This window comes from Lithobates pipiens, unplaced genomic scaffold, assembly GCF_037356315.1.
Source record: "Lithobates pipiens isolate NorthernLeopardFrog02 unplaced genomic scaffold, aLitPip1_a1.2 Scaffold_3, whole genome shotgun sequence".
Classification (NCBI taxonomy): Eukaryota; Metazoa; Chordata; class Amphibia; order Anura; family Ranidae; genus Lithobates; species Lithobates pipiens.
This window is the reverse complement of record NW_027507790.1, coordinates 206,599,040-206,736,019: the sequence shown is the minus strand read 5'-3', so window position 1 is coordinate 206,736,019 and position 136,980 is coordinate 206,599,040. Positions and strand designations below refer to the sequence as shown.

General features: G+C 43.1%; 1 protein-coding gene across 1 annotated transcript; it reads right to left on the bottom strand.

Moving 5' to 3' along the window:
• Nucleotides 1-16,118: 16,118 nt before the first annotated feature.
• Nucleotides 16,119-77,615, bottom strand: LOC143940924 (chondroitin sulfate proteoglycan 4-like). The gene is made up of 10 exons (XM_077462746.1): nt 77,368-77,615; nt 52,716-52,879; nt 46,893-50,420; nt 43,735-44,202; nt 40,790-40,966; nt 34,821-35,019; nt 33,920-34,051; nt 31,853-32,029; nt 28,424-28,627; nt 16,119-27,168 (listed from the first exon to the last, which is right to left on the bottom strand). The coding sequence occupies exons 1-10, from the start codon at nt 77,438-77,440 to the stop codon at nt 25,124-25,126; spliced, it is 7,167 nt and encodes a 2,388-aa protein (XP_077318872.1). The 5' UTR covers nt 77,441-77,615; the 3' UTR covers nt 16,119-25,123.
• Between the last annotated feature and the right edge of the window lie 59,365 nt (nt 77,616-136,980).

The window sequence follows — 136,980 nt, the reverse complement described above, 5'->3', positions numbered from 1 at the left end:
CTAAATTGATGAAGAAATTAGCTTTTTCAATTTTTTTACTGAATATGATTTATAGCATAAAGTATATATTGTTTTTTTTCACAATGGTCTCTTTTTTTGTTTATAGTGGAAAAAAAAACAAAAAACACAGAGATGATCAAATGCCACCAAAAGGAAGCTCTATTTCTGGGAAAAAAAAGGACACATTTTATTTGGGTACAGCGTCGAACGACCGCACAATTATCGGTTACCGCAGTGCAGTAACACGAAAAATGGTCTTGTCAGGAATGGGGTAAATCTTCCGGAGGTGAAGTGGTTATACTTTAATTTAGTAGCAGAACATTCACATTAGCCCTAGTCACTAACTTATACTTTTGCCATGTCATGTTTAATATTTAAAATAAATAGAGAAAGGAAATTAAGATATTATTCAAGAGTCCTTTCATGACAGAAAATGCAGTGCAGACAGTGGAGGGGACGAGATCAGAGAATACAGTGCAGCCAGTGGAGAAGAGATCAGAGAATACCGTGCAGACAGTGGAGGGGAAGAGATCAGAGAATACAGTGAGAAAAGATCACTGTCTGCACTGTCTGCACTGTATTCTCTGATCTCTTCCCCTCCACTGTCTGCACGGTATTCTCTGATCTCTTCCCCTCCACTGGCTGCATTGTATTCCCTGATCTCTTCTCCACTGGCTGCACGGTATTCTCTGATCTCTTCCCCTCCACTGTCTGCACTGTATACAGAGTACTGAACATAAACATACCCAGTCAGATATAAGGGACAGAGTGATAGCAAGACGTGATACCACATTAGTGCTGTAAGACAGGGCCGGGGTCTTGCCGAAAAAGGTCACCCGGCGGATAATGTCACCTCTGTACTGCGCAGGCGCAGCTCTTGCACAGTACGAACGACTATGGAGCTGCCGAAAGTCTCTGAAGATGAACAGCTGATCATCAGCTCTACACGGCACCTGCACACTACATTCTGCCCTGAATCCAGGCTCAAGCCCCACCATCCAAGTGGACACAGATTTAGAATATAAAAATGTGAGCGCAGCGAGGCCATACCCGAAGCATGGTGAGCGAAGCTAGCCTGCGAGGGGCCCAGTTACAGGCACCGTGTACAGCTGGCTCACAGGTGTTCAGCTTCAGCTATTTTCGGTGGCTCCGATTCGTACAGGGGGGACATTATCCGCTGGTGACCTTTCTCGACAGAACACTGGCACCAGCATAAGGAAGCTGCCTAAGGGGGATAGGAGAGGGGAGCGCCAAAGCCAGGGGCTCAGTTCCCAAGAGATGCTTATTCTAGCACCCGCAGCCAGCCCTGTACCCAGCACACTGACAAGCGGTGCATCACAGTCCCAGCCGGGTGCTGGTAATGTCAGCCGCTCGAGTCCCGGCTCTGCCTCCTGCACTCCTCCTCTTATACCAAATGCAGGGCAGAGAGCCCTCGGCTAGAAGACACTGCCCCTCCTTCCTCCGTTGAGGCTGCATCCTGAAAAAAAAGAAAAAAGAAATCTTTCCTCCCACCTACGCGGTAGCAGAAAGAAGGTCATGAATGTCTCCAGTTCAGCAGCACACAGACTATCGCCGCTGAACTGGAGGGCGTGTAAGATGAAGGAACCGAAGGAGACAAGAGGGAGGGGCCTGGAGCCGAGGAGACAAAGGGGAGAGGCCAATACCAGCACAAGGTCCAGGAGGATTGCAAGTGGCGCTGGTACCAGCACAGATGAAGATTTCACTCTCATATCTCTTTAGAAGGTAGGGCAAGCAAGCTGCTTCTAGCTTGATGGATCAGAGTCTAGCTGGCTGTGTATATTATTGCATCAACCCTGCCCGTGTGCCATGTCGGCAGTCTGACCATTCTGTGCGCCATCCCCGCAGTCTCTGACCATTTTGTGCAGGCATGCGAATTGTTGGTGGGGGCACCAAAATGCACATTCGCCTAAGTAGACAAAAATATTTGCACTGGCCCTGCTGTAAGGTACGCATTACATGAAGGGGCTGTCTGCATCTGCAGCAAAAATGGCCCGTTATGCCACTGGTCATACCGGATTATACTACTGTATAAATCCAAAACACCAGGAAGGATTATAGTGACCATACCACTACCAATAAAGGGCTCAGTCAGTGGCGTATCATCCATTGGTTTAAGGTGTTCACTGCACACATGGGCCCACTGTGATCCACACTGCATACATGGAAGATTGTCCCTTGACAGTCAGGAATGATTGGTGTGGCAGGGAACAGCTTCAAGCACCGATCTCCCTGTATGGCATTTCAGCTGACAGCGGCTTCTCCTCTTCCTCCATACTACTCACCACCATACGCTGCACACTCCTCTCCTGCACATAATACCCACCCCGATACACTCCACACTCCCCCTCTGCACATACTACCCACCTCCATACACTCCGTACTCTTCTCCAGCACATACTACTCACCGCTATATACTCCGCACTGTACATTCCCTATTTAATATGACCACATTCTGCAATGACATGCAAGTCATCTCAGACTACTAAACCACACCCCCATATTCATACAAAAAAACTTAAAGAACCTTCTGCCACAAGGACCAACACTCAAAAAATACTTATGTAATAAAAAACATCACATATATAATGTAGTTTGTGTAATTTCTATGTCCGTATAGCCTGAGAGATTGCATAAAATATACCCAGGTAAGCTCTCAGCGACCAGAGATTTTCTCTCTAAACCATTTACATACCGGCTGTCTATAAAAATAAATTCCTTACAACAACCTATTGCTGATTGCACAAGACAATGAAAAGGTCAGGTAAAAGCCTCCCAGTTCATACAGCCACATACAAATGAGGGCTAAACTTCAAGCATGTAATTTGAACTATTATGCTGCGTACACACGACCGGACTTTTCAACATCAAAAGTCCGACGGAACAATTCCGGCAGACCATTCGATCGTGTGTGGGCTGCAGCGGACTTTTGATTTTCAAAAGTCTGACAGACTTTAGAAATGGAACATGTTTCAAATTTTTCCGCCAGAACTCCGCCGGACCCAGTTCCTACCGAGAAATCCGCTCGTGTGTATGCTAGTCCGATGGACAAAAACCGACGCGAGGGCAGCTATTGGCTACTGGCTATGAACTTCCTTATTCTAATCCAGTCGTACGTCATCACGTTCAAATCCGTCGGACTTTGGTGTGATTTTGTGTGGCCAAGTCTGTTCATTCGGAAAGTCCGTCAGAACTCTGTCAGAAATCTCCGTTGAAAGTCTGTCGGACCTTGTCCCTTGAAAAGTCCGGTCGTGTGTACGTGGCATAAGGCTCCGTTTCTACTAGAGGCGAAAGAGGGAAGGGGACTCTCAGTGGATCAAAAGATTCTAGTGTGGTGGTCTCATCCCTGATACATATTGAACAAAAAAATCCCCCTATATAAATGGGATTATAAGTGACCACCAACACCACACACAAATCAAAAACATGAATATTTTATTAACAAATACAAAACAAAAGATACACAAATACATTAAAACCAGAGGGACCACTAAACAAACAGTGTCCCAATGGTGTAGCAAAATGTTATAAACACATAATTACATTAAAAAAAAACAACCAATAAATATTAATCATACTCTAAGCTGATGACTCCAAACCCGACGCGTTTCTAGTTGCTGAAAACTTTCCTCAGGGGTGAAGAGCAAAAAGTTGGGTGGTAAGTTGATAATTCTGAGATATTAAATCAAAGATAGATGTATTGTGACCACTCCATACAAATGCCTGTCATTGGTTTGTGTGGCTTTGTCCCAGACTGGTATTTGGCCATGACTACTTCCCTTTTGGTCCACCCTTCCCAATCTTCTGTGTAAAGAAAGAACGGGTTGCACAAATCTGTAGGTGCCTCAATTCTCATATACAAGGTTTTACTCAAAATAAGCAAAAAGCCTCAATAGGCTCAAGATTTGCAGAGAGAATGTGCCCAGAGGAGAGACTGAAGTCAGGGGCTCTGCAATGCGGCCCATAGATTAATTGACAAGTCACAGAGTGTTTCCATGTATGTGGCAAAGGGATGGGTGGACCAAAAGGGAAGTAGTCATGGCCAAATACCAGTCTGGGACAAAGCCACACAAACCAATGACAGACATTTGTATGGAATGGTCACAATACATCTATCTTTGATTTAATATCTCAGAATTATCAACTTACCACCCAACTTTTTGCTCTTCACCCCTGAGGAAAGTTTTCAGCAACTATAAACGCGTCGGGTGTGGGGTCATCAGCTTAGAGTATGATTAATATTTATTGGTTGTTTTTTTTTACGTTTCTACTAGAGGGACTCGACCCTGGACACAAAGACGCATGACAAGTCACAGCCCATAGATTACAATGGCACCCGTTCCAATCTATGCGACTCAAAGTTTCAGCAACCTAGAAAAGGTCCCTGCACTACCCCGATGCCACCTCTGATGCAACCCCCACCCAGAGATTGAAGTTGGATCAAAGCTGCACCCAAAGTTGGACTTCAAATCACGCGATCTTGGGGTCGCAACAGTGGAAACGTAGCCTGAAAGAGTCCATATATTAGATCGCATATGAGGCATGAACCACCATCGTACCAATAGAATATGACCCAAAAAACACAAGCTTAAACTCCAATGTTACTGTGTAGAGTTATAACATACTTGGAGAAGTATGACAGAGACAAAGAGTATTCATCTAATACCCCACACCCAGCAATTCTTATGTAATTCATGCCATTGCCAAAAAGCCAACAATTCGTATAATCACATGTCATAGATATGCCTAGTGGCTACCAATCCATTATATGTCCATATGGTGGAACTCAGGGAGCTCTGGTTGATAGAAGTCTAGGCTCACAAACTGTAGTGCATAGCATATACTGTTACCCCATAATAGGTACAGCTTCAGCTCCTAGACATAACCAAATATTTTATTTGGAACAGAAGCAAAAGTGAGTCTCCTTAACCACTTGCTGACCAGCTGCCATTATACGGCGGCTGGTTGGCTCCCCTGTACAAATCGGCGTAGCTGTATGGTGGCTACTTTAAGGGCTCTAGGGGGCACACGTGTGCGCCTGGAACGACGCCAGAGCCTATGTGCGTGGCTGGTGGCTGCAATATCTGCGAGCCACCCACGATTGCTCCAGAGAGACAGAAGGGGTATCTGTCAATGTAAACAAACAGATCCCCATTCTGTCAGGGAAGTAGAGAGATATCTGTTGTTCCTAGTGATCAGAAACAGCGATCTCTCTCTACTCCCTATCAGTACCCCCCCAGTTAGAAACACCTCCCTTGGACACACTTAACCCCTTTGATAGCCCCCCAGTGCTAACCCCCTCCCTGCCAGTGACATTTATACAGTAATCAGTGGTGATTTTTAGCTCTAATTGCTGTATAAAATGTCAGTGGTCCCAATAGTGTCTGATCTGTCCACCGCAATTCTGCTAAAAGAAAATATATATATATTTAATTTGCTGATTACCGCCATTACTAGTAAAAAAAAACCTAATAATAAAAATACCATAAATATATCACATTTTTTGTAGACACTATAACTTTTGCACATGCGATTTTTTTTTTTTACCAAAAATATGTACAATAATACATATTGACCTAAACAGAGGAAGACATTTTGTTTTGGAGGGGGGGGGGGGTGGGATATTTATTATAGCAAAAAAAAAAAATAATTGGGCGTTTTCAAAATTGGTGCTCTTTTTTTGTTTATAGTGCAAAAAAAAGATCAAATACCACCAAAATAAAGCTCTATTTGAGGGAAAAAATGGACGCCAATTTTGTTTGGGTAGAGCATCGCAGGCCCGCACAATTGACAGTTAAATCTACACAGTGCCGTACCACAAAAAATGGCCTGGTCATCAAGGGGGCAAGTCTTCCGGTCCTTAAGTGGTTAAACTACATATTTAAACAAAGTATATTAACAGTGATTGCTGTACACTTGGCTTGCTTATGACAAGTCCAAATCTAGTGATAAATCAAAGCTTTGAAGTATGCAACTAAAGCAATCAGAAGGCCAACACTTGCCGATCAGCTGCTGCAGTTGTACTGCAGCAGAATGGCACTGGTGGGGCGAAACGACTTTATGTAACGTCGCTTCACCCTGTGGCCACTAGGGGGTGCGTGCGTTTCCCCTACGCCGATGCGAGTGCCCGGCGGTCACGATCACCACTGACACACAGAGAACCCCTGCACATCCCCCCCCCTTCAGTTAGAACATGTACTAGGGAACACATTAACCCCTTGATCGCCCCAGTGTTAACCCCTTCACCGCCAGTGACATTTTTACAGTAATCAATGCATATTTATAGCATTGATCGCTGTATTAATGGCGATGGTCTCAAAAATGTGTAAAAATTGTCCGACGTGTCCGCCATAATGTCACAGTCCCGATAAAAAATTGCAGATTGCCGCCATTACTAGTAAAAAAAAAAAAAGTTAATAATAAAAATGCCATAAAACTATCCCCTATTTTATATATATTTTTGGGGGATTTTTATTATAGCAAAAAGTAAAAAATAATGTTTCTTACAAAATTGTCGCCCTTTTTTTGTTTATAAAAATAAAAACCACAGAGGTGATCAAATACCAACAAAAGAAAGCTCTATTTGTGGGGGGGGGGGGGGGGGAGGACATCAAATTTGTTTGGGTGCAATGTCACACGACCGCGCAATGGTCAGTCAAAGCGATGCAGTGCCGAATTGCAAAAAGTGCTCTGGTCAGGAAGGGGGTAAAAATCTTCTAGGGCTGAAGCGGTTAATGAGCAATCATTAAACCAGGGTTTGTCCATGCAACCTTTACATGGAGGTTATGCCCAGGAGCCTATCAATTGAATGTTGCCAGATCTAATGTTTCCAGTTCAGCCTAGGAGTGAGTTATTGCCCAAATCCAAGTACAGAAAGTCCTGATTAAACCACGGCAGCCCCCACTAGGCTGTCACCTCCCCTTGCTGAAACCAAAGAGTGTAATTAATGGTAGACATGGAGTAAGCAGAGCCCAGGAGCCCTGCACATGCACAGGGGTGATCTAAGTGTAGGAAGGAGTTAACAGGTTGCAGAATCTGCCAAAATTATAGCTGGTGTCATGGCGGAACCTGAGTACATGGTGTAGCTTTACAGACTAAAAGAAATCCGCTGTAATACTCCTGGGAAGATCACGGTGCGCCAACTGCATCATCCCCCACCTGTTCACAATCCCTCCCTGGCATCTGTTAATGATGGCACCAGGGAATACTTATACAACCACCCTATAGCTGTCCATTCAGGGGGACCTGCAGCATAGCAGGTTGCATTGTGCCCTGGCTTATCAAAATAGTTCACCTCCTCAGCAGACAAGCACCCCTCTCCCAATTTGGAAGTAGTCAGGGACTCTGGATGCCTCTGATCCAGCCATGCAGTATTCCCTCCAAAGAGATTTGGGGAAGCCAGCGGCCGTGAACCATACATATTGATCAGCAGCAAACATTGGGAGCTCAGCCAGCAAATGAAGATATGGCAGTTGACCAAACGTGAGTAAGGGAGGGCTACCTAGAGCCTCGGTGCCCACGAGGATAGTTGCTTCTCCTCCAGCAGAGCAGAAAGCTTTGTGAAAGTTAAGACGTTTTGTCATTCATTTATCAGCGCTCTCTAGGAATCCTTTTAAAGAGTGTTGCAGCACTGAAGCTGGTATCCAGGCAGTAGATAACCTGTACTTGCAGGCTGTTCATCTGTTCCTTAGGCGGTTCCCCTTTTGCTCTCATCCCTACTTATGGGGAGAGAAAACAAGGTGGTATAAGCCTTGTGCAAAGGAGAGACAGGGTGTAGACAATTACCCTATGACCAGCTGCCAACTACCTAGGGAGACCCATATGAAGCCCCACCAGCAGTAAGGAAAAAAGGAATACACACACAACCAGACTTCCCAGACCAGTCCTGCTGGTCTGACAATAGTACAGAGAATCCACTCAAAACCCCTGGTGCCCCCTACACCAGGGAGTAAGAAAAGAGGGACCCCCATTTGCCTTTCTTACCTTAGGGCCAGAATCTGCAGGTGTTTCAGACCTGCTTCACTGCAAATAGTCTCCTCCCTGGTGACTTAGTAGCACAAGACAAAATGGCTTCCACCATCCTCTCTGTAGTCCTGAAAGGTCAAGCAGTGAGGATCCCAGCCCCTGCCACCTAGCACAAAGACCTAGATAAAAATAAACTTCTTCAGAGTTCCTGTCTGGCCGAAGGAAACACGTATACTGAGGGGCCATGGCAGATGGGCAGTCTTTTATAATATGGATCATGTGTTCCCTGTGCTAGGTGGGAGAAGCCTCTCTGTAAGCTGTCCTGGAAAATGACTGGGAAAGGGAAGCTGTAAGGGAATACAGTGCAAACAGTGGTGGGGAAGAGATCAGAGAATTCAGTGCATACAGTGGAGGGCAAGAGATCATAGAATGAGTGCAGACAGTGGAGGGGAAGAGATCAGAGAATGCAGTGCAGACAGTGGAGGGGAAGAGATCATAGAATGAGTGCAGACAGTGGAGAGGAAGAGATCAGAGAATACAGTGCAGGCAGCAGTGGGGAGGAATTTATTAAAAGGGCAGGTAAACAATTTTAACTTGCACATATCCTGCACTTTCAGAAAATATATATGGATCAGAAATGTCAGTCACAAATATTTAAAGTGATTTCAAAGTCCTGATTTATTTTATTTTTTTTAATAACAAACATCTTACACTTACCTGCTCTTTTGCAGTGGATTTGCACAAAGCAGCCCTGATCCTCCTCTTCTGTGATCCTGGCCCCTCCCTCCTGTCAAGTGCCCCTACAGCAAACAGCTTGCTATGGGGGCACCTGAGAAATGTCACAGCTCTGTGTGTCCATTCAGACATGGATCCCTGGCATGACATGACCCCACCCCCTGATTGACTAACTGATTTTGATTGACAGCCGCTGGAGCCAATTACGCTGCTTCTGTGTTTCATCACAGGGCTCAAGTCTTGCGGGAACGCATGGGAACGGCGTTCCTGTACTTTTTCCACAACAGGAACTCAGTTCCCGTTAGCAGCCGCATCCTGCATATGCCTGAATAACTGGTTGCTAGGCTGAGCAGCGCCTCCGAGAGAGAGCAGTCAGCCACAGACACCACACCAGATAGAGCCACACTTACTGCTGGTAAGGATCCAGCCTGTGCCCACTGCCCAGTCAGTGCCAGACAGTCCCGCAGCCGCTGTAGCATATTGCCAGTAGTGCAGCCCAACTCTGAGCTGCCAGACTTTTCCAGTTCACCTTCTCCTCTCCTGAGCTGAGCTGAGCTGAGCTGAGCTGAGCCTCCAAGTCCCCCCCGCCCATGAGGTCCACCACAAGTTTACCACCCGCCAGAGTCATTGACAAAACTTCCAGGTTAGTGTGTTACACACACTTTGTTAGTTACAGTGAGCATGCTCCCCCTCCATTCTGCTGCTGTGTCCCCCACTCGCCCTCCGTTCTGCTGCTGTCCCCCACTCCCCCTCCGTTCTGCTGCTGTCTCCCCCACTCCCCCTCCGTTCTGCTGCCGTCTCCCCCACTCCCCCTCCGTTCTGCTGCCGTCTCCCCCACTCCCCCTCCATTCTGCTGCTGTCTCCCCCACTCCCCCTCCATTCTGCTGCTGTCTCCCCCTGCGTTCTGCTGCTGTCTCCCCCACTCCCCCTCCGTTCTGCTGCTGTCTCCCCCACTCCCCCTCCGTTCTGCTGCTGTCTCCCTCACTCCCCCTCCGTTCTGCTGCTGTCTCCCCCACTCCCCCTCCGTTCTGCTGCTGTCTCCCCCACTCCCCCTCCGTTCTGCTGCTGTCTCCCCCACTCCCCCTCCGTTCTGCAGCTGTCCCCCACTCCTCCTCCATTCTGCAGCTGTCCCCCACTCCTCCTCCGTTCTGCTGCTGTCCCCCACTCCCCCTCCCTTCTGCTGCTGTCTCCCCCACTACCCCTCTGTTCTGCTACTGTCCCCCAGCCTCCCTTCGTTCTGCTACTGTCCCATTCCAGTTTTCCTCCATGTCCCACTCCGTTCTGCTGTCCCCCTCTGTTCTGCTGTCCCCCTCCATTCTTGTGGTGATTATTCTGTTAGTTTGACAAGTTAACTTATTTCCCAGGACTTGACCCCTGGTTTCATCCAATCAGGAGGGTAGTCCCGGATGGCTAAAACACTCATGGACATCGCTTGAGAGAGATGGGGCTCAAGTAATTAGGGGGTGCTGGGGAGGCTGCTACACACAGAAGGTTCTTTATCTTAATGCATGCATTAAGATAAAAAAAAAGATTTTACGACTCCTTTAAGGCTTTACTTTTCATATGAAAAATGGAAATACTGTTTTTGCTATCTGAGGTGCACAAATGGAATCAATGCCTGGCAGCAAAAGTGTGATAAGAAACCTGTACTGTAAAATGTGGAAATTGCCATTGCTTTGTGCTGAAAATGCCAGTTGCCTGGTTGTCTTGCTAATCTAGGCTTTTGTAGTATCGCAGCCAGCTCACATCTGGATGGTGCATTTTCTGTGGATTTCCTATGCTTGTTTAGGCTTGTTACCATTGCAGTGTGTGTGTACATTTTGATGAAAGCACATCAAAGATGCAGCATGGAGGGCATAATTTTAAACCATCACAGCTAAAACACCAAGGGGTGAATGTTGCCTGAGTCACTGACCTGTAATAAGCGTGTAGCAAATACAGTCAAGTATTAAATCACATTATACCAATATAATCAGAGAACTAACAGTTTCAGAAGGAGAGGTCAGCAAGAGGAGAATTCACCCTTTTCTCAGCATCAGTTAATTCCAAACCCTCAGAATATTTTTGGTTCTTTCATGTAGCCTAGAATGCACAGCACAATACACATGCAGCAGATGGTATTGGTTAACTTATTAATGCCGTAGTTGGATTTGAAATGGAAGAATTTCAGAGTTGCGCATCCAATAGGACCTTTGAGGTCAACTGTTGCTGGGAGTGAGCAAAAAGAAACCGTTTTATCCCATTACTACAGCATGCAGGGGCAGCATTCCTCCAATAATTGTATTTCACTCCACACACAAAAGGCTCTATTAAAGAAACAGACAATAGAATAAATATCTGGATTAATCAAAAATGAAACGTAATTGTGAAAGTTTTGTTCCGTTTGTGAATAGTGCAGTAATCTGAAGTAAAGTAACTGCATGAACAGAAAACTGCAGACAGCACAAATTAGGTTATGGGTATGGAATACACAGCATGTGCCAGGGTGTATACACCATCAGCCCCCCACCAAAAAATATAGTTGTTCACACCCATTTGGTTATTGGAAAATCTGTCTGCGTGATCATGAGATTCATATGCTTGGAACCCTTTATTACCGCTCTTATGTTAACTCCTACGTGGCTTATTCATTGCACAAAACATTGCTGCTTTGCCTCTTCCTACCAGCCCATGCCTTTGAAGGGCAACTCCACTTTTGCGGAAAAGAATATAGCACAAAAAAAAAAATGCATATACAATTGCAATGCAAGCCATATTTTACTTTAAGGTGGTATTGAAAGTGAAGTATGGGGTTTGGAAAAAAACAAACCCACATACTCAACTAGGTGGGTGCAGCATTAATCTGATGCTGCATCTGTCCCCTGACAATGCTGAGACCAAGAATTGAGAGACCGAAGACCACTGATCACTTGGTTTCTACGTCTTGAGTGAGCCGGTGGCTATCGGTCACAGGCTCTCTGCTCTGCACCTCCTGTGTTCTCTGGAGCACTGGCCTGTGGAGGGGATGGGAGTGGCTGGCTCAGGCTCTCAGTGGTTCACTGAGAGGTTGAGCCAGCTGCTGCTTATGCATCTGGGTGGATCCCAAAATAAGAGTCAGGATCTCTCCAGAGTCTGGACTGGCTGAGTGATGTCCGCCAACAGAGGACTTGAGGCCACTGTCAGCTTATTATGAGTCAAAGGAGTGCACGCCTGTGACCTACAGAAAAAGTAGGAACAAAAAAGCTTTGGGCCTATTTCTCCTTTAAACCCAAAAGCAAACATTTATTATATTGCACATTACCAATGCTTTGATTTGATGGTTGCATTCATTTTTTTTTTTTTACTTTCTGCTGGATGATCTGGCCAGTAGGTCTGTTTTTCATAAGAACATGCTCTCTTGCAGATGTTACAGGGATGAGACTAACCATTTACCACTGTCAGCAATGCTTACACAATGATCAGCTATTTACGAAGCTGCTGCAGGTCGGAGAGTTATGCAACATTGAATCCCTAGATTCCAGCCAGGCAACTAGCATTTTAAGAAGTTCAGCAATTGAAGCTACAGATTTCTTTCAACATAGATCCTGCCAAAAAACCCGCCGATAAGGGTTTTTCTCGGACTGATGCCGATATATGATGCCGATTTTTTTGGGCAGATATGTTAGGCTGATTGTTTTCCCCCCCTTTATCCCATAAAATCTAACAGTTAAATAATAAGAAGTGTTACAGAAAATTTCTTAAATTAAACATTTATTAACCAGTTCCCTACTGCCGTATTGTAAAATGACAGCAGCAGGAACATTTCCTCCCTCCAGGTGGGCGTTATATCACATCCTCGGCTTCCCGGCATTGTGGCGAGCTCGCCGCATCACTTGGGACCCGATTTGCGTGCACGGTGGCTGTGATGTCCGCCAGGCACCCACGATTGCTCATCACAGAGCAGGGACATGGATCTGTGTGTGTAAACACACAGATCCACGTCCTGTCAGAGGAGAGGACAACTGATCGTATGTTCCTTGTGCAGAGGAACACCGATCGGTCTCCTCCCCTCATCAGTCCCCTCCCCCCAGTTAGAATCACTCCCTAGGACACACATTTAACCCCTGCAGCGCCCCCTAGTGTTAACCCCTTCCCTGCCAGTCACATTTATACAGTAATCAGTGCATTTTTTATAGCACCCATCGCTTTGGAAATGTGAACGGTCCCAAAGTAGTGTCAAAAGTGTCCGATCTGTCCACTGCAATGTCACAGTCAAGGTAAAAATCGCAGATCGCCACCATTAGTAGTTAAAAAAGGAATAATACAAATACAAATCTATCCTCTATTTTGTAGGCACCATAACCTTTGCGCAAACCAATCAATATACGCTTATTGGGATTTTTTTTTACCAAAAATATGTAGAAGAATACATATCGGCCTAAACTGAGGAAAAAAAATTTTTTTTTTTTAAAAATTGGATATTTATTATAGCAAAAAGTAATAAATATTGTGTTTTTTTTCAAAATTGTCACTCTCTCACTCACTACATAGCACAAAAAATAAAAAAAGCAGAGGTGATCAAATACCACCAAAAGAAAGCTCTATTTGTGGGGAAAAAAACGATCAAAATTTAATTTGGGTACAACGTCGCATGACTGCGCAATTGTCATTCAAATTGTGACAGTGCTGAAAGCTGAAAATTGGCCTGGGCAGGAAGGGGGTGAAAATGCCCTGTATTGAAGTGATTAAACACAACAAGCCTCTAATCAGTGCACTTGTATGTATAATTTAGATTAAAAAACGAAATATCTTAAAATATTAAATACACAAAAACACGTAATCAAAACTTTTAGACGAAAAAAATGGGACAACTTTACCGTTAATTTTTTTTAAAATTCATTAAAGTGTATTTTTTCCCCAAAAAATGAGTTTGAAAGACCGCTGTGAAAATACAGTGTGACATAAAATATTGCAACAACCGCCATTTTATTCTTTAGGGAAGTGTACTTGCAGTGCAAAGTGGATTTACCTTTAGTAACTAACCCCCATTGTTTATCTTTGCTTCATTTATCAGCGTTCTCAGACTTGGCAGGCTGCTCCGACGGGGAGACTTTCGGCGACCAGCATTGACTTCTATTACAGAAGTCATTTGCAAGTCGCGCTGAATCACCCCACAACTCGGTTCGCCCCTGTGTGAACTGGCTAGTGCATAAATGAATAGGTCTAATTTGCAGCATAATTGGTGGATGAATTAAAGAATGCCAAAAATCGTCCGACCTCTAGTCCTTCCTCCTGCCCTGGACCTCCGAAGTGTTTTACCCCCTTCAAGACCAGGCCATTTTTTGCTATTCAGCACTGTGCTACTGTAACTGCCAACTGCGCGGTCATGCAACACAGTATGCAAATTACATTTAAATCGTTTTTTTTCACACAAATAGAGCTTTCTCTCGCTTGCATCTGATCACCACTGGATTTTTTAATTATATAAAGACAAAAAAAAACCCCCAAAACAATATTTTATAATTTGTTATAAATCATTTCCAATAAAATCGAATTTTCTTTTTAATTTAGAAATTTAGGCCAAAATGTATTCTGCTACATGTCTTTGGTTAAAAAATCCCAATAAGTGATTATTAATTGCTTTGTGTGAAAGTTACCGCATCTGCAAACAATGGTGTATATACAGTTGAAAGTGTATCAGTCCGGATGTACCGACTGCCCATCTAATTTCTTAAGGCCTTTAAAAATACCAGGATAGTACAAATACTCCCCAAATTACCCATCTGAGGTATTTAGTAAGAGGTTTATGACAGTGCCATCATGTGACAGATGTGAAGGTAATCAGGAACAGTGATGACAGTATGTAAAAGAACAATTAAAACATTTATTTTTTATTTTTTTTTTGCAATTTGTTTTTGTACAGCCAGTCATCAGAGTAGTTTAGTGTCACAATGGTCTAAACTACTCTGGAGGTGGGTGATCAGGGATTGTGTATGTTTGCCGTTATAGTTTTAGCTGTCATGAATGGGTTAACATTCATAAATAGCTTGCTGATGGATGTGATCTGTGATTGGCTACAGCTAATCACACGGTACAGGTAGCCAGGTACCATGTGATTGCTGTGGGTCAATCACAGATCACAACTGTAAGCAAGCTGTTCATGAATGGAAATCCATTCATGACACTTTGTTTACACTGGTCTTAGCAATTACAAAATACCAATCACATGATACCAGGTACCCAGTTACCAGTAATTGTGATCCGCTGTGTCCGGTGGACACAGTGGTCACAGGAACATTGTGCTAAGCACCCAGAACAGGCTCAATCACGAACATATATGTGATCAAACCTGTCTGCGCCACAAGGCCTTAGTAAATGTACAGTGGGCAGTCGACATGTGGTTAACAACTTCCCGTCTGGGTCATTGTGAAATGACGGTCGGACAGAAACCTATTGTTGTAGGATGATGTCATCGTGAGAACAGGCTGTCTAGTAGACACAGCAGGTGACAGATCGTACCAAAGGCCATTCTCGGGAGGGCCAGTGCACCGACCCACTGCCAGTGCCATGTGATGGCTGTGACCAATCAGAGCAGATCACATGACAGTTGTAAACAATGAATGGCTTCCTTTCATGTAGACAGTTGTGTTACTAGCTGTGATTGTTCACAGTGACAGGGCCAATCACAGCCATTTTTACCATGTGATTAGCTGTGGTCAATTACAGCAATACAATGTCTACACATGGTCATTCAGTAAAAAAAAAAAAAAAAAAAATTATACATAATAGATATAGGTATAGATATAGCTATATATATATATATACATACCGTAGAGAGAGAGAGAGAGAGAGGACTTTACTGGATTATTTAGGAATTCTTTTAAAAGGTAGTAAACCCTGATGGTTTTTACTTCCTGTTTCCCTGCAAAGGTAAAGCATAATGGGCTACTATGTATTGCATAGTAGCCCATTATGTGTCACCTGACACAGGAGCCAGCGATGTTACCGCTGTCACCTCTTCGATGAAGCGTCCATCTTCCTTCCGGGTGTCGTGGCTCCGGTGCTGTGATTGGCCGGAGCCGCGATTACATCACTCCCATGCCACTAACGGCATGATCGCTGTTAGCAGCAGCATGCTCAGTGCGCCTGTCTTTTGAAAATATTGCATATTTCTTGCACCTACAGGTAAGCCTTAATCTAGGCTTACCTGTAGGTAAAAGTGGTCTGGAAGGGTTTACAACCACTTTAACACATTGTTATTTACAGTTTTTGATATAGATGAAAGATTACTTGATTGTTATGAATTTATGCACTTATATCACATAATATACTAAAAAACATGTTGCGCTATGTCTTAGGGGCAGCACAGCATATTCACTTTATGGATTTACATTTTTGTACTTGTAGGGTTTTTAAAAGGGTAAAACATAGGAAAAAGTGCATTACTGCAAAGATGTAGAGCATATTTATTTTGCCTTGACATATTGTTAAAAGGGGTAGTTCAGCATTTCATTTAAAAATTACAGTACACAGAGGGGTTGATTTACTAAAACTGGAGAGTGCCAAATATGGTGTAGCTCTGCATAGAAACCATTCAGCTTCCATTTTTTATTTTTTTGGCTTAAGCTTAATTGAACAAGCTGAAATTAGAAGCTAATTTTCTACTCTGCACAGCTGCACCAGGAATTTACACTTACCAGTTTTAATAAATCAACCCCAGCATGTAGGCTGTGTAGAATCACAATGCTAGCAATGGGGAGTGAGCAATGGTAAGTTCCTGCATGCGACTGTTGACCAATTAGAATCTCTTAGAGCCCTCTTTGTTTTGAGATGCCAAAAAAAAACCAAAAACTAGAAACACTACACATCATGTGACTTCTTAGTCAAGTACAAGTGCTACAACGGAAATTCTACTATAATTGTTTTGTCAGGGAATAGACAAATGAAAATAGAGTTCCAGTTGAGCTCAGCCATTGCGGCATACTATTCCCATGACTCACAATCACAAGTTTTAATCCACAGGCATCTCTCTATTATATTTCATAAAGACAGGCAGGTTATCCTGTAAAATAAGATGGGAGCTCCATCTGCTGTTTGCTGGAAGAAATGACAAACACAAAGGAGCTTTTTTTCCCCTTCTATTTTTTTATAGAACACTATAAAAATGAACATTATCTTGAATAAATAATTTAAGGCTGAAACTGTATTAAGGCTGCCATGTTACAGTTTGCATTGAAAGAAGTGTTAAAAACAAATGCCTACAAAAGATGAATAGTTCAATAGAACAGAATACAGAATGGTCTTTGCAGCAGTGCTAATAAAAGTTACATGATTACAAACACCATAAAACAGGAGTAGGTATGAGGGGAATGACAATAGGACCTGGCTCACTGGGTGCCTCAGGGCAGAAATATCTGAGGCCGCGTACACACGGGCGGACTGTTCGCTCAACTTTGTCCGCTGAACAGTGTTTCAGTGGACAGTCCGCTCGTGTGTGGGGCTTCAGCGGACAGTTTCAGCGGACAGTTTGACGAACAAAGTTTTTCGGAAATTCCGAAAAACTGTCCGCTGAAACTTGGCCACTTTCGAAATGAGCAAACTGTTCCCGTTCGGAGGAAAGTCTGCTCATTTCGAGCGCGTCTCCAGGTAGGCGGGGCCCGCGAAGGAGACGTCGCGGGCCCCGCCGCCTGGTATGGACTTAAAGGGGAACCCCAACGCCGAAAAAAATCGGCGTGGGGGTCCCCCCAAAGTCCACAATAGACCCTTGTCCAAGCACGCTACCCGGCCGGCCAGGAAAAGGGGGGCGAGCGAGCGCGCCCCCCCTCCCGAGCCGTACCAGGCCGCGTGCCCTCAACATGGGGGGTGCCTCGGGGAAGGGGGGACCAACCCATGTGACATATACCATGTGACACCGCCCCATTGTCACTATATAAGTGGCCGCACAGCGCGGCTCTGGCATTCCGGCCGGAGAGAGCGACGTGTCAACATCTCCTGGAGAAGAAGAAGAAGAACAAGAAGAAGAACGGAAGGCGACCGGAAGGCGACAGCGGCGACAGAAAGACCGGGCCACCGCCTGTAAAAGAGCTATAAGAAGGCGCGGTGGCCCGGCAGAAGAACCGAAGAGGGGGACAAGACCCCCGAAGTCGGGAGAAGAGGCCGGCGGCGGGGAGGAAGAAAGCCGGCGAGAAGACCCCCGAAGACGGAAGACCCCCGGAGCTGTGCAATAAAATATTTTATCTCGTGTGTTGTGTTTTTTTTTTGGGTACTTTTATTTTACAGGTGAATGGGTAGGGGTACATTGTACCCCATACTCATTCACATAGGGTGGGGGGCCGGTATCCGGGGGCCCCCTTATTAAAGGGGGCTCCTGGATTCCGATAAGCCCCCCGCCCGCAGACCCCGACAACCAACGGCCAGGGTTGTCGGGAAGAGGCCCTTGTCCTCATCAACATGGGGACAAGGTGCTTTGGGGTGGGGGGGGCCGCGCGGCCCCCCCTTCCCCGAGGCACCCCCCATGTTGAGGGCACGCGGCCTGGTACGGCTCGGGAGGGGGGGCGCGCTCGCTCGCCCCCCTTTCCTGGCCGGCCGGGTAGCGTGCTCGGACAAGGGTCTGTTGTGGACTTTGGGGGGACCCCCACGCCGAATTTTTTCGGCGTTGGGGTTCCCCTTTAAGTACATTCCAGGCGGCGGAGCCCGCGACGTCTCCGTCGCGGGCCCCGCCTACCTGCACACGCGCTCGAAATGAGCGGACTGTTGCCTCGTGTGTGGGCGAGTCCGTTCATTTCAAAAGTTACACGGACTTAGTACGACGAACAAAGTTTGCCGTATTTGTCCGCTCAAAAAGTGCCGTGTGTGGGCGTGTTCGTTCATTCAAAAGTTTGAGCGGACTGTTTGACGAACTTAGTTTCGGCAGACAGTCCCCGCGTGTGTACGCGGCCTAAAGCCTTCTTTACATGGCCAGTTATCTGCATTCTATGGATTTCAGCGATAGATTCCTGCAGGTAGAATGACCAGTTCATGTGAATAGCAGTGGCCAATCAGCCTAAATAAACTAATTAAAGGCTGACAGTGGCCCGCTGATGTTCACATGTAGCCACATGCCATACAGTCAGCTGCGTTCAGGCTCGGATTTCTGCAGGAAAACGCATGACATATGGCTATATGTGAAGAGCAGCAACCACTGTCAGCCTGTAATTAGCGATGACCACTTACGGTTCATCAGTAGTTTGACCGCAGATCTGAGAGTCTGCAATTTGTCTGAGGGGAGAAAGACTCTCGCTTCCCTGGAGTCCAAAGGTAATCCCAGGTACTCCAGATGCTGGGTCGGCACAACCACTGACTTCTTTAGGTTCAACAGCCACCCAAATTCTTGCAGTCTGCATGGTGATCACCACATCCTCCTCTAATTCTGAGGCGGAAGATGCTCTCAGGAGGAGATCGTCTAGGTAACCCACGATCGCGATCCTGTGTTGTCACAGCAACAACAATACTGGAGCCAGTACTTTGGTAAAGACTCGGGGGGCTGATGCCAGGCCAAAGGGAAGAGCCACAAACTGGTAATGGGCTTCCCGACTGCTAAACGCAGACATTTTTGATGCCAAAGGCATATGGGTATGTGCAGGTACGCATCCTGGATGTCCAAAGACGCCAGGGAGTCCCCTTGATGGAGTGCAGCGACTACTGAGCGAACGGATTCCATTCTGAACCTCTGCACTTTTACAAAGTGATGGAGGACTTTTAAATCCAAGACTGGACGTACCTCTTCCTCTTTGAGAACCACAAACAGATTTGAGTAGAACCCCTGGAAGCGTTCCAATTCCAGGAACTGGTACAATCACCCCCTTATTCCTCAAGTCCCTTACTGCCCCTAACAGGGCCTCCCGTGGAACCGGGGACGTGGGTATGCTGGAGGGGAAGAATCTGTTTGGCGGCCAAGAGAGAAACTCTATCTTGTAGCCTGTGGAAATCAGGTTGCAGACCCATTGGTCGGATAATCGGGAAGTCCACCGGGCTGTAAACTTCCGAAGGCGACCCCCCACCCGATACGTGGGTGGGGGTCAAACCTTCATGCAGTAGCACTTTTGTTCGCAGGCCTGCGGTTCCAGGGACACTTTTGACCGCCCGTGGACGTCCTGTCTGGCTGGGAACGTTTTGTCGAAGCACAAAGACTAATGTCATCCAGCGAAGCTCCAAAGAGCCGGTCACCAAGGAAGGGAAGATCCGTCAGGGCTTTTTTGGATTCCTGGCCTGCAGAACAGCATTTAAGCCAAATCAGGCACCTCAGCACCACAGCTGACACTGAAGCCGTGGATAACAGAGGGAGAGTATCCAGGGCCGTGTCACAAACTTACTTAAGGCCTTGCACTGGTTGGTCTGCTAGTTCCACGCAGACAGGGGAGGCATTTTGCTCTCCCAATTTGCGGTGCAAACGTTTTTCCCACTCAGTCAGTGTCTGCGACACCAGTGTGGATTACAGTACTGGTCGCACGGCAGACTCCACAAACGTAAACAAGCCCCCGCCTCGGCCTTCCTATGCATGGGGTCCTTGAATGCAGGAGTCCCCTCAACCCGGGATCGTGGTTACTTTATTTAACCTAGATACTGGGGGGTCCATGACCGGAGGAGCCGACCATTTTTTGAGAAGGCTTTCCTCAAAGGTGTAACGCACCGCCATGTTTTTGGGGACCGAAAAGGTCCTTTGCGGCGGACCCTATTCCCTGTAGATGAACTTGTCAAAATAAGTCAAATACAGGAACACCTTAGGTGAACGTGCTGGCTTGCGGGACCCAAAAGGAGCCAATACATAAGCAGAGGGATCAGCTGGCTCCTGGATTTTCAGGGTATCACGCACAGCTGTGATAAGTGCTCCAAAAAGTGCTTTGTCGCACCCGGACCTGGACAGAGAATCATCCTCACTGTCCGAATGGTCCTGGTCAGCCCCGTCTGATAGGTCAGAGCAGGGGTCACCAGCCGCAGCAGGGCCCGAGTCTGCATCAGAGCTCTCCCCAGAGGACGAGGGGTGTCAGGGCTGGCTTAGCCCTTCCTTCTCTTGGCTGGCCACTCAGCTGTCGGCTAATTGCCAGCTCTCTTCTCTCTCCACACTTACCAGCTGTTCCTGATGATGCTTGTCTGACCTGCCTACTTAAAGCCTTCCCGCTCACTTCACCTCTGTCTTCGCGTTGGTCACATCACAAGGAACCATCTCCTGCAGTTTGTTTCAAGACTGGCTTGCTGACATCCCTCCTGGCTCCTTATCTTGCTTGCAGTTGCTCTACTTGGATCCCTGACTTCAGGCCTGGCTGATTACCGATCTGGTTATTGAACCTTGGACTGGCTGACTACCCGATCTGGTTACTGTACTCTGGCTATGCTTGACTACGCTTTTTCTATTTACCTTTTTATTTTTATTAATAAACAAGTGTGATTTAATTGTACTTCTGTCTCAGTTTGATTCATGGTTTCTGACGGGGTGGGGGGGGGGGGGGGGTAGGGGCCTTTTACGTGTACCTTTCCTTCCACGCTCCGCCTCTATTTTAGCAACAAAGGAGTTAAGGACCGCCATCAGGGTGTCCATGGGCACAGCGCTATCCGCAGGTGACCCAGTTGTAATAGCCTGAATTTCGGGGGAAGAAACACCAGTTTCTGAAGCCATACTGACCCTACCCTGTCTGCCACCTGCAAGGGGACTTAGGACAGTGAAGGTCCCACCCTCCTGCTGCCGCCTTCTGGGGGGGGGGGGGGTTCCTAGTGCCAGACTCACCACTCTGGGGCATTCTGTGATGGTCACTAGCCATGCCTGTAGTCCCCAGGAGGTTACCCAAGTGCAGAGTAAACTGTGCCGGCAGCAGCTGTAGAAAATAGCGGTGAAACGATCTGCAGAGCTTGCACCAGCGTTCAGGGAATTGCCATCCAGCGTCCTGTATACACAGTGGACACAGGAAACAGCATGTGAGAGCACATGTAATGCTGTCACAAGAGAACTGCGGTGAAAATTGTCGCCAATGTAACTAATAGGAAAATCTCCTAGAAAATGGCCACCGAGGCTCACAAGGAGAACCTGCTTTGCCCACAGTCAAAATGGCAGCCGGACAACGCCATGCGGTGACAGAAAAAATCATCAACAGCACTGCCTTAAACCAGCAAGAAAACCCCCACAGACACCTTTTGGGACCCCCCCCCCACACAGGGACCAGGACCATCGCTAGCCGCACAGACCCCCACAGGTGAGAGACCCAGCTATCCCCATAGACACACCGCCCGCAGCACATGCAGCTGCCACCGGAGGGCGGGGGAAGGAGGGAAGATAGGGATGTGGGAGAGAAGAGAAGGAGGTGAGGTGGCCCCCGAATTGACCTCCCAGGGAATGCCCAGCTGCTCAACCCCCCGAGGAGGGAGAGACGTACTTACCAGTCCTGAAGAGCTGGGAGGCATTCCATCTCAGACCCACTCCTGCGCAGTTACAGGATGGCTGCCGGCCCAGTATACTGTGATCCAGACATCAGTAGCCCGGTCATATGTATACCCCAGAGCATTGAAGCTCACCGACCACCTCTGGAGCTGAGGCATGTCGTGGCCTGCCGAGCCTTAGCTGCGACCTGCACACGCTCGATGGCCCGACTGGGGGGACTACAAGGATAACTCAACCAGCCTGTCACCCAGCTGGCAGTTGATATAATATAAAAGATCCTGAGATTTTCTCTTGCGCAGAAACATCAATCCTGCATCAAAAAAATGGACCAAAGGGGCCGCAGGGTTCCTAGGTCATTCTCCTTCACTAGGCAAAATAAAACTGAGTCTGCTGGGGCAGCAGGGAGGGTTGTTAGCACAGGGTCTGCCCCCCAGGGCGGGACTGAAAGTTCTGTGTATTGTGTTACAATTTTGCCTAGTTCTCCTAATGGTAGGCTAACAAACCCATTTAGTTACAGAGAGGAGCTGTGTTGGACGGTGAATATAAGAGAAAGGGGACCACAGTCATGCTGCATCAGACGAATAGAGATCACGGTCATGGTGCATCAGACGAACAGAGACCATGGTCATGCTGCATCAGATGTATAGAGACCACGGTCATGCTGCATCAGACAAAATAGAGACCACGAACATGCTGCATCACACCAATGGAGACCAATAACAAGTGCAACATGTGCAAATCAAACTGCAGAGATGCAGAATCAATATTAAAAGTGACAGTGCTAAAAAATATCAGTCTTCTGAAACAGATGTTTACCAAGCATTGAAGCAGCTAGCTCAGGACATATAGAGGATGGATGTACAAATGATATTATCTTCACCAGAAACTGTCTGTAACCAACACACTTTGTCCAATACTCCTTTTAGAACACACAGTGCTAAAATCTAGTTTACAACTTATAATGGAGATCTGCCAGCACAGTACAGACATGGTTAAATGTGGCACACATTTACTCCCCAAACCCACTTGTATTCCCCTGAAAAATTCAGTTTGAGTAAAATGTAAATGCAAATCAAAAGCAAAGCAGCCATTTTTTTAAGTTATACTATGTGAATGTGAACATGAAACATGTTACCTCGATGTAGCTACAAAAGTGGAAGACTTAAAATTTAAAGTGATGACGTTTTTTTTCGATAAAAAACAAACAAAAATGTAATACCTGCTCTGTTGCAGTGGTTTTGCACAGAGCAGCCCAGATCCTCTTCAGAGTGCCTGGTTCCTCCCTCCTGTTGAGTGTCCCCCACAGCAAACAGTTTGCTATGGGGGCAGCGGAGCAGTAGCTCCCTGTGTCCATTCAGACACGGAGCTGCGGTTCAACCCTGCTCCCCCTCTTCCCTGATTGGCAGCAGCGGGAACCAATCAGGAGGGAGAGTCCAGGATGGCTGAGGTACTCATGCACATCGCTGGAAAGAGAGGGACCTTGGGTAGGTATTAGGGGGGCTGCTGGACACAGGAGGTTTTTTATCCTAATGCATAGAATGCATCAAGATAAAAAACCTTCTGCCTTTACAATCACTTTAAGACCCCTAACACCTTAGTAATTACCAGATCTTTCAACAAAATAAAATAAAATATAGTAAGACATGCTTTGATCCTATTCTTCAAACTCACAATATTACCAGAACGATAATTTACATACAGCACAAAATAATTTTATTTGTGCAGTAGTGCTGTCCAATCGCTATTCAAGATGTAAAAACACGTGGCGGTTAAGGCCTGATGGCCATAGAAAGTCCTGCAATCGCATTAGGTCCATAAATAAATAAATATATGTCAGTAGTACAATGTTCCAGCTATCAAAGCAAACCAAACACTTTAAAACCTTCATGTGAAACAACAACAAACCTGTCAATAGTGGCATTAAAAATGTCATGGACATGGCACAAATATTTATCAGCGATGTGCAGTCTGTTATACAAAACAGTCATTTAGTAGTCCAGTACCAACAAAGAGGTAGCATAAAAATGACTGCTAATCTGAGCCCCCGTTCACACTGGTGAGGCTTTGAAATCGCACTACTTCAGCGTGATTTCAAAGGTGCACATCAGTGAGATTTGCACTGCCAATTTTAGAAGTCTATGCAAGTCGCATTGAAATTGGCAAAAAGTGGCACAGGAACCTTTTTCAAAGTCGCTGCAACATGAGTTGCAGCAATTTGAATGGTTCCATTGCCGATAATGGGGTGTGACTTGTCATGCGCTTTGAACTGTCATATCGTACCAGTGTGGATGGGGGCAAATACACACAGCCCACTATGCAGACATCTTGTTTTTCAAAACATAAAAGACAAAAAAATACGATAAAAGTAGGGTGCACCGATACCAAGTATTTTCACGGGTACTCATGCAAATACTCCGGTACCTGATACTTTTGTGGTGCGAATTGAGCTCATACAAAATGAATGATTAATGGGCTCCAATCACACTGCAAAGAATTGCATTTAAAAAGGAATGCAGTGCGATTCCTGTCCGATTCGCATGCAGCTTCCCGCATCGCTCTTGTGAACCCAGGCTTGTCATAGTGACTTCAGCCTGGGTTCACACAAGAGTTGTGCTGGAAATCGCACTGCAAAACTGTTTAAAACACATGCAGTTCTTTGCAGTGGGATTTGAGCTCATTCATTTTGCATGGGTTCAAATCGCAAAAGGTACTTAGTATTGACAAGTACTTGACCGAAAATATCGGTAGTTGAAGGTTAAAAAAACTATTTTGGTGCAAACCTAGATCAAACCTTAAAATTTTTTAGAGGTCCGACAGCCGACACATCTAAGGCGGCACAGCTGACTTCTCTATTTAAGGCAAAGGCATGATGCTGATTGGCCTACAATAATCTATTGGTTCCTAGAATGGACTAACTGCCTCCTAAAAACTACAGTAATGTATGCACCTTGTGAATATAATGGCTGTTTTGGTAAATACCAAAAATATACATATTTATAAAATATATTAGTATAAAAAAGTTTATATGAGTACTGTTTGTTACACCCAATACTGATTATTTCTAAGGGTGGGATTTGTTTTTCGGCAATGCTGTATCATTTCTGGATCCATCTGCAACCAGGTCTTCTGATCAGTGTTGGCACCAAATGACGGAGCAGAATTTGCAAGTAACTGGCCATGCCTGGGTGGCAGCAGTGGGCTTGCAGAGCAATAATCATTGGGTTTTTGTAGGGGGGTTACAGTCACAGTTGGCACAGTGGTACTTCTCTCCATGTATGGTGAAGGGACCTGAGGAACCATGCTATAGGAGTGACTTCTAACATGTGGTGGAGCCTTTTTTTCCCTTCGTTTCTTAAGAAGAAACCAAACAATAAAAATGATGACCAGCAGCAGGACAGCAACAACGACCAAAGGGATTATGATTGAAAGGGGTTCAGTTTGGCTAGGCTCTGCTTTAGGATCATCTGTAGTTTGTTTAATTGTGGTTTGGTGACCAGAAGAACTTGTGGTTGCTATTTCCAAAGGAAGAGTTGGATCGTCATGTTTTTGATTTCCCCATCGATTCTGATTGCCAAATCTCCTTATGGGAGCTTCTGTAACATTTCTGTGCAGCCTGTGGCTGGTTGTCTTTTTCTCATGGCTCAGGCTGGTGTACAATAGAGTGGCTGTGGTAAATGAAAAAGATTCTGCAGTTGGAGAAGAGTCCACAAGTACTGGATCATATGGAACCACAGAATATGCAAAGTATCCTAGAGCAGGAGGCACATTTTTAGCGTTTAACATGAAAGCAAATGAATCGTTGATCATTTCCTGATCTGTCACATTGGCATCAACATCCAACAGTATTTGTCTGGCTTCAATGTCGCTATGTGTGAACTTTTCAATCTCTTCATACTCCTCTTTTTTAAACGTCTTTCTTCTTACAAGTTTACCATAAGCTGGTGCATCAACAACATAATATTCTGGGTCACTGCTGGTCTGATTTGCTAGCTCTGTTGCATTCAGGTCCCCAGTTTTTAGGGTGTACTTTAAGCCCGTTGGTATTTTTAATCCAATAGCGACATTTACTAGAGGCTCCACAGTGATGTTCAGAACCTGTCCTGTCAGATTACTTTCTGAAGTAAAGACCATTAATTCTAAACTGTCTTGAGATGCAGTAAAGTTGTTCATGTGATATACTACTTTGCCAGACTCTATTTCTCTCTGATCAAAGTTCGTCACAGGTGTGTTGTGAACTAAAATCCTGCCAAACATGGGTGTCTGCGAGATCTCATAATGAATCACTAGGCTTTTTCCATCTGTGGTAGCTGCTAGATTTTTTGTTGTAATTGTGGCATACGTCTGTCCTTGGACAAGGACAAGATTTGTTTTGTTAACTAAAGTTATGGAAACAGGGGTAACATCTAAATTAAAAAGTTTATATAATGGTTTGTGTTTGCCATCTGTCACACTGAAATAGAACACGCCTGAGCTTGAGCTTCCATCTTGTACAAACCACAGGTCGCCATTATTAATATCTGCTTGTGTAAAATGCTGAATGGATTCATTTAGGTTGTCTAATTTGGCTAAGAATCCATTGTTTGGTGCACTTATAACAGAGTATGTTATATCTTCTGGCGGATTATCCAGATCTTCAACATTCAGGTTCTCTGGGCTAAATGCAGCCATTTTTCCTTGCAGAACTCTCAGATTGGGCCGTTTTGTTTTAAGCTCCGGTGGTTGGTCATTAACAGGTATTACAGTGATATTAAACATCTCCTCTAGAATATCAAAATCTGGCTTAACAGCAGATTTACTTTTTAAATTGAGCCATGTGGCAAAAGTGAAGCTATCTGTAGGGGATTCTGCTCCATTGTGCGCATAGGTAATACCAAATTTATTGACGATGTACTGGGAAAAGTTGGGCTTGTCTTTCGTAATATTCCTGTCTCCAACTATGATCACGCCATGTTTGGGTAATATGGTCACCTGGAACCAGACTTCATATGCAGCTCGTTGAGTTTCTGGCAGCCTGGCTAGAAGGTTGGAGGCATCCAGCTTTGTTTTGTCTATTTGAATTTTTTCTCCTTCCAAAACAGAAGCACCTATACAAAATAATGAAATGTAAATTAGAAGGTGGACAGCTTAAATGTGATACTAAAAAGGTAAAAATTATAAAACAAAAAAAACAAAAAAAAAACAAACAAACATGTTTTACTTACCTGCTCTGTGCAATGATTTTGCACAAAGCAGCCCCAATCCTCCTCGGGTCCCTGCCAGCACTCCTGGCTCCTCCCCCTTCTTAGTGCTCCCATAGCAAGCTGCGTGCTAAGGGTGAAGTCGTGCATGCTCGCTCCTGAGCCCCACTTTGTGTCCATAAGACACATAAAGTGGGGCTCAGCCCCGCCCCACCCCAATCTCTTCACCGACTGTGATTGACAGCAGTGGCAACCATTGTGTCTGAGCCAATGAGAAGGGAGAGAGACTCGAGAGCAGCTGCTCTCGTGCACATCCCTGGTAAAAAATCCCTAGCCTTTAGAATCACTTTAAAGCGGAATTCCAGGCAAAAAGACAACTGTCTTAAATAGTACACCCTTTTTGGCACCTTTTCTGCTCTTTTTCTTCTGGACTTCAATCCTATGTCGCTGTGGCGAGGTATGTCATTTCAGCGATTGCATAGTACCCTCCTCCTTCCCCCCCGCTGCCTTCTGGGACCTGTGTGTGTCCCAGAAGACAGGACCATTCAGAAAGTGCCGCAAAACTCTCACATGTGCAGTAGGAAACCGGCAGTAAAGCCTGAAAGTTTCTCTGCCGGTTTCCTTTACTAGCAATTCTGGCGCCTGCACCCGGAGCGGATGGACGGATCGGCTTGGGGTGCCGACATCGCAGGCTCCCTGGACAGGTAAGTGTCCTTATATTAAAAGTCAGCAGCTACAGCTAAATTATTTTTTTCCCCAGGCTGGAACACTGCTTTAAAGAAAGTACCTACAAGAGGTCATATACATCGCACAAGCAATACAATACAAGTAGACCAAGTGCCTTGCAAAACTGAGAAGATGATCAAGGGCCTTTGAGCAGATAATTATTGAGAACCAAAAAAATAAATAAAAAAAAAGGCAAAGGAAATGCAGGGCTACAGAAGAGAAAAATAAAAAAAAAATAATAAAAAAGGAGTTCTTGTTTTGAGCTGCATGCCCTTTTTTTTACCTCTGTACTTCTTCTGCAACCGTCTTAATTGAAAAAAATTTAAACCTGCTGAGGAAATTTCACAAATAAACATTTGTTGAAGGAGGCCTGATAGATGCAATCAGCTATCTGGTTGGAGAATACCTTTGAAAAATATGAAACATAAAAAGTTACCAGTATTTGCAATGAGACGGGTTGGCCTATCCGGATCATCAATCTCATATGATATAGTTATGAGGAACTTCTGGTTTTCTAGCACAGCCGGAGGTGAAGAGACTGTGAAGGAGAAGGAATCCTGTGTACTCCAGACCAGAGCTTCTGTATCTGTATGTTCATAGAAGATCGCCGCCTTATCCAACTGTACAAGACAGAAAATATCTTTTCAAATCAAAAGGTAAATGAAACAGCATTGTCAAAGAAAATCATTGACAAAGAAATACTTTGTCAAATGGCAGTAATCAAATGCTTACAATGCAGGATTGTGTATGTACAGTATGTGGTTATAGTTTGGTGAATACAAGCTATAGCGGCTCCAATGGCAGGGTGACCTTTAACCACTTCAATACCAGACACTTTTAATCCCTTCCTACCCAGGCCAATTTTGAACTTTGAATGACAATTGCACTTTCATGCAACACTGTAAAAAAAAAAAATTCTTGGTTTGCATTATATTGTGATTGACCCTTTAATGTGATCAGCTGTATTCACAGAGCGTGCCAGGTGTATGCCCCAGGGAGCATCTGGGAGGTGGGGTTCTGGGAGGATGTCCATGTATGCCCTCCCAGAACCGGAAGCATGTGCTGTAGCTGTCTTTTGGCTATAGTGCAGGCAGGGAGAGGTTAAGAGATTGGTAACGTTTGAGTGGAATCCAGGGCAGGGTCAATAGGGCCACTGGGGAGGAATGTTGTTCAATCTAGGCCCATAATTTATATTGTGGTGAGGTGCACCACATCATAAACCTAGACAAATATGAGGCCATATAATAAAGTGCAAGGTAAGGAAGGCCAATGCCGCTGTTTATTTTAGGGATGGTAAGGAGAGCAAGTCTCATCTAGGCTACTTTGTCTCTCCATATAAACTTGATTTACATGGTGCACAGAGAGACAAAAAAACAATTATCTAATGGATAGGTAACGCTTGGATTAGGTTAAAATTCTGACGCAACTATGTAATTTTGTAGGTGTTACATCAACTGAACCAGGTCAGAGTTAGACTCTGCCATTTTCAAAGATCTAGTCGGATTTTGTCAGCAGGGGGCCTAAGATGGCCTCATATAGTGCAGACAGTTTCTAATTAATGTTGGTGCAAATGTATCTCATGGTGGACAAGGTCCAATGAAACGGGTACGATTTTTGGAAATGCGCCACTCTATACCGAGTGAAGGTTATATTCAAGGCCTCAAGTTGATTGAAAAATTTGAAAGTTCCCCATACTGTGACATAATGCTGAAAGGGAGGACTCTGGCTCTGTAAGGCAGAACATGAGGTCTTCTGCATAGGTAGCAGATGGGTCCAATCTTCCCTTACATAAAAACAGTTCAGGAGTCAGTATAAAAATTAAAGGGAAAGGGGGACATCCCTGTCAAGTCCCATTGGACAGAAGAAAATAATTAGATCAGGTTTCATTGATCTTCACTAAGGCTGAAGGGTGAGAGTACAGTGCCGAGATCCATATCATTATGTGACTGCTCAGGCCTATGTGAGCCATAGTGGATCATAAAGAATTGCCAATCAACCTGATCAAAGGCCATCTTAACTTAAACTTAACTAAAAAGAGAAGTATGGGGTTTGTTTGTTTTTTCAGATTCATACTGTTCCGATGCTGCATCTGTCCCCTGCCAGCTCTAACACTGAGAGCTGAGCAACCAAACACCGCAGACCGCTTGGTTCTCAGAGCTCTTTGCTCTAACTCTCCCCCAGACTCACTGGGGCGCTGGCCAATGGAGGGTGCAGGAGCGGCCAGCTCAGGTTCTAAGCAGCTTGCTTAGAGGCGGAGTCAGATGCCAGTCCAGGCATAGGCACAGATCCCAACCATATGGTCGTGATCCTGCCCGAGCCTGGACCGGCTCAGTGACATCAGCCAAACTGCTGTCCACTTAAAATGGGGCACAGGAGTGCAGAATGAACTGCGATTCTCAGAAGTACAGCCTAACAAGCTTTAGCTATACTTCTCCTTTAAAGCAGTGCTAAAAGGCCAACAAAAACAAAACAAAACAAAAAAAATCATAAAAGACTATTATGCACCGCATATTAGCCAATTATGACAGCTTTACCTTAAAAACAAAGCCCTCCAGCAGTGCAGCAGTGTGAGGTTACCATTGTTGCCACTTCCATCTTCACCAGTCTTACTTCCATGCTTGCGTTCTCCAGCTGTTTAAATGGCTGGACCACAATTACGTCACTCCTGTGCATGCGCATGGGAGGCAGATGCGCCCCAGTGCTCTCATTCAGAGCATAGTGCGCATGTGTCGGTGATGTCATGGCCACTACAAATGTGAACATCTCCTAAACTGTACACATTTAGGAGATTATCACTGTACCTACAGGTAAGGCTTACTTGTAGGTACAAGTAATAAAGCAGAGTTTACTACCACTTTAAAATAGTGTACACTGGGCTGTATATGTTCAATGCATCTCTTTGCACCACACTGCACAGTAACACAATGCTGCATGTATTTTTATTGTCTGTTCCTTCTGTGTTGGCAGCCAATTAATATTAATGAGCAACACAAGAACAGCAAACTCTTAATGGGTCCTTGTATCAGGGAAAAAAAATACCAAACAAAAAAGAAAGACTAGATAGGTTAAACCAAGAAGTTCAACAGAAAAATAAACACTCTCTACTCAAAACTCACTAATAATTATTGGATATTCGGTTTACAACTCACTGATCATACAACATACTGTAATCTATAGATAATTTTTAGGTTGAGAGAACCTCTGCAGAAAAATGATTTCAAGGGTTCATTCAAGGCAAAAAGCCTAAGGGCCAGTTCACACCAGATGCAGTCGCATACAGTTCTGTGCAGTTCCGTTTTATTCTGCACCAATGCAGTCAGTTCTGGTCAGTTTCTGCACCAGAAACTGACCGGAAACTGACCAGAAACTGACTGCATGGTGTGAACTAGAGCCATTGGAATACATGGAAAACATTGTGCATGCATTTTTAGTGCATCAAAAACTGAACGGAACTGTGTCTGGCGTGAACTGGCCCTAACTGTATTTAAAATGCTAAAGTAAACAAAGCAAGAAAGACAGGTTGAACTAAAAGTACATCCCATGATAGTTGACAGTTGGTCCCTGACAGTTAAAATTTAGTTCTCTAAACTCAACAAATTGGATGGGCCGATTTTTTCATTATCACTCTTTTTTATATTCAATCAATAAGGAAGAGTGATTAACAACAGTGGTGTTGTTCCATGCCAACAAATCAGATTACACCAAGGAATCTGTATGCTATTAGCAACAGATCAATTTCTGCTGCTGCTTTATTTTAACTTATTTCTCAAAAATCACCACCATGGCCTAACGTGTTTTCAGATCAGCTTTGTATTTTTTGCCCCCACAATAATGTCTTTAGTAGAAATGGCATATAAACTGTTACTTTCCATTGACTGGGTAAAGGTTGACACTTCTGATGTTGCATTTTCCTGTTCCAATTTTAGGATTCGCCCGTGTTTTGGAGGGCTGGACACTTGGAATGTTATTGTCCTGTTATTTATGTCACTCTGGTCATTTGTTACAGCTTTCAACAACCCTGAAGAAAGGACCCTTCGTGTTCCTGGACAATGTAAAAAAACAAAAATATATGAATCCACACGGCAGTATGTACAACAAAAAGGTAGAGATAACAGAAGTAGTAAACACATGAAGCACAACAATTATATAACACAAAGATATTTTTATTTATCCCTTTCAAGACCAGATGTCAATGAACAAATGTCATTAAACCTTAGACACCCAGACCAAATTTAGCAGCATCCATTAGCTTGACTATAGCTCTATGGCTATCTGTCAGTGAGGGCTGAGAACTATACAATCACACACACATACATATATACATATACACACACATTTATTTTTTAATACAGGTAGCTGTTCTAACCTCATTACTTCTAGTACTGGATAGTACAATAGGATATGTTTATTCTGTTAAATGTATAATCTTTATCATAATTATGTAGCATATAGGACTAAATAATCTTAGCAGGGGGGAAAGGTTTCAGTTCAAGACTAATGGCAGTAGTTCCAGCTAAAATTTAATCTGGCAGTCTTAAACCACATACACATGGGTGGAATATCATTCGCAATCAGCCGGTACAATAGACGCAGGCCGACATTCGGCCCATGTGTACAGGTCCTTGTTTAACAGAAGCCAATCTCACGACCAGCTTCTATCGAACGAACATGCTGGAAAACCAGCAGCTGATTGGCATTTGATCAGTGCTCTTAGGCAATAGCTGTGAGCACTGATTGGTGTGTTTTGGCAGGGAGGCATTCCCCCTCTCAGAACACACTAGTTTAATGGGGAAATTTCCGTAACAACATCGCATTGCTAGTACAGGACCTCCTTGCAAGCTCCTCAGTTCTTCTTTCTTTCAGCCCAGCGGGCTTTATACTTACCGTGTGTACCAGGGCTTTATAATACTGCGATACAAATACAGGCAGTCTGTTACTGTTGGTAATGCAAAAATATTTTAGCAAACAGCTTACTAATGCTTGCAATATGTGGTTTTAAAAATCTAAGCCCTTGTACACACGGTCGGACATTCCGACGGAAAATGTCCGATCGGACCGCGTTGTCGCATAATCCGACTGTGTGTGGGCTCCATCGGACTGTTTCCGTCGGAATATCCGACGGACAAAGTTTTAGAGCTGGGCTATAAAACTTTCCGACAACATGATCCGATCGGACTTTGTCTGATTGTGTGTAGAGAATTACGATCGGACAAAGTGCCACGCATGCTCAGATCAAATTCCTAGACCAAAGCTATTGGCTACTAGCCTGAACGCAGTCCCGTCCTAATGAAATAATATCATCACGTTACGTACGATCGGATTTTCCGACAACTTTGTCCGACCGTGTGTATGCAACACAAGTTTCGGACAAAATCCGTCGGACAAAATCCGACGGATTTTGTTGTCGGAATGTCCGACTGTGTGTACAAGGGCTAACAGATTCCTTCAGTCACGCTTACAGCATGGATTGATTAATCCCTTCTGCTGGGCAATTGCATTCTGACAGCTGTCAGAACACCTGAACAAGAGATGCATCCAATTAAATAAAGTTGCTGTTCGGCTATAAATTTTCCACGCAGCATCTTCAATTTTTGAAGGATGTTGGGTGGGAGGGGCCTGAACAGGGCCAGAGTGAGTTTCAGGAAATTCATTGGGAACTGACTAAAATTCAAACAGTGTAAAATTTTAATATCAATTCATATCAGCATGTCAATTTGGAGGATATAAACATGTATTCGAGAGGGAAAAAAGGGTCTGCTAAGAATCTAACCACAGAACACCAAGTGCCACCCATGATTATCTTTAGACAACCAAAACATCAGAAACCAGATTTCTATATTAGTTTATCTGTTTAAAAAAAAAAATAGGAAGGACATCTGTCCATCCAGGTTTAACCTTACCAACTATGATAAAATGCAGTTGCAGTACTTACCTGGAAATACAGCAAGACCCTTATTTACTTCCAGATTTATAACAAGGGTTCTTGCAGTGATACTAAAGATTTGTCTAGGTGCAAAATTCAAACCATCTGTAACCTGGAAGTTGAATCCACCAGACATTGGTCCTGAAACAAGACAATCAAAGAGAACATCAGCAAGGGTACAACACTACCTGTTTTACTTCCAAAACAGGATTTAGTAGAACATGGGGTTGATTTACTAAAGGCAAATAGACTGGGCAAGTGCAGATTCTCCAGAGCTTAGTAAATGAGGGGAAACTCCGCTGATTTCCATCATCCAATCATGTGAAAGCAAACACGCCTTTTAAATTTTATTTTCTATGCATATGATTAGGTATTCTTTGCAAAGTGAAGCTTCGCCTCATTTACTAAGCTCTGGAGCAACAGCACTTGTAAAGTGCACAGTCTATTTCCCTTTAGTAAATCCATCCCCCATGACTATTTCTACACTATAAATATCTTTCCTAATTCCCACTAAATGGCATCTTTATTCTCCGAAAATAATTTACACACGTTAACTTGTTAATGACCCTACAATCTATTTTTCATTAAATAGTTTCTTACCATGCTCTGTGAGCTCATGAACCTCTGCTCTTCCCCCTCTTGTTTGGAACAAGCAATGCAAGTTAGTTGCACTGCTCTGTGCCATAGTGCCTAGTCCATCTCAGAAGTGAGCAAGAGAGGGTGGCTATGTTCCTACATACAGTGAGACCATGGAGAACAAAACATAAAATATAGACATATTTACTATAAAAAAGAGTGGCACTCCTCAAATGCTATTATGCTTGTCTAACCAATTTCACACCATAGGACATCCATGTCCCTTGTAAATCCAGCATAAATTAGAACATTTTTTAAATCTTAATTTGCTCACCATTGTGTACAAAAACCAACTGTCCATTATTTATGTGCTGCTGGGTGAAATTGAGAATACTCCGATCTGGATGGGATTTCAGTGAGAGGTGGCCATTGCTGGGGGGAGTGATGAAGAACACCAGATCAGCTGGGGAGGTGTCCTTATCTTCAGCCAAAAGATCATTAGAAGTCACTTCAGTCACAGAGCCAACCCAGACCTAAAAGACACATGAAACACATGCTCTAATGCAAGGCCAGTCTTCATGGATCAATGGCACAGAGCTTTATAACCCGTCATATTACCAGAGGATTGCCTTTGTAGAAGACATTAAACTGATTATCAATTATGTTTCAAGAATTGCCTTGATAAAGCCCATTGAATAGCACCCATTTTAATAGCTTTGAAGGGTATAGTATGGATTAGTCTGTACCTTGTAGAAATCTAACATTTTCTTTCTTCTCAGCTTAACCACTCCAGCTCCGGAAGATTTTACCCACTTCATGACAAGGCTATTTTTTGCGATTCGGCACTGTGCTACTTTAACTGGCAATTGGGTACAGTGTTGCATGACAGTACAAACAAAATAGATATCTCCTCCTCCCCCCCCCCACAATAGAGCTTTCTTCTGGTAGTATTTGAACACCACTGGGTTATTGCAATCTAAATGAAAAAAGACTGACAATTTTGAAAAAATAAAACAAAAATTTACCATTACATTTTATTTTTATTTTTTTTATTTCTTTACGTATTTTGGCCAAAATGTATTCTGCTACATGCTTTTGATAAAACAAAAATCCCAATAAGTGAATATTGTTTGTGTAAATATTATAGCACCTACAAACTATGGGATGTATACTGGAATATTTTTTCTTATACTACTAATGGCCGCAATCAACAACTTCTAATGGGACTGTGATAGTGCGGTGGACAATCTGACACTAACTGACACGGGGGGGGGGGGGGGGGAGGGGGAATGACTGACTGCCAACGATATCACCAGTGACATTAAATATAAAACCAGAGCATCACTGCCACAAAAAATATATACAATTGCAAAAACATTTGTAATTTACCTGTGCATGGTTTTATAATCCATGCTGATAGGTTGTAAGCAGACATAAAATGAAAGTTAACATTCTAGCTATGTATGATTCTAGTAACATTTAGTTATGCTTACTTTTATTAGGCAATCCATTTTTCTTCTGAATAGATTCTACCATGTTATTCATTTTATTTATTTTTCTAATGAATGGTAATGTTTTGAAACGCTTGTTTCTTTGATCATTTTGAAAATATATACTATATGTATATAGGGGAAGCCATATTTCTTGGACACGGATTATCCTTCGCTGTTCTAAAGTCTGACCAAAAGCAATTAAAGCGGAGTTCCACCCAAAAGCGGAAGTTCAACTTTAAGTACTACTCCTCCTCCCCCCCTCCAATGCCACATTTGGCATATCAAATTTTTTTTGGGGGGGGGGGGCAGGTACCTAGTTTTGACAGGTACCTGCTCCCACTTCCGCTCGGGCCACCTAGGTGACTCAAGCAGAAGGTCTCCTGTTCCCCTCCCTGCAATCTTCTGGAACACGTTACAGGTCCCAGAAGATTATCTGGCCATTGAGGAGGCGTAGACAATTGGTAACATGTGCATGTGCACCCGGCTGTGAAGCCGCAAGCAATTGAAGCTGGGTACCCACACTTGTAATGTCAGCACCGAGCCACATTGCTGGATTGTGGGACAGTGTGCGTTTATTAAAAGTCACTTTTTGTAGCTGCTGACTTTTAATAAACACGTCTGAAACTCCACTTTAAGTGATGGGGTCTACCCTATATCTGGTTTCCTCTAAGCTAGTCTCTCTCAAACATCAAAACCTCAGTAAGAATAAAATTCTCTATAAGCGATGGTCAGTTTTGCTAGTGTAGCGCCTACTCCTGAAGAGCACGCGCTATGTTTTTATAAATTTAAGGTTACACCGGAACTGCAGTTTGGTTTGGGTGAAATTGTCTAAATTTGGACCTCAGCATCAGTCTGACTGGACTATGGGATGTTCAGCCTGGCCACAGGGGGCATTGTCTCTTCTGGCAGGCATGGAACTATGGTTTAAGATTATCCTCTCTCTGAGCCTGCCCAGTGGGAATGGCGCTCTTGCTGTGTTTTCTGGGAGAGGGTACTTAAGATGCGGATGTCACGTGCTTCGGGGGTTCCGATCCAGAAGGATGTGCTGACTTCATGGTCCTGGTCCTCCTGACCAGCCCCCAGGAAGGCTATGGCCGGGGGTGCGGATCCACCCAACTTGTTTTTCTGGGGCGAGGATTCTGATGTGTTTGGGTGCTGTCTCCCAGGGGTCAAGTCCTGGGGAAAAAAGTGTGGAAACTCCCACCCAAGATCCACTGCCTCACCAAAAAAAAAAAAAATGATAAGCTCATATGCACGAACACTTCAAAAGTGGTATTTTTCATCCAATTTTCATATTGTGTGTATGAAGCTTAACTGTTAGTACATAAAAAAAAACAATCCTCAATGAACATAAATACGGTAATTCTCTGAATAATCAGCATTCATTCAATTGTGCTTCCATGCAAATGTGAACATCAAGTTCTGATCTTTATTAGGGAATGTTATTTTGTATATAGAGTGTTTATGCGGTGAGTTTACACTTTTCAATGAACAGAGTTTGGATAACACAGGGTTAAACGGAAAGGTCATAAATTAAGTGCACATTATCTGGACAGAATGCTTGGGGAGATAGTGATGTGTTCCTGCTTAGGAGATGTATGTTAGCTTGGGGGGCTGCAAACTCTGCAGGGCTCCAACACACACTCACTGCTATTCCAACCCTTCACATATTTCCACATAAACTTCCCTCCTGGCATTAAACTTTTCAGGTATTGTGCTCAGCTTACCACCCCAAACTGATGTTCCTCCCTCAGCTCACCGCTCTCCCTGCATGTCCTGTGAGCAGAATAGCTGTGCTCCTCCTCTGGGTTCTCTCATCACATGGCACTGAAGATAGAGGAGGGGGGGATTCAGCGGTACACACAGAGCAAGTATGCAGGAGATTGGGGGGGGGGAGGGGGGTGAGGAGACAGAAAATCAGGAGGGGCAGGCGGGGAGGAGAGCATCACGAGAGGTCTGACTAAATACAATCTCTTAGCAGCAGGGACCTGATCAACCCGTCAGCTAGCTGTGATTGACAAGTAGATCGAAGAGGAAGCTGTCATGGGGCCCCCTACTGGCAATGCCTGAATGGTCAGTCCACCCCTGGTGTGCGACACTTACTAATACGAGCTGTGTCGGCAGCTGCTGGTGTAGCACCTGCCACACAGCTCACATACTTCAAAGTCTTGAAAGAGGCGGCTGCTAACGGGAACTGAGTTCCTGTTGTGGAAAAAGTGCAGGAACTTTGTTCCCATGCTTTCCCGCAGGACTTGAGCCCTGCCGTCTCCGGTTTGGGAGAGACCCATTAGCTTCATAGCATTCCAGGGGAGGACTCTTCAGAAGAAGGCCACGTATGGGTTGGTTTCTTAGCAAGAGCCTGGAAGCGCTGAAGTACCAAATTGAATCCGGTCTCGTGGATATCGTCAAGCTGGCTGAAAGATCCAGGTATCACACGAGTGTTCTACAAGTTTGATTTCCTACGTTTTCTACAACAACGTCTGTGGCAGAGACTTATTCTTGTATGTTCTACAACAATGTCTGTGGCAGGGACTTGTTCCTGAAGTTAAGCACCTTGTTGGCTGCTAGACCTTGTGAGGGAGGGACTATCCAACTTGAGTGAACATCCAGCTGTGAATGGCTATTCTCTGGATTCAGTCATAGTAAGCAAGTTCTTCATTATTGACTTTGACACTAAGCCCCTGTGCACACGGTCGGACATTCTGCCAACCAAATCCGTTGGATTTTGTCCGACGTATTGTGTCCGAAACTGTTGCATACACACGGACCAAGTTGTTGGAAAATCCGATCGTTCAGAACGTGATGACGTTATTTCGTTACGACGGGACTAAGTTCAGGCTAGTAGCCAATAGCTTTGGTGTAGGAATTTGATCTGAGCATGCGTGGCACTTTGTCCGATCAGAATTCTCTACACATGATCGTAGTATGTCCGATCGGACCAGTTTGTCGGAAAATATTTCCAACAAGTTGGAAAATTGGGTCAGACGGATATTATCCGACAACACGGTCCAATAGGACACATTCCGACGGATTCTCCGACCGTGTGTACAAGCGCTAAGAGTACCTAAACTTTCTTCCTAACCCTCTGATCCCGATTTAAGAGACTGTTCATTGTTTACATTTTTTGTCAGTCTCTCAAGATACTGGGCCATCTACCACAGGACACCCCTAGACGTGAATTGAGGAAAAGAAGGTAACGGTAAGCCCAATCAAACCAGCAGCTCCTTCGGGGGTTAGTGCTACACTAGTCTAGATGGTTGCTTTATTTTTTTTTGAATATTTTTAAATACCGTATTTATCGGCGTATAACACGCACAGGCGTATGACACGCATTCATTTTAAGAGGGAAGCTTCAGGAAAAAAACTAAAATTTTAAATAAGGAACTTTCAAGCAAAATAAGGGTCAGTGCTCATCTGCAGCCTCACCATTGCCATCAATGCAGCAGCCTCACCATTGCCATCAGTGCAGCAGCCTCACCATTGCCATCAATGCAGCAGCCTCACCATTGCCATCAATGCAGCAGCCTCACCATTGCCATCAATGCAGCAGCCTCACCATTGACATCAATGCAGCAGCCTCACCATTGCCATCAATGGAGCAGCCTCACCATTGCCTTCAATGCAGCAGTGTCACCATTGCTTTCAATGCAACAGCGTCACCACTGCCATCAATGCAGCAGCCTCACCACTGCCATCAATGCAGCAGCCTCACCATTGCCTTCAATGCAGCCTGATCGATGCCCATCTGAAGCCTAGAGGGGACAGGGAGGGGGGCAGGACGAGCGCAAACAGATTACATACAGTGAGAATCGCCTATGCTAGACAGAACAGTGGTCCAATGGCAGCCCAGGAGACGAGACTTCCTATTATAAAGGCCCCTAAGTAAACAGGAGATTATAACTGTATGCAATTTGACAGCGCTCGCCCCTCCCTGTCCCCCCGAGGCAGCTAAATTTTAAGTATTGGCATATAACACGCACACTCTATTTGCACCCGATTTTCATGGTGAAAAAGTGAGTGTTATATGCCAATAAATACAGTATATTTTTATACGTCATATTTCTTTGAAAGGGCTCTGCAATTTGGTTCTCTGCCACTAGATGGAGTATGTGTACTCCCTCTTTCTCGTACTACCCAACCTTATAGTTGTTCCTCTTTCATGTTATCATAATTCATGGACCTAATAACGCTGGACACATACCAAAAATAATCAGGGCCCTGTATCTGTACAACTTTGTTGGGTATCAGTGATTGTTCTTACTAATTCAATATATGTTAAACTGTAAACGGTTTGGCTTCATAGCTACCTACATGCACCTTCGGGGCTGCACCCCTGATTTGAGGAGCTATTGTGCTTTCTTGCCAAACTTATCCTGTGACAGGATTTTCATTTTATATCCAGTATTTCTTGTACCTGTTCTCTCTCTCAATAAAATATTTAAACAAAGAGTATATAAAGATTTATTTAGTTGTGTATATATACTGAAATTGATTGATTTTTAGGCATTTTATACTTTGCCATGACATTTTTAGAATTGTTTATACTGCCATAGACATGGAATGCCTGATAACATATATAAATTTACTTATTGGACATTTTACATTTTATTAATAGAATTTCACTCTTACTGGGGTTTGATGTTTATGATTTATAAGATTATATTTTAAAGTATGATTCGTTATTTGTTTCAATGTTAAGAATATCAGCAGCGTGATATTTTTTAATTTATACAAAACTGGAAACTTACTGTGGGACAATACAAACAGTTTAGTATTAAGGTGCCATCTCTTCTCTATTTTGTATACTTACTAGAAATATGTTGCTGGATGTTATCACAGGGTATTCATCATTTATGGGTATAACAGACACAAATATGGACCGCGGGAGACTTTGTTTGGAAACTTCTGTATTATTCAAAATTATTGTAAAATTATCCTGCAAGGTTTCACTACCATCATGGACATAATAGATCAGTTCCTGCTCCACCTTAAAATAAACAAAAAAAAGAAATTACTTGTGTATACATACTAAATGGCATACTACACAATACACTTGTGATAAGTAAACCATAGTCCAGTTATATATTCCTTCAAAATCATTTAAAAGAGGGTGTAAACCCCCCTGTATTGTTTGCACATATAGGTAAGCCTATATTAAAGCGGGAGTCCGCCGTTTTTTTTTTTTTTAAAGCCAGCAGCTACAAATACTGCAGCTGCTGACTTTTAAAATAATGACACTTACCCGCCCAGCGCGCCCGCAATGTCGGCACCCGAAGCCGATCTCTCGATCATCTCTCGGGTGCTGCCGCCGCCATCTTGGGTATGGGAATCAGGAAGTGGAGCCTTGCTGCTTCATTTCCCGGTTCCCTAATGCGCATGCGCGAGTCGCGCTGCGCAATAAGGATGGTCCCCACTGTCTCTGGGATCCGTGTGTTTTCCAGCAGACAGCGGGGGACCTGCGGAAAGGGGCATAAATATCCATAGATTCTGCGGACATCTATGTCGGAAGTGGGTGCAGATACCTGTACTGTACAGGCACCTGCACCCCCCTCCCCCCTGAAAGGTGGCAATTATGGCGCCGGAGGGGGGGAGGGTTCCAATGAGCGGAAGCTCCACTTTAAGGCTTATCTATACTGTAAATATCTCTTAAACTTGCACCGTTTAGGAGATAATTACTGTATACCCTGCCGATGACGTCCTTCGACGCATGCGCTCTGAAGAAACGGCAACCAGTGCCATTTCTTCAGAGCCCTGTGCCATGATCGGTGGCTCGGAGGAGCGACGTCACATAGCTTTGACCAGTCACACAGCCGGAGTCCACAGATCCAGAAGGAAGACTGGCAAAGATGGATGCGGCCTCCAGCGGTGACAACGAGGGCTTTGTTTGCAGGCAGTTTCACATAATGTGCTAGTATGCGATGCATACTAGCACATTATGCCTTTACTTTGCAGGGAAAAAAAAGGCAGTGTTTACTTCCACTTTAATATTTTTTAGATATTACTAAAAGGCACAGCGATTTTACTAGCTTCAGGAGGTGTTTGTGTGCCTTTTTTTTCAGACAGCTGTAGAAGAGTTTAGTTTTTCTTACAAATATTACAGCTCCTACTGTACCTAAAGCCTGGTATAAACTAACTTTTTGTTCGTACAATCCAGCGGGCTGAACGAAAAAAAACAAAAAAACTTTAGAGCTCAGAAGGAGATGTTAGTAATTTGACGTTAGTAAGTCGTCTCTCCCACTGAGCTATCATATTCTGACGTGGGAACGGAACACACTGGTAAGCGCTCTCATGCCCCTTCGACAGGCTTCTGTTGGATCGGCTGCTGTACACACAGGCCAGATGTTTACCAGTTTCTATTGAACCGCCAATGCCGCCTGACATTTGGCCTGCGTGTACAGCCCTTATAGCCAACTATGGATATGAGCAGTACAGATCTCTTAAGACACCAGCCATAGTGTCCCTTCTCCATCTGGCCATTCACAAAATGCACATCCACAGACTGTTGTGTACCAACAAGGTGATTCGAGTTCCATTCAAAATGAATGGTAACGCGATTCATCATTTACTGCTCATAACCGCAACGCACTTGAGTACACCCAGCCTTGAGGATTTACTGTAAACGGGGTTCTATGTAGTCTTGCAGCTAAATGCTTCAGGTTAAGGTTTTTAAAGGGAATTCCTGGTACGAATATTTTATACATAGTTTCATGGGTCCAGCTTGGATTAATGTAACTATGCGCATACTTTACCTGGCTGATGTCTCCAGAAGCAGGAAACCAAAGAAGTAGACACCGCTACTCCAGTGATCTCCACTTTCTTCTGGTTCCTGTGTCGAGCTGCTGCCCTGCTGCATTCTGAACACAGGAGGTTGGCTGCTCGCACGGGCACCATTCAGAGAATGTTTTGCATTTTCTGAATGAATGTAAAGCCTTCTCTGATTGGAAGAGGTGGGAAGCGTGATGTCACCATCTTACTGCATTGTAGAAAATTTTCAGTTTGCATTATGGCTAAAATGTTACAGTACTCTACTACTGGACTTTCTGAATTAGAATGATTTAGTCCTCTATAATGCAGATGTGTTTTTGTGAAAATGTTGCCCAGATGCTCTGTACGGGACTTTTGAAAACACAATGAGGGTTATTTACGAAAGGCAAATCCACTTTGCACTACAAGTGCAAAGTGCACTTGGAAGTGTAGTCACTGTAGATCCATGGGGGAAATGCAAAGAAAATAAAAAAAACTGCATTTTAGCTTGCACATGATTGGATGATAAAATCAGCAGAGCTTCGGCTCATTTCAGATCTACCCCTCAGATTTACAGCGACTGCACCTCCAAGTGCAATTTCAAGTGCACTTTGCACTTGTAGTGCAAAGTGGATTTGCCTTTCGTAAATAACCCCCAGTGAATGTATAATGCTCATATGATAATAAACTATTACGTTTAATAAACTATTACATTTCAATTTTTCTGTGTGGAATTCTGCTTTAAAGTTAACATGCTGATGTATAAAAATATAGTTGCACGTCTGTTTTTGACTTCTCTATTTTCTAAGGGACCCGAAACACCCAAGCAGCAAGTGAAGTCATAGCTCCTGATATGTAGACTCTTTCACGTTAGGAAATTTTGAATCCACTGGACTGGCATGACAGTTAAGAAACTACCATTTTTAGAGGTCTCCACATTTCCCCCCCACACAATTTTTTTTTCTTATTTACACCGAAAACATGACCTTAGAGTTTCAATTTGGAAATTACCTGTTTTTTGGTAAAAGTAGATAACTTGATTCCAGGAAATCTAGTGTTTTCAATGTAGCCATGAGCAGGGAGGTCAATCAGAAAAAACTCAGAATTGAAATTCTGGAAATGTTTGCTCGGTATATGCAGGTATTCCTGTGTCAAGGCTTTGGATGCCCCTTCTTTGACAGTAATATTTTGAACCTCCAGTGGAATCTGGATTGGGATTATGTCTACAAACACAGTTATGCCCATTATCTCTCGTACACCATTGGTCACATCTAATGTAAAGTTGTCTTGCAACTGGCCAGCCTCAGTTTGCACATACTGAATGTCACCATTGTTAATATCTTCCTGTGTAAACACCATCACAGCCAGGTCATCAGGAAAACGGTGCACAAGGGACTCCAGTCTGCGTATATATCCATATGTCGGAGGTGTGACCACAGTGAAAACTATTTCACCAGGTGCGTTATCCTCATGGACAACCTGAATTAGAGAAAAAAAAATATGAAAATGAGAGCTACATAATGTCTGAAAATACTATAAAAACCAAAGTTTTTAATTTAGACACTGATAAAAAAAAAAGACTTCCAATCAGCGAAGCATTGTGGAGTGTTATTTATGGCCTTTGTCAATGGGGTTTGGACTTCTGCAAATATGATCTGCTTTCTGATACATAGGGGTTGATTTACTAAAGGCAAATCCACAGCCTTGGAAATGCACTTGGAAGTGCAGTCACATTAGGCTGGGTTCACACCATTGCGAATTGGATGTGGGATCCCGCATCCAATTTGCAATAGCAGGAGATTTTGACCAGCTCTCTATGGATCTCCGCAGCAGGTCTGATGCATTTTGCAGAAAAAAGATGTGCATCTTTTGGCCCAAAATTCATGGTTGAAATTGGACCTGTAACAGTGAAACAGGACGCACCGGACCCCTGCTGTGAGACAGATCCATCTTAGGTGTGAACTGAGCCTTAGATCTGAGAGGAAGATCTGAAATGAGGGGAAGCTCTGCTGATTTTATCATCCAAACACGTACCAGCAAAAATGCTCTTTTTTAACTTTCCTTCCTCAGATAACCAGCTAAACACATAGGGGATGGGATATTATATGTAGATTAATGGAGGCTTTACCTCTCTCTTATTCTAAGACACAGACTGGAGGGGCGTGACACAGCTTTTGACTGGCAGAAATCCGTCCACACCATGGTATTTACACAAAATAATAAAGATTTGATTTCAAGTGTATATTTGTATGCCAATTTAAAACAGTTTGATTTTTTTTTTTTACTCTGTATTCCAAAGGGCTTTTTTTTTTAACATGTGACCAGCAGCAGAGGACTAGAAGCTCCTCCTGCTTAGTTTTCCCTGTAGACAGGCTAGGAAAGCGCTGGGTCACGTGACATCTGCATATCCATTAGGAAAAAGGTACTTAGGTTTTTTTGTTTTGTATTAAAATAATTAGTGCCATCATCCACATACAGAAATAGAAGGGACAATGTAATGTAAATTAAACTGTGCGTTTAGTATCACTTTAAGATAAAATATACTAATCCCACAGTCCAACTTCAACCCAATGTGCCTGCGTTAACTTACATTGCATGTAAAAAAACAATAAAAAAAAAACCCATATACATATCCCTAATGCTTGTTCTTAAGCTCTGACAATTATGTTTACACCAAGCTACATTACTCTTTTCCATCATGTGAGGCACACACATCCCAGGAATGTTTATGTGTATCAGCACTGCAAAGATATATTTTACTCCCACTCCTATTTCAGGAGAACAACAGCTTATTGGGGGAATACGATTTGGTTAGACAGGTTTTTTCAGCAGAGTACTCCTTTAGAGCAAAATACCTATAGGTAAGCCTAAGCATGCGCCGTTTAGGAGATATTTACTGTATACTGCGCCCATGATGTCATCAGCGCATGCAGTGACCACAGACCCGGAAGGAAGACGGGTGAAGATGGATGCGGCCTGTAGCAGGGATGACGCAGGCTTCATTTGCAGGTAAGTATCACATAATGTGCTAGTATGCATCGCAATGCATACTAGCACATTACGCCTTCATGCTGCAGGGAAGAAGAAAGGAATAAAAACCCACCAGGGTTTACTTCCTCTTTAAAGTGTGTTTTTCTCCCAAAAAATAGCAGTTGAAAAAATGCTGTGACATAAAAATATGCACCATCCACCATTTTATAAGGCCTCTGCATTAAAAAAATATATATATAATGTTTGGGGGTTCAAAGTCGTTTTTTATTTTTTACATAGATTTTTACATATATTGGAGAAGTGTCAGAACTGTCCCGAAGGCTCAAGTGGTTAAGGAATAAGACTCACATTTTGAGATAGGCAGAGATTTCAAGAACTGAACCATATAATCTGTGGGTGTTCTAATCCATCAGTACCATTTTGGAGTGGAGGGTAACAACCATTTCTTTGCCATTTTTAGGCTTTTAGCCTATGTTTATTTTTTAATTAAACATAAATCAACTTACTTGTTTTCCAGCTCTCAGTCACCACCTTGCTCCTTAAAAATCATAAAGCAAGTGCAACAGCCCAATACTTTGACTATTTATGTTTCTTTCTGCATCTCCAATGATAGTTAGGGGGAATACCCTGCAACATGGCAATACAGTATGCAACTCTCTTACACATGGCATTTTATGATTATTTTAAAAGAAATCAATATAATAAAAGAGCTTTATTTACTTCACTTCAAGCATAACAAAACCCTTTCATCCTTTACTGTTAAAGGCAATGCAATCTTGGCCTCTATTTAGATGTGCAGTTGCCATGTACTGCACACATGACCAGCTATGACACTGAGCATTTGAGGGCTTGAAGTTCCATTTGAGAGCGGACATATACATGAACTGGCAACTATGACAGTTATGACCAAAGACATGCCTTCAAAGTACGGCTTTGGGAAACACTTAGGTTTTGTTCGTATTTAATACTATCTATTCATAAAAGCAATGGGGTATCTACAAGTGGTACCAGTTCCCTCTGTTCTCCAATGGCCCAATGCTCCCTGGATATCTAAATGCTTATTTTTATGGGCATTTACCAAATGGGGGAAAGAGGAGGGAGTAAATTGACTTTAGGCCACTTCACAATAACCATACGCATTTTTATGCATCTCCCAAAGTCTCACAAAATGTACTTACTTGCAACTTGTCTTTGTCTATTTTAACCGGCCTTCCTTCTTCGACCATAAGGGACTTGAGGTTTTGCACTGTTGGAAGTCTCTGATGACTTTCCAAATAGACTCTAACTTTAATTTCAACTTCTACAGATATGGCATCAATTTTCACAGCAACAGTAAACATGTCAGATAGATGATTGCCGTCATTGTGCTTATAAGCCACGTGTCCATTTTTCAAGTCTTCATACGTGAACAATGTTAAAGCCCGTTTTTCTTTAATAAGCTTTCCATGTTTTGGTGGTAGACTTATGCTATAATGAATGTCACTCTCACTATTTACATACATGTTTGTTGCAATGCTAAAGTTGGCTGTTGTTATTACTTTATCCTTTCCTTTCTGGACCAACAAACCAGTATTGTTTATTATTTTAATGAAGGGCTCAGACGCTGTAATTTCTAGCAGTGAGGATGTGTAATGTTTTCCATCAGTTACAAATAAGACAAAACGGCCATAGGCCCCACCCTGGTGAATGAAAAGGACGCGTTTATTCTTCAAGTCATCCTGGGTGAACTGGTAAAGCTTTTTAGAAGTATCATCAGCTGAAACAAGATCTCCATTTGGAATACCACGCCTTGTATATAATAACTGTGCATCATCAAAATCGGTATCGGGATCATGGTAGCACAAGTCTTCCAGTGTTAGCAACCTCTGACCATTTCGCACTACATGAAAAAGTTTATCAACCACACGGATAGGCTTCTCGTCATTCTTCAACTCTATAGATATGTTAAAAGTAAATTCAATCTGAATTGGATTAGAACCAAGGTCAGAGGTTTCTGATTCAGAAGTAGCAAGAACAACTAAGCCATCTGACAAGGTTTCTGAATCATCATGGACATACATGAGGCGTTCACCCAAGATATCTTCAGTGGAAAAGGCAGTGATGTTATCATTGCTCGTTAGAGAAGTGGAAAAATTAATCAATTTGAGTTTGCCATTGAGTGGACTCCTCAAAACCTTGAAAGAAAACGTTTTATTATTTAAAGTTTGTGCAAACAGCTCATCTTTTGTTATAAGTTTTTTCTCACCCTCTCCTAATGACAATCCTTTGTTTGTTAGAATGATGCTATTCAAGTCTGCCGTAATAAGTATTCTAAAATTATATGGCTTTGATTGTGCATATTTTGTGAATATAAGGAACTTGAAGGAATCTTGGGCATCTTCACGAGGTTGGTCATTTAATTTGTATTCAATATTTCCCTCTATAATATCAATCTGACTGAACACACTATTTTTACTTAAAACCTTATTTTTACTTAGAATATTTCCTTTAGTGGGCACAGATTCTAATTTAAAAAAAATGTGTTTATCTTCTATACGAATTCCCTCCACTTTGGCACGTAGGTTGTCAACACCAAAAATGGTCTTCTCTGTGTTCTCAATCTTCAAAGGAATATTTTTAATCAATGTATACTTAAGCCACTGTACTTTAATTGGAAATATGAATTCTTCGCTAGACTTATTGGCTACGGTGATTTTAAATTGAAACTTTTCAATCACATCAGCTTCTTGGATCTCTGTGTATGTATTGAGGTATCGTATTCTATCTCGTTCCAGAGAACGCTGAGTAAAGGAGACTGCTGGCTTCCATTCATTTGCAGAACTTCGTCTCTGGATTTGACCAAACTTTGGCATTTCTGTAACATCAAACTTAATTTCTATGTCCTGGTTTACTGCATTGGTTTTCACTGCCAAGTTGCTTGGTTGAAGTAAAACATGTCCCCCTTGAATCACTTCAATGCCGGTGTTATTTTCCACTTTAAATTCTAGGGGTACAGCCAAAATTCTCAGCACGACTGTATTACTCACTTTATCACCATCGCTAACTCTTAATACAAGTCTTGAGTTCTTAACTCCACGGTGGACATAACATATTTGGCCTTTAAGCAAATCAGAATAAGAAAATGTGGTAATGGCTTTTTCAGGATCTTTAACGTTTTCTAAAAATCCAGCATCTACATTCAAGTTACCAAGGATTACCAGATGTAGGTTCTGTGGCTCAGAGTCCACATCGGAAATATTTATCAGATTTCCAGTAAGGCATTTCTTGGAGTTTTCCAGTAGGGTGAACAAATTTCCTTCTGGCAAAGAAAGCTCTGGGGCATCATTAGAGGGTGTCACAGTTATATTGAGGATGTACAATGTTTCCCCACGAAGATAGGGAGGCATCTCATTCTTGCTATTCGTAGTAACAGAAAAGCTAAAGTGATCGCGTGATCCTTCGGTGCCATCATGAGTATAGGTAATTCTTCCATGCCACAGGTCTAGCATGGTAAACATACCCTTTTCTTGTGAAGAGACATCAAATTTTAACTGGCCATGTAGTGGGTAATCAACAACCTTAAATAAAATTTGAGACTGACGAATACCAAGCTCCTTAAAATTTAAATTCAATTTTATGTGTTTAGACTGCAGTGTGCCTTTACTACCTTCCTGTACCACCAAATTATTCAGGGTGAGGAAGACATTTTCATTTTTCTCGGTTACCACTGTAGGGACATGAGAGGTAATAGGAGCTAAAGTCAAAAGAACAGTTTTTACTTCCAGTGTTGGAACAGTGCTCAGTGCAGCTTCGGTTTTGCAACCGGGTGAAATATCTTTAGTGGATAGAACATTTCTATATCCAAGCTTACCCGAATTCACCTTTATGTTTTTAATACAGCCTTTAAATGATCCTCCTTTTGAATGCTTCCCAGAAAGTGACGTCAGACCCAAATGCTTTACATGTTCACGTAAAACATCACTGACACCACCCACATACATGGGACCATGAGTTTTAACACGTGATGGGAGCAAAGCTTTCTCGGTCTTCTCTCCTACTGTAAGATGGAAATGTTTTGATGTGATTTTGAGTTTGATGTATTGCCATTTATTCTCTGTGATTGAACTTGGGAAATCAAGATGTGCTATATTGTTCCCCTTTCCAATGCTGGCTCTTACAACCCAGTCTATTATTTCTAAAGAAATAAAATATTCGCCTTTTCCCGACTGATACATTAACAAACCTCTTCCAACGGAAGGCTGAAGAAAACATTCCCAGACAGCATCATCCTCCATATTCCAGCGTGGGAAAGCCAAGTATGATTTGGAACTAAATAAACTGATAGGATCCTCTTCACTTATAAAGAACTCATCACTGCATCCTAGGGATACCTCATGAACATTTTTCAGACCAGCATATGGCCTAAGGTTTGACAGTAGATCATATTGATTGAATATAACATCATCCAGGCATCCCCTGAAACAAGCATGCATATCTTTTGCATAAGGGACTTTAAGGCTGCCAAATCCACCAACATAGAGGCCATGCTGTATGTTGAATGTATTGGATCCAACAACAATAATATCAGATTCGACATGCGTATCCAGCGTAAGGGTAATATTTGTGTCTTCATGGCTTATTTTGATTAAGTGCCACTCCAAGTCATCTAAATGTGGGCCTTGGTCAAAAGAGAGCACCAGTTCACCCTTTCCATAATTCATTTTAACCTGCAAAACATAAGGATATTGTTATCTCATATCTACTATCCGACATTATGCTTTCATATCATTAAATCATGATATACAGTAACTAATCACTGTTCAGTGGATGGATTACAAGTATATAGATCACAATTCTGTGATTATTACAACATATTTTGAGAATAGCCAATAAATAGAAAAGCAGCTACTGGACCACTGAGGATAGAAAAAAAGAAGGGCGTTGGCAGTGAACTTGTTCTGCATACACACGACAGAACATTTTTAGCAAAAGTTTTTCAGCTCTTTATCGCGACCCGTTAGGCAACTTCTGCTATTGTTGTCTGATCTTTAGCATTGGTTCTGAGCATGCGTGTTTGTACTTTGGACTTTAGTCCTATGGACTTGTGTACACACGAACAGATTATCCTCCATCGGACATTTGTTGCCGGAAAGCTTGAGAGCATGCACAGCGAACATTTTTCCGTTGAAAAAATGAAAACAATTGTCTGATGGAGCATACACACAGTCGAATTGTCCGATAAAACAGGTCCATCGGACCGTTGTTGTCAAAAAGTCAGATTGTGTGTGTATGGGCTTTTACATTTACATTTAAAAAGCATACATGAATTTTAAAACAAACCTTCACCAACCTCTGCAGCTGCAGGCATTGTGGAGAAAATTCTGTAAATTGACAACAGAAGCATTAAAGTCCTTCTCTAAGCCAGCTCAGCTCACCCTGTTCCTCGCTCAGTAGTAAACTAACAGCCTTCTAGCTTTCCAATCTGTTGTGAATATGTGTATATGGGGAAGCTAGGTCTGATGAGATGCAGAGACAACTTGAACAGCTTCTGCATTGAACTTTGAGGATAAATTGCTCCACAGCGCCTGCAGCCGCAAAGGTCAGGGAAGGGTATTTTTTTTTATAAACAAACAAAACAAAAACAAAGGTTTTTTTTTTATTGCAGTAGGAACATGCAATGGGGTTGATTTACTAAAAGTGTAAAATCTGGTGCAGCTCTGCACAGAAACCAATCAACTTCCAGTTTTTTTTTAAAGCTCAATTGAACAAGCTGAAGTTAGAAGCTGATGGGCTACCATGCAAAGCTGCACTAGATTTTGCACTGTACAGTTTTAGTAAATCAACCCTAATGTCTCTTCTGCAATAAAGATTTACCTTATTGTCTGTAATCTTCCTTAATGTGCACATACAGCTGCACATGCATAATTAAGTGTACAATCCTGGCATCTGTGAGGGTGTAGGGATGAATGAACTCCTGTGCGTATGCATAGGAGTTGCATCTTCCCAGCTGGCAAATCGTAATGGCTGAAGATGCCGAACCCAGAAGAAGCTGGGTAGAAGATATTTCATCGCTGAAGAGCAAGTGAATATAATTCTGCATTAGGCTGGGTTCACACCTTTGACGGATGCGGCTCACAGCAGGGGTCCGGTGCGTCCCTGTTCTCCGTTTCAGGGATTACTTTTTGCCTTTATTCCGCCCTGAAACTGAGCCAAAGATGCACACTGTTCCTGTGCAAGCCGCAACGGAGAAACCCACATCTAATTCGCAGTGTAAACCCAGCCTTAAAATTCATTTACCGCTTAAGTGTGTACTTCAATACTTTAATGTTAATAGCTTGTCCACAAGTTCAATTTAGGGACAGTAAAACATCAGTTCACCAAGCTGTACGAGTTATTATAACCAAGTTTAAAGTTTTACATCATTTTTTTGTCAAAATGTTTGATTATTGTCCCTAAATATTATTGGGCTTTATTTGCATTTTTTGCCAATATCAACATTTAATCTTGCAAATAGTTTACTCTAGGCCTTAGTGAATATTAAGTGGCTTAATTTTCTCTTCTCTTTATCGTGTCGATGAGCCTGACAGCGAATATCAATAATGTAACAAGAAATAAAATGCATTCTGTGAATAAATCTGACTACATAATCTGTGTGAGTGGATAGAAAGAATAACAAAGAATCACATTTTTAAAAACATTTGCTTGTGGAGAATCAATCGCTCCCTTTTAAAACACATGCACCTGGATGTTTGTGAAACTCTGCTTCTTAAATAGACCTCTAGGTCATAGCTGACATTGTGATTACATGATTGGGAGCCACTCTGATCGGTTTCTGATATTTGATAAAAAGGACCAGAGCTGTCATTGATAGTCGGATCTGACAGCAGCCACATGTACTGTGAATAAGCAATGTAGGTTTACAGTAGATACCATAAGCATGGGGCACTGTGCACAGAAATGTTAATTTACAGATTGTGTAAAGGAAGGTGCAATATAAAATCTGTGATGTTTATATATCTTACCTGTACATGACCTGCATGCAATCCAACCAAAAAATAATCATTCTTCCCAGCTGCCAGAAAAAGTAGCCCATCTGCCTTGCTGGTTCGGAAACGTAACTGAAGAGATATCTTTGAGAATGATTCTACCTTCTTCAATTCAACATAACTTTCACCATAAAAAGAAGCTACGAAGAAGGAGAAAATGGACAGTCAATCAAAATACAAATATCACCAGAGACACATGCTCAAGATTCATTAGATATTAAACAAAAGCTGCAGGAGCATTGTAATGACAGAGGAGTTGCAGAGCTCATTAGGAAAAAACTTTGAATGAGTCAAGAACTTAACTACTTCAGCCCCGGATGGATTTACCCCCTTCCTGACCAGAGCACTTTTTGCGATTCAGCACTGCATCGCTTTAACTGACAATTGGCGGTCATGCAATGTTGTACCCAAACAAAATTAAGCTTTCTTTTGGTGGCATTTGATCACCTCTGCGGTTCTTATTTTTTGCGCTATAAACAAAAAAAAAGAGAAACAATTTAGGAAAAAAAACGCATTATTTTTTACTTTTTGCTACAATAAATAACCCCAAAAAATTAAAAATAAAAGTTTTTTTCCTCAGTTTAAGGTGATATGTATTCTTCAAAATATTTTTGGTAAAAAAAAAAAACACCCCAAAAAAACGCAATAAGTGTTTGATTGGTTTGCACAAAAGTTATAGCGTCTACAAAATAGGGAATAGATTTATGGCATTTTTATTAATAATTTTTTTACTAGTAATGGCGGCGATCAGCAATTTTTATTGTGACTCCGACATTATGGCAGACACATCGGACAATTTTGACACATTTTTGGGACCATTGGCATTAATACAGTGATCAGTGCTATAAAATTGCATTGATTACTGTAAAAATGTCACTGACAGTGAAGGGATTAACCACAAGGGGGCGGGGAGGGGTTAAATGTGTCCTGGGGAGTGTTTCTAACTGTCTGGGGGGATGGGCTAGCAGTGACACGACACTGATAACTGCTCACGATGACAGGGAGTAAATATATCCTGACAAGTGTTCCAGTCCATGCTGCAGAGAAACACCCCCATAAAAAGATATTACCATCTCCATTCTTTACTGTAGGAATAATGTTAATTGGATGGTGAGCTGTATTGGATTTCTGTCAGACATATCGTTTGGTGTTGAGGCCAAATTTAGTCTCATCTGACCATAAACGCCTTTTTTCCATGTGGTCTCCAAATCTTCAAGGTGCATTTAAGGTGGTCAGATGAGACTATAATTGAACTTTTTGGCCTCAACACCAAATCACATGTCTGGCCGAAATCCAATACAGCTTTTTTTATATATTTTTTTTGTTGGTCTGGCCAGTCCTCAAACTGTTGCCCTTGCCTCCCTGTGTGTACAAGTGTCTCCTTTAGCTAGCCAGCTGCTAAGGAGACATTTGTGTGACTACACTCCTAGCTGGGGCTGTATGTGACCATTGAAACACACAGCACCTGGTAAGCCACACCCCTTCCCCCTCCTTTCAGAAAAATTACAAATGCAAGAGAATATTGCATCTCTATCCTCATTGTCTACAACACAGAAGTTTGGGCAATGGCGCAGATCGTCACGAACCCAGTGGTGGCGACACACAGTAGCATTTGCAGTGGAAGAGCAAAGTAGGACTGGCTAAAGATAGATTACTTTGATACAGTTGGACAGCTTAACCACTTACAGACCGGACCATTTTGCTGGTCAAAGACCAGACCACTTTTTGCGATTCGGCACTGCGTCGCTTTAACTGACAATTGCGTGGTCATGCGACGTGGCTCCCAAACAAAATTGACGTCCTTTTTTTCCCACAAATAGAGCTTTCTTTTGGTGGTATTTGATCACCTCTGCGGTTTTTATTTTGTGCGCTATAAACAAAAATAGAGCGACAATTTTGAAAAAAACGCATTATTTTTTACTTTTTGTTATAATAAATATCCCCCAAAAATATATAAAAAAATATTTTTTTCCCTCAGTTTAGGCCGATACGTATTCTTCTACATATTTTTGGTAAAAAAATCGCAATAAGCGATTACTGATTGCTTTGCGCAAAAGTTATAGCGTTTACAAAATAGGGATAGTTTTATGGCATTTTTATTAATAATTTTTTCTTATTTTTTTTTACTAGTAATGGCGGCGATCAGCGATTTTTATTGTGACTGCGACATTGTGGCGGACACATTGGACATTTTTGGGACCATTGTCATTTATACAGTAATCACTGCTATATAAATGCAGTGATTCCTGTGTAAATGACACTGGCAGTGAAAGGGTTAACCAGTGGGTGGCAGTGTAGGGGTTAAGTGTTCCTAGGGGTGTGTTACTAACTGTGGGGGGGTTGGGCTTTAATTTAGTGAACACTGATCTCTGCTCCAATCACATGGAGCAGAGATCAGCGTCACTAGTTGCTAGGCAGAATGGAGAAATGCTGTTTACAACGGCATTTCTTCATTCGGCCGCTCCGTGATACGATCGCGGCGATTGAGTCCGCGGGTCCCGCCACCAGACTCACGGGGGTCCCGACCAGCGCGGGAGTGTGCCGCCCGCGGCGCGCTCCCGATGGCAGGGCGGCAAATTTAAAGGGACGTACAGGTACGCCCATTTGCCTGCCTGTGCCATTCTGCTGACGTACATCGGCGTGCGCTGGTCGGCAAGTGGTTAAACATGTATTGCAATAAGTGTGAACTAACTATCCCTATTCTTTATTGCAATGTTTGCTAGTAAGAGTATAGCAGTGTGCAGAGGTTTCATCCAGTAATTTTAGATGAAGGAGCCTATCACATCACCACCCTCTTTGTCTACAACCCAGAATTTCAGGAATGTTGCATTTGACCCAGTGGTGGTGAAAGGGAGGCAGGCAAGTGTTTGAGGCTGGGGAGATGATGGGAAGAGTTGTAAGGAGGGGTGCTTGGGCATTGTTTTACCTTAATGCCGTGAATACAGTAAGGTAAAAAGTGCTTAGCCTTTATTACTGTGTAAACTATTTATATATTCTTAACTATCAGGTTTTCAGTGCAAAACCAATCACTGAAAAGATTCCTTCCTAAACTGGTTTTCTAACAAAAAAAGTTTCTCTTTTAAATGTTATTAGTACAAAATGTCTTTACAAAATGAAAGTCTAAAAGATGTTTACCACAGCCCAGAGTGCAAAAAATAACCCAGTTAATCTTGAATGCCAGGAGTTGCATACAACTAAAAAAAGTTAGTCCCATTTATTCACTTATGATCTTTCTATATTCTTTACATTTCCCAAGATTAATTGTTGAATCTTCCAAAAATGGCCCCATCTATATCTAATCACTGTCAGGATTTGATTCTGCCGGTGTAATCCTAAACCAGAACAGCTGCCTTCAGTTTGTGTGTAGGCTACACATAGGGGAGGAGGTGGAATGTGCAGATAACTTCAGGTTTTTCAGGGAGAATACTACATCAGATTAGGTTCTCAAACCTGTGCAGAAAGCTTGGCCAGAGATATCTGTGGGTCCTGAACAAAAATGACAAATGTTGAAAATTAATGGATGAGTAGAGTATCATGTCAGGCTCATGGGTTCTAGTAACAACTTTGGGCTCATTGCTCTTTGTTCCCAAAACAGTATTAAAAAAAAAAGGGAAGAAACAGCTCAGGCTGAAATACAATTTGGAGCTTTCCCCTGCAAGACTTCTTTTCTGCCACAAGATGTCCTCTGCGCTTAATGATGCCCATAAACATTCAACCCTAAATAAGTTTAATGCTGGCATCATTGGCCTGGTCCAAGACAATATTTTCATGACACTCTGCAATCACTGTGTACTGACATAACCATGCTGGAGAATATGAGGGAGTCTAAGGGTCCAAAGCATTGTGTGGCCAGCCCAAAGACAAAAAGAAAAAAAAAAAAAAAAAAAAAGCATAACATACACACTGGAGGGCCTCTGGGAAGGAGAGGTTGTCCTTGGGGTAAAATGAAAAAGTATTACATTACTTGTGGAGTAAACATGGAAATTAACTTAGAATCGAAAATCTAGTGAATTTTTTTTTTTAGGTTTTGGATAGTCTTTTAAAAAATAAACATTGTTAAATTATTATTGGTGCACGTTTCCTCTACTTCATCTTTCCTTTTCTTCTTTTCTCTCTCCCCCACCTCTCTTTTCTCTCCGACCTTAGAGGGTTTGATCCATTTCTAAGCAAAGCGAGACACAAGAATACGTTGGCTACCATAATTTCATTTGGGTTTTGACTATATATGTATCTACCTTAGGAGGGGCCATGGCTTCGGCCTATCTTCCGGAGCAGCGACCATCTTGCTCCATTGGTGGCCTTGGTGAGCTCTGTTGGCCAAGGCACATCCACATCCTACATCTGCTTTGGGGATGGAACGTGTCTCTGGGCCTAACTCCCGGAGCAGTGGCCATCTTGCTCCACCTGGGGACGGCCTGGTATGTTGCACTCTGGAGCAGAACATTTTCGGCAGTCCTACAGTGGCCTCGACCCATGGGTTTACATCCTCTGACTGATATGACCAGAAAGGACGGTAACCCACAGAGTTGGTCTCCGGAGTCCATTAAGGCTTTTGAGACTCTCAAGGCTGCCTTTGTTTCTGCTCCTGTGTTGGCACATCCTGATCCTACGTTGCCTTTTATCCTAGAAGTTGATGCTTCTGAGACGGGAGTTGGCGCCCTTCTGTCTCAACGTCCTAACTCTGAGAGCTCTATGCATCTGTGCGGCTACTTTTCCAAGAAATTGTCACCTGCTGAGTGCAATTATGAGATTGGTGACAGAGAGCTGTTGGCGATCATTTTAGCCCTGAAAGAATGGAGACATCTCCTTGAAGGTACCACTGTGCCTGTTCTTATTCTTACCGACCATAAGAATCTTACATTCTTGTCTGAGGCTAAGCGACTCTCTCCCAGAATGGCCTAATGGCTCTTTTCTTGTCCAGCTTTAATTACATTGTCTCATTCTTACCCGATACTAAGAATGTAAGGGCTGATGCCTTGTTACGACAATTTTCCTCCACTTCCAAGTCGGAGTCGGTTCCGGTTCCTATAATTCCTCCTGATCGTATCTTGGCTACGCTTCGCACCAGTCTTACTTCTTCTTTGGGTGACAAAATTCTTGCTGCTCAGGCCCATGCTCCTCCTGAGAAACCTTGTGACTGCTGCTTTGTCCCAGAGAGTCTCCGTACTGCCGTGCTCCAGACTTACCATTCTCCCAAGGCAGCTGGCCATCCTGGGAAGAATCAACTAATTTGGGCAATTTCCCAACAATTCTGGTGGCCTAGTCTACGAGCTGATGTTACTGCCTTTGTAGCTGCCTGTTCCGTGTGTGCTCAGAGTAAGACTCCACGACACCTTCCAGTGGGCCTCCTACAACCCATACCCAATGGAGAGAGGCCCTGGACTCACCTGTCAATGGATTTCATTGTGGAGTTGCCCAACTCCCAAGGCAACACTGTTATCCTTATGGTGGTTGACCAGTCCTCAAAGATGTCTCATTGTATTTCACTAAAGAAGTTGCCTACCTCTAAGGAACTGGCTTCCATTTTTGCTCAGGAGATCTTTCGCTTACATGGGCTACCCAAGGTGATTGTCGACAGGGGCAGTCAGTTTGTCTCCCGGTTCTGGAGAGCCTTTTGTGCACAGTTGGGAATCCGGCTTGCGTTCTCTTCTGTGTATCACCCGCAGTCTAATGGGGCCACAGAGCGAGCCAATCAGTCCTTGAATCCAGGTATCTGCACCCCCCTCCCCCCTGAAAGGTGCCAATTGTGGCACCGGAGGGGGGGAGGGATCTGATGAGTGGAACTTCCACTTCAGGGTGGAGGTCCGCTTTAAATGCGGGGTATGCAGGATAAGATTAAAAGGACATCCTGCTCCTGTTCCTTTAAGGGGGCTTGGGCAGTCTCCAGGCTCACCTGTCCCACATCTATCCATTCCATGCATGTGCTTCCACTGTGGCGACACTTATAAATTTGTAGTGTTAGGACTGCAAGCAACGCAGGGTGCCGTGATGAGGCTTTGTAGCTTTCACATGCATTTTCAAATGTGTGCTAACTAAACCCCTGCTTTTAACAGACAGTTAGACAGGTTCATTTGGTTGGTCAGCAGACTGGTTGGTTAGTTGAGCTATGGAATTGTCTTTGTTTTAGAATATTAAAAGGACATATTGGCTAGTTATATCCCCCCTCCATACAGGTTGGACATGGTTGCAGAGGGCCTTGCATTTATAGCGTTGTACCCATACATACCAGTAGTGTGGATGGGGTATTTTAATCACACGATGACTCCACCCCTGGACCGCCCAGCACTGGCTGAACTGAGACTTGGTTAACCACTGCATACTAGGCTGTACCGTACACTGACTGAATTTGCCCTTGACTTCTGGAGACATGCTAACCACATGACTAGAGCATACACTTGCCATAATACCATGTCTAGGATAGACTACATACTTGTTTCCAGGGCCCTTCTGCCAAAGGTCACGGGCTCAGGATTTGCTCCCAGGATCCTGTCAGACCACTCTCCTGGCTGACCGCATCCTTGTGGGTAGCCTCTCCCACCAGGCGTTGGCGACTAAACCCTCACTGGCTATTGCTTGCTTACGGACCATAACTCCAATGCCAGGGAGTTTCTATTCTTTTTGCAAGGGATACAGGGACCCCCTGCTCTTACCACACACTGTGACTTTAAAACGCATGCCATAGAATATTGTCCTCCAGAATAAATAGGCTAAAATAAGAGTCTACCACTATACTTCAACTAACATCTGACAAACTGTGCCGCCTATTCACACACAACTGCACACAGAGAAGGCTAAACAGCGTTTTTTTTTTTTTGCAAGCATATGAACAGGGAGAAAGGAATGGGATGGGAGACTATTGGCCTTTCTGGCTCACATGGATGATAAGCCCCCAGTCATTGTATCGCTTACTGACCCAGATGGACGTAATATAAACAGACCCAGGACAGGTGGCAGCTCAATTTAGGCAATTCTATGGCAACCTATACAAATCCCAGAACACGTACATGTGAAGGGAGATTCATTCCATACAGTTCCCCCAGCTGAATCGAGAACAAGTTGAGCTTCTTGATACACCCATTACAGAACATGACATTGGGGAAGCGATCGCACAGCTAGCCAAATCTAAAGCTCCAGGGATGGATGGACTGCCTCTGGAATTTTATATAACTTATTTAGATATTTTGGTCCCCAAGTTGAAAGACTTATACCAGTCTATATTTGACCAGAACTCATTCCCAGAGTCTATGTAGGAAGCCCAAATCATAGTTCTCCCCAAACCGGGAAAAGACCCGCACTACCCTAAATCCTACAAGCCTATCTCACTTCTGCAGGTAGATATCAAAATCCCAGCTATAATCATGGCCTCTAGGTTAAACTCTGCTATCTTAACTTTAATTCATACGGACCAAATAGGCTTTATGTCGAGGAAATACACAGCCATGAACATCAGGCTACTGTACATGAATATCCAAGCCAGACACGATAACTCAGGAACGAGGTTAGTGGTGGCATTAGATACAGCTAAAGCCTTCGATTCCGTAGAATGGCCATATTTGTTGGAAAGTCTGCATAACTATGGTTTTGGGTCATGCTTCATAAAATGGGTACAGCTCCTATATCAGACATCCAGGACGAGAATTTTTGTGAATGGTTGGCTCTCGGAGCAGTTTTCATTAGAGAGGGGTACCCAACAGGGGAGTCCCCTCTCCCCCTTACTGTATGCACTGGCTGCTGAGACACTGGCAATAGCCAGAGGATATTCAGGGTCTGCGCCGAGGCCCCACGGTCGACAAAATAGGAATGTATGCCGATGACACCATATTATACGTAATGGACCAGGGTCCATCATTCGAAGCTGCGTTGAACCTATTGAACAAATGGGGGCGATACACAGGCCTGCATATAAATTGGGACAAGTCCCAGTTTCTTCCAATCAATGTGTTTCCTCCCCTTTCACCCCCCCCCCCCCCCGCTACCACTCGCTAGGGTATCCAAGATGAAATACTTGGGTGTGGAGGTAACCAGGGACCTAGTTGACTACACACCCCTGAATGTAGCTCCTTTATTTGACTTACTAAAAAGCAAAACACATACATGGTCTACATTGCCACTGGGGGTGATGGGTCATGTAAATTTAATAAAAATGATCATACTGCCCAAGATTTTATATCTGGTGTGGCATGCCCCCCTATACATTCCCTTAAAACTCTTTAAGCAGATGGAAGCTAGTCTAAATTTGTTTGTCTGGGATAATAGTAGAAACAAAACCCCACAGATATGGGGTGCATCCCTCCTGGACCTAAGGGACTATTATCTAGCCTCTCAACTATCCAACATGTACCACTTCCACACGTCGGAAATGCAGCGCTACAGATCCTTGGTTTGTGACAAACCGGGACACCCGACCTATACACCCGTTCAGGCTATCCTTCGCGGAAAAAAAAGATATGGAATATTGTATCTCCATCAGGTCTTGTCCACCTCCGGGCTCAAGCACTTCCAGACCCTTAAAGAGGAGTTTTCCCTCCCACACCAACTAGCGTTTAAATACCTGCAGCCCTGTCACACACTTATAAACCAGCTACCGGGCCTAGGTGTAGGGATGGAGCCCCACCGTGTGCTGAATATAGTTTTGGGAGATGACCCCTCCAAGTTTATATCACACCTGTATTACACAATCAGACAATGGGGTGCAACTGTTATTTCACACAAGGCAAAAACGTTATGGGAACAGGATGTAGGACCCATAGATGACTCTGACTGGGACGAGATTTTAGAGGGAACCAAGACAGTGTCTCCCAATCTGTCGGACAGACTGACAGAACTGTATATAGTACACAAAGCCTACCTGGCGCCGGTGAGATTGGCAAAGTTCCAGCACACGCTGGATCTGACATGTTGCTTATGCAGAGCTGACCCAGGCTTGTTTTACCATCTCGTATGGAGCTGCCCACATGTCCAGACGTATTGGACACAGGTTGCCCGTTTCCTCCATGATAATATGGGATCCCCTGTGGTGCTACTGCCAGACGTAGAGGTGGACAAATACCACACAATATTCATTTTTTAACCATTATGCCTAGCACGCAAAGTGATAGCTCAGAGATGGATGCAGAACGTGCGCCCCACACTACAGATATGGAAAAAAGCAATTAAATGACACCCTGCCATTCAAGAAACTGATCTACACAAAAATATTCCAAGATCTGGGACAGATCGGAGGTTGGAGGACGGGGAAACCTGTGGATAATTATTCCATATCCAGTGCAGAGTTCCCCTGTACCTGTGGCACACTTTGTTTATAGGTTGGATTAAATTGCCACCTGATTTACTGCACCTGTGAATATATGCATGCACAACCTGTAACATTCTCATATATGTAATTTTGCTGTCATAATATCTAACTGACCTTTTATGGCTATTTGTACCCAAATGGCTCGTAAAATGTGCTTTATATCAATAAAGTTGTTTTTTTCCAAGTAAAAAAAAAAATTGGTGGAGAGAATGTCAAGAAAGCAAGAAACCCCCCCCCAGTAACAATAAAAACATAACAGGATCTAACCCTTAGTTTTACTGAAAAATGGGTTTTGTTGCGCGGGAGATATTTCCTCCTACTTCCTGTCCTGACAGAGAGGAGTAATCCCCACAGTGGTGAAACAAACAACAATGAAAACTAGGGTTCTATGCCTTACTCAAACAATGTCAAAAACTAAAAAAAAATGTTGGCTTGAGTTGGCCTCTAACTATAAAACATTTGATAATAAAATGAATAAGTGCTTCAAAAGTTTAATCCCTTCACGCACGTGCTATAGCCGAATGACAGTCTATTGACATCCTCCCATGATTGCGCATGCCGAAGGGGAGTCCTTTGGACTCACCTGGTCAAAGATAGGGGTAAAGGGCCACAGAGGCCTTTTACCACGTGATCAGCTGACGTGTCCAATGACAGCTGATGACGATGTAAACAGAAGCTGGTTATCGGCTGTTCTCTCCTCATGCTGCTAGCGTGAGGAGAGATGGAGAGCCGATAACCAGCTTGAGATTAACGGACATCAGCACTGATCATCGTCACGGTTATCAGTGCAGTCCCAACAGTGCTCCAATAAGTACCCACAATGGCTGCCAATCAGTGGCACCCATCAGTGCCGCCTGTCTGTTCCACCTATCCGTGCAGCCTCATCAGCGCCCATTAGTGAAGGAGAAAAAATTAACCGGTTACAAAATGTTATAACAAACTATGAAATGTATTTATTTTTTTTCAAAATTTTTGGTCATCTTTCATTTGGTTAGCTAAAAATAAAAAGCTCAATGGTGATTAAATACCACCAAAAGAAAGCCCTTTAAAGTTAATGCACTTTAGAATGCCAATGGGCAGTTTTGACGCATTTGAAGCACGTTAAAACCCGCTCCAAACATTTTTTTTTTTAAAGGAAGTGACATAATAAACTATTTGAGGTGTGGCTTGTCATGGTGAATATTTCCTGAGCATGCTCCATTAGCAGGGAAGGCAGCAGCATGGATTATCTCATGTTTGGTCTCCTGCATATGATGCTGATTTATGAACAATTGGCTGAGCAGAGGAAGAGGAGTAGGGCATCCAGGTGCTATTGGGTACATCCAATTGTCTCTCTTGTTCTCTGTGAAGAAAACAAATGCCTGGATTAGATTTAAGGCTGGCCTGGCCTTCAACTGAATTTTAAACCAACTGCTCTTTGTTTGTTGGAAAATTTTTGTGAGGCCAGCACTGCAGTCAACTGGAAATCAGAATACATTTGTGGATGGAGGAAATGGGTCAAATGAATGCATTGGCTGCTGTACCCACAACGTGCACCCACGTATGTGAACCTGAGGGGGTGGGGGGGATAGAGACACTCAGTTTACTAGAGTTAACAGGGTATAGCTTGCTTGTCTGAAGACTTTAACCACTTTAAGACCGGACCATTTTGCTGGTAAATGACCAGAGGTCTTTTTACACTTTGGCACTGCGCTGCTTTAACTGGTAATTGCGCGGTCATGCAATGTTGTACCGAAACAAAATTTGCGTCCTTTTCTTCCCACAAATAGAGCTTTCTTTTGATGGTATTTGATTGCCTCTGCGATTTTTATTTTTTGCGATATAAACGTAAAAAGACCGCAAATTTTGAAAAAAAATGATATTTTCTACTTTTTGTTATTAGAAAAATCCAATAAACTCAATTTTAGTCATACATTTAGGCCAAAATGTATTCAGCCACATGTCTTTGGTAAAAAAAAAGTCAATAATTGTATATTTATTGGTTTGCGCAAAAGTTGTCACATCTACAAACTAAGGTACGTTTTCTGGAATTTACGCAGCTTTTATTTTATGACTGCCTATCTCATTTCTTGAGGTGCTAAAATGGCAGGGCAGTACAAAACCCCCCCAAATGACCCCATTTTGGAAAGTAGACCCCCTAAGGAAATTGATAAGAGGCATGTTGAGCCCATTGAATATTTTATTTTTTTGCCTCAAGCGATTGAATAATGACAAAAAAAAAATTTTTTTTTTTTTTTTACACAAAGTTGTCACTAAATGATATATTGCTCACACATGCTATGGGCATATGTGAAATGACACCCCAAAAAAAATTCTGCTGCTTCTCCTGAGTACGGGGATACCACATATGTGGGACTTTTTGGGAGCCTAGCCGCGTACGGGGCCCCGAAAACCAAGCACCGCCTTCAGGCTTTCTAAGGTCGTAAATTTTTGAGTTCACTTCTCACTACCTATTACAGTTTTGAAGGCCATAAAATGCCAAGATGGCACAAAACCCCCACAAATGACCCCATTTTAGAAAGTAGACACCCCAAGCTATTTGCTGAGAGGCATGTTGAGTTCATGGAATATTTTATATTTTGCCACAAGTTGCGGGAAAATTACAAACTTTTTTTATTTTTTTTTTTTTTTCACAAAGTTGTCACTAAATGATATATTGCTCATGCATGCCATGGGCATATGTGAAATAACACCCCAAAATAAATTCTGCTGCTTCTCCTGAGTACGGGGATACCACATATGTGGGACTTTTTGGGAGTCTAGCTGCGTACGGGGCCCCGAAAACCAAGCACCGCCTTCAGGCTTTCTAAGGGCGTAAATATTTGACTTCACTCCTCACTACCTATTACAGTTTTGAAGGCCATAAAATGCCAAGATGGCACAAAACCCCCACAAATGACCCCATTTTAGAAAGTAGACACCCCAAGCTATTTGCTGAGAGGCATGTTGAGTTCATGGAATATTTTATATTTTGCCACAAGTTGCGGGAAAATTACAAACTTTTTTTTTTTTTTTTTTTTTTTCACAAAGTTGTCACTAAATGATATATTGCTCACGCATACCATGGGCATATGTGAAATGACACCCCAAAATAAATTCTGCTGCTTCTCCTGAGTACGGGGATACCACATATGTGGGACTTTTTGGGAGCCTAGCCGCGTACGGGGCCCCGAAAACCAAGCACCGCCTTCAGGCTTTCTAAGGGTGTTACAGTTTTGAAGGCCATAAAATGCCAAGATGGCACAAACCCCCCCCCAAATGACCCCATTTTGGAAAGTAGACACCCCTAAATTTAGGGGTACACTAGTGAGACTAGGTAATAAATGGCGGGTGCCCTGAAACTATAAAAAAATAACTAACCAACCAGCGTCACCTGTAACAGTTATATGGTGATCACTGGTGAAAGGGTTAACTAGGGGGCAATCAGGGGGCTTTATGCGGTAGTATATGGGGGTCCCTGGCGTTATAAAAAGCTGCGGCGAACCTAAATACCTAACTGCCGTCACCTGTGACACTAATACAGCGATCAGAAAAACGATCGCTTATTAGGCTGGGTTCACACTGGAGCGATGCGGGAACGCCACGAATGCGCGGCGGGTTCCCGCATCGCATGCCTCCCGGCGGCAGTTCACACTGCCCTATGCGAACTGCTGGGAGTGTCAGTGAAATGTTAATGACACCCCCAGATCAGTTCGCATATCGCAGTGCGATCTGCAAACTTGGATCGCATGGTGTGAACACCCATGCGATCCGATTCTGCTGCGGACCAAAAAAAGGGTCCCGTGCGAGTTTGCGGCGGGTGCGGCGGGTGCGACACGAATTCAGCCATACTATCTGTATAGCTGAACTCGAATCGCACAGAGATCGGATGTGATTTGCACTGCAGTGCGGTGCAAATCACATCCGTTCTCATAAACCGCTGCAATGTGAACCCAGCCTTAGTGACACTGGCGACGGGGGGTGATCACGGGGTTAAACCTTTATTGGGGGGGTTAGGGGGGTACCTTAGAACTAAAGGGGGCTAACCCTAACTGCCCTAACAGTTATTAGTCACAAATGACACCCGCCGGGTGATCAGGGGGTTAAACCTTTATTAGGTAATAAATGGCGGGTGCCCTGAAACTATAAAAAAATAACTAACCAACCAGCGTCACCTGTAACAGTTATATGGTGATCACTGGTGAAAGGGTTAACTAGGGGGCAATCAGGGGGCTTTATGCGGTAGTATATGGGGGTCCCTGGTGCTATAAAAAGCTGCGGCGAACCTAAATACCTACCTGCCTAACTAGCGTCACCTGTGACACTAATACGGCGATCAGAAAAATGATCGCTTATTAGGCTGGGTTCACACTGGAGCGATGCGGGAACGCCACGAATGCGCGGCGGGTTCCCGCATCGCATGCCTCCCGGCGGCAGTTCACACTGCCCTATGCGAACTGCTGGGAGTGTCAGTGAAATGTTACTGACACCCCCAGATCAGTTTGCATATCGCAGTGCGATCTGCAAACTCGGATCGCATGGCGTGAACACCCATGCGATCCGATTCTGCTGCGGGCCAAAAAAAGGGTCCCGTGCGAATTTGCGGCGGGTGCGGCGGGTGTGGCGGGTGCGGCGAATGGCTGAACTCGAATCGCACAGAGATCGGATGTGATTTGCACTGCAGTGCGGTGCGAATCACATTCGTTCTCATAAACCGCTGCAATGTGAACCCAGCCTTAGTGACACTGGCGACGGGGGGTGATCACGGGGTTAAACCTTTATTGGGGGGGTTAGGGGGGTACATTAGAACTAAAGGGGGCTAACCCTAACTGCCCTAACAGTTATTACAGTCACAAATGACACCAATGCAAAAAAAAAAAAAAAAAAAAAAAAAAAAAAAAAAAAAAATGACATTGGTGTCACTGTGACTGGGGGGCAGGGGTAATTGGGGGGGTGATCGGGGGGTAAAGGGGGGGTGTGAGTGTGCCTGGCATGTTCTACTGTTTGTGTAGAGTGTTGGTGCAACTCACCGATCCGTTCTCCTCCGTGTCGGAACGAAAAATACCGACACGGAGGAGAGAATACATCACTTCCTCTCCTCACAGGAGAGGAAGTGATGTCACGAAGGATTTTCATTCGTCGGGAGCGATCGCGAGGGGGTGGCCATGAATGAATGGCCGTCCCCTCGTCCGGGATCGCTCCCGCACGAAAACCGACCGCCGCAGGCACCGGGCGGGGGCCCGATCGGGCCCCCGACCCGCGGGAAGGCAGGGACGTACATGTACGCCCTTATGCCTGCCCGTGCCATGCTGTCGACGTACATCGTCGTGCGGCGGTCGGCAACTGGTTAAAAAATGATTTCTCAGATTTGTACCTTTCATTGTATAGAGCAGGAAGGTTTTATTTTTCCTGAAATAAAAAAATGCAAACGTAAGGCTAGTTTTACACTGGGGGGGGGGGGGTGTAGCGGTAAAGCGCCGCTAGTTTTAGCTTTTAAACCTGGCTAGCGGCCGAGGATAAAAGCACTGGAAAAGTGCCTCTGCCGAAATCTTTTGCAGGCACTTTTCCCATTGATTTCAATGGCAGGGACGGTTTAGGAGCGTTGTATACACCGCCCTAAAGATGCTGCTTGCAGGACTTTTTTCCCCATCCTGCAAGCACACCGCCCCAGTGTGAAAGTACTCAGGCTTTCACACTGGGGCTACAGAAGAGGCAATTTACAGGCGCTATTTTTACAAAGGGTTCTAACTGTGTTTGTATCAATCTAAAAATTAAAAATTCCTCCATTGAGCAAAATGAAATAGTAAAAGAATAAACAGGTGATATCCACATTCCAGGCACTACTTGCTCAGGCATGTATGCAGTTATCTCATTTCCTGTAGTAATACACACAGGGAAGAGTCAACAAATAGTCATTATTTTTACCGTGTGTATTCTACACCAAACTGTCGTAAAAATATCCAATAGGATTTAAGATCTCTTCACACTGTCTGCAAAAGAAGAGATACAGACAAAATACTAATATACAGACACACAGGATGGGCATACAGGCAAACAGACAGACTGATTGAAAGCAAGAAAAACAGAAAAAGAAAGACAGACACAGGGAGGCAGAACAGCAGAAAAATGGAGTGAAAGCCCATTCACATCAGGGTCCACTATGGTATTTTAACAAGTGTTATGTTACATGTTAACATACCTTATATTAAAGGCCAACTCCACCTTTTAGACCATTTTCTACACATATTTAGGGAGTAATATGTAACATGGTTGCCACTCCACTCACTCCACGAGGGCTTTCACACTCGAGCGGTGCGCTGGCAGGACAGTAAAAAAAGTCCCGCTACCAGCATCTTTGGAACGGTGTATATACCACTCCTCCACTGCTCCTGCCCATTGAAATTGACTGGGGCACACCAGGATGACGTGCGGCACCCAGCGGGGTGGCCCCACCCTCTTTTTGGCTCAATTATTAGCACTTTTCTTTTGTCAAAAATTTCGGTGTACCACTACAATTCACACCAGGAAAGTACACGGTGGAGCATTAAGACCCCTTTCACCCGAGCCGGATCCAGTTTTGCTCAGTAGGGGGTCCGCCTGCCGATTCCCTGCTGAGCTGAATGGAGCAGCCAGATGACAGTTTCATGTCCGCTCTGCTTATGCAGAGCAGACACGGACACAGCCTGTTTTGCTCTATGGGCAGTAGAATGTAAAAACGGACTGGCTGTCCATTTACACCCAAATGCCCTCCAATCCTGGCAGTAGCTGGATGTAAATGGACAAAAGTTCATGATATCCGACTTCCCACAAAGGAGAATGGAGGGTCCAATCGAATGCGGCTGAAAGTCGGGGCCTAAGTCACAGGTTAGTGTGTCTAGAATCCATTTATTTTAACTCATCACAGCAGACCCCAAAATTGATCTGCGCCAAGTTTGCATGTGCAGTGGCACTGTCACCATCGCATGCAACAATAATTGTATTACCACATGTAGTGGTAAAGCAGTGCACTGGTGTGAATGGGCCCTAAAAAAATAAAAAATAAAATTATATGACACACAGACACAAAGATAAATAGGAAGAAAGACAGACTCTTTAATTAACACACAAACAAGAAAGTAAAAAAGTTGAAAGAGAAAGAAAAGCAAAAACAAAAAAAACAACTAGGACAAATGGGAATGTAGTTAAACGTTATTCTGGCACAGAATGAGTTAAGGTTGCTGAGTACAAATGAATGATTGCAGACCTGCACTTCTGTATATTTTAAGGGGGTGAATGGGTCTCAGCTGTTGGTATTTAAAGTAGTAAATGACATCTGCTTTCTAATCCCAAACACTCCCCCACACATAACAGCTTTCCCAACATGATGGAGTAACTGCAGTAGCCCCAGCGTCTGCAGATAATCATATGTTTATCAATGCAATGGACGTAACACATCTGAGCACAGTCGTTTCCAATAATAATGATTATTATACAGGATTTATATAGCGCCAACAGTTGGCACGGCGCTTTACAACATGAAGGCAGACAGTAGTACAGTTACAAAACAATTCAATACAGGAGGAATCAGAGGGCCCTGCTCTTTAGAGCTTACAATCTAAGAATAATGAATATATAGGAATACTGCACCATTGTATACTGTAAAATTAGAATGATTTAAAGTGCCGCTGTATTGTGCAATTCAATGTTACTGTTCATAAAAAATATATACGTTTTAGAAACTTTTCAAACAAATCTGGAATAGTGAGCAGTGATATTATAGGTCACATATATGTAATTATTGGTTAGAAAGTCAGCTGACAGTCCATCTCTAAGTAATATCTCAAACAGGCATTTTATGCTGGCTTATGCTAGCCACTGGCCCTATATACTTTGAGTACTCGGATCAAATCTCTATAATTCCAAGCTGCAAATTTCTCAGACAATAAACTTTCAATACCAAATAGATCTCTAGTATCTACCACCAACAGTGTGTGTGCACATAGGTGAGATCTCGCATGGAGCCCCAGACTGAGGGAAATGACAGTTATTTTGTGTTTCTTCCATTTGGGAATAATCACACCAACTGTGGTCACCCTCTCACCAAGCTGCTTGGTTGGTAATGGTCTTGTAGCCCATGCCAGCCTTGTGTAGGTCTACAATCTTGTCCCTGTCATCCTTGGACAGCTCATTGGTCTTGGTCTTGGTGGAGAGATTGGAATTTGATTTATTGCTTCTGTGGACAGGTTTCTTTTACAGAGATAACAAACTGAGATTAGGAGCACTCAATTTAAGAGAGTGCTCCTAATCTCAGCTCGTTACCTGTACAGAAGACACCTGGGAACCAGAAATCTTGCTGATTGATAAGGGATCAAATACTTATTTCACTTGTTTATACCTTTTTTTTTTTTTAATGCATTTTTTCTGGATTTTTTTGTTGCTATGCTGTCTCTCACAGTTAAAATAAACCTAGCATTAAAAATATAGACAGATTTTTTTGTTAGTGGGAAAATGTACAAAATCAGCAGGTGATCAAATACCCTTTTCATATATATATATATATATATATATATATATATATATATATATATATATATATATATATACACATACGTACATATACATACAGTGCCTTGCGAAAGTATTCGGCCCCCTTGAAATTTTCAACCTTTTGCCACATTTCAGGCTTCAAACATAAAGATATAAAATTTTAATTTTTTGTGAAGAATCACGAACAAGTGGGACACAATTGTGAAGTGGAACGAAATCTATTGGATATTTTAAACTTTTTTAGCAAATAAAAAACTGAAAAGTGGTGCGTGCAAAATTATTCGGCCCCTTTACTTTCAGTGCAGCAAACTCACTCCAGAAGTTCAGCGAGGATCTCCGAATGATCCAATGTTGTCCTAAATGACTGATGGTGATAAATAGAATCCACCTGTGTGCAATCAAGTCTCTGTATAAATGCACCTGCTCTGTGATAGTCTCAGGGTTCTGTTGAAAGCGCAGAGAGCATCATGAAGACCAAGGAACACACCAGGCAGGTCCGTAATACTGTTGTGGAGAAGTTTAAAGCCGGATTTGGATACAAAAAGATTTCCCAAGCTTTAAACATCCCAAGGAGCACTGTGCAAGCGATCATTTTGAAATGGAAGGAGTATCAGACCACTGCAAATATACCAAGACCTGGCCGTCCCTCTAAACTTTCAGCTCAGACAAGGAGAAGACTGATCAGAGATGCAGCCAAGAGGCCCATGATCACTCTGGATGAACTGCAGAGAACTACAGCTGAGGTGGGAGAGTCTGTCCATAGGACAACAATCAGTCGTACACTGCACAAATCTGGCCTTTATGGAAGAGTGGCAAGAAGAAAGCCATTTCTCAAAGATATCCATAAAAAGTCTCGTCTAAAGTTTGCCACAAGCCACCTGGGAGACACACCAAACATGTGGAAGAAGGTGCTCTGGTTAGATGAAACCAAAATCGAACTTTTTACCCACAACGCAAAACGATATGTTTGGCGTAAAAGCAACACAGCTCATCACCCTCAACACACCATCCCCACTGTCAAACATGGTGGTGGCAGCATCATGGTTTGGGCCTGCTTTTCTTCAGCAGGGACAGGGAAGATGGTTAAAATTGAGGGGAAGACGGATGCAGCCAAATACAGGACCATTCTGGATGAAAACCTGTTGGAGTCTGCAAAAGACCTGAAACTGGGACGGAGATTTATCTTCCAACAAGACAATGATCCCAAAAATACAGCAAAATCTTCAAAGGAATGGTTCACAAATAAATGTATCCAGGGGTTAGAATGGCCAAGTCAAAGTCCAGACCTGAATCCAATCGAGAATCTGTGGAAAGAGCTGAAAACTGCTGTTCACAAACGCTCTCCATCCAACCTCACTAAGCTCGAGCTGTTTTGCAAGGAAGAATGGGCAAGAATTTCAGTCTCTCGATGTGCAAAACTGATAGAGACATACCCCAAGCGACTTGCAGCTGTAATCGCAGCAAAAGGTGTCTCTACAAAGTATTAACGTAAGGGGGCCGAATAATTTTGTACGCCCCACTTTTCATTTTTTTATTAGTTAAAAAAGTTTCAAAAATCCAATAGATTTCGTTCCACTTCACAATTGTGTCCCACTTGTTGGTGATTCTTCACAAAAAATTTCAATTTTATATCTTTATGTTTGAAGCCTGAAATGTGGCAAAAGGTTGAAGAGTTCAAGGGGGCCGAATACTTTCGCAAGGCACTGTATATATATATATATATATATATATATATATATATATATATACACACACACACACACACAAGGCTTGACAAATTTGCCTAGAACCTAGGAGCCAGTTGAAAAAGTTAGAAGCCAGTTATTCAAATCAGCTGCCCAGTGCCCAGAACTGCATGTCCAGAGCATTGGGCAATAATAAGAATTGCTCATGCCTGAAACCAAGCAAAAAAAAGACCAGAATAAAAACACAAACGCCACATTTTTTTTGTTTGTTCTAAGATTTTGCAAATATTTTTCTCCTTTACTGATGTGTGCTGAAAGACTGCACTAATGGACACCGATTAGGTGGCACTAATGGGCTGCACTGATGGGCAGCTGTCAAACTGGGAGGATGATGTCAGAGGTGGGCGGGCAGTTAGAGCGAGCAGCACTCATCACAGCAACACCCACCACAGGAGGGAGCTGGTTCGCAGAAAGGAGCGTGTATCTCGCTCCAGCAGGCCGCAAAGCCACAGCCTCAGTTTCTGGCCAGCCTGACTTGAGTCCGCATACTGGGCGTGTAACCCCAATGCACAAGGCTCCAGCTGAAGGGCACAGACGAACCGTCCAGCCACGCTGCAGACAACCTGTCAAACTGAGAATCTGACAGCAGCCGCTGCGGCTGGATGGTGCACTTGGTGGTTTGTACATTTAGGCTGGGTTCACACTCATGCCATTGCAGACATTGCATTTGATTCGCACCACATTTCTATGCAAATCACATGCACTGTCTGTGCGATGCAAATCCAGCCATATAGTTTGTATGGCTAAAATCGCATCACATTCACATCAAAATGGTGTAGGTCCCTTTTTTTGGTCCACAATGAAATCGGATTGCATTGCTGTCGAGACCCATATGATCCGATTCCATCCAATTACACAGTTCGCATTTTGCTCTGCAAACAGATTCGGAGTATCATTAACTTTATATCAACACCCGCAGTGGTTCGCAGAGAGCAGTGTGAACTGCCTGCGAGTCTGATGCGATACGGGAACCCGCACAGAAATCAATGTGGTTCCCACGAAGCACCAGTGTGAACTGAGCCTTAGGACAGTATGTACCCAGGGATGAGTGCCCAGAACTCAATAAGTCTGCGTTCCAAGCATTCAATCTTGGGTACATACTGCTCTAAATCTACAAACCACCGGGTACACCATTCAAGCGCAGCAGCTGTCAGATTCTCAGAGTTTGACAGGCTGCCGGCAGCGGGGCTGGACAATGCACCTGTGCCTTCTATCCACAACTATACCCCAGAGCCTCATGCATTGGAACTAAAGGCCAAGTGTGCATGATCCTTAGAAGATGTAAGAGGATGACCATGATCCCCATGCAAAGGCTACAGTAGCCGTGCAGACATAAAAGTGTAACGTGACAGTATCTGTGTGAAACCCACCTCTTGGTCACTTCATACTTACTGTACCTCTCCAGTGCATTGCCTTGGCACCCTTTTGTCATGTGAAAGTGTTCACACCCAGCAAGCGGCTGCTAGGTCCAAGCACTGCAGCACATGCTCCCCTATACTTTGTAGTGGCCGTGTTCACCGATACTGTGTCTGATGTAGAAAGCATTGTACCAAGCTGAGCAGTGCCATCACATTTCAATAGATTACAGGAGTACCATGCTGTCAGTTTTTTTTATGGGTGCCGATTCTGTGAGCAGTCCAATCCTCTCTTTATAAATGAAAATATTGCACAAGGAAGATGCACAGCAAAGTTATATACTTTAAATGTCCAATTACATAATATTCTGTGCATGCTGTTCAGCTTGGTCTAACTCCTTGTGTAACCTTACGGACTTTGGCACCCTGCGCTCATCAGCAGCTGTTTCTGTGAGTTCTTGCAGAATCCTATTCATTATTTCCAGTGCAGTCTAACCATCTTCAGTGAGATAAAAAGATTAAAGTGGATCTATAGTTAAAATATAAAATCATAAATTAATTTCCACATTGCATTTCAATTATTTCTAATCCGACTTTTATAATTATGAACAATCTTGAATTTTGTAATGATCGATATACATTTAGGGCTTGTTTACACTAGCATTGCCTTCAGAAGAGCAATCTACTAGGGATTGACCGATATCGTTTCTTAGGTGCCGATATGATACTGATATTTCGGCCACCTCTTGGGCCGATATTGTGTGCTGATATCTGTACATTTAACCACCTCCCACCCGGCCACTGCATATATACAGCAGGGTGGGCACTTCCTCCTTCTGAGTGGACGTTCAGGAACGCAACTTTAGAAGGAGAGGAATCACACGTGCCTGCGCAGTGGCACGATTCCAATGTGCTCGTATCACCTGGACACGGCACATCTCCGATCGGCAGGAAGGCTCTGCGATTGGCCCTCCTGATCACATGATAGCTTTGTCTAATCAGAGCTGTCATGTAATGTAAATAGAGAGCAGGTTGCTGGGCGATCGGCTCGGCTCTCCTCACACGGAAGTTGTCAGTGAGGAGAGGAAAGAGGATCGCTAAAGCAAGCCAGTGATCAGTGAGTACGAGCTTTTTTTTTTTTTTTTACACACTTATCACCGGCCCAGTGTCCCCACACAATGTAAAATCACAATGTCCCCACAAAGTAAAAACACCTGTCCCCCACATATGTAACAGTAAAATCATATGTCCCAATGATCATCTGCACACATCTGTCCGTGATCACACAAACCAAATTATTATACACTTAACAAGATTTTTTTTTACCAAAGACATGTAGCACAATATATTTCGGCCTAAATGTATGACAAAATTAGATTTGATTGGAATTGATAAAAATTTCAATTGGGTACAGTGTTGCATGACCGTGCAATTCTTATTGAAAGTGCGAGAGTGCTAAAAGCTGAAAATTGACCTGGGAAGGAAAGGGGCTAAAGTGCCCAGTACTGAAGTAAAAATAAATAAATGAATTAAACTTTTTTTTATCACTGTTATTGCTGTCATAAGGAATGTAAACATCCCTAGTGACAGTAATAGGCAGTGACAGGTACTCTTTATGGAGAATAAAAAATATATATATGTACTATTGTGTCTGGGCCCTAATACAGTTACAAACAACAAATAATATACACATATATGGTATTGTGACGAATGTCAGAAGGAATGCGATTTCATTTGTTTTTGGTGATGGGTCAAGCTGGTGGAAAAAATTATACAGCTAAAGTTTAAATAATTATTAGTTTTTTACTATTTTTATACAGTTTTTCCTTTGATAATAAAAAAAAAAAAGATTTTCAATACCATTTTTCACCAAATTAAATACTAATTTGTCCTTAAAAAAATATAAAAAATGCAGAATAATTTACCTGTATACAATAAGTAATTGTGATATAGGCAGTTTTACTAACATATGTCAAATGTGCAAAGGTGTTAAAATTTGTTTTACCTTCTGTCAATAAGGGGTTAACATCATAGATAAAGGGAAGTGGGGTACGTTATCCTTTTTATCTACATTACTGATTCTGCAGGGTACAAACTGACCCAAAAGGGGAAGCTCTGCTTGTTTGTACAAATTCAACATCCGGAACGATTTGTGCTCCAAGGTTTTACCGTATATGCTTAGTTTATTGGTGGAAGTTAAGCCTATTACATGCTATTAGAAAATCAGAACAACAATTATTCTTTTTTTTTTTTTTTTTTTGGCATACTAGTCCCATATCAAAAACAAGAGTGCCATTATATGGTACGAAAATTCTCATATGACAGAATACAACTTCAGTCTATGGGGTTAATTTACTAAAACTGGAGTGTGCAAAATCTGGTGGAGCTCTGCATAGAAACCAATCAGCTTCCAGTTTTTTTATTGTCAAAGTTTAATCAAACAAGCTGAAGTTAGAAGCTGATTGGCTACCATACACAGCTACACCAGATGTTGCACTCTCCACTTTTAGTAAATCAACCCCTATGTCTAGTCCCCTATGGTTACAGTTTTGTTTCTGATCATGCACAGACTTGCTGTTTCAGGTTTTTGTAGAACGAATACTGTTCTAATTAAAGAAAAAAACAAAATCAGACATTACGACAGGAAGAACAATTTTCCAACACATACTGTTGGAAATTTTCCTCTGAAAAGTCCATATTGGCTCTCAAAAGCAGTGTATGAACAACAAATAGAAAATTGAACGAACAGTTTAAATATGGATAATCGCATCCAATTTTTTAATAGTGTGCATTAGCCTTTATGCTGACTTCCAACATCCAATCATGTGCAAGAAAAAATGCTGTTTTATTTTTCTTGCATATACAGTGGGTATTCTTTGCAGTGAAGCTTCACCTAATTTACTAATAGAGCACCTGCCCTTGCAGAGTAAAAAGTCTATTGGCCTTTAGTAAATCCATCCTGATGCGTACAAAGCAGAGGAGGCTCATCAAGAATACATCTCATCTCTCATACAGTAACCCATGTCACTGATAATCCCCATCACTGCTCCTCTCATTGTTATTACTGACGAGGATAATGCTACAGAAGTGATCTGAAGCAGCATATCCTCAGTATATGAACAGATACAATGTACACACCTGATAGTATGGAGGAAACATAAAGAGTAAATGATCACTGTCCTGTTTCACTGAGGTCTTACATTGGATTGTACACACAGGATTGTACACTAGGAGTTGGTGGTACAGGGGGCAAAGGTATTAGTTGTTAGGAAGCAGATTTTGCACTGTTGGTTGTTGGGAAAAAAAAAGTATGGTAGCAGAGTTGTGCACGCTGTTAGTTGTTGGGTAGCAGGGCACAGTCTTGGGTGGGTAGCAGAGCACAGTCTTGGGTGGGCAGCAGGGCACAGTCTTGGGTGGGTAGCAGGGCACAGTCTTGGGTGGGCAGCAGGGCACAGTCTTGGGTGGGCAGCAGGGCACAGTCTTGGGTGGGTAGCAGGGCACAGTCTTGGGTGGGTAGCGTGGGTAGCAAGGCACAGCGTTGGGTGGGTAGCAGGGCACAGTCTTGGGTGGGTAGCAGGGCACAGTCCTGGGTGGGTAGCAGGGCATAGTCTTGGGTGAGTAGCAGAGAAGAGTTGGGTAGGTAGCAGGGCACAGAGTTGGGTGGGTAGCAGAGCAGTGTTGGGTAGGTAGGTAGCAGTGCACAGTGTTGGTGTCGGTGTTGCTCTTACCGGCTCGGACGTGTAGTATGTGTAGTAGGGCTCCCAGCACACACAGTGCGGTGAAGGTGACACCCGGGGTCATGTCTGCTCGGTGTACAGCATGGAGCTCCGTCTATAGTCCTGTCACCCTCACCACAACCCCATCCCCGGCCACTCTACACTACACCGACCCCAGCAAGAGTCAGGACGTAGAGCGGGGTGACGTCACGGAGGGGGGGGACAGAAAGTTTCCTCAGTCTGAGCCGAACTCTCCGGAGATCTCATTCCTCCCGGGGGGCGGCTGGAGGGCGGGACAGGGAGGAGGAGGGGAACCGAGGATTGTTCCTTCAGGAGGGAGAGCTGTGTATGCCATCTATCTACTCCGTGTCTGCGGTGTACGGGAGAGAGGGGGCTGTACACACTATATACACGTTATATGACCGGATATATACACCAGTATACACATTGTACGATGTCATTAATAGTTACACCTAGGTACATGCGTAGGCACGTGTTTCTCAACCTTGTTTTCAGTCAGAGAACTTTTAGGCCTCACATACCGGTGCACATATACACATTGCATGACCGGATATATACACCTCTGTGTACACTATATATACACTGTATGACCTGATATATATATATATATATATATATATATATATATATATATATATATATATATATATATATATATATATATATATATATATATATATATATATATATATATATATATATATATATATATATATATATATATACATACACACACACACACACACTGGTGTACACTATACATTCTATGACCTGCTTTATGCACCTACACCTGGGTACATATGGCAGATACATGTTTATCAACCTTTTTCCAGTCAGGGACCTTTTAGGCCTCATGCACAGCAGGGCTTTTGTAAACACTTTACTACTGACAGGAGAAAAGCAACTCCAAAAACACGCCTAAGCCATGTTTGTGCAATTTCAATTGAATAGGCTGCCCTAAACTCGATAAACGCCCAAATGTAGCTTCAAGATCTTTTTGGTTGTGGAGTGTCAGTCATTTTTTTCAGTGTATTTTTGTACTGTTTTGCCGCACTAAAAAAGCGCAAAGCGAAGCGCTCACCTACCCACACTTATAGAATTATCGGGCCATTCGGCCTGCCAAGGAACCACAATGCACTACACCTCTCCCCCCCCCCCCCCCCCAAACCAACCACAATGCATTGTGGCGCTGAACAGTGCATTGGAAGCCTTGATTGGCTGAAGCATTGAAAGCTTTGCCCAATCAGGGTACAGAGCACCGTCAGAGCCATGATTGGATAAAGTAATGATGACTCTAGCCAATCATGGCTCATTGCTTTTAGTCTCGCCCCACACTATAATAATATTCTCCCCACTGTGTCCATTTGCAGTGTGATATTGCTATTGAGAGAGATAGAACAGGGCTTTGTTCAGTGTAGAATATATATATATATATAATGTATATATTTCATTGACCGCAGTATGTATCAGTGCATTACTGCACGTTTAACACAGTATATATCAGTGTGTTACTGCACACTTTACTTAGTAGATATCAGTACATTACTACACGTTTTATGCAGTATATTTCAGTGTGTTACTGCACTTTTAATGAAGTATATATCAGTGCATTACTGCACGTTTAACGCAGTACATAGCAGTGCGTTACTGCTCGTTTAACGCAGTATATATCAGTGTGTTACTGCATGCTTTACACAGTATATTTGAGTGTGTTACTGCACGTTTTATGCAGTATATTTCAGTGCGTTACTGCACGTTTTATGCAGTATATTTCAGTGTGTTACTGTATGTTTAACACAGTATATTTCAGTGCATTACTGCACATTTAACACAGTATATATCAGTGCATTACTGCACATCTAACGCAGTATATATTAATGCATTACTATACGTTTAGCAGAGTATATATCAGGGCATTACTGCACAATTAACACAGTATAGTTCAGAGCATTACTGCACGCTTAATGCAGAATATATCAGTGCGTTACTGCATGTTTTACACAGTATATTTGAGTGTGCTACTGCACGCTTTATGCAGTATATTTCAGTGCATTATTGCATGTTTAATGCAGTATATTTGAGTGCATTACTGCACATCTAACGCAGTACATATCAGTGCATTACTATACGTTTAGAACAATATATATCAGGGCATCTCCGTCTGTATGTGGCATCTTAGTGCCTTACATCCGGCCCCTACATCCAGTGATGGACACAGCATGCCCGACCTTTTAAGCTCCCTTGGTGGTGGAAATGAAAGGAGGGAAAAAAAAAAAAGAAGCCTCCAACAGTATAATAAGTTCCAAACTTCAAAACATTTATTAAAGTACCCAAATTGGACTCTTACATCAACAACAGTTTTAAAAAAAACATGCCGGATAAAAGCATGGCATTTTAGCGCCTTCTCACTTCACTTCCAGTATCATGTGCGTCAGCTTCCGGCCCCTCCCTATGCGTTACGTCAACCACGTGACTTCATCACGGCTGATGAAGTCACGTGGTTGATATAACTCGTAGGGCGTGGCTGGAAGCTGACATACATGATCAGATGACTCTAGCCAATCATGGCTCATTGCTCTTTGTTCCGCCCACACCATAATAATATTCTCCCCATTGTGGCCATTTGCAGTGTGATATTGCCATGGGGAGAGATAGAACAGGGCTCTGTCCAGTGCTTCTAGCGAGTTAGTGTGCTTCTATTGTCAGTGTAGAATATCAGTTTAGTGTGACCTATCATTTTTAATTTAGCGCGAGTTTAATTTGTCACGACAGGTTTCCTACAGTATATATCAGTGCATTACGGCACGTTTAACATGGTGTATATCAGTGTCTTACCGCACATTTAACGCTGTGTATATATCAGTGCGTTACTGCACGTTTTACACAGTGTATATCAGTGTGTTACTGCACATTGTTGTAGAACCTCATATTAGCCAATGTATTTCATATTATTCACATTGATTTGCATATGTTTTATTGATAATATAATTGTTATTATTATTATTATTATATAGTAGTGGTCTTATCAATACTTTTATTAAATAGTACAACAATAATTATTAATCTTTATGAATGTATAAATATAAAGAAAGTTTTAAATGCTGAACTTTAGATGACCTCTCATCTTTCTTATACTTTTTATAAGATAGTTTACTGGGAAAAAGTTCTTTAGAATAGATTTAAGTTATATAGAACTGTCCCAAGTCCTTGAAATGCATATAAATCAGACAGATAAGATAACAAAACAGGTGGTTAAAATAATTAGGTGGAATACGGGAAAGTTATGTGCAGTACATTAAGTTTGACAAGGTCAAACAAAGGTCTGCTTGTGCCCTGATTGAATAAGGAAGTACTGATATATGAATTTGTGTGTGTGTGTGTGTATATATATATATATACATATAACGTATATTTTATGTAGATGATACACTTAGGATTATATAGTGAGACATAAAACACATCTGGTGGGGTTATTGAAAGTTCATTCTCTCAATGTCGTAGATTTGTAATTCTTGGAGCTAGTTAAATCTTATCAAGATGAGGAGGTTTGATAACACAGCTGGGTGTCAGGCTGTCTCTACACAGGGGTTTTAATTGGACAAAACAAGTTATAAATAACTTTAATGAACATATAGGAATTCTGGGAGTGAATAAATTTGTCTGGTTGTAGAAATGATGTCAGATTTATAGTTGTTTATATTTACGTAGATCTTAGCGACAAATCATATCTAAGAGAGATGGATAAGATAGGATTTGTAAAGGGTATATAAATGCAAGCTCTACAATTGTTAAAAAGACAAGTCAGATAGGAGCTCATAAGGCTTAACTCTGTGTATGCTGCCCTATTGCAAGGGTCATAGAGGTCAGAACCAATGGGCAAATATCTGTCCATAACTTGTCTCCTCATACGAGTCAGAGAAGACTTCTTAACTTGTTCCAGAGTGTGGTCTTAGGTAAATTTCCCTCACGAACTTGGTCAAGCTGGAACCCAGAATTCTGTGAGGGGACCGGACCACTGGTCAACCGACTGGTCCCTATCAGGTGACAGGTTCCCAAGAATTGTCAGAAAAGACCCATACTGGTTCAAGGGGAGAACAATTCACAATTGTTTCAATTTGGTTAGGAAATAAGAATACCTATAGCTAATATGCTTGCATTGTAAGAAACTGTATAAATTAGACCTGTATGTTATAATACTTTGAACATAAACCTGTATGTTATCAGCTGTTAGTAAACCTGCATTGCTGAAGTTCTGCCTGGTTCGATGCTTTACTATTCTACTTCAACATTTAATGCAGTATATTTGAGTGCATTACTGCAATCTAATGCAGTATATATTAGTGCATTACTATATGTTTAGCACAGTATCTGTCAGTGCGTTACTGCACAATTAACACAGTATATATCAGAGCACTACTGCACGCTTAATGCAGAATATATCCGTGCGTTACTGTTTGTTTTACGCGGTATATTTGAGTGTGTTACTGCATGTTTTATGCAGTATATTTCAGTGGGTTATTGCATGTTTAACACAGTGTATTTCAGTGCATTACTGCACGTTTGTTTCAAATTACTTTTTATTACATTTTTAAGAAACAACATATTAACTTTTATCCAACAATCAACATTCTCAAAAACAAACATAAAATACTTCCTTTACATAACCATATAGGGATCTCACTTATAGGCTATTACATTTCCTTATTAACTTTCCCCTTTCTCTCTTATCCATTCTCCCCACACTCATACAGAAGAACAGAGAGAAAAGAAAAAAAAACAAGGGAAAAGGGGACCACTCATCTCCGCCTTCACCTCCTCCTGTTCCACCCGCATCATCCCATGGGACCACTTGTTCCTTTCGGATTATAAGTATTCTATCATCTTTCCTAAGGACCAAAATTCTTCCCATTTTTGCCATATTACTGGCATTTGATTGCTTATATATCCTTCTTCTCTTATGTGTTTTTCCATATATTGTATTTCGTTCATTTCACATATCCAATCCGTCACAGTTGGGCTACTTATTTCTCTCCATTTACGTGCTATTACTGTTCTAGCTGCTGTTGTCATATGATGTAATAATTCTGCCTTACTATGCTTTATTGAATTTGGTGTGAGAAAAAATAACACAATGTTTATTTTTGGACTCAACTCTACTCCAACCACTTTCTGATATATTTCCAGTATCTTATTCCAGAAAACTCTCACCTTACAGCATCCATACCATATATGATCTAAAGTCCCCTTTTCTACTTTACATATCCAACATTTCTCCGTATTCCCTCTATTTATTGTATTCATTACTACTGGACTCCTATACCATCTTAATGCAATCTTATGCCACGTACACACGAGAGGACTTATGTCCGGCAGACTTCCAAAGGAGTTCCGCCGGAGTTCCGACGGAGTTCTGGCGGACTTTTCAACCGAACGGACTTGGACACACACCATCACACCAAACTCCGACGGAGTCGAACGTGATGACGTACGACTGGATTCGAATAAGGAAGTTCATAGCCAGTAGCCAATAGCTGCCCTAGCGTCGGTTTTAGTCCGTCGGAGTAGCATACACACGAGCGGATTTTTCGAAGGGGACCGGGTCCGGCGGAGTTCCGTCGGGAAAATTTGAAGCATGCTTCATTTCTAAAGTCCGTCAGACTTTTGCGAAGCTAAAGTCCGTTGCAGCCCACACACGATCGAATAGTCTGACGGACTCAGTCCGTCGGACTTTGGATGTTGAAAAGTCCGCTCGTGTGTACGGGGCTTTATAGTTTCTTTCTTGATATTTAGTTTGTGTTGATGTTTTATGTATTATTCCAAAAAAAAATTCCCATTCTTCCTCTGTTAGTGAATTTCCTGTTTCTTCCTCCCATTTTTTCATTCCTGTTAGTTCCCTAATATTTCCAGAGGGAAGTAATAAATCATATATCTTAGATAATTTTTGAATCGGTTTATGTTCTTCCATAATCCTCCATATTTATTTATTCAAATTTAGTAGCTTGTCTGTTTATTAACATTTTCGTTAGTTCAATAAATGTTCTTAATTGATGGTATTGTAGCCATTTATTTTTATATTCGGGTCCCAAATCTTGAAATTTTGGCATTTTTCCATCCACTAAGATCTGTTTATATTTATATATATATTTATATTCCATTTTAAATATTTTGTGGTTTTTAATGCTGGCTTAAATTCTGGATTGGAGAATAATGGGGTCATAGGTCTGACCATAGTGGACAGTTTTCCTTTTTTCAGTACGGCATCCCATGTTTTTAATGTAGCCTTTTCAAAAATCGGTAGTTCTTTTTCTTTTGGTCTTAAATGGAGTTTTATCCAAGGCAAGTATTTAAGTTGTGTCCCTATAATATAGTCCTCAAGATTGTTTATTTTCTGTATTGTGGTGCCAATCTATTATTCTAATTAATAATGCTGCTTGTAAATATTTTCGAAAGTCAGGTAATGCTAATCCTCAATTTTTTTGTTCTAATTCAAATTTCTCTTCTTATTTGGGGGGTTTTATGGGACCAGATAAAGCTTCCTACTGTTTTTCTTAAATCCCTCATTAGTTTTTATTGATGGTATTATAGGTATCATTTGAAAGATATATAGTAATAATGGCAATATCTCCATTTTCACTATATTTAATTTTCCTATCCATGAATAAGTTATTTTATCATATTTTTTAAATTTTTTGGGATATATATTCCCAGGTATTTAATTGCATCCTGCTTCCATTTAAATGGAAAGTCTTTTTTTAAGAGTGTCTGTGTTTTTTCTTCTAATGTAATATTCATCAACTCAGATTTACCGTAATTTACTTTAAAGTTATTTAATTCCCCAAACCATTTAAATGCTTTTATTAAATTTGGAATTGTTATAATAGGGTTAGTTATATATGATATTCAGTCATCTGCATATACGGCTGTCTTGAATTCTTTGCCTTTAACTTTTATCCCTTGGATGTCCTTATTCTCTCTTATTGCTTTAATAAGATGTCCCATTACTATTATATATAACAGTGGGGATAGGGGACAACCCTGTCGAGTTCCGTTTGAGATCTTTATATACTCTGATAATATTCCATTTATTCTTACTCTAGCCCTTGACTTAGTATACAATGCAACAATCCTTTCTAGCATTTTTGGACCAATTCCTATCTGTATTAGTGCTTCCTCTAAGAACTGCCATCCCACCCTATCGAATGCTTTCTCAGCATCTATAGCTAAGAGGCATGATGGGATGGCAGTTCTTTGTGCGTACTCCATCAGTGTGCAAGTTTTAATAATATTATCCCTAGTTTCTTGTCCTTTTGTAAATCCTGTCTGCTCTAATTTTATATGCCCTGGTATGATAGGTGTTAATCTTTTGGAAATAATCTTTGAATATAATCTTATATCTACATTAGTCAATGATATTGGCCTATAGTTCTTACATAGTGTATGATCTTTCTCTGGTTTTGGAATTAGTATAATATGGGCTTCTGTACTTTGTGGTACAAAAGTTTGCGTTTTAGATATAGAATTATATGTTTTTTTAAGAATAGGTATAATTAAATTGTGAAATGCTTTGTAGAATCTGGCAGTATACCCATCTGGATCTGGGCTTTTCCCCAGGGCCATTTCCGAAATAGCTTGTTGGATCTCCTCTGTTGAAATTTCTTCTTCCAGCTCTTCTATTATTTTTCTAGGGAATATAGGTATGGCAGTTTCCTTTATATATTTTCGAATTCTCTCCCCTCTTCTCTGTCTTTTCCTTATTATCTTGTTGTCTGTCTATATTATATAATTTAGAGTAATATGTGTGAAATGTTTTCGATATTTCTATTGGGTCATAGGTCATATCCCCATTTGGTTTTAACATTTTTGCTATAAAGGTCATGGGTTGCTGTATTTTTAGTGATCTGGCTAGTATTTTCCCATCTTTATATCCATATTGATACCACTGTATTCTATTTTTATCTCTTATCTGAAGGGACTCTTCATCAAGCATCGTTTGTAACTCAATTCTTCTGTCTTTTATAGTTATTCTATCGGCTGAGTTCAAACTCTGCTTATGTTCTTTTCTAAGTTTTCTATTTCTAACATCAGTTGAAGTTTTCTTCGTTCTTTTTCCTTTTTTATTCTTCATCCATTCTTGACAAATAGTCCGCACAATACACATTTTAACATTTCCCATTGCATAGGGGGTGAGGTCTCATAATTTTCATGGATTAATTGCTTGGTGCTCTTATTGCTTGGTGAATATCTGCTTCGCATTTTTTATCTTTAATTAAGTTATCATTCAGTCTCCACACCCCCCTCATTTTTTTATATTCAATTATCTTAAAGTGGGGTACCCCCTAAAAAAAAAAAATTAAAAGTCAGCAGCTACAAATACTGCAGCTGCTGGCTTTTAATAATCGGACACTTACCTGCCCCAGGGTCCAGCGATGCGGGGGAACGAAGCCCCCCCTCGCTCCACGCTTCGCTCGCGGCGCCGTCATGCATACTGTGGGCACCCGGCTGTGGCTTCACAGCCGGGCACCCACTGCGCATGCGCGAGCGGCGCAGGGCGCCGTGATACGCCGTACAGTCACCTGGGACACATGACAGGTCCCAGGTGAATGTGCGGCGTGAGGGGAAGTGATGTCACCAGCCCGGGCAATGAGCAAGGCAGATTACGAGGGACCCCCTAGCAACCGGTATTTAGAGGTGAGTAAAAAATTATTTTTTTGCCAATTATTTTTTTTTTATTTTTTTTACGAATTTTAAGCAGTTTTAATTTTTTGGTGGCAACACCACTTTAAGTTCAAAAATACCGGATTGATTCACAAAAAAAGAATCGAATCTGTGGTATGAATCATGTATATTCGAGTAGTATGTAAAATTATTTTCCGTCTGGTGCTGAGCCCTCCATATGTCGTTCATTTGGTATTTTCCCAATAAATATTTGAACTCCTTTAATGTATTGTTTTTCCTGTGAGTTTGGGTACTAGTAGTATCTATGTTTGCATCCATTATAAAATTAGGTCTCCCCCATAATTATTGTTCCTTCCGCTTTCTCCATTGCGTCCAGCAGGGCTTTTATTCCAGTCTCAATTTGCTCATAATTTGGTAAATAAAGGTTAATTATTGTAAACATTTTTCCATATAGCATGACCCTTATAATTGAGGACCTGCCATCTTTACCCTTATAATTTTGTAATATTTGATGGGGTATATCCCTGTGGAAAGCAATCGATACACCTTTTGATTTGGAATATGAAAATATGTCGTGAATCCATGGGACATAGTTCCTATTATTTATTTTTGGAATGTGATCTGAACGAAAGTGCGTTTCTTGAAACAAAATAATATCTATTTTTTGCTTATGAAAAGAATTTCATATTTGGTTTATTTTAGAAGGAGAATTAATGTCTCTTGCATTGAAGGAACAAAATTTTACCCCCCCCCCCCCCGTTTTAAAACCAGGAGAGGGATAAATGTCCAAAAAGGGTATATGGAGCCAAACGAGAGGGTAGAGAAGAAGGAGGAGAGAGAAAGAGAGAAAAAAAACACACACACACACACACCCCTACAATTACAATCTCTGCATACCCCTTACTAATCTCTATGTTTTACCCACACTCAACACTCACTCAACTCGCACTTCACTCCCTACTCCTCACATTCTATCCTATATCTATTGAGGTCAATAAGTCTAACTTACTTAAAGTAAGGTCCCTAATGAGGGGGAAACCAGGGCCGCTGGTTCAGATCTGCTACCCGTCAGACTTTCACATGCCGCTTATTCTAATCAATTTTTTCTTCTCTTTTTGGACAATCTACTATTTTTCTTTATCTTTTCTGCTATTTCAGTTCCATTTTAGTTTCCCTTTTAAGAGTTTTTCGTTTTTTTCAGTTTCACTTACGTTCAATATATAAACCATTATCCATAATATAGGAAGGGGGTCCAGGGACAAGAGCAGTGAGAAGGGAAAGGAGGAGAAAGAAAAAAAAAAAAAAAAAAACCTTTTTCATCCCGTTAGTGTTAGTCTGTGAAAATTGTATATAAATTAAAACAGTGTTTTATATCATCCCCATTATGATAAAAAAAAAAACTTTTCGTTCCCATAGTGTTAGTGTTAATGTATAAAAATTGTATAAAAATGAAAACATTGACTTATATCATCCCCATTATGTAAAAAAAAAGAAAAAAAAAAACCTTTTCGTTCCCATAGTGTTAGTGTTAATGTGTCAAAATTGTATATAAATTAAAACAGTGACTTATATCATCCCCATTATGTAAAAAAAAAAAAATTCACCCAATTATACCTTAGGTTAGTGTATTTTAATTAAAATAATAAATTATATTTTCCCCATTATATCCTATTTGTGACAAAATATAATACTGAAATAATGCTAAAAAGTGTGTTATTTACGTTAGCTCTACAACTTCTCCCTTATTGAGCTTATAATATGTGAAAATCTCGATTGTTATACATCAATACTAAGTGTTACTACAGCTACTATATATTATACATTGTGTATCCTTCCTATGTGCTTTATATTAACATTATATACTCTGTTTAATTCTCCCTTACCCCTTTAACTTCCCTTCCCCCATTCCCTTCTCCTGCCCAGCCCTCCTTCCCCCCCAATCCCCTTCAGTTCCTTATGGTTTTTTAAATGTTCTCTTAAATGTTTTGGGCCAATCTGGTAGTTTTACTTCTGGGAGTCGAAGGGTCTCCAGGAACTCCGATAAGTCCTCTAAGTCCCTGTATATTACTGCTAGTCCTTCATGTTAAACTTGTAACTGAAAAGGAAATTTCCATTTATACTGCAAGTTCTTCTTTGTAAGTTGTTCCAGAAGGGGCTTTAATTCTCTTCTCCTGTTTAATGTATACTTAGACAGATCTTGAAAAAATATTAATTGTGTCCCTTCATATTGTATATTTTTGTTTTGTCATGCAGCAATCATAATTTTATTCTTTGTTTGAGCATAATGTAACCTGCAGATTAAATCTCTTGGTTTACTAGGATCTAACCTTTTTGATCCCATAACTCTATGTGCGCGATCAATTATTATTTCAGTTTTAGATGGATCCTGTATTAATTCTTGGAATATCTTTCGTAATACTGTTAACAAGTCTTTTGAGCTTACATTTTCATTTAATCCTCTTATTCTTATATTATTTCTTCTGTTCCTATTTTCCTTCTCATCTATAGCGTTTATCGCTTGTTTTAATTCTTCCTCTTGCTCCTGTACTTTCTCTTTTAAGTGTATCAGTTCCTGTTACATGTTTATCATTCTTGTATCTATTTTTCCTATCTTCTCTTGTGTTTTTGTGGTAGATGCTTTAATCTCTTGTATTTCTGTCTTGCATAAATTTTCCAATCTGTGTATATATTGATCCATGTCTGCCCTAGTGGGGAGGGAGCATATATACATTCTCATGTCTCATTTTTCTTTATCCACCTCGTTCTGTTCTAATGATGTTCCCGTTATGTCTATTGGGGAGCTATTCCTAGGATGCCTTGCTGATTCCTCCCCTGATATCCCAGATGTTGTGGATGATTCCACTAGATTCAATAATTCTTGTGATAACTGCAGTGCTTGTAATGGGAGATTGCGGTTGTGATTGTGGCTGTAGTTGCTGAAAAAACTCTTTGATATCTGTTTGAGTTGCTTGAGCCCCAGTAGTGTTTTTATTTATAACCTCCTTCTTTTCCTTTTTATTCCCATGAGCTTGAGATGTTTTTTTTTTCATTTTTTAGGTGCCATATCTAAGCCTTTAGTGCCTTTACTGCCATTATATCCTTATAGTTTTTTCTTATACCGATACCAGTCCTTTAAATGTTGCACATTAGACCTAATAGTTAATAATTCCACTATAAATTCTCAGTATGTTCTCAGAGAAAAAGAAAAAAAAAGGAAAAAAAGGGGGGCAAGGAAATCTAACTATATATATCTTTGTATTCAAAACTATTTCCTTATATTCCAAAATTGTTTCTTTGTATTCCAAGGTTGTTTCTTCAGCATTATCAGCATTATCAGTTCCATTTGACCACAGTCTTTTATCTGTTTTATCTGTTTTTTCTGTTTTATCTATTCACCCTTCTATCTAAAATATATGGGCTTGTAAAGTCAATACAGTTTTTATGGTTTGCGTTTATACTTTTGTAACTTATACAGACAGTTATTAGTTAATTATCTGATTTCTATTTCCATAATTTTACTTCTTGAGCTTCAACTCACCACCCTCCGATATTCCAGGGTCTCCTCTTTCTCTCATTTCCTCTCCGGGTATAACACCTCCAAATAATAACAAATACAAGCGGTATTGTTGACCGTTTACCATTCTCATATTACAAACGGAGGGAGACAGTTCTCATATGCTGTCCTCTGCCGCCCTCCGCTGCTCCATGTCCGCGCTCCCCAGGCTGTTTTATACAGTATACATCAGTGAGTTAATACACGTTTAACACGGTATATTTGAGTGCGTTACTACGCATTTAACACAGTATATATTAGTACATTACTATTCGTTTAGCGCAGTATATATCAGTGCCCTGACTGCACACTTAATGCAGTATATTTAAGTGTGTTACTGCACTTTTAATACAGTATATTTGAGTGTGTTACTGCTCATTTAACGCAGTATATATCAGTATGGTACTGCATGCCATGCAGTATATATCAGTGCATTACTGCACGTTTTATGCAGTATGTTTCAGTGTGTTGCTGCATGTTTATACAGTATATATCAGTGCATTACTGCACTTTTAATGCTACATAGCAGTGTGTTACTGCAGGTTTAACACAGTATATATCAGTGCATTACTACACATTTAACACGGTACATGAGTGTGTTACTGCACGTTTAATGCAGTATATATCAGTGTGATACTGCTCGTATAACGCAGTATATATCAGTGCATTACTGCACATTTAACACAGCATATTCTAATGTGTTACTACATGGTTAACGCAGTATATATCAGTGCATTTCTGCATGTTTAACAAAGCATATTTAAGTATGTTACTCCACGTTTAACACAGTTAATATCAGTGCATTACTGTATGTCTAATACAGTATATATCAGTGTGTTACTGCGCAGAGTAGTTTAATGGGTTACTGCATGTTTAATGCATTATCTATCAGTGTGTTACTGCAGGTTTTGCGCAGTATATATCAGTGCATTATTGCACGTTTAACGCAGTATATTTGAAAGCATTACTGCACGTTTAATGCAGTATATTTGCGTATGTTACTCCACATTTAACACACTATGTATCGGTGCATTACTGCACATTTAACGCACGTTAAACACAGTATATTTGAGTGCATTACTGCACGTTTAATGCAGTATATTTGAGTGCGTTACTGCACAGTATACTCAGTATATCTAAATGCGTTACTGCACGTTTAACGCAGTAAATATCAGTGCATAACTGCAGTGCATTCACACAGTATATTTGTATGCAGTTTAACACAGTATATTTCATTGTGTTAATGCACATTTAATACAGTATATTTCAGTGCATTACTGCATGTTTAACCAAGCATATTTGAAGCCATTGCTGTGCGTTTAATGCAGTATATTGAAAGGTTGTTCCTATCTCAGCCCCTCTTTCCTGTGCTCGAGCTGGACTCTGTTGATCAGTGGAAAAACTCTCTGACCGGTCGGGTAGTCAAGACACCATACACAGGGTGTGGATGATCAAGAATACAAAGGTTTATTCCAGCTTCATAGAATAATATGCAATAAACAAAAAGGGGTCGTATAGGGGGAAGGCCCCATTAACAACCGATCACATTCAAGCATTATGCTACACAATTAATATTAACCTAAAAGATATTCATAGTAATTCTGCCTAGAGATAGACTCAATGTCACAATGTTTGACCTTATCACCTTGGCTTGAGACCAATGTTCTCAACACACAATATAAGTTCTTAACATCCAGCAACTAGATGTCGACTTTAACCGCAGACGCATCCTGATTCACACTTCACCTTAGCACTTCTGGTAAAATTTAGCACAAGCTTAGCGTGAGATGAAAACATTTTCTAAAACATTATCTTCTAAAAGAGACGTAAGGGGTAACCCCACCTTTTCTTTACTATCTCTAAAGAGTAACTCTACCTTTCCTTACAATCCCTCCTTTGATCATGGGAGACCCTTGTCTCCCCTTGTTCACTCAGCATGGATAAATATGGCCTGTTCCCATGAATGCAGCCCTACCTTTCACTTTGACACTAACATCCCCCCCCCACCCCGCATGATAAACTTCAACACCCAAAGACTGAGAGCAGGAATACCATAGTGGTTATGATAATTGAAAGAAGGAAAATTGTCTGGGTGGTATACCTTTTAGGCTTATGGGGAGAATTTATGAAAAAAAATGATACGGGTGGCTAAGGGGTCTCGGGGGAGGGGGCAGGGGGTAATGGTGTCAGAGTCTCTTCTTGAACAGTTACTGGCAGGAGCTCCTTCATCCCTTCTCCTGATTCCTTCATCTGTGGGCTTTTCTTCAACCTTGATGCATGGATCCATTGTGGGCCTTGATCCGTCAGCACTGCTGTCCTAGAGACTTTGAGGACTTCAAATGGACCTTGAAAGACCGGGCCTGGTTGCTTGCGGACTGCAAGTTGTTTGATCAGCACTTTGTACCCCGGGATAAAAGGATGTGTTGGTTCTGCGGAAAGAGGAGGAAAGGTGACAGCAACCTTGTCATAAGTTTCAGCAAGGCTACTTACCAGGTATTTTACGTGCTTTTCCTGCAAGAAATATAAATTCGATTCCTCACCTATCTTGGGGGCTCTTTGGGCGGGTTTTCCCATGAGGATTTCTTTTTTTTTTTTTTTTTTTATTCTTTATTTATGGATTGCAGGAAATACAGAAACAAACTGCAAAAGAAACAATAGAGTTTCAGTCGTCTCAGTACATCAAATAACACATTCAGTACATGGTGGGGAGCATATAATAGTTTATCACATTACATCTGTATCAGACTTAGAGTAGCCAAGGTCTCAACCCTTACTGGGTTCTTTGAGTCTCCCGCTCGGTACTTCCTGTCATAGTAATGCGGCACGTGGGATCCCCATGAGGATTTCAAAGGGGGAGAGTCCTGTCCTAGCATGGGGGTGGTTCTGATCTGGAAGAGTACCCCCTGCAAGAAATGAAGCCAAGTCTTCATAGTACCCTGTGTGGCCTTTCTTAATTTGTCTTTGACATTAATTTTAGAGGGCAAGTGAAGTGCAGATAATAGATCCTACACCCATTGGGTTGATCAGTGAGGTCGGGTCTTGGTGAGGTAGAATGTAGCAGTTGTGTGGAACAGTCATGCTCTGGTGGGACTTCAACTGACGGGAGTCTGAGTAATGCATGTAGTAATCTGATTGCAAGTGTTGTTTCAGAGCAAGATTTGACAGTGAGACCATGTGTGTTAAGGAGAATGATTTCATAACCACTGGAGCGTTGTGCTGTCATGTGCTGTGTGGAAATATTTTGTAAAAGGTGCACTACAGTATGCGTGGTATACAAAGTAGTTTTGGTTTCTAAAGTGATTTTAGAAGCTTCTTTTACTGCCATGGCAGAGGCAGCAATAGCTTGTAGGCAAGCTGGCATTCCCTGCACTTGAACGGGGAGCTTTTTGGACAGGTAAGCTACGGGTCGGTAGTGGATGCCGTGCGTCTGGGTCAGAATGGCAGCAAATGCAGGGCCCCTGACTATGCAGTAAAGCACAAAGGGTTTCTTATGATCTGGTAAACCAAGTGCTGGGGCACTGGCCAAAGACTGTAATAATGAATTAATGGCTCCTGTTATTTCCTCAGTGTACACCACCTGCTTGGGGCAGTTGCTGCAGTAGAGGGGCGCAAGATTGAATCATAAAAAGAACAATCTGGGATCCACTGCCTGCAGTAGACAATAGAGGTGGGCCGAGACAGGTCAGAGTCTTGACTCTTTCAGGGGACACTTGCCTAGTCCCGCCTGAGATAATACATCCTAGGTATTCTACCCTCTCTCTGCACCAATGGATCTTTTTACGAGACGCCAAGTGGCCTTTAAGAGACAAGTGAGTCATCAGGCTTTCAGAGTCTTCTGCACACTGTGCCCCGCTCTCACTACATAACAGTAGGTTATCTACATATTGCAGGAGAACTGATTCCTGTGGGGGCACCCAGTCATCCAGAGTTACCTTTAACACCATGGAAAATGCTGCAGGACTGTCCACAAATTCCTGAGGAAGACGGGCCCAAGTCAGTTGGCCCAAGTCCCAGGCAAAGGCAAAGATCTTTTGGAAATTCCTCGTGAACATCAATGCTAATGAAAGCATTGGACAAGTCTAGTACCGTATAAATTGTGGAGGAAGCAGGGATGTTGATAACAATTCCAGTGATGTCTGAAACTAGTGGTGGAAGTGGTTGGATACATTTGTTCACCCCCCTTAAATCCTGTACTAGCCTCCACACCCCATTGGCTTTCCTTACCAGGTTAATGGGGGTGTTCCAGGGGCTGATAACGGGTTTTAGAATGCCTCTTTGTATGTATGTGTTAATCTGTGGTTCTATACCCTGTACTTTGTCAGCATGAAGATGATACTGTTTTTGAAAGGAGGGAATAATGTTAGGTTTGAAAGTCGGGGGAGATAGGGAGTACATTTGACATATCCTACATCTGTCTTGGACTTTGCCCATATTGGGTGAGTCTCCTCGACTTTGAGGACTACCTGTGGAAGTGTCTTCCAGTGGGAAGAGAAGAAATGCATTACCAAGGAGGGAATCTGGTGGCTGATTTTGGGTATAATGTTGGGGGGGTCTAATTTGCCGTGTCTGGTAGTTGCAGAGTTATACTGATATCTCCCTCTAGGAGGCTCCCCCGCCCCTCTTTTGGAACCTGCCCCGTGCGCCTCTCCTGTGCGGGCATTCTGTTTTCCAATGGGAAAGATCCCCACAGTGAAAACATCCCTGATCCGGGTATTCTTGTGTTATTGAAGGCTGGAAACATGGGGGTGGTGGTCCCCGAGGTCTGGAGAAACAGACACACCTTTGGTATTAAAAAATCCAGAGGAGGCTCTTTTCTTTACATCCTCTAAAAACTGTGGAGGGGACATGGTCACCCAGTCAGGGTTGACCAGTTTCATTACTTGGGCCACCTTTGGGTCCCCATTATTCATGGCTGTACTGACAAAAAGTTGTGGACTATCTACATCACAAGCTAGATAGATCTTAAAAAGCCGGGACAAAAAATAATAAAAATCCTCTCCTGCCTGCTGCATACATGAAATAAAAAATTAAAATAGCAGAAGCGAATGTCGGTGGCTCCTGAAAGGGCTTTTCTAGGGGATGAGGGAACCATTTTCTATATTCCTTCAATGCTTTAGACCATACTTTATAACATTCAATCATATCTTTTTAATAAGGGAATGGTGGATAATTTTCCTTGATTCTATTACACAGTGGTGGGTCCTCCACTTTGTCTTAAGGCTAACCCCCTCCAGATGGTTCCGTGGTCTGGAAGGAAGGCATTGTTCTGTGTTTGACCATTTGTTTTTTACTTTCAAAATATTTTATTTTTGAAAACAGCTTATGTTACAAAAGAAAGGCCCACATGGCCAGCAGATTATTTAACAAAGCATTTGAACCATGCACCATCAAATATTTGAACATAGGAAAGCAATGTCTTTTCACGACTGATCTAACCAATTTAGGGTTATCAAGGTCCTGGAACCTGACATATACCAGCACTCTTGAAGGTAGAGCACCGTTCAGGGAAAAAAAAAACATTCTACAGAAGTCCCCTACAAATTCCATGACCTGGGGTAAGGAGAACACCCTAGCGGTCCCTGGGCCACTCGGTACCCCTTGCGGGATCATGCTGTACCAAGTGAGGGACCTAGCCAGAGGGCCCCCCCTAGTAGGAGGCCAATCCCCCCACCCCTAAACCCACCCAACGGATCATATCTGACATCATAATAAAGACATGTGAAAAAAAAAACAAACAAAAACAAAAAGAGAACATTTAAGCTCAAATGTCGGCCATACAAGCCAAACATTACCACAAAGAGAAGTAAAGAAGGGAGAAGAAAAGAAAAAGAGGGGGAAAGGTAAGGGGGAGGGGGAACCAGAAGAATGAGTCATAAATAAACCAGAGGACTTTGCTATCTACCCAAGATCTGATGCTTTATGAGTAATAGTTGATGATCATAGCCCCAATGGGACGTGGAATAGGGGGATGCCCATGAGCCTAGCCCAAGGTTCCCAAACAATGTCAAATTTATCACGTTTATCAGATATGATGCTAGCAATTTTCTCTTGAGCCATGATCCAGGAGACTTTCCTTTTAGCTGCCTTAACCGAAACTGAGGGTTGTTTCCAAGCTTTTGCGATGGTGAGTTTGGCTCCAATTAGAATAAATCTGATCAGACTCATGGAATGCTTGGGGATCTTGATGATTGGAGCATTAAGAAGAGCAATGGTAGGGGACCGGGGGACCCGGCACCCAGCGATCCCGTCTATAATTTTAAAAATTCTCATCCAAAATGATCTTAACCGGGGACATTCCCACCATACGTGGACCAGAGTACCCCTGAGGTGACAACCCCTGAAGCACAGCGGATCAGCAGAAGGGTATATGCTGGCCAGCCTAGCCGGGGTGTAGTACCAGCGTAGAATAACTTTTAGACTAGCTTCTACTAAAGACGTGTTTAGTATCCCTTTGTAGGCCACCGAGATCGCCGTGTGCCAGGATTCCAGTTCCCAGTTAAACTGGAGATCCTCTTCCCATTTGGTCATCACCGATGTCTTAGATTTGGGCTGCGTCAGTGAAGAGTATATGCAAGAGATACCTCCCCTCTGCTCCGGGCCCTGGCCACACCATGTCTCATATTCTGTGAAACTAGGAGGAAAAGGTTTTTCGGGCCAGATCGAATGTAGGAAGTGGGAGATTTGATGGAATCTGAACCGCTCCGACTGTGGCAATTCTAGCTTTTTAATGTAGTGTTTCAGAGGGAGAGGTCCAGACCCAGAAAAGAAGTGCCCGATCCGGTACAGCCCTTTGTTCAGCCACCATTTAAATGCAGCTATATTTTGACCTGGGGGGAAAGCCGGGTTATTAAACAGATGTGCTAACGGAGTGGACGAAGATGAGATGGAGTCCCAATTGCGAATCTTATCCCAAAGGGCTAGAGAGTGCGATAGAGTGGGTGCTAATATCGGGGGTCTCTCCTTAGTAGAGGTCCACAATAAAAAGTCTAAAGTGTGACGTGGGGCAGCATGTCTCTCAATCCCAACCCAATCTGGCTTTTCAAACTTGGAGTAAATAATCGAAATCTGTGAAAGTCTAGCGGCTATAAAGTAGAAATGGAGGTTGGGAAGACCGAGTCCTCCTTTCTTCCTGTGATGAAACAATACACTTTGGGGTATCCTATACCCCTTTTTACCCCATACAAACTTAAGTAGCTTACTCTGGAATACCTTCAGATGCTTTCTGATGATAGGAATGGGCAGGGAACGAAATAAATATAAAAGTCTAGGCAAGAGGGTCATTTTGATAGAATTAATTTTTCCTAACAGTGATAAGTTGTATCCGACCCAAGTTTTAAGATCTAAAGTTAACTTAGCTATCATCGGGGGATAATTCGCGTTATATAAGGATTCGATTTTAGGTGTTAAGTAGACTCCCAGATATTTGATGGCTGTGTCATTCCATTCGAAAGGGAAGGACTGACGCAGTTGAGTAACCAATTGTTGTTTCAGCGAAATATTCATCGCCAGGGATTTTTTATAATTCACCTGTAGGCCAGAGATTTTAGAGAACTCTCCCAGGGTTTGCAGTAGATTTGGAAGGGAGGTGATAGGGGAAGTAATAAACAGAAGAATATCATCTGCATATAAGCCACATTTGTGCGTTTGCGATCCGCAGTCTACTCCTTTTATGTTATGATTCTCCCTCAGTGCTATAGCCAGAGTTTCTTGACCATTTGTTTTATGTACTTTAACCTCCCTGGCGGTATGATTATTTCAGATTTTTGGTGCTGAAAGCGGTACAATTATTTTGCATGGAAATTTGGCGTTTTATATTGTAGGCCTGTAATTCTTAGGAATAACTCACTTAAATCTGTCCAAACCAGAGTCTAGTAGACATCCCGGGTATGATAATATTTGAAAAAAAAAAATCATAAAATAAAATATAATAAATAACTATAAAGAATTATACCAAATAATAATATAATAATCATAAAAAATATTCAATAATATAATTAAATCAAAAACACTGAAATTTGCTCAGTTGCAGAATTGTCACTGTCATTACTTTTCAGTATTTGATGACGGATCTCACCACATCACTATTACAACAATTCTGTGAGTGATTCTAATTTATTATCACTGTTTTCTAGCTGGTCTAAAACCACTTTTGATATAAAGGCACAGTTTTGGTTGCTATGGACAATCTCCAGTTCCAGGCAGAAAGAACAGTTTTTATAATATAAAACTACATGCAGGGCACTAAGGACAAAAGTGATGTGAAATAATTACATACAGCAATGTAATCTGTAAGATTACATTATAATGTGTGTGTTTCACTTTTTGAATTTGGTGGCGTTCGCCCGCCCCGTGCGTCGCAACACTCGCAGTGAACGGAGCCCGGCTCCATGATAGATCGAGTGGAGGACGAGCCGCTCACACAGAGAGGGAACATCCGTGTATCCAGGGGATAAGGTAAGCATACTCATCCTGGATAGACATGTGCAGAGTAAAATATTTTGTTTCGGAATTTCGTTTTCATCCGAAAAATTTATTTATTTAGTTACTCCCGAAATTCATTATAATTTATTTAGTTTTTCGTTCAAAAATTGCATTCGTCCAAAAATCCACATGAATTACGGTCGAATCTGTCTTTGAAGGCTGATGGTGTCTGTCGAATGTATAAAGAATATTCGACGGAGCTAGTATATTTTAAAGGCTAATTTGCAAGTTACTGTCCTAAAAAGTGTTTGGGGACCCAGGTCCTGCCCCAGGGGACATGTATCAATGCAAAAAAAGTTTTAAAAACTGATGTTTTTTGGGGAGCAGTGATTTTAATATTGATTAAAGTGAAACAATAAAAGTGTAATATTCCTTTAAATTTCGTACGGGGGGGGGGGGGGTGTCTATAGTATGCCTGTGAAGGGGCGCATGTTTCTGGTGCTTAGAACTGTCCCTGCACAAAGTGTCATTTATGCAGGAAAAAAAGTCCTTTAAAATCACTCGCGGCTATTATGAATTGTCGGCTCCGTAATACAGAGAAAACTCATTGAAAGTCATTGATAAAATAAATAAATAAAAAAGCGTGAGGGTCCCCCAAATTCAATTACCAGGCCCTTCAGGTCTGGTATGGATATTAAGAGGAACCCTGCGTCAAATTTAACCAAAAAATTGACGTGGGGTTCACCCTAAATATCCATACCAGACCCTTCAGGTCTGGTATGGATATTAAGGGGAACCCCACATCAAATTTAAAAAAAAATTGACGTGGGGGTCCCCCTAAAAATCCATACTAGACCCTTTATCTGAGCACGCAACCTGGCAGAACGCAGGAAAAAAGGGGGGGACGAGAGAGCGCCCCTCCCCTCCCTCCTGAACCGTACCAGGCCACATGCCCTCAACATTGGGAGGATGCTTTGGGGGTCTGTGACCCCTCAAAGCACCTTGTCCCCATGTTGATGCGGAGAAGGGCCTCATCCCCACAACCCTGGCCGGTGGTTGTGGGGGTCTGCGGGCGGTAGAGCTTATCAGAATCTGGAAGCTCCCTTTAACAAGGGGACCCCCAGATCCTGGCCCCCCTCTGTTTGAAATGGTAAGGGGGTACAAAAGTAACCCTACCATTTCACAAAGAAAGTGTAAAAAATAGTTAAATAAGACAAACACACTTTTGAAAAATTCCTTTATTAAAAATAAAAAAATAAAAAAAAGATTCCAGCGGTGGTAATCCACTCTTGCTATCCAGCGACGGACGATCATCTCTCCGGGGTCCAGCGATGGCTCATCTTAATCAGCGCAGCGAATCCATCCATCTTCTGTCTCCACGGAGGAGACACTGCGGGGATTCCGGCGGCCTGATGTTTGTTATATGTGGAGGGTGGGGCCATCCGTCACCTGACCCCCCCTTCTGATGCAAGGGGAAACCCGGGCTTCCCCGTGACGTACGGGTGAACCCGCCCCCCTCTGATGTAACAGAAATCTGCCTGTATTACATCAGAGGGGTGCAGGGTCACCCATACGTCACGGGAAAGCCCGGGTTTCCCCTTGGGTCAGAGGGGGCGGGGTCTGGTGACGGGTGGCCCCGCCCTCCGCATATAACAAGTGTATATACATACGTCCCGGGCTTCCCCGTGACGTATGGGTGACCCCGCCCCCCCTCTGATGTAACGGAAACCTGCCTGTGTTACATCAGAGGGGTGCGGGGTCACCCATACGTCACGGGAAAGTCTGGGTTTCCCCTTGTGTCAGAGGGGGGCGGGGTCTGGTGACAGGTGGCCCCACCCTCCGCATATAACAAACATCAGGCCGCCGGAATCCCCGCAGTGTCTCCTCCGTGGAGACAGAAGATGGATGGATTCGCTGAGCTGATTCAGATGAGCCATCGCTGGACCCCGGAGAGATGATCGTCCGTCGCTGGATAGCAAGAGTGGATTACCACCGCTGGAATCTTTTTTTTATTTTTTTTATTTTTAATAAAGGAATTTTTCAAAAGTGTGTTTGTCTTATTTAACTATTTTTTACACTTTCTTTGTGAAATGGTAGGGGTACTTTTGTACTCCCTTACCATTTCAAACAGAGGGGGGGCGGGATCTGGGGGTCCACTTGGGGGCTTCCAGATTCTGATAAGCCAGCCGCCCGCAGACCCCCACAACCACCGGCCAGGGTTGTGGGGATGAGGCCCTTCTCCGCATCAACATGGGGACAAGGTGCTTTGAGGGGTCACAGACCCCCCAAAACATCCTCCCAATGTTGAGGGCATGTGGCCTGGTACGGTTCAGGAGGGAGGGAGGGCCGCTCTCTCGTCCCCCCTCTTTTCCTGCGGCCTGTTGGAGCATACGCTGCATGGAATAATGGACAGGGCACTTGAGGCAGAACAGAGGCAGGAAGAGGAGGACTTCCTTGCCTCTCAAGGCCCCCTTTATCCAGACAGTGTTCCTGCTGTCCCACCCATCACACAGGAAGAGAACAAGGAGGAGGAGGAGGAAGATGATTGTGTCAGCATGGAGGTGGAGGCTGGCACTCAGCAGCAGCAGCAGTCTTGTAGGGATGATTTACAGTCCCAAGAAACCCGTGGACTTGTACATGGCTGGGAGGAGGTAGCTGCGGATCATGTTTTTCTTAGTGACCCAGAGGACTCCGGACTGAATGCCTCAGCTAACCTATGCTGCATGGCCTCCCTGATCCTGCAAAGCCTGCGGAAGGATCCTCGTATTCTTCGGATCAAGGAGAGGGACCATTACTGGCTGGCCACTCTCCTTGATCCACGGTACAAGGGTAAGGGTGCCGACCTTATCTTGCCGTCGCAGAGGGAGCAGAGGATGAGACTGGGAGGTTACAAACTCCTGGTCCTGGACAACGTGTTGCTGAGGCAATTGGTCAGAAGGAGCGGTGGAGAAGGTGGCCGTCTGACCGATGCGTTCAGACAATTTTTTAGTCCGCAGCCCCAAGGTATGATCGGTTCCAGCAACCATCGCCAGCATCTGATTTACATGGTGCATGAATACCTAGGGGCAAGGTCAGATTTGGACACCTTTCCCACCGAAAATACTCTGGCTTACTCGGTCTTGAGGATGGATCACTGGCCAGAGCTTGCACAGTATGCAATTGAGCTACTGGCCTGTCCTGCATCCAGCGTTCTTTCGGAACGCACCTTCAGTGCTGCTGGTGGCTTTGTTACCGATCACAGGGTGCGCCTGTCCACCGACTCAATTGATCGACTGAACTTCATCAAGATGAATCAGTCTTGGATCACCCACAGCTACCAAGCACCTGAAGCTGATGTAACCGAATAATTTATTTTTTAAATATCACATCCCTTCAAGACTGCCTATGCTGACACTGAGTGACTGTCCTGTTATGTTGATTTTCTATCCTCTTCCTCCTCCGCTGATATGTTGGAAGAACATTTTTGGTTCTGGGTGATGCCACCAGCCCAATTTTTCAGCCCCTGTTTAACAGGGGAGTTTAATTACAATTTTTGATGCAATTCTTTGCAGCAGGGCTCATTCCTGCACCAAAACTAGAGTATATGGGAGAGGTTGCAGTGTCGTGGCATCAGCACCAGTGCCTAAGGCCCACTTTTTTAGCCCCTGTTTAACAGGGGCGTTTAATTACAATTTTTGATGCAATGCTTTGCAGCCGGGCTCATTCTTGCACTACAACTAGAGTATATGGGAGAGGTTGCAGTGTCGTGGCACCAGCACCAGTGCCAGCAGCCCAATTTTTCAGCCCCTGTTTAACAGAGGCGTTTAATTACAATTTTTGATGCAATGCTTTGCAGCAAGGCTCATTCCTGCACTACAACTAGAATATATGGGAGAGATTGCAGTGTCGTGGCACCAGCACCAGTGGCTAAGGCCCAATTTTTCAGTCCCTGTTTAATAGGGGCATGTAATTACAATTCTTGATATAATATTTCACAACAGAGCCAGTTCCTGTGCCCACCCAGAGTAACTGTGAGGACTCATAGTGTTGTGGCACCAGCACCACAACCACCAAAGGCCCAATTTTTCTACCACTGTTCAACAATGACATGTAATTACAATTCTTTTTTTTTTTTTTTTTTTGCAAATCTGTTTATTGGAATTTAGACAGTGAACAAGCAACCAAAAGCAAAACAAAACAGACAAAAACAAAAACACATACATTGGTCACGATTAGTGTTACAGGCGTGACGTGTAAAGAGTTGCAATATAAGACAGTGCGTTACATACAAAACATGTCGGAGAATTCAAGGCATCTCACCGGCCACAGAGAGCCGTCTCCCTGTGCAAAAGGACGACTCGGGACTAAACCACGCTACTCAGATATATAACATTTCCACTGGTGCATATTCCTATTTATTAACAAACGAAAATGTGTTAAGTAGGCTGTGGGTCTGAGGCCGTGGAGGCATCCGCCAGCCAGCTGGACCAGACCTTGTTATATTTTTGCGGGCAACCTCTATTAACATAGCAGTCCTTGTAGAGAGGCAGGCTTTCGTTCACCAATTTTTTCCACAGGGAGAGAGGGGGAGGAGTGGGCTTACGCCAGCTGAGCGCAATGGCCTTGCGGGCATAGAAGAGAAGTAGCCCAGCTAGGGTGCGCCGCGCCACAGTGGGAATTAGATGCTCTAGCAGGCCCAGTATGCAAGTTTCTATAGAGAGTGGGAGCGATATGGAGGTGACCTGTGTAATGACCCCTAGTATCTCCTTCCAATAGTCAACAATGGCTGGGCAGGTCCAAAAAATATGAATGAAGTCCCCCGGTATTGTCCCACAACGCCAACATCCCGGGGGGGAGGCGGGGTTCATTTTGTGCAGTCTGTATGGGGTGAAATATGCTCGGTGGGCCATCTTAAACTGTATCAGCCGATCTCTCAGGGAGACCAGGGATCTGAAGGGGAAGTCCCACATGTCATCCCAATCATCGTTATCAAAGGTGGGAATGTCTTGCACCCACTTATCTCTAAGTTTCCCCAAAGTAGGGAGGGAGGTCATTATCAAATGGGAGTAAAGTGTTGAGGTGGGCTTAGTGTCACAGCTGGACTTGAGGAGGCCCTCCAGTGCGGATTGGACAACCTGGGGGGGAGAGCTGGAGAACTGGCACCTGAAGGCATGGGAGAGTTGTAGATACCTAAAAAAATAGCTCTGCGGGACGTTGAAATCAGAAATCAACTTGGGGAGTGGAGCCAGCGATTGGTCAGAAATCACCTGGTCCACTGTTCTAATATTGAATTTAGTCCAAGCATGGGGTTCAGGCAGTTTGTAAAACTGCTCCAGGGTGGGGTTTCGCCACAAGGGGGCAGCTGGAGAAAGTGCATTGGTAGGGTATTTTTCAATTTTAAGTCCTACCCCCCATGCACGTAACGTGGTGCGCATGGAGGGGGTCAGTGGGTACGGGGCCTTCGGGCCACGATAGAGTAAAAATTTCAACGCCTCCAGCGACCCCAACACCGCCGCTTCAACCAAGGTGGCAGGGTTTGTCGTATCAGGAGTGAGCCACCAAGCTGCTGTAACCAGCTGGGTGGCTAGAAAATATTTGTACAGGTCAGGGCACGCCAGTCCTCCCTGGGAGGACGGACGCGTAATTGTTGACCATCCATACCTGGGGGACTGGTTTCCCCAGATGAAGGAGGCAAACAGACTATGCAGACGGGAGAAAAAGGATTTGGGAATCCAATGTGGGGATTGGCGAAGTAGGTAGATAAATTTCGGTAGGATTTTCATTTTTATCAGGTTTATCCGCCCTAGCAATGATAGGGGTAGTGACTCCCATGCCTTCAGACGCAGCCGTGTCTCATGAACCACTGGGGATAGATTTAGGGGTACGAAGTCCGAAGCCTGCCTCGAGACCACAACCCCAAGGTACCTGAAGGTCTCCACCCACTGTAGGGGTAAATCAGGGGGGGCAGTGTCGCGAGCTGCTGGGTCTATGGGGAACAGAAGCGACTTCGACCAGTTAACCTTAAGGCCCGTGATCGTGGAGAATGAGTCAAGAATTTGTAATGCCCCTCTGAGGGAGGAGTCTGCATCGTTAAGGAAGAGAAGGAGGTCGTCCGCATACAGGGCGACCCTCTCCTCCAGCCAGCCAACACGCAGGCCCCTGACATGCAGGGAAGTACGTAAGGCCTCTGCCAGTGGCTCCATTGCAATGGCGAATAGGGCCGGAGAAAGAGGGCAGCCCTGTCTCGTGCCCCTGGACAAAGGGAAGGACCGCGAAAGACTCCCCCCCAACTTAATGGCCGACGTGGGGTGTCTATAGAGCGTCTGAAGCCACTTAATAAATACCAAGGGGAACCCCATTCTGCGGAGGACCTCCCACAGAAAAGGCCACTCTACAGTGTCGAAGGCCTTCTCTATGTCTAGGGAGGCCACCACCCTGGAACCCTCAGTAAGGTGCTGAGCATGGATGTTAGTAAACAGGCGTCGTAAGTTGATGTCGGTGGCTCTATTAGCCATAAAACCAGTCTGGTCTGTCTCTATCACGGATGGCAGTAGGGGCTGTAGTCTCGTAGTGAGCAGTTTGGTAAGAATTTTGAAGTCCGCATTTAGGAGGGCGATAGGCCTATATGAGGCACATAATGTGGGGTCCTTAGGGGCCTTGTGTATTAGTATAATGTGTGCATGGCTCATGGAGGTGGGAAGGGTGCCCTCCGCCAGACAGTGAGTATAGAGCTGGGCCAGCTGGGGGGCAAGTAGGTCCCCGTGGGTTTTGTAGAACTCCATAGGGAGGCCATCTGGACCCGGGGATTTCCCTGCGGGAAAGGAGCAAATGGCCCTCCGTACCTCCTCCGGGGTAATGGGCCTTACCAAATTTTCTCTCTCGGCGTCCGAGAGCCAGCCGAGTGCCAGGGGGTCCAGCCAAGGCGCCAGGTCCTGTGGCCTGAGATCCGAGGGCAGTACGGAGGTATAAAGGGAACTATAGTATTGCCTAAAAGTGTCCAATATGTCTGGAAGAGAGGAGACCGATTCACCTGAGGGGGACACCACACTAGGTATCACCGTCAGGGGCAGGTCGTGTTGAGCTAACATTGCCAGGAGACGACCGTTCCGGTCCCCCTGTTCAAAAAACCTTTGCTTGTTGCGGTAAAGATCCAGTCTGGCAAGTTCTGTGAGGTGGAGGTGTAGTTCTCGTTTCGTCGCATTAAGGGCCTCGAAACTAGAGTCAGTAGGGTCAGCTGCATAGGCCTCAGCCTGGGTATCTACCTTGCTCTGTAATTCAGTCGTGGTGGTGGCTTGTTCTCTACGGATCCCAGCTATGGAGGAGATATAATGACCTCTACTGAAGGCCTTGAATGCGTCCCAAGTAACCTCTGGGGAGGAGGACCCTGCATTAATTTGCCAGTATTCGGTAAGGTGGGGCGGGATAGTGTTGACCAAATCGGCATGGGAGAGCCAGTGGGTTCCCAGGCGCCAAAGGGCCGAGGTTCGGGAAGTGGGGGAACGGACATTAAGGAGGAGGGGGCAGTGGTCCGACAGCCCGCTGGGCAGGTACATGGCGTCTAACACGTCCGAAAGCATGGCTGGATTGGCAAAAGCTAAGTCAATGCGTGAGGACGTCTTATAGGTGGTGGAAAAGCATGAGTAGGCCCTAGTCGAGGGGTGTTTCCACCTCCAGGCCTCCGTCACTCCCATGGCTTGTGCCCAAAGGGATAGGTCAGGGGAGCAGTGTTTGGGGGGGACCGGTCTGTCTAAGTCTGGGGCTAGAATGGCATTAAAATCACCCATAAGTAGCAGCCTAGCGGGGCAGTACGGGGTAACCTTTTCCAGGATAGTGTATAAGGTGGATGCTGAAAAGGGAGGAGGCAAGTATACATTTACCACTATATATCTCGTTCCCCAAACTGTGAAAACCACTATCACGTATTTACCCTGAGGATCGGTGTGAATCTGCTCCACTGCACATGGAAGGGATTTGCTAATCAGCACCGAGACCCCCCTGGCATAGGTAGAGTAGGAGGCATGAAAGGGTCTCTGGATCCATGGCTTCCTCAGTGCCAATAGTTTGTAATTACAATTCTTGATATAATCGTTCACAGCAGGGTGCTCCAGCGCCCACCAAGAGTCACTTTGAGTTTACAATGTTGTGGCAACACCAACACCTTGTTCCGCCATTTCTACAGAGCATATAGGGCAGGCCCCTAATTTCAAACATCCAACTTACAAACGTCTTCCTACTTGCAAACGGAAGGAGACAACAGGAAGTGAGATGAAAAAAGCGGATGGCAAAACAAATTATACAGGGGTGATAACCCTTCCCTATGTTTTCCAAAAAGCTAAAATAATAGATTTTTTGACTGGAGCTACACTTTAAAAATGTACCAGTTCAAAATTACAAACAGATTATACTTAACACAATAAATCTACACAGTCCCTTCTTGTTTGCACCACCTGTATACTGCTGTTCTGAGTCTATAGGGCCTGGGGGCCCCACGTCTTTCCTTTTTTTAATATGGGTACAGGGTTCCCCTTAAAAGACCCAAAGGGGCTGGTAATGGGCAGGGGGGGCTACCCATGGCATTTTTCTCAATGATTTTCATCCATATTGCCGGAACCAGATATTACATTAAAAATGCAAGCAGTTTGAAATTACTTTTTTTTCCGTTAAATGTCATTTTGTGCAGGGACTGTTCTAAACACTGGAAACACGTGGCACTTCACAGGCATACTATAGACACCCCCCAGGCATGATATTTAAAGGAATATTTCACTTTTTTTTTTCACTTTAATCGTCATTAAAATCAGTGCTCCCGCCAAAACGGCCATTTTTAAAAACATTTTAGGCATTGACCCATGTCCCCTGGGGCCGGAGCCAGGTCCCCAAACAATTTTTAGGACAGTATCTTGCATATTAGCCATTAAAATTAGCACTTTTTATTTCGAACATTCAAGTCCCATAGACTTCAATGGGGTTCTAAAGTTCATACGAATTTTCGGTCCGTTCGAAAGTTCTGGTGCGAACCAAACCGGGGGGTTGTTTGGCTCATCCCTACTGGCTGTTGTCTTCACTGGACTCCTGTGTTACAGAGTGACAATGCAGTAGCACATTTGGAAGGCAAAGACAGAGTAAAATCACACAGGAAGTACCTGAACAAAGACTTTGTGGCAGGATCATTATGTCCAATTTTGACCACTTGACCACTGGGCACTTAAACCCCCTTAATAACCAGACCAATTTTCAGCTTTTGGTGCTCTCACATTTTGAATGACAATTACTCAGTCATACAACACTGTACCTATTTGAAAAAAAAATTCAAACAAATAGAGCTTTCTTTTGGTGGTATTTAATCATCACTAGGCTTTTTATTTTTTGCGCTATAAGAGAAAAAAGCTGAAAAATTCTGTAAAAAAAGAATTTCTCTTTTCTGTTATAACATTTTTGCAAATTAGTAATTTTTCTTCATATATTTTGGCCAAAATTTATACCACTACATATCTTTGGTAAAAATAACCCAAATCAGTGTATATTTATTTGGTCATTGTGAAAGTTGGAGTCCACAAGCTATGGTGCCAATCTCTGAAAATTGATCACACCTGAAGTACTGATGGCCTATCTCATTTCTTGAGACCCTAACAAGCCAGGAAAGTACAAATACCCCCCAAATTACCTCTTTTTGGAAAGTAGACATTCTAAGGTATTTAGTAAGAGGCATGGTGAGTTTTTTTTTAAGTTGTCATTTTTTTCCCACAATTCTTTGCAAAATCAAGATTTTCTTTTCTTTTTTTCACAAAATTGTTACATAGCGTGGCCACATACGGAGGCCCAACATTCAGGGAGCACCATCAGGCGTTCTTGGAGCATAAATTACACGTATAATTTCTTGACTACCTCTTACATTTTTGAAGGCCCTAGAGAACCAGGACAATGGAAACGCCCCAAAAAGGACCCCATTTTGGAAAGAAAACAACCCAATGTATAATCTATGAGGCATATCGAGTCTTTTCAACATGTCATTTTTTTTTCTACAAGTTTTTGGAAAATGTGTAAAGAAAATAAAAACACTTTTTTTTTTTTTACACAACGTTGTCCATTTACATAATATTTCTAACTGTTAGAAGTTTTTGAGTTAATTAATATTTTAAGTGATAAAAGTTTCTGAAAATATGTAAGTTGTATGTACGGTAATAAGTGATGGTCTCTGAAGGTCACAGAACAACACAGAGTACAGAGAGGAGTGGTTTTGCTGAGTAGGTACTTCTATTTTTGAGTTACTATGTCAGGACAATGGGTGGAGTTATGCTACTTATCTTTAGACTGAACCATATAAGGTATACATGCAAATATGGGTATCATTAGGATATGCTGACATAACATTATGAAAGAGTATAAGAATGGAGTAGAATTATGAGAGTGAGAAAAGAGAGGTGGGAAGAGAAAGAACTCTACACTTTGGAGAATGTAGATCAGATGTCCCTTTCCTCCTTCTGAGGCCATCATCATGCCATATGTTACCAGATGCCATTTGTCTTTGCTTATCTTTCTGAACAATAAAACAACTCTTGTTGAAGTATTGAACGAAAGAAGGATTCTTCAATTTCTACTCCTGAAAGTATGTTGGAAATGCGGCCTTGGATAAAGACATACATATCTCCGCTACATGCCCTTTAGGAGAAGGGATACTGATTCACATATTACACAAAGACTTTGCTATTCATTCAGAAACGCCCCTGTGAGTATAGTAGAATACTAGTAATATGTATTTTACTAGAATATGTAGAGTATGTATGTAGTTTTTCTACTACCTACACACTTTCTTTCACTAACACATAACATATACATACCAAAAATTACACCCCAAAATAGATTCTCCTACTCCTCCTGAGTATGGCGATACCACAGGTGTGAGACTTTTCCACAGCGTGGCCACATACAGAGGACCAACATGCAGGGAGCACCATCAGGTGTTCTAGGGACATACGTTTCAAATCTAATTTGACTACCTATTACACTTTTGTGAGGCACTGTAGTGGCATGGATGTGGCATGGATGAGCATGAATGTGGATGGATGAGCCGTGGATGGGGATGGCTGAGCATGAATTAGTATGGCTGAGCATGAATGAGTGTAGATGGGATGGCTGAGTACGGCTGGGTATGACAGAGTACGATTGAGTATGGCTGGGTCCAGCTGGGTATGACTGAGTATGATTGAGTATGGCTGCCTACGGCTGAGTATGGCTAATGGGATGGCTGAGCATGGATGGATGAATGGATTAGTATTGCTTAGGATGTCTGGGTATGCAGAGTATGTATGTCTAGGTATGCAGAGCATGGCTGGGTATGCAGAGTTTGGCTGGGTGAGCATGGATGGATCTATCACTGAGCAGCTCTGTGGGCACTATACATGCAGACCACAGTGCTGCTGCCACTGATCTCTCCCCTCGCCACTCACACTGGACAGAGAGGGGAGGGAGTAACCGGAAATCACGCCGGTTTGTTTACGTGTGATCGCTCCGTCATTTGACGGCGTGATCACGTGGTAAACAGCCAGGATCAGCGGCCGTTCAACATGATCCGGTGGTACTCAGGTGCGTGCCCCGTCATAGTACGCCCTCCCAGAGTTAGCTGTCATTTGGCTATGGGCCAATTGCTAAGTGGTTAATCAAAGATGCAGATTTAAAAATATTTCAAAATTACATTATGTTAAAGCATGTTTGGGATTTAAGGGATTTTAGAGATTTTATGTATTGGCTGTTTGTATGCAATTCAGTTTTACGTTTAACTGTTGTTTTTCAAATGCATACAGACTTTTGAGTAACTTGGTGGTTAGGTTATGTCACCCACTTTGTGTTTACATGATTTAAAGTGTAAAAAAAAAAAATTGCAAACAGGGCAACTCTTTATTGCAGAAGAGACATGCAATGAAATAAACATACCTCTTCTTGTTAAAAAAAGAAATGTACCTGACTGTTCGCAGACCACTGCAGGATGTACACGATTTACATTTCCTGCACAGTACGAGTGTGCCAGGATGAATGACTCCTGCATCCCGCAGTGGCCAATCAAGACAGCCAAAGACCAGCATCCAGAAGAAGCCGGGAGAAGATGTCAGTGACAGACTGCTCAAGCATAGTCACCTATTTTCTACTTTCAGCTATGCATTGCATGGCTAATTCTGTTAGATTTATGGTGATTGAGGCTCTTAGACTTAAGCCGCGTACACACGGGCGGACTGTCTGGCCAACTTAGTCCGTCGAAACACATTTCAGCGGACAGTCCGCTCGTGTGAGGGCTTCAGCGGACTTTTTCAGTGTGCAGTCTGGCGGACTAAGTATTTCGGAATTTCCGTAATATTGTCCGTCAGACTTTGGTTTCAGCGGACAATCCGCTCGTGAGTAGGCTAGTTCGACGGACTAAGTATGGCGCATGCTCAGAAAGGATTTACACGGCGAAAGGTTGCATTGCTGTGTATTGGACTTCCTATTTCTAGTCCCGTCGTACGTGCTGTACACGTCATCGCGCAAACTTTCGACGGACTGTTTTGCATCCGTGTGTGGTCAAGTCCGTTCATTCGAAAGTAGGACGGACTGTCCGTCGGATTGTCTGACGGACTAAGTTGGCCATACAGTCCGCCCGTGTGTACGCGGCTTAAGATTATTTGCTTGCTATACAATGATTTTGGTTATAGTTTATGAGTTAATAAAAGTCAAAACTCGATTTAAATTCAATAAAGGGCTGAGGCCAAAACATTTCCACATTCTGGTGAAAAAGCTTTTGTAATTTTCATTTTTTGTTCATATTGTGCATTTTTAGGTTTGGTTCATAGTAGGCATGAACAATCCTACAAACACGAGCAGGAAGGCAGGCGTTCCTTGATATCCTTTGCAATTAATGAAAAATCTGCACGAGCAGGGCCGTATTGAATTGTATTGTAACTGTACTGTTTGCTTTAATGTTGTAAAGCGCTGCTCAAACTGCTGGCGTGATATAAATCCTGTATAATGATAATATAGAAGTGCTTTAGAACTGCCAACCCTTAGCAACTTTGGCTGGGTAAACAGCACATTGACACTTGACAGAGTTCAGGGGAGAAATTGGGGGTCCAATAAAGCCCTGATGTCCCCATAATAAGTACCTATGAATGTCCCAATGTTTTTACTTAAAGTGCAGATCTGTGCTGTGACAAGACAAGCTCTCTGCTAATCTATTTATAGCCACCTTCCCCAACACACATTTCAGGCTGGTTTTATCTCAGTTGACAAAGAACTTGTCAGAAGTTATCATGCTGATAACAGAGCAACGAAACAGCAGAAACATACGGAACATAGTGCTTTGGAGAGAGATAAGAAAACACTACACACATATATATATATATGTGCTTAGGTAAAATTTCATGAATCAGGTTTACATCCACTTTAAAGTTGTTGTCAGCTCCTGTGTAATAGCTACAACATTTAAAAAAAAATTTAACTGACAGCTAAAGGGTTAAAAAATATTCAGACAGAAGAATGAGTAAATAAAAAAGACTCCTAAACCTGAGAATTAAATAACATACATAAATCATATGTAAACTTGGCATAGGTGCCCCTGAGTTCTTACATGATGGTTTGTAATATAGAACCTGGAGACTAAGCAGAGCCCTCGACTATCTAATGCTGCCTAGGGAATCACTATCTCTCCAAAATTAATTTACATCTCTTCTGTTTTATACATAGTTATCATTATGAAAAAAACTCCTACTTACTAAAATATTTAACATTTTTCCCTCAAATGCATAGCTTGCTAGCTATTTTAACTAGAGCTGTAAAAAGGCTCCCTTGTTCAGCTGACAAAGTCAGAACTGCAGTAAAATAGCTTTAATAATTAAATTGTTTCTATGCTGTTTGTTACAAGGTGTAACATGCATGCCCTTTTCCACCATAGTCTAATCCAAACCCTATTACAGAAACATTTGAGGTATATATGTTATATGATGGGTTGTTTTTATTTTTTTTCGTTTTTTTTTAACCACTTCAGCCCGGACCGATTGTCAGCCTAAGGACCAGAGGTCTTTTTAAAATTTCGCACTGCACTGCTTTAACTGGTAATTGCGCGGTCATGCAATGTTGTACCCAAACGAAATTTGCGTCCTTTTCTTCCCACAAATAGAGCTTTCTTTTGATGGTATTTGATTGCCTCTGTGATTTTTATTTTTTGCGATATAAATGGAAAAAGACCGAAAATTTTGAGAAAAAAAAGATATTTTCTACTTTTTGTAATAAGAAAAATCAAATAAACTCAATTTTAGTTATACATTTAGGGCAAAACTTATTCAGCCACATGTCTTTAGTAAAAAAAATGTCAATAAGCGTATATTTATTGGTTTGTGCAAAAGTTATAGCGTCTACAAACTAGAGTACATTTTCTGGAATTTACACAGCTTTTAATTTATGACTGCCTATTTAATTTCTTGAGGTGCTAAAATGGCAGGGCAGTACAAACCCCCCCAAATGACCCAATTTTGGAAAGTAGACACCCCAAGGAAATTGCTGAGGGGCATGTTGAGCCCATTGAATTTTTTTTTTTGTCCCAAGTGATTGAATAATGACACAAAAAAAAGGTTTACAAAAAGTTGTCACTAAATGATATATTATAGTTATATGTGGAATTGCACCCCAAAATATATTCTGCTGCTTCTCCCGAGTACGGGGATACCACATATGTGGGACTTTTTGGGAGTCTATCCGCGTACGGCACCCCGAAAATCAATCACTGCCTTCAGGATTTCTAAGGGTGCAAATTTTTTATTTCACTCCTCACTACCTAACACAGTTTCGAAACCATAAAATGCCAAAATAGCACAAAACCCCCCCAAATGACCCCATTTTTGAAAGTAGACACCCCAAGCTATTTACTGAGAGGCATGTTGAGTCCATGAAATATTTTATATTTTGCCACAAGTTGCAGGAATATTACAATTTTTTTTTTTTTGCACAAAGTTGTCACTAAATGATATGATATATTACTCACACATGCTATGGGCATAAGTGAAATTACACCCCAAAATAAATTCTGCTGCTTCTCCCGAGTACGGGGATACCACATGTGGGGGACTTTTTGGGAGCCTAGCCACGTACGGGACCCTGAAAACCAAGTACTGCCTTCCGGATTTAAATATAAAATGCTATAAAAAAAACTGTTAGCGATCGCAGGAATCAGGCCTGACTCTGCGAATGCTGCAGTTATGTGTTTAGTGTTTTGTAAGTGACAGTGATTGATTGATACTGCACTTGCGTGGGCTGGGCGGAGAGGCAAAACGCAGGTGCCAGCAGGTATTTGGGCTGATCCCGCTAACAATGCGTTTTTTTGGAACCCTAAACTGCTGGGGATGCTAGTATAGATCTGATCAGATCAGATATTGATCTGTTCAGATTCTATACCACTACGGGAGGTTTATGCTTTGCGCGTGGGTGTTAGCGGTACTGGCACTAACCTAGCGCTGCCTGGGGCGACGCAGACCCTGACTCTAAAACCTAATTGATATCACCCACCGGGTGATCAGGGGGTTAAACCTTTATTGGGTAATAAATGGTGGGTGCCCTGATGCTATAAAAAGCAAACTAACTAACCAGAGTCACCCATAACACTTATACGGTGATCACTGGTGAAAGGGTTAACTAGGGGCAATCAGGGGGTTAAAATCTTTATTAGGTAGTATATATATATATATATGGGGGTCCCTGGTGCTATATAAAAACCTGACTGGGAACCTAAATAACTAACTGGCTAACCAGCGTCACCAGTGGCACTTATACAGTGATCGCTGGTGAAAGGGTTAACTAGGGGCAATCAGGGGGTTAAAACCATTTTTGGGTAGTATATGGGGGTACCCAGCGCTATAAAAACCTAGCGGTGAACCTAAAAAAATAACTAGCTACCTAGCGGCACTAGTGACACTAATGCAGCGATCAGAAAAATGATCACTTAGTGACACTGGCAAAAGGGGTGAAAGGGTTAACTAGGGGCAATCAGGGGGTTAAAACCATTATTGGGTAATATATCGGGTACCTAGTGCTATAAAAACCTGGCGGTGAATCTAAAAAAATAACTAGCTATTTAGCGGCACCAGTGACACTAATGCAGAGATCAGAAAACGATCGCTTAGGGACCCCCCACCCGCTGTGAAGGCGAGCACGTACATGTACGTGCTTGTGCCTGTCAGTGCCATTGCGCCGACGTACATTGCCATGCGGCGGTCCTTAAGTGGTTAATCATTTCTATTTTGGAAGGTGAATTCCAGGACTCATCTACTACTCCCATTAGAGCAGGGATATGCAATTAGTGGACCTCCAGCTGTTGCAGAACTACAAGTCCCATGAGGCATAGCAAGACTCTAACAGCCACAAGCATGACACCCAGAGGCAGAAGCATGATGGGACTTGTAGTTTTGCAACAGCTGGAGGTCTGCCAATTGCATAACCCTGCATTAGAGCATGTATGTTTGACTGATTGCCTTAATATTTATATATCTATAATAAATATAAACTTAAAAAAATGTCTCCGATGTTTGGTATTCATTTAAAAGTTTGGTTCATTGCGCTTACTGTTTTTTAATCGGTTTTAAATTATATGTTTTTAACCTGTGGTCTTTTATTTTCCAATATTTGTGTCTTGTTTATTCAATATAAGCTCGCCATACATGGATAGAAAATCAAATGTAAAATTTAGTTGGTAGGCCAATCATTTGATCTTTGTATGGTTAGTGTGCTTACTGCAACAATTGGTTTCAATTTTAAGCTCAAAGTTTTTTTATGAAGAAATGATTTTGTAATCATTTGTAGGTCAATCGTTGGAAAAAATAAAAAAAGGCCTGATTCGCATCTATGCAGGTTGCAGTTGGCATATTGTAGATGCATTTTTCATTACACATTTTTGATCTATTAATGTCTAAGAAACCAGAAAGAAAATTTCTGACCCTTTCCAAAATTGCACACATGTGAACTACATCCATTGGAAACCATGTTAAATGGACTGTAGTACATTTCTGAAAAATTTAACACTCACTAAAAAATGCATAGATTGGAACCAGGCCTAAGTGAAATGCACATGAGCAGTAGGGATAGTAATAGAAACGATTGGAGGGGGGAAAACAATGTTCGATGTTGAAAAAGATCAGAAAAATTTGCTGGAAAATGTTCAATACAATGATAACTTTTGGTAACTTTTCTCCTTCTGGTTTGTTTTTGGCTGTTGTTGTGATTAGGGGGGAGCTGTATGAGGTCTGCAACCTCATAATTGCAGTTTGTCAAGTGACTCAGTCCTGTCTTTGAACTGACTAGTAACTCTGGCTCCCCTGTGTTCTAATTATCCTAAATAGAATTCAGCAGTAGGAGGTGGATCAGATCTTAGGCTGGGTTCACACTGATACTACACGACAGTCATATGATTGTCATCCTACTTTGCTCTGCGATATCAGTCCTACGTTGGTCCTACATCCATCCGACTTGAATGAACAGGATACTACTTTGATCTGACTTTGTGATAGTACGACTTGTCCTTTGACCAATCAAAACAATCCCAGTGTGACATAAATTTATTTTAGGATGGGTTCACACTAGTATGACATGACAGTCATACCACTTTGGATCAGACTTTGCCCTGCGACTGGAAGTGCGACATGCGTCCGACTTCAATGAACAGGGATCTGACTTTGATCCCCGACAATACTAGGCACTGTGTCTGGTATGAATCTTTAGGGGGACTCCACGCGACACGGAAGAGGGCTGTCGCAAGTAGATTCTAACATATTCTTGTTACTACATACAGACAACATCTAGATACAAATGTGGGGGAGATATTTCATAGTTCCCAAACCAAAAATGAAAAAAAAAACAACCAGGCGCAATGTTACCTTCACTCTTCTAACGATAGAAAAAAAAATACAATGGGAAAGACACGAGAGCATCTTGGAATCTTGTATGGACCAGCCACACAAAGTCCAAAAACAGGCATGATCATTTTTAAACACACAAATGTGTACCACACATCCATCAACTCACTCATCATTACAGATTTCTGAAGCCACAGATAAACTACTTCCAAGGTATTTTTATTCTGGGGTCTCATACCTCCAGACATCAAAAGTACCTTCCAAAGGAATATACCTTACTGTACCCTCTGATCATATATGCCAACTAGACATTACAACAGTAACTTGGATGCCTCCTGTTTGCTCTCTACCCAAAACTGTATTACAGTATAAAACTTAATTAAATTTAAAAGTCAAAATGATTTCGTCCTTCCAAACAAAAATCAAAAGACCCCAAGCTCCTCCCACCAACTTTTTGTACATCACATCTTGTAAAGGACTTCCTGTCTTCTCAGTTAAAAAAAAAAAACATCAGTGGTTTATTTAAATATAAATTAATAGGAAGAGGGAGGGGGAGGGGAAACCTAGTTTCAAATTATGTATACCAAGACATTAAAAAAATGTATGGCCCAACAAAAGCCAAAAACTAAAACTCCTGCAAAAAAGATGGCTGAAGTAGATGAACCAAAGCCTTTTTCCACTGTAGGCCGTAAACAATCAAAAATAACACACCATTTTAAAAGTACAAAAACTCAGTTAAAGTTAGTAAATTCAGTGCAAAAGAAGAGAAGTTTCACTGAAAAGTATGTAAAAAGTACAAAAACAGAAAAGATTGAATTCACGTAAAAGGAAACGGTGCCTTAAACTGCTCCTCTATGAACCAAAATAGCAATTCCACCCAAACACAGCCAACACAGAATGGTAGTTGTCACGGCCACATGGTGACTACAAGAATGGAAAATGGCCGACAAAAGCCAGGCCACAACAATATAGCGCCATTAACACATGAAATGCAGTTTGTTGATCCCGCCAAAAACAGACTTCTTCACTAGAAACCTAAACTTCTCTAAAACAACTGGAATAAAAACCTAAGTGATTCTACTGGAAATGGAATTCAGTACAAAAACAGACTATATTTCACTCGAGACTAAAATCAGCAGAAGCAAAAAGGCAGTTGCAGCAATCAAAAATTGGTCCATGGCAAAATGGTGGATGAAATCCACAGCAAAATGGCCAACATTAACAAATGAAAAGCAACACAAACCAAGATTTCTCCCTACAAAAACTGACTATACAATTGAGACACCAATATTAACACTTATCCCTAGACAAACACTTCAGGCTATATCAGTTAGGGCCCATACTAAAATATAGGCATACTTAATTAAACAATATATCCGAAAATGCCAAAGTTACATAAAACATGAAATAACACGCCTTAAACATACACTCTTGTCCCAAATACAACACAATACTTGGCTCTGAAAGTTTAGAAGGTCAACAGAACCCCCCCCCCCCCCCCCCGGTGCTATTACCTAGAAACCTGAGACCACCCAAAGGGTGTAAAATGCTCCTATTGTGCTGTCACAACAATGCATGGCCGCCCTTCCCCCTTCCTCCACATGGGTTACTTGAATATGCAGCAGCCATTTTCAAAAACAACTTAAAGATAAATCCTTTACTTAAAAAATATTTTCACACTTACGAGGACATGTGTCTTGGTCCCATACAAAGGTAAAAATCACAATTCATCCATTTCTATGTCTCGTATACGTCACAAACATATCACACAGCATATTACACGTTCTACTCAGTCACACACAGCATTCATTTTAGGTTTGTATTAAATGGGACCTATATAGGATTTAAATATAGGTACTTCCCAAATTAATAGACCTACTTACAATGAAAAAAATATATCCTACAGTAAAAGTCCCGTCATTTTACAGAAAGCAACAAAAAAACATAAGATTCTTTGCCTGGCAGATCTTACCTCATTCAGCACACAGAGAATCAAGATCCCGAACACAGAACAGAAAAAATGTTCAAAAAACAAGAAGCATGGTTGTCTTACCATAGGCCGGCCTTTGCTGGTCTGGTTCTGGAGCTCTCTTCCTCCTCAAGGTTCGCTGAATTAGGAAGATCTGTTGGCTTCCTTTCTGGCCCGCCATGATGTTAGGAATGTCCATCATTGCAGCCTGGCTATTCTCAAGCTCAGTATAATCTATAAGTATAAGCTCAGGTGATACCAGTATCTGTTTGTGTTACTTGGAGAGATAAACGAGCGCGCTTTCCCGGCATTATATAAGAGAGCTGTATTTGTGCTTTTAAGCGCAAATTATATGCTTATAGGGAGAAGCATATAACTGTGCATAGTGTATGGGACGTCCTGTATCAGAGCTGACCATTCTTTTTTTCTACTTATCAGAACATGACATATTTCTAAAAAGCTACAGTAAAATGTTTTCAAATGAGTTGTGCATAGTGTATGGGATGTCCTGTACTAGAACTGACCATTCTTTTTTACTGCTTATTGTAAATTAGTTATTTATACACCTCCAAAGTCGAATAACGTGACACATCTCAAAAATGCTACAGTAAAATGGTTTCAAATGAGGTGTGCTTAGTGTATGGGATGTCCTGTACTAGAACTGACCATTCTTTTTTTTTTCTACTTATTAGAAATGCGGTTGTTATAGGCCTCCAAATTCGAATAATGTGACATATCTCCAAAATGCTACAGTTAAATAATTTAAAATGAGTTGTGCATAGTGTATGGGATGTCTCCTATTTAAAATGACCATTACTTTTTTCTACTTATTTGAAATTAGGTCTTTATCGGCCTCCAAAATTGAATAATGTGACATATCTCCAAAATGGTTTCAAATGAGTTATGCATAGTGTATGGGACATCCTGTATTAGAACTGACCATTGTTTTTTTCTACTTATTAGAAGTGAGGTCGTTATAGGCCTCCAAATTCGAATAACGTGACATATTTCTAAAAAGCTACAGTAAAATGGTTTCACATGAGTTGTGCATAGTGTATGGGATGTCCCCTATTGAAACTGACCATTACTTTTTTCTACTTGCCGTATTTATCGGCGTATAACATGCACATTGATTTTAAGAGGGAAGTTTCAGGAAAAAAAAATTAAATTTTAAATAAGGAACTTTGAAGCAAAATAAGGGTCAGTGCTCCTCTGCAGCCTCACTATTGCTATCAATGCAGCAGACTCACTATTGCCATCAATGCAGCAGCCTCACCATTGCCTTCAATGCAGCAGCCTCACCATTGCCTTCAATGCAGCAGCCTTTACCATTGCCTTCAATGCAGCAGCCTCACCATTGCCACCAATGCAGCAGCCTCACCATTGCCACCAATGCAGCAGCCTCACCATTGCCTTCAATGCAACAGCCTCGCCATTGCTTTCAATGCAACAGCCTGGGATGCAACAGGGATGCAACAGTGTATGGGATGTCCCCTATTGAAAATGACCATTACTTTTTTCTACTTGCCGTATTTATCGGTGTATAACACGCACATTGATTTTAAGAGGGAAGTTTCAGGAAAAAAAAACTTAAATTTTAAATAAGGAACTTTGAAGCAAAATAATGGTCAGTGCTTCTCTGCAGCCTCGCTATTGCTATCAATGCAGCAGCCTCATCATTGCCATCAATGCAGCAGCCTCACCATTGCCTTCAATGCAGCAGCCTCACCATTGCCTTCAATGCAGCAGCCTCACCATTGCCTTCAATGCAGCAGCCTCACCATTGCCACCAATGCAGCAGCCTCACCATTGCCACCAATGCAGCAGCCTCACCATTGCCTTCAATGCAACAGCCTCGTCATTGCTTTCAATGCAACAGCCTCGTCTATGCTTTCAATGCAGCAGTCTCACCATTGCCTTCAATGCAGCAGCCTCACCATTGCCATCAGTGCAGCCTGATCGATGCCCATCTGAAGCCTAAAGGGGACAGGGAGGGGGGCGGGATGAGCGCAGACAGATTACATACAGTGAGAATCGCCTATGATAGACAGAACAGTGGTCCAATGGCAGCCCAGTAGACGAGACTTCCTATTACAGAGGTCCCCAAGTAAACAGGAGATTATAACTGTAAGCAATTTGACAGCGCTCTCCCCTCCCCCCTCCCTGTCCCTGCCCAAGGCAGCTAAAATTTAAGTATTGGCGTATAACAATGAGAGAGAGAGAGAGAAAGAGAGAGAGAGGAAGAGAAAGAAAGAAAAAGATAAATGCTTGTGCTGTAAATCTTTTCATAAAACGATGTATTGTGACCTATGAAGAAAAAAAATTATCACAGACAATGAGTTTAAAAAAGGATAAAGATAAAAAGGAGATAATTAAATAAATAAAGAATAAAAGAGTGAAAGAGAGCAAAAGAAAGAGAGAGCGTAAGAAAAAGAGAGGGTGAGAGACAGGAAGAGAGAAGAAAAAAATAAAGAATGAAAGCATGAGCGCGCAAGAGAAATAATAAGAATTCAAGAGAAAGAGAGATAGTGTTGTGGAAAATTTTATGAAGATGTATTGTTATAAGTCTCCCTGTGTTCGTTCTCCCCCAGCCCACTCTAAAGAGCTGACTGGGGCAGACTGACGCTGGTTGAGATCCATTAGGTAGTGGATAACTTCCTGGGATTGGAAAGAGGTGTTTGCAGAGTAGGGAAATGTCGTCCAGTGAAAGGGCCCCTGTGCATCGCACAGACAATCGTCTGGGTGGATATGCTTGCTCTGAAGGGATTGGTTGTGGGCAGATGTTCGCTCATTGTCTCTGCTGTGTCTGATCAGCATATGTGGGGATTTCGCATCCACAAGGAGGTGTAGAATAATCCAGGTATACATTGTTCTCTGGAACAATGTATATTATGGTTTTCTATCAACGGAATTGTAGTCATTGTTCATTGGTTTTGTATGGTTCACATCAGTGTAAGCATTTAGTCAGTTTGCTAGTCTATTTGAATGTATACATGTCCTTAAATGGTCCTTCACATCCTGTGTTGCTGCTGTGAGGTCACAAGCTTTAAAGGAGGTGTCATGGATCACGCCCGCCCACGGCAACTAGCCAACCGTGACGTGCGTTCTGTGACTGGGGTATATGAGGAACTAAGGGAATAAGGGGGAACTTATACTGAGCATGTAAGACATGTGCATGTGGTACTTTCACAGCCCGCACTACCTTTGGCCACCACTAGAGGGAGACTCCACTCCAATCCAATCCAGCTGGCTGACCACACACAGGCAGATACGAATCTTACATACAATCTGGTACACTCTAAGGGTTGGAGAGCAGTCTATGCAATTACTACACACTTCTAGGGTTCCTGCAGCTATCCTGCAAGCTTAACCACTTCAGCCCCGGACCAATTGTCAGACTAAGGACCAGAGGTCTTTTTACAATTTCGCACTGCACTGCTTTAACTGGTAATTGCGCGGTCATGCAATGTACCCAAACAAATTTGCTTCCTTTTCTTCCCACAAATAGAGCTTTCTTTTGATGGTATTTGATTGCCTCTGCGATTTTTATTTTTTGCGATATAAATGGAAAAAGACCGAAAATTTCGAGAAAAAAATATATTTTCTACTTCTTGTTATAAGAAAAATTGAATAAACTCAATTTTAGTCATACATTTAGGGCAAAATTTATTCAGCCACATGTCTTTAGTAAAAAAAATGTCAATAAGCGTATATTTATTGGTTTGCGCAAAAGTTATAGCGTCTACAAACTAGAGTACATTTTCTAGAATTTACACAGCTTTTAATTTATGACTGCCTATCTCATTTCTTGAGGTGCTAAAATGGCAGGGCAGTACAAACCCCCCCAAATGACCCCATTTTGAAAAGTAGACATCCCAAGGAAATTGCTGAGGGGCATGTTGAGCCCATTGAATATTTTTTTTTGTCCCAAGTAATTGAATAATGGCACAAAAAAAAAAGTTTACAAAAAGTTGTCACTAAATGATATATTGCTCACACATGCCATAGTTATATGTGGAATTGCACCCCAAAATATATTCTGCTGCTTCTCCTGAGTACGGGGATACCACATATGTGGGACTTTTTGGAAGTCTAGCCACATACAGGACCCCGAAAACCAATCACTGCCTTCAGGATTTCTAAGGGTGCAAATTTTTGATTTCACTCCTCACTACTTATCACAGTTTTGAAGGCCATAAAATGCCAAAATAGCACAAAACCCCCCCAAATTACCCCATTTTGGAAAGGAGACACCCCAAGGAAATTGCTGAGGGGCATGTTGAGCCCATTGAATATTTTTTTTGTCCCAAGTAATTGAATAATGACACAAAAAAAAGAAAAGTTTACAAAAAGTTGTCACTAAATGATATATTGCTCACACATGCCATAGTTATATGTGGAATTGCACCCCAAAATATATTCTGCTGCTTCTCCTGAGTACGGGGATACCACATATGTGGGACTTTTTGGGAGCCTAGTCGCGTATGGCACCCCAAAAACCAATCACTGCCTTCAGGATTTCTAAAGCCGCGTACACACGGGCGGATTGTATGGCCTACTTAGTCCGTCATACAATCCGACGGACAGTCCGTCCTACTTTCGAATGAACGGACTTGACCACACACGGATGCACAAACAGTCCGTCGAAAGCTTGCGCGATGACGTGTACAGCACGTACGACGGGACTAGAAATAGGAAGTCCAATACACAGCAATGCAACCTTCCGCCGTGTAAATCCCCCCCAAATTACCCCATTTTGGAAAGGAGACACCCCAAGGAAATTGCTGAGGGGCATGTTGAGCCCATTGAATATTTTTTTTGTCCCAAGTAATTGAATAATGACACAAAAAAAAGAAAAGTTTACAAAAAGTTGTCACTAAATGATATATTGCTCACACATGCCATAGTTATATGTGGAATTGCACCCCAAAATATATTCTGCTGCTTCTCCTGAGTACGGGGATACCACATATGTGGGACTTTTTGGGAGCCTAGTCGCGTATGGCACCCCAAAAACCAATCACTGCCTTCAGGATTTCTAAAGCCGCGTACACACGGGCGGATTGTATGGCCTACTTAGTCCGTCATACAATCCGACGGACAGTCCGTCCTACTTTCGAATGAACGGACTTGACCACACACGGATGCACAAACAGTCCGTCGAAAGCTTGCGCGATGACGTGTACAGCACGTACGACGGGACTAGAAATAGGAAGTCCAATACACAGCAATGCAACCTTCCGCCGTGTAAATCTTTTCTGAGCATGCGCCATTCTTAGTCCGTCGAACTAGCCTACTCACGAGCGGATTGTCCGCTGAAACCAAAGTAAGACGGACAGTATTACGGAAATTCCGAAATACTTAGTACGCCAGACTGCACGCTGAAAAAGTCAGCTGAATCCCACACACGAGCGGACTGTCCGCTGAAATGTGTTTCGACGGACTAAGTATGCCATACAGTCCGCCCGTGTGTACGCGGCTTTAGGGTGCAAATTTTGATTTTACTCCTCACTACCTATCACAGTTTCGAAGGCCATAAAATGCCAAAATAGCACAAAACCCCCCCAAATGACCCCATTTTGAAAAGTAGACACCCCAAGATATTTACTGAGAGGCATGTTGAGTCCATGAAATATTTTATATTTTGCCACAAGTTGCAGGAATATTACAATTTTTTTTTTTTTTGCACAAAGTTGTCACTAAATGATATATTGCTCACACATGCTATGGGCATAAGTGAAATTACACCCCAAAATAAATTCTGCTGCTTCTCCCGAGTACGGGGATACCACATGTGGGGGACTTTTTGGGAGCCTAGCCACGTACGGGACCCCGAAAACCAAGCACTGCCTTCCGGATTTAAATATAAAACGCTACCAAAAAAAACTGTTAGCGATCACAGGGATCAGGCCGGACTCTGCGAACGCTGCAGTTATGTGTTTAGTGTTTTGTAAGTGACAGGGATCGATCGATACTGCACTTGGGTGGGCTGGGCGGAGCGGCAAAACGCAGGTGCTAGCAGGTATCTGGGCTGATCCCGCTAACAATGCGTTTTTTGGAACCCTAAACTGCTGGAGACGCTAGTATAGATCTGATCAGTCAGATATTGATCTGTTCAGATTCTATACCACTACGGGAGGTTTATGCTTTGTGCGTGGGTGTTAGCGGTATTGGCACTAACCTAGCGCTGCCTGGGGCGACGCAGACCCTGACCCTAAAACCTAATTGATATCACCCGCCGGGTGATCAGGGGGTTAAACCTTTATTGGGTAATAAATGGTGGGTGCCCTGATGCTATAAAAAGCAAACTAACTAACCAGAGTCAACCGTAACACCTATACGGTGATCACTGGTGAAAGGGTTAACTAGGAGCAATTGGGGTTAAAATCTTTATTAGGTAGCATATGGGGTTCCCTGGCGCTATATAAAAACCTGACGGGAAACCTAAATAACTAACTGGCTAACCAGCGGCACCAGTGACACTTATACGGTGATCGCTGGTGAAAGTGTTAACTAGGGGCAATCAGGGGGTTAAAACCATTATTGGGTAGTATATGGGGGTACCTAGCGCTATAAAAACCTGGCGGTGAACCTAAAAAAATAACTAGCTACCTAGCGGCACCAGTGACACTAATGCAGCGATCAGAAAAACGATTGCTTAGTGACACTGGCAAAAGGGGGTGAAAGGGTTAACTAGGGGCAATCAGGGGGTTAAAACCATTATTGGGTAGTATATCGGGGTACCTAGCGCTATAAAAACCTGGTGGTGAACCTAAAAAAATAACTAGCTACCTAGCGACACTAGTGACACTAATGCAGCGATTAGAAAAATGATGGCTTAGTGACACTGGCAAAAGGGGGTGAAAGGGTTAATTAGGGCAATCAGGGGGTTAAAACCATTATTGGGTAGTATATCGGGGTACCTAGCGCTATAAAAACCTGGCGGTGAACCTAAAAAGATAACTAGCTACCTAGCGGCACCAGTGACACTAATGCAGCGATCAGAAAAACGATTGCTTAGTGACACTGGCAAAAGGGGGTGAAAGGGTTAACTAGGGGCAATCAGGGGGTTAAAACCATTATTGGGTAGTATATCGGGGTACCTAGCGCTATAAAAACCTGGTGGTGAACCTAAAAAAATAACCAGCTACCTAGCGACACTAGTGACACTAATGCAGCGATTAGAAAAATGATCGCTTAGTGACACTGGCAAAAGGGGGTGAAAGGGTTCACTAGGAGCAATCAGGGGGTTAAATCCATTATCGGGTAGTATATCGGGGTACCTAGCACTATAAAAACCTGGGGGTGAACCTAAAAAAATAACTAGCTACTTAGCGGCATCTGTGACACTAATGCAGCGATCAGAAAAATGATCGCTTAGTGACACTGGCAAAAGGGGGTGAAAGGGTTAACTCTATGGGCAATCAGGGGGTTAAACCTTTATTGGGAGGGTAGGGGGCTACCCTGGACCTAACATTAACTGCCCTCACAGTTTTTACTGTTACAACTGACACTAAATGCAGTGATCAATAAATAAATGATCACTGCAATCAGTGACACTGTGACTGGGAGGGGGGGCGGGGGGGGTATCGGGGGGCGATTGCGGGGGGTTGGGTTTGTGTGCCTATGTGTGCCTACATGTCAGTGTAGTGTTGGTGCACACTTACTTTCACTGCTCTCCTCGTAGTCCGGTCAATAAGACCTGACCTGACCTCCCTGCCTGTGTTTACTATACACAGCGGGGGAAGCTTCTCATTCGCCAGGAGCGATCGAGAGGGGATGGCCAGAAACCAACGGCCATCCCCTCATCCCGGATCGCTCCTAAAGTGAAACGGACCGCCGCATCCAGCGGGAGGGGGTCCGATCGGACCGCCCATCCGCTAGAAGGCAGGCACGTACATGTACGTGCTTGTGCCTGGCGGTGCCTTTGCACCGACGTACATGGCCATGCAGCGGTCCTTAAGTGGTTAAACCTGGTGTTAATCACTCTTCCCACTGTCCTCACACCCACACACCAGACACACAATAAATGATAGCCTGCCACCACCCAAAAGTTTGTCCGCAAACTGGTCTGCTGAGCCACCACACACATAGATCTCTGTCTGGAAGATCCGTTAGCTTACAATCTGCATGCAATCTGCCAACACGCAGTGCAATTGCATACCGATTGGTGTGTAACTTAGACAGAGTACTAAAACAACCTCTCCAGAGAGTACTAGCTTAGTACACAGAAGTCACTTATTAATTTTATCATTTAATATCCCGAAAGTGGGCAGCACATAAATGATATACAAAGAAAAAGACGTTACCAAAAAGATACAAAAAATACAAAAAGACATACAATTGGCAATTTGCTATGAAAATAAAAGGGGATAAAAACAGAGATAAACTTTACCAAAATCTGTTAGTAGAAGCATACTGGAACATGTGGGAACTAGTGATGGACGAACTTCCGACGGGACGTTTCGCGAACGCGAAACGCGAACGGACACAAACGTTCGCGAAAACGACCGTTCGCCGCGGGCTCCATTGACTTCAATGGGAGGCGAATTTCGCAAACCTTTAGGTCGAATTTGCGGCCACGGGGTAATTATTAGGGGGTAGCACGTAGTCCCACCACCTGGACAATAGCATAATACATGTATGAGGTGAATTTGGGATCGATAACTACAAGCATTTTTTTTTTATTTGGGAAATTGTTCTGACAATTCAGGACTATGGAGCTAATGAAGGCAATGGAGGAGAGGGAAGGTCAGGGACCAGGGTAGGCAAACAAGAGGGTGCAGGAGATACAGAGCACTGACAGCAGCACCGTAATACAGAGCACTGACATCAGCACCGTGACATACAGCGCTGACAGCAGCTCCGTGACATACAGCGCTGACAGCAGCTCCGTGACATACAGCGCTGACAGCAGCTCCGTGACATACAGCGCTGACAGCAGCTCCGTGACATACAGCGCTGACAGCAGCTCCGTGACATACAGCGCTGACAGCAGCACCGTGACATACAGCGCTGACAGCAGCTCCGTGACATACAGCGCTGACAGCAGCTCCGTGACATACAGCGCTGACAGCAGCTCCGTGACATACAGCACTGACAGCAGCTCCGTGACATACAGCGCTGACAGCAGCTCCGTGACATACAGCGCTGACAGCAGCTCCGTGACATACAGCGCTGACAGCAGCTCCGTGACATACAGCGCTGACAGCAGCTCCGTGACATACAGCGCTGACAGCAGCTCCGTGACATACAGCGCTGACAGCAGCTCCGTGACATACAGCGCTGACAGCAGCTCCGTGACATACAGCGCTGACAGCAGCTCCGTGACATACAGCGCTGACAGCAGCTCCGTGACATACAGCGCTGACAGCAGCACCGTAAGCAGCCCCAGGAGGAAGTCAGCACAGCACAGGGATGGTGTGATCCCCTCATAATAAGAACCCCCAGGAGGAAGTCAGCACAGCACAGGGATGGTGGGAGCCCCTCATAATAAGAACACCCAGGAGGAAGTCAGCACAGCACAGGGATGGTGGGAACCCCTCATAATAAGCAGCCCCAGTAGAAATATGACACCGCTCAACCTCTTCAAAGAGGAGGGTAGGGGCATATAGTACGGTGTGCTTTTTTGGGTCAGGGAAGTGAGCCAAATGAATTAAGAAGGTCTGTGTGCTTGATTCCAAAAATTGTTTATAGACATATACATGGTCTACTGATCACATGTGTTGAATTCCTCCGAGATCCATGCCTCATTCATTTTTAGAAATGTGAGGTAGTTAACACTGTGGTGAGCTAGGCGAGTACGCTTATCGGTCACAATCCCCCCTGCTGCGCTGAACGTCCTTTCGGACAGGACACTGGATGAGGGGCAAGCCAACAGTTCGATTGCAAATTGGGCAAGCTCTGGCCAGAGGTCAAGCCTGCCCACCCAGTAGTCTAGGGGTTCATCACTCCTCAGAGCGTCCACATCGGCCGTTAACCCAATGTAGTCGGACACCTGACGGTCTAGGCGTTCCCTGATGCTGGATCCGGATGACACCTGTCGATGGGTCGGCTGAAAGAATGACCTCATATCCGAAGTCACCAACACATCTTCAAACCGGCCTCTTCTTGCAGGCGCTGTTGGATTGGTACCCGCAAATCCTTCTCTGGGAGTGGGAATTGCTCCTCTGCCAGCGCACGCAAAAGCAGAATGCAGCATTTCTCGAAGCAAGGCCTGGAAGTGCTGCATTCTGACAGCCCTCTGCGACGGCGGTAACATTTCCGCCATTTTGTGTTTGTACCGGGGGTCTAAGTACGTTGCCACCCAGTACTGGTCCTTGACCCTCATGCTTTTTATACGGGGGTCCCTATTAAAACACTGGAGCATGAAGGCCCCCATTTGCACTAAAGTGGAAGCGGTGTGGTGGCCTGGCTCCTGCTCATCATCCAGGATAATGTCGTCCTCTTCATTCTCCTCTCCCCATCCTCGCACAACAGGGATCCCAGAAAGGTTTAAAGCATGCTCTTCTTGCTCCTGCTCATCCGCCCCGGCACCATCCTCCTCTGACTCCTCATCAGACTCCTGTTGTTGACTTGTCTCAGATAGAGTAGCCCCCCTGGGAATTCATCCAGCATTGCGACTTCCTCATCTTCCCGCTCCTGCTCCTCCACAGCCTGATCAATGACACGACGCAATGCACGCTCCAGAAAGAAGGCATAAGGTACCATGTCACTGATGGCGCCATGGCTGCGACTGACCAGTTTGGTGATCTCCTCAAATGGCCGCAGAAGTCTGCATGTGTCGCGCATGAGCAGCCACTGGCGCGGTGAAAAAAAACCCAGCTCCCCAGAACCGTTTCTTTCGCAGAGTTCATACAGGTAGACGTTAACTGCACGTTTCTGCTGGAGCAGCCTATCAAGCATATAGAAGGTTGAGTTCCATCGCGTCGGGCAATCGCAAATAAGACGTCTGACCGGCAGATGGTGTCGCCGCTGAATGTCAGCAAGGCGAGCCATGGCCGTGTAAGATCTTCTGAAATGGGCCGAGATTTTCCTTGCCTGCCGCAAGATGTCCTGGACCCCAGGGTATTTGACAAGGAATCGCTGCACGACCAAGTTTAAGACGTGTGCCATGCACGGCACGTGCGTGATTTTGCCCTGTTTCAATGCGCTAAGCAGATTGGCACCGTTGTCACACACCACTTTACCAACTGTCAAATTGAGCGGTGTTAGCCACTCATCTGCCTGTGAACGCAAAGCTGAAAGGAGTGCCGGGCCAGTGTGGCTCTTTGCTTCCAGGCACAACAGACGCAGCACGGCATGGCAACGTCTCACCTGGCATGTGGAATAGGTTCTGGGGAGCTTGGGCGGTGCAGTGGAAGAGACGCTAGCAGCGGAAAAGGAGGAGGCAGCTGAGGAGGAGAGGGAGGAGGATGGAGTAGGAGGAGGAGAAGAAGAGTCAGGCCTGCATGCAATCCGTGGCGGTAAAACCAAATCTACACGGGTGCCACGGGTTACATGCTTGACGGCCGTCAGAAGGTTCACCCAGTGGGCAGTAAAACTGATATACCTTCCCTGCCCGTGTTTGCTAGACCACGTGTCTGTGGTCAGATGTATCTTGGCACCGACACTGTGTGCCAGAGATACATTCACTTGCCGCTGAACATGGCCATATAGCTCTGGGATGCCCTTCTCTGAGAAATACTTCCTTCCTGGGACCTTCCATTGTGGTGTTCCAATGGCCACAAATTTGCGAAAGGCCTCCGAGTCCACCAGTTTATATGGCAGTAGTTGGCGGGCTATGAGTTCTGACAAGCCAGCCGCCAACCGTTGGGCAAGAGGGTTATCCGGCGTCATCATTTTTTTACGCTCAAACATTAGGCCCACGGAAGCCTGCCTTTTTGCAGAAAAATGTGAGCTTGGCGTGATGGAAGGTGGAGTGGAGGACAATTGTGAGGAGAGAGGAGAAGGAGAAGTAGAAGACGAGGCTGGACGGTGAGAGCCTGCAGTGTGGCTTTGTGTGTTCCGTTGCTCCCACTGGGCTCGGTGATGGCTGCTCATGTGCCTTCTTAAGGCGGTCGTCCCTAGGTGAGTATTGGGCTTACCGCGACTAACGCGTTGACTGCAAAGATTGCAGATGGCAACGCTATTGTCAGCAGCGGACACGTTAAAAAAAGCCCACACTGCGGAGCCATGTGCCGGTGTCCTGGGAGCGCCAGATGTGACCGTACATGGTCGATGACTCGCTCCTGATACATTTGCAGTCTGCTTTGTCCCTGCTGTGCAATGTAAGTCATTGCTGCTTCTCCTCCCTATCTGCTGGTCCATATCTCCCTCTGAACTCCCCTCCTCTTCCTCTCTTGTGGGCACCCACGTGACATCACTAGACACGTCATCATCAACGTCACCTTCCCCACCGCTATAAGTAGAGTAGGCAGCAACACCGGGGACCAACCTCCTCCTTGGGCTGATCTGGGTACTGGCGTCAGACTGCTGAGTAGCGCTTGTTGCTACCTCCTCTTCCTGATCCAATACCAAGAGTGGCTGCGCATCAGAAATGTCCTCTTGATATGGATCGGAAAATAATTCCAGTGACTCAAGCGGAAGGTATGTGGTGGTGGTGGTGGTGGTCGTGTTGTTGGTGGTAGTGTCTTTGGGGGTGCACATAGCAGAGAGTGAAGAAGAGGGTGCAGATCGAGAGGATGAGGAGGGTGCAGAAGAGTAAGGCTGAGCGAGCCACTCAACCAAGTCTGGTGCATCCTTTAAAGTAATTGAACGCACCTTCTGCAACTTCCCACTTTGGCTCAAGCCTGTTGCTCCTGCCCTACCCCTACCACCCCTGCGGAAGGGCCTGCCTCTTCCTCTGCATGTCATTTTTTAAATGACCCTGTGACAAAACTCTTAGTCCCTATACCGCTGAAGGACTGCTGCAGTATAGGTGAGCGGTCAGCAGTGGTGCACGTCAACCCTATCTATTGTGGACCTATAGCGGTCCTTACAGAACAGCAGACTGTACCGCACTCAAGCCTATGTACCGTAGCACCCTATACCAAGTTACCAGTCCTTATAAGAACTTTTGTGGACCAAGCAGGTTGTGTATTAGTGTTTAGCAGACTGTACGTCAGTCCCTATACCGCTGAAGGACTGCTGCAGTATAGGGCAGCGGTCAGCAGTGGTGCACGTCAACCCTATCTATTGTGGACCGATAGCGGTCCTTACAGAACAGCAGACTGTACCGCACTCAAGCCTATGTACCGTAGCACCCTATACCAAGTTACCAGTCCTTATAAGAACTTTTGTGGACCAAGCAGGTTGTGTATTAGTGTTTAGCAGACTGTACGTCAGTCCCTATACCGCTGAAGGACTGCTGCAGTATAGGGCAGCGGTCAGCAGTGGTGCACGTCAACCCTATCTATTGTGGACCGATAGCGGTCCTTACAGAACAGCAGACTGTACCGCACTCAAGCCTATGTACCGTAGCACCCTATACCAAGTTACCAGTCCTTATAAGAACTTTTGTGGAACAAGCAGGTTGTGTGTTAGTGATTAGCAGACTGTACGTCAGTCCCTATACCAATGAAGGACTGCTGCAGTATAGGGCAGCGGTCAGCAGTAGTGCACGGCAACCCTATGTATTGTGGACCGATAGCGGTCCTTACAGAACAGCAGACTGTACCGCACTCAAGCCTATGTACCGTAGCACCCTATACCAAGTTACCAGTCCTTATAAGAACTTTTGTGGACCAAGCAGGTTGTGTATTAGTGTTTAGCAGACTGTACGTCAGTCCCTATACCGCTGAAGGACTGCTGCAGTATAGGGCAGCGGTCAGCAGTGGTGCACGTCAACCCTATGTATTGTGGACCGATAGCGGTCCTTACAGAACAGCAGACTGTAACGCACTCAGGCCTATGTACCGTAGCACCCTATACCAAGTTACCAGTCCTTATAAAAACTTTTGTGGACCAAGCAGGTTGTGTGTTAGTGTTTAGCAGACTGTGCGTCAGTCCCTATACCGCTGAAGGACTGCTGCAGTATAGGGCAGCGGTCAGCAGTGGTGCACGTCAACCCTATCTATTGTGGACCGATAGCGGTCCTTACAGAACAGCAGACTGTACCGCACTCAAGCCTATGTACCGTAGCACCCTATACCAAGTTACCAGTCCTTATAAGAACTTTTGTGGACCAAGCAGGTTGTGTATTAGTGTTTAGCAGACTGTACGTCAGTCCCTATACCGCTGAAGGACTGCTGCAGTATAGGGCAGCGGTCAGCAGTGGTGCACGTCAACCCTATCTATTGTGGACCGATAGCGGTCCTTACAGAACAGCAGACTGTACCGCACTCAAGCCTATGTACCGTAGCACCCTATACCAAGTTACCAGTCCTTATAAGAACTTTTGTGGACCAAGCAGGTTGTGTATTAGTGTTTAGCAGACTGTACGTCAGTCCCTATACCGCTGAAGGACTGCTGCAGTATAGGGCAGCGGTCAGCAGTGGTGCACGTCAACCCTATGTATTGTGGACCGATAGCGGTCCTTACAGAACAGCAGACTGTAACGCACTCAGGCCTATGTACCGTAGCACCCTATACCAAGTTACCAGTCCTTATAAGAACTTTTGTGGACCAAGCAGGTTGTGTGTTAGTGATTAGCAGACTGTACGTCAGTCCCTATACCAATGAAGGACTGCTGCAGTATAGGGCAGCGGTCAGCAGTAGTGCACGGCAACCCTATGTATTGTGGACCGATAGCGGTCCTTACAGAACAGCAGACTGTAACGCACTCAGGCCTATGTACCGTAGCACCCTATACCAAGTTACCAGTCCTTATAAAAACTTTTGTGGACCAAGCAGGTTGTGTGTTAGTGTTTAGCAGACTGTGCGTCAGTCCCTATACCGCTGAAGGACTGCTGCAGTATAGGGCAGCGGTCAGCAGTGGTGCACGTCAACCCTATCTATTGTGGACCGATAGCGGTCCTTACAGAACAGCAGACTGTACCGCACTCAAGCCTATGTACCGTAGCACCCTATACCAAGTTACCAGTCCTTATAAGAACTTTTGTGGACCAAGCAGGTTGTGTATTAGTGTTTAGCAGACTGTACGTCAGTCCCTATACCGCTGAAGGACTGCTGCAGTATAGGGCAGCGGTCAGCAGTGGTGCACGTCAACCCTATGTATTGTGGACCGATAGCGGTCCTTACAGAACAGCAGACTGTAACGCACTCAGGCCTATGTACCGTAGCACCCTATACCAAGTTACCAGTCCTTATAAGAACTTTTGTGGACCAAGCAGGTTGTGTGTTAGTGATTAGCAGACTGTACGTCAGTCCCTATACCAATGAAGGACTGCTGCAGTATAGGGCAGCGGTCAGCAGTAGTGCACGGCAACCCTATGTATTGTGGACCGATAGCGGTCCTTACAGAACAGCAGACTGTACTGCACTCAGGCCTATGTACCGTAGCACCCTATACCAAGTTACCAGTCCTTATAAAAACTTTTGTGGACCAAGCAGGTTGTGTGTTAGTGTTTAGCAGACTGTGCGTCAGTCCCTATACCGCTGAAGGACTGCTGCAGTATAGGGCAGCGGTCAGCAGTAGTGCACGGCAACCCTATGTATTGTGGACCGATAGCGGTCCTTACAGAACAGCAGACTGTAACGCACTCAGGCCTATGTACCGTAGCACCCTATACCAAGTTACCAGTCCTTATAAGAACTTTTGTGGACCAAGCAGGTTGTGTGTTAGTGATTAGCAGACTGTACGTCAGTCCCTATACCAATGAAGGACTGCTGCAGTATAGGGCAGCGGTCAGCAGTAGTGCACGGCAACCCTATGTATTGTGGACCGATAGCGGTCCTTACAGAACAGCAGACTGTACCGCACCCAAGCCTATGTACCGTAGCACCCTAGACAGACCAAGTTACCAGTCCTGATAAAGAGCTTTGTGGAACAAGTGAGTTGTGAATGATTAGCAGACTGCAGCAGAAGGGCAGCAGTCAAGTATAATATTCTTTCTATATTTGGAAGAAAGAATATTATACGTGTACAAGCCTATTACCGTACCACTGATACCAGTCCTGAAAAGAACCTTTGTGGAACTAATAGTAACAGCAAGTCTTTAAAATTATCCTCACTGCCTGACACACTGCTTCCTGCCTGTCCCTATACAAATTGGCAAAAAAGAGTAGGCTGGAACGATTAGCTGGAACAGCTCTTTTGTGGACCTGATAGTAACAGCTAATGATGATGATGATGATGATGATGAAGAAAGACTAATCTGGCTGAGCTGTCCCTAAAATAGCAGCATACAGCGCTCTGTCCCTTTATCTAAACTGACAAAAGAAACTCAGGCTGCTGACCTAACACCTATACCAGTCCTGAAAAGAACTTTTGTGTACCAAATAGCTAGCGTTTTCTCTGTCCCTACTCCACACAGGATCCTTTCCCTACAGTGACAGAAGAAAGAATGTAAAATGGCCACCGGATCGGGTGTATTTATAGGTTAGGGGGAATGTCCAAGTGTCCATGAGCTGTCATGTCTCAATTGGTTGTCCTGTAACACATGATAAACGTGTCACGAAAGGTTAAAGTTCTTGTATACATTAAACACGTAAGTCCGCCGGGGCGAACGACGGAAAAAGGCGTTCGAACCCGCGGACGGCGAAAGTCGGAAATTCGCCGCGAAACGACCGCCGGGCGAACCGTTCGGCCATCACTAGTGGGAACTCCCCAGTTTCGAACTGGCTTCATGGAAGAACGGTGTCCATATCTCAGGCTACCCAATTTATTGAAATATGGATGTAGGTTGGACTTTAGCCCTTGGCCAATCAACCCTGGGGGGTGTTCCTGTCTCAACCCACATGGCGATTTGTGTTCTGAAATTACCAGAGTCGAATTGGCCCAGAACGGCGCTGATTGCTGGGTTATGGATTGGATTTCCTATACCAGAGCATCAGTCCGATCTCAACAGTACCAATCACTGCCTGCCTGCCGCAATCAGGCACCATATAACGGTTTTGTGTGGTTCTCTAGGATTCCACACATGCTAAAAATACAGTTACATGTCCACGTAACCCATCACGTGTACGATCAAAAGGAATTATTTTCATCTCTCTGCTGCTAATATTTTAGCTTTCATGAGAGATAAAATAGGTTCTTTAGATCTTTCGATATTACTCAAAGTTTGCAGACCGGCTGGGGCCTTGCGAATGCTCCCTGTGGATCCGTGTAGCCAAAATGACTAGCAGTTTTCTTTGAAGCCTCAGGAAGGTGGCAATCTATGTTTACTCTAATGGGAACTTTTATTGGCATCTAGGTGTTACTTCGATCCTAGAAAACTGTCTCAGTCCTTTTCAAATGCTAATGAAGGAGAATACTATATTTTTAATAACCCAGAATTAAACTACATCTACAGTTGCACTATGTCTACAGATCACATCGCATTTCGCTAAGGCAAAACTATCCTATGCTTTTATTTTCGTTACAGGAGATGTTTAGCTGTTGGAGGCAAACCCTCCAGGGTGTGGTTTCCTGTTGATATGTAAATAAAAGCAGACTCTAGAGTGAGAGGGGTCAGTCATGCTGACCGATTTGAGAATGTAAGAAGGATGGTCATGTCTGTTCATTTGGGTGAGTGGGTTGAAAGGTAAGAAGTATTATATCATTAATACAGAAATGTTATTATTATTAGAAACAGGAAATTTGGCTGTGTGCTCAGTGTACAGCCAAATTTCGCTGACATCAATGGCGGGCCAGGGGCTTACGAAGCAAACGGAGCCCCCCTCTACACAGACAGAGAGGGGGAGAACAGTTCCCAGTCCAGGGCATCAAAACTTTGTTGTCCTGAGACAAAAGGGGTACATCTTTTCTGCCTATGTTCTTTTGTGAAAAGAACAAATTTTTTGTATTTTTGAGATAATACTGGAAGTTTGATTGTGTGTGTGTGTGTGTGTATATGTGTGTGATTTGGATCAGCTCGAATGTATGTGTAAGAAACTGCATGCTGTGTAACAAGTTTGAAATGCATGTGAGAAATGGATGAATTTTGATTTTTACCTATGTATGGGACAAATAGATTGCATGAGTTTTGTAGAGCGCTTAACTGACAATATTGAAGTTGTGTAAGAAACCGAATGAGAAATGGAGACATTGTGTTGTGTGTCTGTGTGTGTGTGATTGAAAGTTTTGATTTTAGAAAATGCCTGCTAGCTACCATGAGGTTCAGTGGAGGAGGAGCAGGCATGGTTGTTACAAGGGTTAAAATGTTTTGTGTTGAACGGGCTACGCCCTGTGGGAAGGAAACTGATGTTCTGAGCAAACATCACTGTATGTCTCAATGGCTTGTTATGGAAGTTGATGCCACAGTGAGTATATGAACTTTAGGTGGGGACAAGAAGTGTATGTTTTAAGTTGTGCTTTTTCATGCAACTAACACTTTTAAATGTGAGTTAGCCTAAAGTGTTTGTCTATGTGTTAAATGTGATGTCCCATTTTTGTCAGTTTGTGTGGGGAGAAGGTTTTGGTTTTGAGCGGAAAATCGCCATTTTGTTGTGGCCTGACTTTTCTTGTAGTCAGCATGTGGCCATGTCTTGATTTTCATTTGTCCCAGCTGCCATTTTGTGTCTGCTGTGTTGTTGGGGGAAATTGCTATTTTGGTTTATAGAGGTGCAGTTTAAGGCATCATTTTCCTTTTCTGTGTTTGTACTTTTTTATCAACTTTTCAGTATAAGAGTGGCGATTTTTGTATTGGATTTTGGTTTTGGCCGGAAAATCGTCATTTTGTCGCGCCTAGCTTTTTGTTGCCTGCCATGTGACCAGAAATCATTGGCCATTTTGAGGATCTCTGAATCTATAGGGGAAGGTGCAGATACCATTCCCTTGCATGTGAAACCATCTTGTTTCTAGGCATCATTTAATATAAGCTATTGTAGGTTAGCTGTTTGTACTTTTTATCAGTATAAGAGTGACGATTTTTGTATTGGATTTTGGTTTTGTTGGGAAAATCGCCATTTTGTGGTGGCCTGGCTTTTGTTGTAATCACCATGAGGTCGTGGTTGGCGGCCATTTTAAGAGGTGCAGTTTTAAGGATCTTGGGCTTTTCAGCTTGTAAATCATCCCAGAGTGGAAACTGCCCCAATTCCTTTGTGTGTGTAGCCATGTGGTC

Coding starts and splice junctions, on each gene's coding strand:
- LOC143940924 (XM_077462746.1), bottom strand. CDS start 77,440: ATGACCCCGGGTGTCACCTTCACCGCACTGTGTGTGCTGGGAGCCCTA. Junction 50,421..52,715: donor TGCATGCAGGTCATGTACAG/GTAAGATATATA, acceptor TATGTTTTGCAG/GTTAAAATGAATTATGGAAA. Junction 28,628..31,852: donor CTTTACCCAGTCAATGGAAA/GTAACAGTTTAT, acceptor TGATTTGAAAAG/ATATTTTCTGTCTTGTACAG.